Here is a 144,179-nt window from a genome sequence, read left to right on the forward strand (position 1 = left end):
GAGATGTGTTTTGAGCGCTTGCTCAAATGATGGTGCAGCGCTCGGTCCTGATGGTATATACTGTTTGTTCTTTATTTAATTATAGTTTGTGATAAGACCATATCAAATGCATATGATGCTATAAGTTGCTATGTTTTATAATGTTTTCTATTGTAAAAAGCTCTCCTCTGTAATAGGTTACAGCAGCCAGTGTTACCATATTAGGCAACAAACCCTGGTTGACTTTAGAGACAGGCGCAAGGCCTGCTGCTGCTGTGTAATTAGGAGAGCTATTGGGGCTAGGTGTTGCGTGTTTGGAGGAAGCAAACAGGTTTTTGATCGTTTTGTGTGACACTGCTGTACCAGAGGGAGGCACATCAGCAGAACTGAGTTCTGCTGATGAGATTATTATTTCGTTTTGTTAGAACAAACATGATGACAAAAAATGACAAGTGGAAATTGTCATGAATTACATCAAGTATTAAGTAACATCACATTAAGTATCATCAAGCGAGCAGCCAAGTAGGTTGAAAAGGCAACGCAAGCACTACAAAGCATCTTTAATAGAAAATGAAAAAAATCATATTCATCCTGTTCCAGCCTTCAGGGGTTGGGAAAGGGCTCCCAGTTAGAGTCTGGAAGAAACGTCTGCTACCAGGAGAAGTTTGCCAGAGCAGTCTAGTGCAGGACCACAGGCGAGAGAAGAGGTGTTTCTCACCAGCACTGAACAAAACCATTCTTTTAGTTACTTGTGACACTGAAACTGTTTAAGTGAATTGAAATTGTTGTATGTGATATGAACTTTAATAAAACTTGGCCGTGAGCCGTGACTGAAACCAAACAAGGTATTCTGTCTTTTTTTTTTTTAGAACAATTCAACTCTCTTTCCCTGAAGACTGAATCTACCAAAGAGACTTAAGGTAAGTATCTTTGAGTGAAGACTTTTGCAATGTTTGTAATAGTGAGGAGATGGTGTACAAATAGGTAGAGAGAAGGTATAGACGCTATACGTACTCGCTAGATAAGGGTTCACAGGAGTTACAGCCCACCGTGAGGGACCTAGAGCGCAGGCTGTGAAACACACTCAATATAACCTATAAATTATTTTGAAAATATATGAACATAAAAACGATGAGTTGTTGGACTTTTCGTTTGAGATGCTCTGTGATGAAAGTCCGATAAGAGTCCAGTTAGAGGCTATACATTTTATATTTAGTATCTTTTTTAAATAGCAATTTAATTTTGATTCCATTTGAAAGGCCCTAATAGGACCCAATATTCATAACATAATAGGTATATATATTTTTATATAGCATGTCTATGACCGCACAAGCTGGAATTAACAGGGTAGTTCAGCAATGTATTAAATCTCTGTGATTGTCTCTGATGCTTTATAAATACCTTACACAACACATTGAAAGCAATACAAATGTATCTAGTAATGTACTCATTGTTATAAGTAACCTTACAATTGGTGCAGTGCCCCTTTTTAAATCAGTAAACAATTTGAAAATGAACATCTCATTTGCATGATGTTTCTATATTCTTAAAGTCCTGCAGGCTTTCTCTTTTAAGCTTTTACTCTGTTATTTACTCAGTATTCAAATGAACCACAAAACCTTTACCTCTGGGTGAACAATGCTTTATCTATACTCCATGGAGAATTCATCTCTGTGTATTCATGACTCTCTGTCTGTCTTGAAAACACAACTGCTCGTATAAGATAATAGAGGGGTGTAGCAGTTCATCCCAGCTCTGTCAACTCCCTTCTTCCTCTAAGCTTCTCTTCAGTTGACTTACTCAGCACCAAGAACAATAGCAACTAGGATAAGGTGCTACTTGTTAAGGAACCATAGCTTGTATTTCATCCTCCCAAGTCATTATAAAAGGTACACAAATGACAATTAACACTACAGAATTGAACATTTCTACATCCATCGGGTACCCTGATAGTTATTGTAACTAACATTTACCATTCAGTTCAGCTCAATTTATTTCAATGTTTTGACCCGTGGCAGAGCCTTTGCCTACAGATAGATACAGAAATGCAAGAATATGCAAATGAGATGGACTGGCTGTCATTCGTCTGCTCAGATGCAAGTTGAATGGTTTGAAGTTGGATGCTGGTCAAATTTTAATTCTGATGTTGCACAAAATACAAAGTTGTAAAATCAATAGTGTTTCAGTGCCTATAATGTTACTAGTGGACTATGTAACTTGCCTGCAACACCTCAGTGGTTCTCTAATATGTCCATTTGCATGCAAACAAGTCAAAGGTCTATGTGGAATTAATGAACTTGATGAAGACATTTCTCATTGTTCTCTGAGGTTATGAAAGATAAAGCAGGAATGTAATAAAAATGAATATGGATTAGGGTCATATGCTGCTGCTGTGGTCCAAGGTGTTCCTTAGGGTTTAGTTTGAGGCAGATAGGGGAACAAGACAGCACTCGCACACCCACGTTCCACAGGGCTGCTGTATATTTACTGGCAGTGTCCCTCCTCATGCGTCATTTTCAAGACGGGCTGCGTTCTATAGAGACTTCTGTTTTGCCTGTATGCTCTCCACAAAATATTTAAAAAAAATAAAGGTTGACAGTTGTTCTTAACCTTTTTTAATGAAATATGTTGTACCTCTTAACCAGCAAAAAGTATTTTTTGTAAAAACAAAATGAAAAAAACAATACAGAGCGTTATGCCATCAGTGTCTGACTTCCTATAGAATATATACAATGCAGTTTACGAATACTTATTTAATAACTTTAAAAAATATATATTTAATGAAAATCTCACCTCCTGGAGTGCCTTCACATACCTTCATTTGAAAACCAATGCCAACTTTTGCAATGCTTGCATTGTTCCAAAGTGACCTACTATTGTGTTGTTGTTTACAATTGCTTACTGTAATAAGGAGGCTTTTTTAAAAAAAATATAAATGGTGACTTGTAAGGTCAAAAATCTAAACATTTTGCAAAAGGATCCTATTCTTGCAAGGATTTAATGATTTGATTATAATGCATTGTTGGAGTATGTACGTTTGCATTATAGGCATGTGCGTCATAGAAAGTGTTACCAAAAATACAAATACTGTTTTTCTAATAATATTATTAAAAATAATAAGAATAAGAATAAGAATAATAATACCATATGGTAGAGTAGAGTGCACATTTGATTTACTGGCCCGTTGCACAATATATTGCTAAGAATAATTACTGGAACCAAACTTGAGAAATCAAACTGACTCAGGCTGTTTCAGAGTGTGATGATATGAAAACTGCACATTCAGCATCTTTGAATTTTGTGAAATCTGTTGTTCCTCATATGCATTCATGTGAGCATGTGCTTCGTATTGTGAAATTGATCAATATTTGCTGTTGCTCTATGTCCAGCCATTTGAAAGTGCTTTATTTGTCATGTTGTTTGAGATCAGGAATACCTTCATTAATGTCTTCATGCCTTCATTAATGTCTGCATGCCTTCATTAATGCCTTCATAATGCCTTCATTAATGTCTTCATGCCTTCATTAATGTCTGCATGCCTTCATTAATGCCTTCATAATGCCTTCATTAATGTCTTCATGCCTTCATTAATGTCTTCATACCTTCATTAATGCCCTAAAAATGCCTTCATTCATGTCTTTATGCCTTCATTAATGCCTTCATAATGCCTTCATTAATGTCTTCATGTCTTCATTAATGCCGTAATAATACTGTCATTCATGTCTTCATGCCTTCATTTATGAATGACAGCATCATTAATGCTGTCATTCATGTCTTCATGCCTTCATTTATGTCTTCATGCCTTCATTAATGTCTTCATGTCTTCATTAATGCCTTAATAATGCCTTCATTCATGTCTTTATGCCTTCATTAATGCCTTAATAATGCCCTCAAGACCAGAAAGGATGCAGGTTTTGATTCCAATCAGAAACACAAACAGAGTCTTACTCATGAGTTCCTTATGTCTGGTTTAAAGTGTGTTTATGATGCACCAGTGTTGGGATCAATCTTGAAGGGCCAAGAGTTTAATTTTAAGCCTACCCTCTCAGATTGAACCTCCATCTAATTTCGCAATTAGGAAGGAAGGACTCCCTCCGCCTACTGACCAATCTGAATGTATTCCTCACTGAAGACAAGTTTAAAGTACCCCCTACAACTGAGTGTGGCACTTGTTGAAGCATGTGATGTGTTTGCAGGGTGAAGTTACGGGAAGGGAAACAGGTTCGGTTTAGATTTCCTTCATATTTCCAATTCTTTCACTGTGTCATCATCTTTACAAGGCATGGTAAGGTTTACTTTGTTTGTATCTTACGTTCATAGTATTTACTAAATTAGTTAGTCTAAATTTGGTATTATTAATGTTGTAATATAGTTATTACACTATACAACATTTGCAGACGTTTTAATCCTAAAGTTAATGCAAGGTCTAAAGTATCATCTTTATGTCAAGATAGAAACTTAATGATTGAAATAATTTAAAACACACACACAATTTTTTTAAACATTAGAGAAAAAACTTTTTTCAGAAGCTAATATTACTGTTTTTTCTTTCTTTCTACTATTAAGGTTCAAGCTAATGAATCATACACAAAGATGACTGTTGAGTACCACTCCTCTACAGTGACCAACATGGACGTTGAAAACAGTAAGATTGGCTATAGCCAACTTTTAGGAGATGGCAGCAAGCTCCAGTATACAGGTAATAAAATGAAAACTTGAGGCAAAATGATGTGACAACATAAATAATACAAACCATGAGACACTAAGCTTCAAATAACGTTTCTGCTCACTGATCTGCATGTACAGCCAGCAACCTTTCTTTTTTATTTCAGATTCAAACAACAGAAATAATACACAATTAACTGATATTTGAAAAGACACAATTATGAAACTCGAAGTTAAGATTGCATACATACATTTTATGGCACATTCGAATTGAGTGTTGAATACAGCTTTTAAATGTTTCAACAGTTCAACCTTTAATCTTCTAAAGTTGATATGTAGAATGTGTGTTGCCTATTTACTTATCCAATTTAAAACAACATTTGTGTACATTTGGAATAATGTTTTTGGCAATAGCTAGCAGTTGTAGATATAAGCAATATTGACACAACACTTTATGGGGTTAAAATAATTGATGATTACTGCTTTTTTTTCAAATGCATGACTGTAAAATTCATATTGGAAGGATATAGTGTAAAACAGACAAAATAAGCTAAGCAAGCTTCGTTTACGTGAAAATATGACTACCATGACACAACTGGGATTTTGCTACAGTGTTTATAATTATATCAGGGATACATGGGCAACGTTGCAAATCACTGAGCAGGATTTATTAATGTAAGATTTATAGAATTGTTGCATTATGATATTTCTGCTAACTCAATTTTTTTCTTGATAATTTTCTGACTGTAACTGTAAAGATACTTTCATGTAAAACTACAAGTTAAAAAATGATACAAGCAAGATTGAGAAGATTTCCTTACATGTTTTCTGTTGTTTCCATTTCTGTCTTTCAGTTCATGCATTGAGAAACAGCCCTTACAGGGCTGCCACAGTTGTTCTTGGGTTGCTGTGTGCTGTTTTGTTGGCTGTGGTCATAGGTCAGACTGTCCACTGTGAGTCTACCACTTTGTTTTCACTGTCAAATAGCCACATGTTTTCAAAGGTTTTCAGACGTCATGGTAAAACCATTGACATGCCGATATCTCTCATCTCCCGCAGACCAAAACGTAGAGCAAGGACATCAGAACAATCTAAAAGCTGCAAGTAACGAGAAAGAGAAACAACTGGAGAACCTGAAGATGGTGCAAAGTGATGTAAAAAAGCTTGAGACCAAACGTAATGAGTTAGAGCAAAGGAATGATTACTTAACTAAAAGGAGAGACCAAATACAGACCAATAACAATTTACTGACAGAAGAAACTAACACACTTAAACTCAGCCAAAGCCAGTTGCAGGCCAGTAATGCTGCTTTTAGCAAAGAGATAGAACAGCTAAAAGCCAGCAAAGACCAGTTACAGACTAATACCAATGCCTTGTCTGCAGCCAAACACTTGTTACAAACACAGTACGATTTAGCAATCAAACGCAAAAGTGAGGTACAGGCCAGTTATACATCAGTGACCAAAGAGAGGGACAATTTACAGAACAAATTTAATAATGTAACCACATTAAAAGAGCATCTGCAGTTGAGGTACAATGAATTGATTGGAAAGGTAGAGCATTTGCAAGACAGATACAACTTTTCTAGCAGTGAGAAAGAGAAGATGGAAAGCAGTCACCAAAACCTGACAATATCGAAAGAAACTCTGCAGGCCTCTTACAACGTATTGATAAAAGAGATAGATGAGCTGCGGGCTTCTTACGCGACCTTGCTTACGGACAAAGAAGAGCTTGAAAGCAGTTGCAAAATTGCAATTGCGGAGAGGGACCAGTTGAAGGTGAAAAATGACAACCTGACTGTTGACAGAGACGCAGTACAGATGGCGGTGGAGAAATTGAAGAAAATAGTTCCAGGTAAGTGCAACGAATTAAGACAAAAGATACACGTTGAGCATTTATATCGCAAAATGTTTTCTCACATGGCAAAATGCATTTGGCCTTATTGTTATAATCATACTGGAAAAAGCTGAAGGTGACATTTAATAAAAAACAAATAAAAACTCATGACTAACATTTTAAAAATGGATTTTAAATCATTGCTTTTAAAAACTTTTTGACCAATACACATTTTGCATTTACAGCTAGGAAGTGCCCCACTGGCTGGACAAGGTTTGAGTACAGCTGCTACTTCACATCTGTTGGCAAAAGTAACTGGAGTCTGGCCAGAGATTACTGTATAAAAAAAGGCGCAGACCTGGCTGTCATAAAAAGTGAAGAGGAAATGGTTTGTTTAGTTGTTTGTATTTGTCTGTATGTGCATAACTGTCAGTGTCACACTAGAAATGGTCAGAGAAGCACATGGGAGCAATTTAAGGTTGTTACAATCTGCAACCTTACCACTAGATGCCACTAAATCCTACACAATGGACATTTAACAATAGATCAATCGACCATTTATGACGTGAAAAGTGTCACTTATAGTGAATGAGCCCCATCATTCTCAATCTACAACTCCAATCAGCTGCACAAACACTTGAAGCATCTTTCTGCTCATTGGTTTGATTGCACTGTTTTGTTTTTGTTGTCCTTAACCAAAACAAAGTTTTGGCAAGAAGTTGACTTTCTTTTAACAACAAATCACAGTTTGAATCACACTTTATTTTATACATAGTAACTTGTAGTTAAAGCTGCATTTAGTGCTTTTCTTTGGCTTATTTGGTCCAGTGGAATCAGTTATAAACACAACATTGACATAACCTTAGAAGTTTTTAGGGCAAAAGTGTGAAGAAACAATTCATGCACAGGAAACTCAGTTTTTTGGTAGCCCACAATCTCCAATATTTCCTCTCCTTTAACTCTGTTTTGAGTCTCCTTCATTCATAACATAATTTGATCCATTGTTTGATCCATCTTGCAGCTTTAAACTATTTCTTCTGGTTAACCCAAATAATAACTATACATGACATGCCTTGATGTAGCTTTATTCGTCAGAAACTCCTAGAAAACTCCTAGACTAACTTCACCTTTCTCCATAGCGCTTCATCAATAACTTGTATTCAAATGACAAAGAAGTCTGGATTGGATTGACTGACGAAGGAATAGAGGGGCATTGGAAATGGGTAGATGGGACGCCAATGACCACAGCGTAAGAAACTATGCTCCTATCTCTTGGAACCAGAACAGTATATAGTTGTATTTATTTTTAATATGGATGTCTCTCTGTGTCTTGCAGGTACTGGGGCAAAGATCAGCCCAACAGCTATGACGGGAGGAACCAGGACTGCGTTGAGTTCTGGCACAGTACAGCGGGGAGGGGCAACTGGAACGATGAGATCTGCGTCATCGAACAACAGTTCATCTGTCAGATGTAGTTTACATGGACGGAGAGGTGTTGATGTGTCTGATAATCATTTTGTGATATCAGTGTTGTTCAAAAGTATGCATATTGGACTGTTTTAAGTTGGAAATAATAGAAATATGATTAATACTAATTAGTAATGTAGCTGATGGCCTATTTGTTGTTGGTGAAAACTGCCCTGGTAAAGCTTGGTTCAAAGGGGGCTGAGAATACCATATATATGTTTACAATACTGTAGAAACAATGATGTGATATAGCTCATTTATTGAGTTTTAGCTTGCTTTAAGATGTGTTTTCTGGCACCAGGCCCTGCTCTGCCAACAGCTAGAAAAAGGGGGAGATAGTGATAGCGAGAATTTGATATGTCGTAGTTTCCTAATGTTGGCTATTTTGCTTTTAGTTATGGCTGAGTATGAATGTTCACACATAATCCAAAAACCATTCAATCTGTATTTTTTATAAATTAACACATGGGGGAAAAGCTGCTTTAATTGCAATTAAAATTTCATATTCATGTAAACACATTTCAATGTAAATTCATGTAAAAACAGTTTGAATAAAATAATTTCCTTTGTGTCACCTTTACACTAATCATTAACTCAGAATGTTTTAATTTGCAGCAGTATTTGGTCACCTAAGGAGATAGTTTTTATAAGGATTATTGCCATTTAAAAAAGAAAAGAAGAAGATGGGTATCAGTAATGAGCGTTGTTGGCTCTCTGGCAACACTATACTTTGTATATGTGATATTGTGGAACAGATTCCAGGTATTAATCAGCAGTGACTAATGTGATCCAGGTCATGTATTAGGTTATGAAATGTCATGAAGCAGTACTTGTTTGAAAAGTAATCACGAAAGTCTGACTTCAAGCAATAGTTCTTTAAAAAACAATTTTCACCTTGTTGGTTTGTGTCCATAATTGCATTCATGGAAAAAAACTGGGAAGCCCTTTCTGCAAATATTGTAAGAAGAGCAGGAAAACAGCTCCACTATTACAATAACTGCTAGCACTTTTAAAGGTTTTACAGATTTTTGAAATTCTTTTTGGTTTTTTATGTTTTTCTCATTTCTACTCTGTCCATTTATTCTCTATGTAATTTGTTTCTTTCATGTTGGTTTAGAAACCTAAAACCGTTGTAATATTGCTGATAATCTCAGCACTGGAATGTACAATGAAACTATTTACATTACTTTCAGAAAAGGTATTCCACAGTAATGTCACCAGAATGTAAATAGATACATTTTTATAAACCATATAAAATAAAATCTCAGATATTTCTTTTAATTCCACATAAAATAATGGCGAACAAGACTTTTAGCTTTTGAGATTTGTTTTTCTTGTCCTTGTTGATCAGCGGGGGAAATAAACAGTGTAATGATCAACACAGATACAAATTATTCAAATTCCAAAAGCTGAATAAAATATAAAAGAACCTAGGAAAGAACCAGCAACATTATGGGATTTATTAGTTTTATTTAAAAATAACTGTTGTTCCATGTGTAACTCAATGTGGGGTAAAATATTATCCTGTCATCTGGTGAAACATAATCATGGCATAATGTCAAAAAAAGTCACAACATGATATTTAAAAAAACATATCCAAATCTATTGTTATGCATCACAGTTTCTTATGGTCTGCCACATTGTCCCTTCAAAATTGTTTTCATACATGTGTCACAAAAAAGGTTAATTATTTAATTGCCAAAAGGGAAACAAGTTTGAATCAACCTATGAATCTCAAATACAAGGCAACGTGTTATGAATTCAAGAAATTTAATTATCTTTGAAATGTGGTATAATGAAGCAGACCAAGGACATACAAAACTATATATATATATATATATATATATATATATATATATATATATATATATATATATATATATATATATATATATATCTTATGCTATTATGACAGCCGTAGAAAGACTGACTCACTGGCAGGGAAAAGTTGATATACAGTATGTCGCTATTGACGTCTAAGTGTAATGATTTGACTGTAAATGGATACTATCAATAATAATATAATGATTTCCAAAATTGCTTTCAGAGTAAATTATTCCTCATGACATTGAGAAACAGTTTAACAACATGATCATGTTTGGTTGTCAGATCAATTGAGTATTGACGTAATGCAAGTGGTGAGTTATGTGGCCTCTTATATTTGCCAGTGATGCCCCCTCCTGGCAAAATACAGTTACTGTCAGTGAAGATAAACGGGTCCTGGCCCGGTGATGCCCGTTATGGCTGGAGGGGCCCAAGAGCGTCAGAGACATGGAGCTCCTTCAAAAGTTAGAAGGTTGCCTTTTTGACATTTCATGTTCCCATCACTGCACTATGTTCATAATACCATTTTAATTCAATTAAATAGGAAAAGTGATAAATAAATTACTTCAATTAACGGTTGAATTCCCATCCAGTCAATATTAAAAAATGCTGGTTGGAGCCGGAACACACTCGGCTCCCTTCCCCCCCGATTTGCTTCTTCTTCGCTAATATTTCTGAACAAATCTGTTCTCGGCTGAAACAAAAGAGACTGCAGAGACCGTCTAAATCCTCTATTAGGAAAAACGATAGCTGCTCTGTTAGGTAGCTCCTCAGAGACATAGTAAACATAATTTTAGGTTTTGTAAGGGGGATTAGAGCTCTCTGTGATTAGTGAACTGAACTAAATACTTTTGAGTGGATTTAACTAATAGGAAACAAGCAACCGCTAACAGTCTCTTTCTGTTGCTTCACAAGCCTTGTCTCGGGGCGGAGCTGACAAGCTAACACTCAGCATTGTTCGGGAGATTAATAACATACATCAAAGAACAAACTGGAAAATACAATTACTTTAAGTCGCCTCTTGAGGCCTTTTTGACAAAACCTTGAATGCAAATGTTGAACATTTTTAAATGTCCTGCGAAATTGACCGAAGCAACACCAACAATCTGCTGGACCAGCTAACTTTGTGGTCCTTCTGCTCTGATGGCTTTGTTCAGCAGGACATTAAACAAGATAACTCACGATGATGCTGGAATTCTCATTTCTCTGCCAGACATCTGGAGCTGTTTGCATCTTCTGAGATGAATCAGCAGCTAAATAATTCAAGAATCTGGATGGAAAAGAAGTGAAAGCAAAGGTCATTTTGTATAGCAGCATACAGGGGAAAACTTTTACACTCAAATTTGAGAACATTAAACCAAGTTTAACCATTAATGTGAGCCAGAAGAAAAAATACTGATGCATAACTGATATGCTAGGAAGTTGCCCATACAAAGTGTTGGTGGCAAATCTGGCTGACAAAACTCGCTGGTGTGGGATCCTGGTTTGTGAGTAAAGTAAAAATGCGAGATTGTGGATAATTGGTAAAAAATCTCCAAATTCAAAGACAAACAACTGCCTTTCAGCGAATATTCTGGAAAGAGCTTACATGGCTGAAACTCAGTGCTGAAAAATGCAAAAAGCTGGCAACCAAACCACTAAGGACGACTGCGGGTATTTAAAACCAAAAGAAAAAAATATCCGGGAAGAAACAGCAAAGATTTAAGATGACAGCTGTAAAGTTACACTTCAGTTTAAGGGGCGATCACCTCACAGTGCAACTCTATTTCCTCAAAAGTACTACAAATTGCTGTGTACTGCATTTGACAACTAAATATCAGTTTGTTCTTTATGCCTACAGCTCTCTTTTTTTCTTTCGAGAGTCTGGGTAGCTGTAAGATTGTGTGCGTCACCTGCCCAAATAAAGTTGTCAGAGAAAAAACATGTAACAAATATTTGCACTTTATGCTCAGATGCTGCTCGATGGTTTCCAACTTGAACTTGTTGATGGAGATGCAACAAACATCTCAGAAGAAATGGATCACTGAGGTTCTTACTGAGCTTCACGGCACTATGGATTCCAACAGGAAGCTCAAAGTCATTGCGATCATCTGACCTGAGGACTCAGTAAAGGAGCAAAGGATCAAAGGATCAAGCACCAGAGGGACATTCATCCTGCTGATGAATGTCAACAAAAGTGAGCGACTGCATCATGAACCTTGACACAGAGGGTCCGAAACCCCATCAGATATGGTTCATGGTGAGCTGAAGCATGCACGTGATAAGAAAGTAATGAGTCTTGCTATTGGACTTTCCAAGGACAACTACAGAGAGAAAGCCATCTTATGGATTGCGATTCATGCGGTTTCCTGAGATTGAAGGATATGAACAAGATGCCAATATGTCATTTTATGTATACCAACATGTCGGACATGTCTACTGTATAGAGAGGAAGAAGATTACAGTGAAACTGCAAATGCATTGAAAAGAGACTGATAGGGGACCTTCAAAAACATCAGGAAAGAGGTGATTATGATACATAAAGTGAACACAGAGGAGGGGAAGATGAATAATTTCAGGGACGCAAGTTAGAATTTTGTCACCAATAAGCAAATCATAGTTACATTTTCGGGAAAAAATAAAAGAAGAAAGGTTATTTGGTCAATAAAATCTAGTTTATTATCAATCTTATACACTTTTTTGTTTATCTACAATGCATTTTTTTTAAAAGATCTGACCTATCCAAGACTGTACAAATAAAACATTTAATATGTATATATGATTGCAAAAAATAAACAAGTACTTTGAGGCAGTCTGTCGAGTCTAATATGTATCAAAAAGATATTTGACACTGAAAATTACAGCATCCGTCATCATTTTATTTGTCTGCTTTGGCTGAATATCCTGGTAGAAGTAATTGCTATAAATTAAGTTTGTACAATAAAGATGTATTTATATAATCTTTCACTTTTACTATTTACCCTACAATAATATCACACAATCACATTCGTAAGGATTGAATTTAAGTTCTAATTGAAGAATTTGCGAGAACAAATCCTCATTTTAATGAGTTATTAATTAGTTCCACCGAACTCTAGATACAAGTCAGGTGATGTAGGAAACTGCATATTCAACGGGTCACTTCACCCAAATAACATAATTAAAATTACTCTCGGAAATCTCAAAGGGGCAACACAACACCTACATTGAGGGTTAGAGTTAATTCTATCCCTAAAACACACACACACACACACACACACACACACACACACACACACACACACACACACACACACACACACACGCACACGCGCACACTTGTTCGGGATTCTCAGTTCGAACATTAAAGTTTAAATTCACCTTTAAATAGTTAAACCATGTCTTTGCTGAGTCTTCACTCTATAATCTCTCATTATATGTTAAATACATTCACACAACAGTGAGACATTGAAGGGATTCTCTTACACTTGAGAAATGATGGAAGTAACAGAAAAAAGAAAACTACAAACACCAATAAGTCTTTGTACATCAATAAAAATTACAAAACATTAACAGTGTGTAGTCTGGTCCGTGTTGAGTGCGGTTGAGTGACGCTTGGTGACGAGTCAGCGAGACATCATTCGCACAAACTCTGTGGACGGAAAAGATGTGTTGTTACGATTAGTTAAGAATAGGGATCGTGTAATTCTTTCTTCCACCATCTCGGTTTTCCTTTTTTTCCTGAGCCTGAACATTCACCTATTAACTTAATTGAAATTCACACTACTACCTTTTTGTTCAGTTTCCTTTTCTGAAGTTTCAATCACTAACCTTCAAAGTCCACCTCTCCATCCCCATTGAGGTCAACGTCTCGCAGGATCTCGTCTATCTCACTGTGGTTCAGCTGCTCCCCCATGAGCTTCTTCATGGCATTCCTCAGCTCTGCAAGGCTGATCTGACCATCGCCATCAGAGTCAAACTGGGAAAGAAAATCGATGGGTTTGACGAAGCATTTGCAAAGAAATGCATCGGAAATGAAAGTTGGGGAAATCAGGTGGTATATTTGGGTGTGAGTTAATAAATTATACCGCCTACCTCTTTGAAGGCGTCCCTCAGCTCCTTGACTCCAATCATGTCTGCAGTCTCAGCGAGCATCTTGGGACCCATCAGTTCAACAAAGTCCTCAAAATCCACTCTGCCACCACCTAAACAGGGGACAATAAGTACACACATAAGACACTGTTCACTTTTTTTTGTGTGTCTTTAACAAGCAAGCAAACTAATGACCAGATCGATCGGTTTATGATTGCAGATTACTCACAGATCTGCTGGCTGAGTTCTATCAATTCCATCTCTGTCGGCATGTATCCCATAGTCCTCATGCACTCGCCCAGGTCCTTACAGCTGATGAAGCCATCCTTGTCTTTATCAAACTCCCTGAAGGCCTCACGCAGCTCTGCAGGGAAGATGTGTGAAGAACAGTCAATAAGTGCAAAAAAATATGGCAATATTGTAGTTCTAAGTGTATAAGAAAGAAGAAGACGAAAAAAACTATTTTTTTTATCCCCTTTGGGGAATTCATTCTCTGCATTTGACTCATCCTATTTAATTAAGGAGTGCTGGTATGAAGCGCTTTGGGAGCAACTGGGGCGACCGTGGCTCAGTGCCTGTCTTTCAATCAGAGGATCGGTAGTTCGAGCCCCGGCTCCGCTAACCCCTGTTGTTGCGTCCTTAAACAAGTCACTTAACCGTGAATTGTTTCCCGTAGTTGAGTCTATTGTGAATAGAGCAAACATGTAAGTCGCTTTGGATAAAAGCGTCAGCGAAATGTAATGTAATGGTTCAGTGTCTTGCTCAAGGACACTTTGACATGCGAAATATGGAGAGACTGGGGATCAAACTGGCTGCCTTGTGGTTTCAGGACAACCACTCTCCCTATGAGCCAAAGACACCCCCCAAATTACTCTGTAGTTCTTATTTAAAAGCCCTGTATGTGTAGAGGTTCAACATGATTGTTTCATCTTTCTTATTGATCTGAGGGTTATGTTTTTGTTGGACAATGTGAAAATCCCAGTAATAATTGGTCTTTGCTGTGTCGTTCAAATTATTTCTTCTGACAGCGTTATAAGAGTGCAATGTTAAAATCACTGAGTATATTTTTAACTGAATTATAACCAAATAAAAAAGAATGAAAAACATGGCAACATGTTTTTTCCACAACCTGACACCCTAAAATAATAAGTTTTAATATGTTCAATGTACTGAGTTTATACTTAAACAAATGAAAAATATCAATAGCTATTTATTCCATTGTCAAATCACATATTACATTCATGTGAATTCTATGAAAATGGGTTTTAAGAAGTGATTCAAAAGAAGAATTCTGACATTTAATTGGTGGTCAGGAGATTTGACCTCTAAAGCACAAACAAGTCAGTCAGAAGTCTGAGGTTTGAAAGGAAGAAGGTGTTTCAGGAAAAAGAAAAGGGAATGATGACGATTGAAGGAGAGAAGGATAGAGATTTTTGGATTAAGCTTTTTATATCTCAGTACCTACCTTCCATTTCCTCTGGCCGTAGATCTCTGTCCTGTGGTGCAGATAGAAGACAGGAAACACACAGTCAGGTCAAAACGTACACTTTCAATCTCATGTGTCTTGTTCTGATTTTCATACACACATGTACAATGACTTCAGCTTCTAGCTCTTGTTCTAGTTCCTTTGCTTGTGTGAAGCGTCTTTGTTCCATGTTCAATCGCCTGAGAGGAGATCCTATTGCTGGAATATTTGGGTTTTGATCTGAGTGACCCAAATAACCTTTTTAGTCAATCTGCTACACACGCTTGTGTCCAATATCTGGTGGAGGAGCTTTGAGGGTCTGCTGCTCATATGCTCCATAATGAACATTTAAAATGCATCGTTACAAAGTCCCTTTCCAAACACAGAAATAAGGCCCCAAAGTCGGTTTGCACACACATACAACAAAGCTGATGAAATAGCATTTTCAAACTAGAGTTACAACCTAAAATGTTTTCGAAATGAGTTCAAACAGAAGTACTTTTAGCTATAGCTATACCCATACATTTTATTTTGAATTTGCTTCAGTGTGGGGCATGGACAAAAAGGTAATGCCAGGATATGTTTGTTCACAACATGCTCAGCAGCAGGAATAATACAGGCCTGGATTAGAGGATGCAGGAGAGAACAGTGGCATGGAGATTACAGCTGTAAATTGTATTACAAATCACAAAGGATTAAAGGTTTTTCATTTCCCTATCTGCCACAGATTTTTTTTTTCATCTGCATCTGCACTGCTATTCGGCCAGGACACGATTAAAGGACATTAACACATCTGAACAGGCTGAACATGCTGCAAACACAGTATGTACCAATTTGTCTTTTTTTGCTAAATCGAGTGACTGTCAGCTTGAGCCAAATTCAGGCACAGCGGCAAGTATGCAAATGTTTTTGTAGTTTTCGGCTTTTATTCCCAAACTGCTAACACCACTGAGTTCTTGTGAAAACACCTCAAATGTTAAAGTTTGAGAAGTAAATATATTGTGGCATCACACTTTGCTTTAGGAAAAAGTTTCTAATGTTGCAAAAACTAGATGCCATCAAAACTAATGGAAACAAAGGATGTAAATGCGAAGGCTAAGCTATGTAAGTTATGATCCTGAGGGTGTTCCTTTTACCATCATCTGAGAGGATAAAGGGCATTATGGGGGATTAATAACCAGTAAATGCTATCAGCCTCACACTATTCATCTTATAGACTAATCTATCGAGGAATCCTCTTTCGTCCATCCATGACTGTAAGTAGTAACAGAAAGTTGTTCTACAAATTCAGGACTGTGGTGGATCAGAAAAGAAACTGCTGGGTTTCTGGATTGATGCAAGAAACCTCTAACACTGATCATTATCAACAACAAGAAACATAAGGCTAATTTTTCTGCGTAACGTAAACGTCATCATCTGCCCATGACCATACTAAATCTGTGTGCAGCAGACATCATACATACGCATAGCAAGTTTCATTCCACACTTCAGTCCAGTTGGTGGCGTATGCACCTCAAGCTGGTTTGCCAAGAAGAAGATAAAAGTGCAGACGCTTGTTTTGAAGAGCGGTTGTGTCTGCCCTAACCCACATTTAAGTGTATTTACTTCATCTTCAAAGGAATACAAAGACGGCCAAATGACATTCAACCCCTGGAAAATCAAGTGTATTACCGCTATCAACTGGATGAAGTGTGTAATAATAATAATAATAACAATATTAATAATACATTGATTTTATATAGCACTTTTAGAGATGCTCAAAGAAAGATGCTCAAGTCGTACGGATATATATATATATATATATATATATATATATATATATATATATATATATATATATATATATATATATATATATATATATATATATATATATGTATGTATGTATATGTATCCATACCACTTGAACCAGACCAGTACAAAGTCTCAGCTGTCCGCCTAAATGAAACGCCAAAAGTATGTCCTAAGTTTAAAGCCACATTACCTTTAGGAAGCTCTAATATATACACATCTTTGAAATTAAGGCATGGCTTACGTCATGCTAATATTCAATGCTAATATTCCTCACAATGGGGCATTGAGCATACCCATTCACATATACTCATTGTGTCAGTTCATCTCTCCAGAAAGACATCAACTCTCCATGTCCGTAGACAAGAATAGTGTCAGGGGTCATTTTCCATTGAAATACATTTATCCATTCACCAAAGCCAGACAGAGGTCAAGTACAAAATACAGTCCAAAAAAAAATGTTGTCTTATAAATTTCATCAAATTCATCTTAGTTTAATTATAATTTTATCGTTTTGTGATGAGGTAGTATTACTACATTTAGTTCTAGACTTAGCCAAAGGTCTTTTAATACCTCACGTCAGGTGCCTGGAGCTTATAAGTCACCTGTGGTGAGTGACTTCCATCCTCAATTAGTGAAAAGGACTTTAGTCAGGAACTTACTTGATTCCTGTCTCTGATATTCACCTGATATAAAAGGCAAACATGATATATATATATATATATATATATATATATATATATATATATATATATATATATATATATATATATATATATATATATATATATATATATATATATATATATATAGCTCTGTTAATAAAGTGGATTTATGATCTAGACAGTTTCACCTTTCGTTTCTTTTTCATTATAGTACAATCTGTCATACTACATATTATAGCTTGCAACTCATATATTATGTACAGCAAAGTGTAAGAGGTCCCTTCCAACAATTATGTTCATTCTTAATCTCTTCCAAGATTATTTCATCATTTGCAAAACATAGTCTCAAATTATTCCTGGTTGAAAAACAGTTAAAACATTAGCCTTTCCAATGTTATGATACAAGATTATGTCCCCCTCCTCCCCCAAAAAAGTTAAACCATATTATGCAACACAGGTCATCTAGCACAATCACATAAACCATAAACCCTATGAAATGTGCTGGTACAGTGGTATATAGGACTGATGGGCGTTGACACTCACGGGGTGAAATTATCATTGGTGGAAATGGGATGGAAAGATGGATGGCCACAAATAAAATAAAAAAAGACCTTCCCTTGTACAGGCACTGTGAAAATGGATGGATAAAGACATGTTTAAGAGCATTTGGCTTTCATAATGATGTACTGTGTGTGCATGTGTATATGTGTGTGTGTGTGTGTGTGTGTGTGTGTGTGTGTGTGTGAATGTCATACATACAATCTGGCTCTGTGCGAAGCCCTGTCTGAGGAAGATACAAGCAGGCCCCACTAAGTGGTGCAGCATGTTGCAGTTCTTAACCAGAGCGCAAAGGGGCTCATCAAAGTCACGCTCGTTCTCTTCCTCGTCATCCGTGTCCACCTCACCTGCTCCACCCAGGCCCCCCAGCATGGCGGCAGCTAATGGGGCGCCGCTTCGTTCTATAGGCAACTCCCCCTTAGAGGAGAGGAACGAACTAAATTAGGACCCAAATCAAGTTACCACTTATATTCCATTGCAAGCAAACTGGCAGATTCACGCCTGCATGTTTACTGTTATGAAGTCAAATACAATGTAATTCAAACAAAAATATAGATTTATTAGAAACAAATGTATTTCAATCAGACTGTTGTGTCTGAAAAAAATGCTCACAGCTCAAATGTAGCTTTAACATTGTCAGACGTATCACACGCATTGTCTATCAGTTGATAAATCGGTTTCTCTCAGCTCAAAGGAAATGAATGAATCCTTACCTTCTTCCTTTTACAGTTCTTTTTAGAAGCCTTGTTTATGTTTCCCATCTGACTACACTCTGCTTCCTGTCTCCCCCTACTCCTGTCCCCAAACTTCTCCTCAATTTTTCTTCCTCTCCCTCTCTGGTCAATTGTCACATAAAAGTCCAAAATCCATACTTAATCCAGTGCATTCCATGGGGCAACGGCGGCAAATTTTTCCAACTGCACCCTACTCCTAAAAGCAAAAAATAATCCCTGTCAGTGCACGTGCTAAAATCCAAAATCCTATTGGTCAAGTGAGAGGCAAGGTATGCATATGATTTTGCATTAAATCCTAAACTCCTCTAGGTTGCTGCATGCTGTCATGATGAGCTTTGAGACGTGTAGTGTGATATTATGGAATAGCAGCAGGGCGCTGGAGATTGTCGGGGTGGGGTTGGAGAGCTGGGTCATATCTGGGCTGAAACAACCTCCTGCTGCCAGATATTGGCTCTGATTGCATGACTCGACCATATTCTCCCTCCCTTTCTATCTCTCTCTGCCTCTCCCTCTCACACAAACACATACTTTTCCCCACTCATTTATCCGTCAGCCCTTCTCGCCACGGGTGATCCCTTGAATTTGGACCAACTTAAACTAATCCATCCCACCCACCTTCCTCTCTCTGCCTCCCAAACATCATGCTTATGTTCTCAAAATGACTAGTCTGGCAGAGAGAGAGAGAGAGAGAGAGGGGTGTGTGTGTGTGGGAGGTGGGGGAGGGAGGTAGAATTATGGATGGAGAGTTGGCTGCCTATTTAATCCCTGGCATTTTAGATTAGAGGGTAAGAGTTATGTTGACAGGCGATGGGAGTACATGCTTGAAAGGGGTGGACTAGAAGAATATTTTTTTTAACTTTTTAAAGTAAAAAACAGATCAATGTACTTCCAATTCAGTTCAGCAACATGGAAACAAACACACCTTTATTTTCAGATTTGCCTCAAATACATAACACAGACAATTTTGTAGCAAACCCCGCGGCTGCAGTTCGCGGCTGTCGTGAGGCGGCAGGACCGAGGATGCACGATTTAGCTGATCCTTGTTTCATTTGAGATCTGATACAAAATGTATTAATTTCATGAATACTGTATGAAAATGTTTTGCAACAGTTTCTCGGGAAAACACACAAGCATCTAATTTGTTGCATATATTACATTTCATGAATGTAGTTGTTTCTTTAAAGGTTAGATCATTCTGGTAAAAAATAGGTTCAGTATTCATTAGGAGCGGTACGTCAGTAGGTTAGTGGGAAGGTAGACGTGTGGATCACTGTCCGCCACAGTGTCACACAGTGGCTTTAATATGACAAGTAAAAGATACATATGTGTTTCTTCTGGTAAAAATCATATTTCAAATATTTCTACTTTTCAGGAACTCATAAAAATATCTTGACCACTCAATATATTTTTCGGTAAAATAAAAAAATGTCATTGTACGAGACTCCTTTTGTTATTTATTCATATCTTTCCTACTTTTCTTTCTATTTAATTATTCCTTAGCCATAACCTTTACCTCCTTAAATTAAATCCCCAAAACTTGAGATGCAAAACTAGACTCTTCACTAAATACTTGTTATCTTATACTTAAGTACAGTTTTTAATCAAGACATGTTGTTTATTACTGCCAAGCTGCTTTGCAACCACTGCACCAGGCTTAGATACACGTGAGCTCAGGAATTGTAACTTCATACCTCCCTCTAATACACATTTGTATGCTGGTCATGTGGTTCTGTATGTGTGCCAGAGATTAGCAGGAGTATGTGTAAGGCCAATGCTGAGCGCCGGCAGCAATAATCCTCTGTGGTCAATTTAGGAGAACTAACACATGTCTGGTGTCTCTCTATGTCCCTACATCTTTCTATGTGACCTTTCATCTGTTTCCTGAGGTTCACCTCTTTGTATTACCCTACATCTTACTACTTCTTCATTTCTTTAAATACTGCAGCATCCTCTTTAGGTACACACTATAAATTTAACTTGTGATTTGGCCTCTACACGCTATTTCATTGGAACTAATCAGGTGCTTTTGCAGGATACGGACATTGAGCGACTTTCCGATCCTTTACATTGTCCATGTATCACCAGCAGAGTGCAGCAAAGCTCAGCTCGCTGTTACAGCGAACATGAACTTGCGCTCAGCTGCGCACCGCCACTAGATGTCAGCCTCTTGCCTTGCAATCGAAAAAAGGCTTTCCATTTTAGTTACAGGAAAATGATTTTTTTTTCCATGTGTCACTAAGCAGGAAGGGAGATGAGAGATAGGGTGGAGTGGTGAGTAATGACAGGTTGAATGGGAGAACCTGTTTTCATGGACGGATGGCACAACAGTCACTGAATCTCTAGCAGCTTTACAGATGTGATTCTCCATCTGAGCCTGTAGTGTGACCTTTCTGTAGACTTGGGTTAATAAAAAAAAATACACTGAAAATCTATTAAGTAGAGAGGACAGAGATTGATGAGATGATTTGCAACAAAGGATTTAGATCCACAGTGTCTCGGTTATATAATAGAATGTGCCTCAGCCCACGGATCCAGCTGGACACCCACCAGATTAGCAATGGAAGCCTCAGTGCTGTAATGTTTTTCTGATTTCTACATTGTTTCCCGTGATGTATTTCACAGGCATACACAGAAAGCATCAGATTAATTTAATCTGAGTCTCTTTTTTTTTTACAAATACAAAGAGAAACATACAAAGTTGCCCACAGAAAGTCAAAGCAAAATAATTTTTGTCTTTCTCAGCGGGAAAAAAAAAAAGAAGCACCGACAGGCCGCCTCAATCAACAGCCCCGTGTGAACACAAAGCTTTTCAGCTATAAAACCCAAAACAGAGCAGCTGGGTGAGAATTTCTGCTTTATGCCTCGACAACAGTAAGTACACCAGATGCCTGAAAGACAAGGATAGAAGATAGGCGACAGAAAATCCTATAAACAGCATGATGGACACACTCCAAAGTCAGGATTTTGGTTTAGGTAAGGTCAAACATTTTGGCTGAGATAGAGCGTGTCCAAGTGTTTTTTCCATGCTTATATATGGATGTTTACACACAAAGAGCAGTTAAAAAGAGGCCTACAAATAAAAATGTGCAGATACTCTCTTCAACCAACCAAAAAAAAACCCAATGAGGGCAGCTTTGCAGACTTCCTCAGATTGTGGCTATGAATAAGTTACTGCCTGCTCAAACAGTATCCGTGTCATTCGGCCGTTACAACATTCATCTACCATAGTACGTACTATTTACCATGATCCTAGTGCTTAAAAAACGAGTAATAGTACTATGTATGTGCAGTATACTGAGCCTGATTAACGTCAGACATATAAAGTGCTCATCCCCTCATTCAGTCTTTATCGGTTTACTCCGTAACGTCCATGCACATTGAACATGCACATGCCTTGTGACGTTGAACGTGTGCTGATCTCACTGACAAATGAATAAACACAGTATATCTTTTAAGACATCTGTGAGCAGAGTTGCGGGACCTATGATCAAGCTGAGGTGAATTGAGTTGAGCCCTGCTGAGAAGGGTTTGAGTTGCCACACTGACGGATAAAGACACACCGCCAGATCCACATAACAACACAACAGGGGTTTCAACTGTGTACATAATGACTGAAAAAGACAAAAACAATCAGCAAATCAACTCTGTTTCCATACACACAGACACTATATTTGTACTACATGTAACAACTATATTTCAAAACATAATGATAATGGTCAAAAGGGTAATTGATGAATGAATAAAAACACCTTCTACACCTGGGTGTGATAAGAGATGATAATCAATAGTGACAAACTCACAAATATCACTCAACTTTGCAGTTTCTGTTTTAATATCTTTCATCTCATTTGTTTGTGTTTACTTGTCCTTATCCTTAACTTATATCAAAATCCCAGACAGAATAGTGAATGTAGTGAAACAAGTGATGGTACAGTCAGCGGAGAATTTCAATTAAACCTGACATCATTTTACAGACTGCAACCGCATATGGCAGTCTCGATTGTCCCACATTCCCTAATCTCATTCTCGCCCACTTACACATTCCCAAAGGAGGATAATGGCTCACGCACCTGTCAGATTTTGTTCATGCATTTAAATGTGACCTAAAAGTTCTCAGAGGTCCTATGGATTAGAGAATCTCTACAGAAATAGGACAAAGGGATATAAGGTCATAGAAACGTTGGAACTTGTATTCTTTATCTCCATTCAGGGGTATAGGACTCAACTGTCACTGTGCTAATGATGCAACAAACCCACTTTTAAATCTGTCTACTAAAGCTGTCATGTTATTTGTTCTCATTGTATTGTATGCATTGTCTACAAATACACAAATTTAACAGTAGACTTCTATACATTGATATGTTTTACGTTGAGGACTGCAAAAAAAAAAAAAACAGTTTCTGAAATCTGTTTTCTCGATATGTAATTTATTTTTAAACACTAAAATGTAGAGGACAATTCTTATAAGTTTCAGAGCATGATATACATTTTGTATGACACATAATATTGGAAAATGTATGTGAGTATTAGTAACCAAAGATCGAAGAAGAGATCTTGAATTCTGCAATTCAAATATGTGACAAACTCTGTCATGTGATTCTTTTTTTTTATTATTTCATCTGACAAAAGTGCATTTTGTGTAACAATATCATTTCAGTGGAGAACTATCTCAGTGTCAAGTTTTTATTCAACTACTGAACGCTTATTAGAAGAAGATATAACATATCTGTATTCTGCAATTGCTGAAGATATAGTCAAGGTGAGAATGATCAGAGTGTGAGTGTAAACTGCATTTTAAAGACTTGGTCTAGCCATTTCGAAGAAAAAGGAAAATGTTTGAGGTTTCAAGGTTTTTTGTCACTGTTAAAAATGTAGTTACAGCGTAATAACATTTATTCCGGCCCAGAGCATTTAGACATGATTTCTGCGTCGTAGGATACAGCCTTCCAGTAACAGTGAGGGGCTTTAACTGGGAGCTCCAGCAAAAAGAAAGAGAAAGAAAATGCTTCTTCGTGTAATTCTAGAGGGTGAGTACAATGTTGTATGTATTTTGTTGTTTCATTTGAGATTTTGTAGCTTTGTACAGTTACACACTCTTTATTAGCTTATCAAGCCAGTGGACAGCTTCATGTCACGTGTGTTCACAATGATAATGGTATCACTTTCATTTATCTTTAACACCTAGCTATCAAGAACTTCGTCCAGCTATCCCTTTAACGCCCTGTTTATTTGCCCATGCATTTCATTAATAAGTGACAGATGACCACCTAAATGCAAACACCAATACACAACAACATGGGCACAGGATACATTGTTTCCCAGGCTTATTCATTTTTCGAGGACCTCGCCAATGTTCCATTAAATACATTCACTAGAATACACTGGATTACGTGATACGGGAAAAAAGGATGCTTCTCTTCAACTCCCAAATTTGTCCAAAAAGGTTGAGAAGGCTTTGACATGGGAGAGACGTTATTGGTCTGTTCTGACATATAAACACATCTCCAGTCTATTCAACTACCATAATGGATGAATGCAGCGTGCATCAAACTTTATAAAGCCATCTATTGGCCGGGTGTGCATTACTGAAATGACAAAGCAAGACACACACAAGCACGAACAGGTGAGACAGAGGAAGCCCCATCACATACAGAAGAAATGAAAGAATGAAAGAAATAAGAGGGATCTGGCAAAGATTCAGAGTTAATAGTAACATCTTGTAATAGCATAAATACATTAACTGCCATTCACTTGCCCTATAAAGTGACTGCAATATAAAAAAAACTCAAAATGTTCAACTGTCTTGCAAAGGAATATTTAATTTACCTGCTCAGTAATAACTAACAAATAAGCTTACTCATCAACCATGTTTTGAATTTGATGGTTAGAAATTAAGCAGAGTAATTAAACTGCTGTAAAACATGGATTAGCAGGGCGGTCCCTGTGAGTCTTAACTTTAAAACTGATTAAATCTCTCACTGACTCTCACTGAGCCATTCATTTACAGTTTGATGTGCCGTATCTGTCTAACACATTCATGCTCGTCAGCAGAAATAAATCTGGTGCCTCAAGTGATGTGATGTACATCTAACCGACTCGTCATCTCACTTGTTTAAGCTATAATCTCCCTTTACATCGCAATCAATCTCTTCTCTCTTTCCTTATGACATCCATCCATCCTCCATCCAGCCCTCCCTTCCTCCTTTGCTCCATCTGTTGCTAAGTGTATATGGAGGACATCTGAGCAATGCAAGCTATAGAGGGTGTAAACAGGAAAGCAGAGGAAAAGGTTGATGAATTTCTTGTAATTGTGAACAAATGTTGACCCGATCTCAAAGCCATGTGCCCTGTTGTGCTCGGGCACTGCCCATTGGTCTGAAGACCTGTTGCTCTGAAATTACACACAGTAAACTTGAGGTTCTGTGACTCTGTTAACATATTGTTCAATTTGACAGATACCTTTAAATCATTTGAACAACTCTTGATTTAAGTGTCTTTGCGTGTTTCGAAAAGCGCTATATAAGTTGAAATTATTATTATTGATTTTGCTGTCTCAAATGACAACTGTTGCCTGGAGATTTCATTAGCTGCTTCCTATCTTAGTTAGGTGTGGCTAAACGAGGCCCATGAATTACCTCTTTAATATTCATAGCAAATGTTTCTATTCCTAAATAATGTAAATTGTATTCATTCATGTTGTCATACAGTTGGCATGAAGGATTGTTGCAAATATTGAAAATAGGATTAAGGTTGAGTGTTATTACTAGGACCAACCTACTGAAAAGTGAAGCGGATGTGCCTAAATAATTACATTATTTCTATTGACCAGAAAGGGGCGACTCTTCTTGTTACAAAAATAAATCTGATTAAATAAAAGAAGAACAGATGATCCTACTTCCCACTTCATTTATTACCTCAGAAAAAAACATTGCAAACATTATTTTATGGTCTCAATCGCTACTAGAAGTTAATTTGGTAAATTATGGTCCCATTTGGAGTAACACAGACGATAAAGCAGAGTATGTTTTACTGCGTGACTACCTTGTGATTGACAGGTCGGGACCATGACATCACCGTGTCCACATTTTCTTCTTACAACATTAAAAGTTAATTGACATATTTGTATCTCCTAAAAGTTTCTTATTCAGCATTTGTTTTTTCTTAGCTTCACCCTCGTGTGTCACTTCTGGTTTAAAAAAACCCTGAGATTTCAAAACCATATTCCCTTAATCATTAGGTGCTCATTAGGCGAACACAATGGGGACCCACTTATCTAATAATGTCTCCACATCACTACTGGTCAACAACTCCAGAGGGTTCCTTTAAATGAAGTAACAGTTTGATTACTTGCAAAGCGTTGCTCAAAGGCTAAGCAACAGTTCTCACTTCCTCATAGCTATTCAACTCATTCAAACACTTGCATCTTCTGAGACTCTGGAATTTCAGTCATGAATTTATTAATGAGCAGTTTATCACGCTGAGTTTACTAGATGCTTATTTTTTTAGGCAGCGCTCAACAGCACATTTTCCACATAATGTATGTGTGTGAGTCAAACAAACGCCACATGGGACACCTGGGGTGCCTGTAATCTCCTGTTCAGCGTCCTACCTGTCCAAAGACTGAGTCAACGATGGGTCGCAGCTTTCTCCTGTCTCCCTCTTGCAGCCAGACGTCATCGGGGTCTCCCACGGGGGAAGACAGACTCAAGCTCTTGGTCTTAGTCTTTGGAGGCCTCTTTATGCTTGCTGAACTCCATCGCCTTAATGATTCGATCTTCTTCTTTATGGAACCCTAGAGAAGAGGATGAAATAGAAAAGTTGCCTCACAAGCAGATAGTATGAATCAACTAATATAAATTATATCTAAATATATTTAACTCTGCACACTTTGAGGTTGACTTCCTGGAACGTATGGTATTTGAAAAAGTTGAGGTAAAGAAGCTGCATGTAGATTTACAGCACACACCTACTGTAGGTGTAGTTGCATCCAAACAAATAATTTAACATTGAACATACGGTATATGTACCAGCTCAGAAAAACAATGTAAGCATTGAGAATTAGCATTTCTTACACACATAGTATTGCTATAAAATTATATTGCTTTTTAATAAATAAAAAATAAACAATAATTATATTTGTACAAATGAAGTAAATAGGCTGTCCATGCCAGCGAGGCCTCAAAAGGGACACGACAGTACATCATGTTGAGTTTGTAAGAGCCCTAGTGAAAAGATTTAGGACACCGCAAAGGCATATTTTGGCATGTGCATCTACTGACCTTCTTAATTAACTTCCCCTCTGACACCTCCACGGATGATACGCTTTTCGCGTCAGTCATCTTTGCAGCCCTGCTTGTACACACAGAGACGTCCTCTTTCTCTCCGTCTCTCCTCCTGTCAGACTCTTGTCCACTCTTCCTTTCTATCTGTCTCTAGAGCATCTGACACTGGTTGATAATCTGAGGCGTATCTCCCACTGTTGTTGCTCCTCCTCTCATCCCTCCCCCTGAATCTGCAATAATCACTAAATTTTTCATCTATCAGCATCTATCCACCTCTTCTGTTTTTTTTTCTCCCTGTAAATATTGCTACCTCACATAGATGTTTGTCTATTCAGGCACAAGGAGAAGATGTTTTTTTTTTTTTTTTTAACTTGTGGTGTTCCTTTCTCATATTTATTCATATCTATTTGCCTGCCTTTAAATAACTTTTATATTCATTCAAAAATAAAAATGTGTTCCAATGTGTCAGTTGCACACATCTTGTCTTTTTTAGCCTGACACTATTTTCTGTCCCTGTATGGGACAACTCTAATAATCCCATATTTATTTTCCTCTCTGATCTTGTCTGTTCCTATGCTGATGTAGGCTTGTCCTCAATCCTCTGCACTTCGTAGTGCTAGCAACTCTATATTCCATTTACCATATGGGCCTGTGTAGTGCACGGACAAGCACACACAAAACACTTTCAACATGTACAATATGATGGATTTGGTTTAGTATGAAATTACATCTACTGTTTCAAGAAAACCGGATTAACCGAATGGAGCTTTAAAATGTAATTACTTACATATTTTTAGAAAGTGTTCATGCTATTTGTAGACATCCTCCCATATACATCCTACATCCTAACAGGAGCAATAAATAAAAAAGGCACAAATATATATATATATATATATATATATATATATATATATATATATATATATATATATATATATATATATATATATATGTATATATATATAAAAATATAATACAATAATGGCCATAAATTACCAAAACAACAAAAGAATAGGATGAAAAAAACATGGCAAAAAAATGTACCATCTATTTGACATATAAATGGATTGTAAGTACATTATAGTGGATGCATTGATGGGTTTTTCTAGAAAGATGATATGGCTTGGAGCTTACAAAACAAACAATGATCCAAAGATCATCACTGGCTACTTCATGGATGCTGTGATCAATGCCGAGGGACGCCCTGCCAGACTCAGACTTGATTTAGAAACAGAAAATGGACATATGGCTGAAGTACAGCCATATTTGCATTTTTCAGAGAACCAAGCTGAAACAGACAGTGTAACCTTTGGTCCAAGCACTGAAAACCAGCGAATTGAGCGATGGTGGCTGACCTTGCGAAGTAAGTGTCCAGTTTTGGATGGACCTATTTGACAAACTGAGAGAAGATGGCTACTTCTCGGGCAACTTCTTGGACAAGTCCTTGATCGAGTTTTGTTTTCTTCAAACGATACAGGTAATTGACGCATACTGTATACATACAGGTGATTGCCTAATACTATTTTTAAGAGCCACAAATTACCATGTGTAAGAAAGTCATTGCCTCTGTAGCCTTCTCTGCAGATGAATGTGTAATAAATGGCATGACATAATGATGGACAAAACTCTTTGATTTTTTGACCACATTTTGATAGCTGTGAAATAATATTGCAACATCCGTTGCACTGCAACAAATTACATTTGGCAGGTATTGCAGGAATAGGCACACCTATCTCTGTAACTCCTTGTGACTGAATAGTATTTGCCTCCTAGGAAGAACTTAATGAGGTTGTATTGACTTGGAACAACCACAGAGTCTGTCAAGGCTACAACTCACGATCACCTCATGGACACCCTCCATCCTGCATGCAGTCCCTCAGCTGGACGGAGGCAGAGATTGTTTGCACCCTGTGGACCTGGAGAAGGTTCAAGTCTGCCTCGAAGAGTGTGTTTAAGGATTTCCCATGTGATGAAGATGTGTTCCATGTCTGTGTGGACCAAATGTCAGTGTAATCTGAAATTAACAAATGATGTGTGAAACAGTGAACCTGTATATCAAACTCAGACATCTGATAAACAATGAACTAGATCTAGATCATTAACATTTCTGGTCCTGTGTCTCATTTCATGTTTCTAAAATGTTTTCTTTGGTTTCCTGTTTCATTCCAGGAGAGAAATGAAAACTTGACTGATAGAAATTGTCAAAAATACAGTTAAAGCATGTGATGGATGCAAATATAATTGTAGCTAATATATGTACACACAAAGTACATTGTTGTCCTTCCATTGATCATTTTTAAGAACTTCTATCTTTTGGTAAATAACAAGAGCACTTGAAAATAAAACAGTGCTGGCAATGTGCTTGCAATGTCAAATTAAAAGAATTGAAACAAGATTGGACTATTATGTTATGTGACTTGTACTTGTGATGAAGACAGCGCAGGCAGGGCATGTTGTGCTAAAGATTTTTGTGGACACAGAAAGTCTACGAAAAATTTAAAAAAAAATCAATTCTTTTTTTTCCTAATTTAATTTAATTTTGTCCTAATTTTTTTTTTGGTCCTAATTCTTATTTTTTGTTCCTGATTTTTGTGTATGTCAGAAATAGGCTTCCATAGAAATATAGTAAAAAAAATAAATAAATAAAGTTCAAAATAAAACATCAGTATGTACTCCATTTCTATGTCAAATAGAGGGTAACCTATGTAAAAAGTGTTGTTTCAGAATGTCATTTTTTTTCTCCAAAATGTTTTTTTTTTTGGTCCAAATTTTATTATATTTTTGTACCGGAAAAAGGCTTCCATAAAGTTTGCACAAAAGAAACCCAAAAAGTCTTTTTGTCTTAACGTTGACATTACATATAAAAGCAAGTCTCTAAAAAAAAAGTTGACGGAAAAAAAAAGTCTATAAAAAATAAAAAGTCGATTATTTTGTTTTTTTTTCTTGTTGATTTCTTGTTTTATCCTACCTAATGATACGAGTTCAAATCCCGGAAATTGAACTTATTTATATCTTTTTTTTCTTATTTTTTTCAGTACTAAAGAGTTCTTTTACGTGACACGTGTTTGCACAAAATAAGCTCCAAAGTCAATCAAGAGTAATTTTGACCAACTTTATTTCAAAGGAAGGGCAATTTTCTGACTTCCTGTTCCAATACATAAACAAGCGGCGTTTCACCTCGCGTGGATTCTGTCCCTGAAAAGACTCAATGTTTCGACCACAGACATCAATGTTTCGACCACAGACATCATACGAGAAGGTTTGACATTGAATGGCAGAATTAAAAAACACGGGCATTCAGGAGGACAGCTACGTGTCCTCTCGCTATTCTCAACGTCTGCTGTAACGACGACAACATTAGACGCTTTCGGCAGGAAGTCGCCAGTTAACATGGTCGCCTTTTAATCCGTAACATCGGATACCGCTGGTGCTGCTGCCAAACGCACACTCTGCTGTCATAGGAGCTGATAGAGCCAGCTGTTCGGTTTAAACTTTCAAAACAGCGACGCAATCCATATTTTTGTGAAGGCAACATTTTGACGAAATTGTGTTCATAAAATGTAACGAATAACGACACATATTGTAGATATGTAGTGAAGTAAATATATAGATAATAGCTGCAAAATGTAACAGAGTAAAAGGAAAAAGTATGCACTATTTTGTTTTACTTAAGTAAAGTACAGATACGTTAAAAAAAAAGTACAGTAACAAAGTAAAAATACTTTGTTACAGTCCACCACTGGAGTTCACAGAGGCTCTTTGTTCTAACGCATGCTCAAACTTGTTTTGATGCAACAGACACTGAGTCAAAGAAGTTTGTTTGATCTCTTTGGTGGAATTAGCAACACGATGATACATGCAGAACATACATGCAGATAATCATTATATCTATTTCAAATCCCAATTCAGCTATTTTCCATACTTTAGTGTCTGATGTTTAGAATAAAATCACTGACGTGCAACAGGCTTTACTTCTCTAGTCATCATAGTCAGCATCTGTCGGCAATAAGTGCTGTAGCAGCGCACTGTTTGAAGTGATACTTACCATCCCTCACTCCACCCCTCTTTTTTAATGTTTTCCTTATTTCTATACCAACTGCTTTTTAAAGCTCTTTATATAACCTTTATCTGCCTCACTATCAATCATTCTCCTGCTGTTCCATTATTTTCATCCTTCTCTATGTGGTTTCTGTAGTCGAGTTTCAGTAAACCTTAGTGCTATATCCTGTCATCACAGAATCATTTCGGGACTTCTCAAAAAGTACTGCGTTGGGAAAGAAGGTGAAGTGTCACTCGTTTCATCATTAGTAAGTTGAACAGTCAAAGCTAAATTAATGTATTATGTTCCCAAATTTAAAATCATATCTTAATGGAATGGGTCTCTTTTATTTTCTATTATGACTATACCTTTATGACATCTTTAATTATTTGTCCTTTATTGATGACTTCTAGTCGAGAGGATAATGTGTCACTTAACTCCATAACGATGAGGTGTATTCTGTGTTTGTCAAAGTTTATTATTATTATTATATTATTTCGGGATTCTTTTGCAATAAACCTTGCAGGCTGAAATGAAATAAAAGTATAACCCGAGGAAACTAAGAAAAGGAACTCAAACTACCCGCTCTACCCTCCAGCATACAGAAAATCAGCATAATATTTTTTTAATCCTCTGAAATCCCCTCATATTAAACATATTATTCTTCTGAAATCCTATTATTTGGTATCACTGACTGTAAAACTATTTATTGACACGTACACAAGATACATCTCGTGACACTTTTCTTTCCTAAATTCTTCCCTCCTTCCTCTTTTTTTCTGTTCCTGTTTCTTTGTCACTTTGAGTTATTTCATCCAACTTCATTCAAAATAAATGAAACAGAAGGGGAGAAATGAGAGATAGTCGCAAAACGAGAAAGTGCCAGAAAGATAATCTAAACTGAATGGTTGACCTTTGTATGTCAGTCTGGTCCGTTAGGTTTAATCCTGCTCTGTCTTTATATTCTGGATCTTCTCTCTCTAATATTCTCTCCAAATTACAACTACCTCTATGGTAATCCCACACTGCTGTGGCCTACATTACACCTCAGCCTGTTGGTGCATGGGTCTGTCCGATTGCATGTGATGGGACTAGACAAATATGGCAGTGTTGAAAGAGTCAATCAAAACAGATATCAGAAATGATCAAATCTAATCACTCAAAAAGGTGGTCAGACGTTCAAGAGTTCAGATATAAAGTGCACCTACGGATTACACAAAGTGAAAAGCATTATCCTACTTTTCATTTCATATCTTAATTATGTAATCAGTGTTATACTGCTCTCTAGTGGCTAAAATATGCGTAGCACAATGCTCTTATCTGCCCTAACCAAAGTGTATTTACTTGTGAGCATGTTTTATTTGAATAGAATTTGCAATAAAAAGATAATTACTTATTAAAATGTATATTTTTTTTCTTCCCTATCCTTTTATTCATCTCATGACCCCTCACAGGTTGCATTTATTTTTCGTATCTTTGTGTCTCCTTTTACAGTTTACTGTGAAAAGGGAAAAATAAGGAATTTCAGGCCACACAAAACCAATAACATTTATAGACTTACAGACTCTAAAATTATATAATATATTATCTAGTATCTTACTTTAAAGCCTTTTCATGAAAAAGGGACTGAATTGACTAAAACAACAAACCAGACCAATATTTTTGCCTGTACAAAATGCATTTAATTTAATAGTTTATAAGATGTACAGACAAGCAGATGTGATTTGAACATAGCGTTGAGTGAGGCTTTTCAATGCTGTGAAAAATATCTTCGACAACATTTAAATGTATTCAAAATGCAAATATTGGACTATGTTCCTCACATAAAATGCTGGGTAAATTATAATGTAGACCTAATAAAAGCGCTAGATAGAAAGTTAAGGGTCCAATGAGTTATGACAAATCATCCTGAAGAGGGACAACATTGTCACTAACTAACTTCATGGTTACCCTAACGTCCTAACCTAATCAGGTATTTCAATAAAAAATACAAATGTTGACGTCATGGTGGCACTAGAGGAAATGTTAGGTGATCACCAAAATCAATAACATTTATCGACTGGGTACCAATTGAGATGTTTTTTCTGGACCAACATGGACAAAGCAAGAGATCAACATTGCTGTTCCCAGAGTCAGCTCCTAGCATTAGCTAAACATACTTTACTATTACATATACTACTAATTCCTGTTTCACATGCTTTTTTTGTGGCCACAGCTTTGATGTGTTTGGTCAGACAGCGTCCATTGAATTAAGCCAACATGAAGACATATCTTACATGATTCCACTGAATCAAACATGAATGAACAGATAAAGCATCTGAGTTATGTTCCACTTTATCTTTTGATTCTTGTCTTGAATGCTCCATGTGAGTGTCTTTAAGGCCTTCAGAGGGTAAAATCAATGGCTAGGGTGGTTGACTGTCAGGTGATTGGCAGGGGGATTGTAAACCCTTTGGTGACCCTGGCGTTGCAGGGCTCACATCTTGACTGATCTTCCGTCCAATATGAGCTCGTAAACTTCTCCCTGGCACAATCAGTAACCCCCCTCCCTCCTCTACCAGACCGTCAAACACTGCTCCCAGACTCTGTCGTATTGTCACACAGAAATTGGGACAGCTGAAGGCATACAGAATGGGGTTCAACACGGGGTTCAAGAATGAAAAGGTTGTGGCCAAGGGCAGCCCCACCTCCACCAGGTGGAGATTTTTGAGCCAATACTGGGCTGTCACTTCAATCACGCAGAAAATGTGATAGGGTGCCCAGCACAGAACAAATGCTGCAATCACAAATGTCACCATCTTGGTGAAGCTCTGGGACAGCTGACTGTGATTGGTCTTATTAGGCGTAGTGGGGGACCAGGTAGTGGGTGTCAGGGATGAAGATGGTTCTGAGGCTCGAGACTTGAGAAAGATATTAGTCTTTGTTGAGATTTTAGGGGTATTTGTAGTTCCTGATGCTCCATGTTTGTTGGATGCAATCAGTGCATCAGTGAGTATGCTGGCACTCTGCTTCCTCCTTCTGCTCCTGTTCCTCAAGCTGAGGGCAATTTGGATGTAGCTCCCTGCAATGACCACCAGGGGAAACAAGAACGCAAGCAGCAACTTGGAGATGGCTGTTGCTGCCTGCCTCACTTTGCAGTCTCTCTCCAGAGAAGATGTATACAAGGCAAAATTATGATAGCACAGTTTCCTCCCATCCTGTTTTTCAGTCACTGAGCGGAACAGAAAGTAAGGTAGTGTATTGATGACTGCCCACAGCCATCCCAATGCACACAGCTTCCATGCTCCTGCCACTGAGCGATGATTCTGGCTCCACACTGGCTTGGTTGCCAAAAGGCAGCGGTCCACTGAAATGGCTGCCAGCAGGAAGGCTGACACAAACATGTTCAAGAAGAAGATGGAAGCCTGTGTTTTGCAAAGTAGGCTGCCAAGCTCCCAGCTATGTGAGGACGAAAGGTAGAAGGTGAAGAGGGGCAGTGTCAGAGTTGCCAGGAAGTCAGACGTGGCCAGGTTGAGCACCCAGACAGAGGTCACTGTGCGACGCCGCAGGCGGAAGCCCACCACCCATAGGATGAGGGCGTTCTCCAAAATTCCCAGGCAGGACACGAGACCGTGAATGCAAATCACCACCAAGTTGGCCTGTGTGTTGTTGTTGAGTCTGTGCGCCTTCATCATCTGTAGCAGGGGGCAGATTAGCTGTCCCCCTGAGGCATCTGAGGTGGGAGTCGTGTTTGACATTGGCGCTCTGAAAGCAAGAAAAGACAGAGACCAGAAGATTAGCGATCTGATTAAATTCCGTCAGGTTAGGCGGTTCTGGTCCACACATGCTTGTTCTTGTTTCAAACATAAACACATTACGTGCAGCTGCTTGGTTATGGTTATCTACAGTGAAAAAGATTTACCAGAACAGGTATGGTGTTCATGATGACGATGGTATGAACAATAGATGTGTGATTGCCTGTAGACAGCTGATGAATCAGCACTCCCTTTTTTCATATACAACAGTGACATAATGAAATGAGCACCGTATAATCATCTTGATTGTTAATCTAAATTGATAAATTGCAAAAAAAAATTACAGCGGAGGACAATTGTTAAATCCTTAAATTGATAATTGTAAAATATGTAATCAACAACATGACTGACATACAGAGGATGAATCTGGCAGTAATAAATAACAGCATTATTCTTGTGAGCAGAATGCTCACAAGAATAACACTGAAGAATAATGCTGTGATGCGACTCATATTTGGTGCAACACTCTTATTTAGTTAACTTTTAATTTGGTTTAATAACAATACCAAAAAAGTACCAGGACATTTCATGCATCATATATTTGCATACTGTGCTACAGCCTTTCAAGTTGCATGATACACAACATAATTGGGTTACACATACAGTTGAGAATGTATACAATACACTAAAAACACAATACTATACAGGTGTATCCTTTTTCCTTTCCTATTCCTAATTTTGCAGTAACCAATTTCAGAAAAAACATTTACGCAACAGTGTCCCTTTAATTCAAGTAACATGTCTAATCCTGTCCCTGTGGTCTCACTGTAAACCAGCTCTTGGGCAACGCTTGCTTGGACTTAAGAGTCTTCTAAATGATGATACTACGTATATAATATATTTATATATATTAATCTTTATTTGTGTTTTCATATTACATTACATATACATACATGAAATGGGTATAACCCATCCTTAGCAGGAGCAGTGGGCTACTAAAAGTGCCCGGGGAGCAACAAGGAGTTCAATGTCTTGCTCAAAGACACTTCGACGTTCAAATTAGTCATTATTTGTACACACATTATAAAGCGTTAATATTGTATAACCTTGGATATTTAATCTTATTTCTGTTTTTAGGTTTGTTTTGTAACATCTGTCTCTCGGGACTACAGATGAAAAATAGCCTCTTGACTAACTCTGGCACATTTACAGAAAGGTTTGTATTAATGTGCACTGTCCCCCTATCAAATTAACCATTATTAAACATGGACTAATAAGTTAACTGAAAGTAATACAGGTAGTCAATCTTTATTGGTTATGGTGCTGTTTTTTAACCTCAATCTCAAGAACGAAAGACACGTAATGTAAATAAAATGAAATAAACCCTACTGCTATATTTAGATTTACTCTGCTCTCATCCAGTGTTCTCTTCAGGTTGTAAATGTTTCATTTCAGGTGAGATGGTTGTGTCAAAAGACTTTATAGTTTAGTAACTCCCTATGCGGTTAAATGATGAGGTACACTTTGGAGTAACAAGTTATTACTAAATACATTAGAATACAACAATTCAAGTGTTGTCATACTATTACATCAAGTCACGGTCCCATACTTACTCACATCCCCTCAGACTGATTGCGTAGATGAGGTTAACACACCCTCATGTCTGCACATGAATACAGACATGAGTTAATCTGTCCATGACACAATGCTGATGTGACGTGATTTAATTTCCATGAAAGAAAAATTGCTAAGTTGTCTATTTACACATTTCTTTTTACTTTTATAATTGTCTGACAAACCTCATTTTTGTATTCATGTTTTATTTTAGTATATCTAAACAAATAAAAATGTAAGTGACAAAAATATGTACACATTTGTAGCAGTGCGTTTTCATGTTTGATATTAAAATTGTCGTTCGCTCTACATCTCTACTTTGATGTTTGACTTATAACTCTTTTTAAGATGCTCTGCTGTTGCTTTTGGCATTTAATATTGATGATCAACTGACGTTTTTTTCTCGCGAAAACAAGCTAATATTTACTCAGGTGGACTAAATATTAATAATACTCAGAATACATCAAAATGAATCAACACCTCTGAAACCGTTTCAACAACAGATCGAAATAATATAATCTTAATAAAGTTGGGAATTATTGTGGGGCTCTTGTATTAGGCTATATTGACTTCCTGGTGGTAAACTGGCCATATAGTGTGTACATTCAAATCAAACAATTAAATGATATTGTAGTGTTGCAGAGCTGTGATAAAAGATAAATCACCAACCCTGCTACCAGTAAATAAGCACCACATATGAACAATATACACGTACAATATATGTTTAATTACTATGAATCTGAAATGTGAATTAAACGTAATAGAAGAAACATACCTACTGTGGGAGTATCAGAGCAGCTCGGGAAAAAGTAGGTCTGCAACACGTTAGGAGAAAGAGAATTAAATGTTTCACATCAAATTCCAGTTCTGTTCCTCTTCATCTTACAGACGGTCAGCTCTCCAGTTCTGTAACTTTCTACAACCCTCCTGTTATAAAAACACCAATTGAATCGCTGCCTTCTGTCTCCCCACACACAGACACACAGACATACAGACACACACACACACACAGACACACACACCTCCCCTTACTCCGCCCTTTAACCTGACAAGATATCTGATGAGTGAAGGAGAGTGTTAATATGGAAGCAATGACCTGACATTTTAATTCAGAGGGAAAACATACAAGAATTTGCATACAAGAATGAGACAGTAGTAACAGAACAAAATATGTGATATGTCATTGTCTAGACTTGTATGAACTAGTTTTCCTGACACTTCATATACTGCGCTGTAGTTTCCATGATGACACATTACGTCAACATACAAGTATGAATTAATCTTAGCAGAGCACTACTTTCGAATTTCATTGAATCCTCTATCCATACCAAAACCAATATTAAATAATGTAACCTCTTTAATATAAAAAAATGACTACTATCCAAAATCTACAAAATAATCTCTGCGTCCGTCTCCCAACGTCCCTCCCTTCAAAAAAATGCAAACAAGACCGACAGCTCATCCCCAGTGCCGACTTCTGGACCAAAATTTGCAAAAACATATTCATCTTGTTTCACAAACACAAACATGCAGCTCATTCAATAAATTATTTCAATATGGAAAGACTGTTTAAACAGTTTCTCTCACACACACACACACACACACACACACACACACACACACACAGTGACTATTTGGATGGATCATTGAGCAGTATTTCTATCTACAATTAAGTACATATATTAAAAATCAAAGAGGTTAGTTTTTAACAACTAAATTTAAAGAAGCAATTTACATTGTTGTAAACCATCATACACTTTTTTTGTATATTAGTTATATTTTTTATTGTTACATTTTGGCAGATTCTTCAAGTTTGTACTAAACGTGTGTCTTTGCTTCTGAGCTCTGCTTAACATGTTCAGTTCATAAAATAACTTGGCTGCTAGAAATTCTTATTCTCTGAAAAAAGGATGCCAAGACAAGGCTCTTAAAGCTCCTCAGCATACATTTTCACTATCAATTTCAACTATCTTAGTCTAACGTGTCATTTTAATACATTTTTTTTAGAAACATTTGATAATATCAACATCAAAAGTAAAAAAATAAAATCAAATGACTAAATGGTCCTTTTTTTCGTCGTGTATCATTGCAGCCAACTCTGTGCTAATCGTGAGTCCTCCCCAACACACAACACCCTCTTCAGCAGTTAAGGTTAACTAATTTTTATTACAAACTTAAACAAACAGTTCCCGCTGACACGTGCTCTCTGCTGCCGCTCAGCTCCTCGGCGTGCTCACCGGCCGAATCAGTCTGACTCTCGTGGGCTGGTGTTCCTCTCCCTCTGTCTCACCGGCCTCCAGAGAGTCAGCATGCTGCTGCTTCAAGGAATGAGGGCTAATTAGCAATAGGTTTCAGCTGTGCTAATTACCTCTGACACTTATCCCCTGAACCACTCCCACAGATCTGTCCCCTGCAGCTGAGCACAGACCAGGCCCACTACCACAATCATTTAACCAGCCTGATAACTGATATCTAATCCTTTTCTTCTTTTCTGTAGCTTGAACACAACTTCAGTGCTGGGTATTTCCCTTTTGACTCTGGTCCTATGCGAGCCCATAGTGGCCTTTGTCCCCATCAGGGTGGGTCGTCCACTCATGTCAGCATTACAGGAACTGCTATTGCAAAAAGTGACAGAGACATGTCGGGCGGTGGCAGATAACAAACATGCAGGAAGGCACAAACATAGTGACACACACAACAGACTTGCATTCAAGCTCATTTCAACACACGTGTTTAAAAATAGTACATTTTCAGTGTGCCCCTAAATATATATATATATATATATATATATATATATATATATATATATATATATATATATATATATATATATATATATATTAAAGAGAAAAACATCAGCTGGGAGTGAGAATAGTTGCTTCTGGGAGTCAGAGGGTGATTTTTCAGCCACAGTAATGATGTGGCTTTATGTCAATATTGGACTGTTGTTACACCACCTTCGAATGAATTGGCTGCAATTTGGTCAAACATTCATAGACTCCAGAAATCTTTTCTCCTTGTGTCACCATGAGCCTGGCCTCTTTGTTTGTAGTTGATAGCACAAATTGTGATGCACATTCGTACTCTCCCATTTACGTGTTCTCAGACAGAACTTTAGTATTGACGTTTCTGTGGAACTCCTCAGGTGTATGACATTATTGTAAAAGCACCAGAGTGTAAGATCTATTGGGATCTATTGGCAGACATAGAATATAATATTAATGTGTAGGTTCTCTTTAATTTATAATGATCTGAAAACAAGACTAGTTTTTCTGTGACCATAGAATGAACCGTTTATGTCTACAGATCAAATCAGAGCAGGTCCTTTTTGCAGATGCACCGCAATGTTTCTCTCTGCCCAGGACAGACAACCCAAACACAGGCTTAAAATAATGTCTTGTCTTTTGCAATTTTGTGTTGGCCGGAGTGGTTCTCCTGCTTATTGGCACATGAGAGACGTTTTAATTTGTTGCATCTGTAATGTTCTGCTTTTGTCTACTTGTCCCTTCCTAGATTTTCTATTTAAGTCACTTTTTGGCACGTTTCCCCCCATGTCTGCTTCTTTCAAACATATGTTTTCTTTCTCCGCTATGACGCTTTCCATCCTCTGTGCACTTCAGACTTTTGGATCTGGGAAGATACGAGGAGAGGTTCAGCTTGCAGCATAGGCTCTATGAAAAATATTTTTTAAGGCAGACCGCTATCAGCGTCTTGCAGGAATGTTCCAAGGAACTACGCCTCTGGGTTTGCTGCAGTAAACCACCTGTTGCCCTGTCCAGATTTTTCTGGAATGACAATTGTTATGTGTCCTCTAATAAACATAGCTGGGATTGAGTGCTGAAATTTTTTAGCTTTCACCCACGCTCACTACTCAATTCAATCTGTGCTCTTATAGTACAATGTGATGGTATGTGTGATACTGGCCAATACGCTGGGGTGATTAAAAAATAAAGTAATTCAACTTTTTATTTTATTTCACGGCAATCAGCAGACTAAAAGCCATTGGAGTCTTTTATGAAACACCTATTTTGACAAACACAGAAGACTGTACTGTCACAAAAAAGCGTTTATCCATGGACTGAGAGATAAATGAGCACATGGTGGAAGTCTCGACAAATGATGTCTTAAGATTAACCGTGAAGTGGTGGACAAAATATTTCAAAAATATTTTTCATATTACGTTTTGTGAGTTTAATCTTATTTTTAAGAGACTTGTTGAAAGCGAATACATTTGTTTGTCAAAGTCAACCCTCATGCCCTCCACTTTCATCTTAAGAGGTAATTTATCAACTTATCCTACCTCAGTTTAAACCTTCAAACCGTGTAATAATTGTGGAAATACTTCTATTTAGAACTATTTCAATGTGCACTCTGTTACAGCACCACCGGACCTTAAGGTCTGACCAAAGTTTATGATTTTAAAATGACGACATCCAGGTTTTATTGATGGGAAACCCTGGCAGTAAAATCAAATCATAACTGTATGACAGATAAACCATGACGAGGAAGATAGCACGCGCATGCGCACACACACACACACACACACACACACACACACACACACACACACACACACTCACACACTTTTTTACACGGTCAAGTCTCCACCCTCGGTCATATACAAAGTACAGAGGAGTGGTGGGGATGCATGTCACACTTCTTTAAGAGTCATTGAAGTCATCGGAGCTGAGAGACATCACGGTATGATTATATTTTAAAGTATTTTAATTGACAAGGTCAGCAGTTTTTCCATATTGCCAGAGATATTTTTTTATTTTTTGAAACATTTTTAAATGAAATAATTTAAATTATTCATTTGAAAATATTTTTTAGAATGATAAAACGATTAGAAATAATTCTAAGCATGGAATAAGCAGTACCATTTATTACGTTGTGTATTACTTTTGTCGAGAAAATGAAGTGGTTTTAACCTATAGTCCATTGCTTTGTTTTAAACAATTGCCAACAATTCACCTTTTTTGTTTATCTGATATATATTACATTTTAATATTATATTTTTTGCAATTCATAATTCATATCAGTTCAAAAGTTTGGGTTCACCTGCCACAAAAGCAAAGCTTGATCCAGCCACAGCAGGATGGCTTAGATGACTGCTCTGTGTTTATCATGTATTTCTTCTCCTTTTAGGTTGCAGAAAGTCCTCTTCACAAATATGTGTTATTTTGTATGAAAGGGTTTGTAAAAAACGTTGTGTTTTGTACATAGAGAACGAAACACTGTACAACGGTTAGACCAGACTGACAGTTGAAAGTGCGGACAGAGAAAAATATCCTTCTTAGCAACAGTTGATTGAAAATAGAAGGAATCACCAGTCATTAGTCAAATTAATTGGAAGCTTTGCGTCAAAAAGTGTGAATTTAAAAATGAATAAGTTCCAATTTCTATGGCAAGTGCACAAACATGCCTGAAATAAGATTGAATATCAACGGCTATTCTTAAAACGTCACATATAAATAGATGGTTAGTATCGGGTTAGCAGTATTGGAAGTGGATCAATGAATATCAGATAGACAAAATATGGACAAACAAAACAAAATGGAAAACTGAGTTGACTCCAGAGGACCCAAACTATTTAGAGCCCAAATGCACTGTTGTGTTTCAATAATAATAAGTAATTCTTCTTCTTCTTTTAGGGCCCAAACTATTACAAATGTACATAATGCACTTAGTGTCTGAATTACACTCTTTATGTCTCTAAAATAGTCATAATTGAAGAAAAGATTCCAACATACCAGGTTTTAATTTTTATTATACAATTAAATATACATATGTTTTTGGAATCCATTGTGTCGCTATAGCTCTCAGCTCACTGTTTGCAAAATCACTGAGAATTCTCTGTGAATAGCAAATAAAAGACAAAGCAAAAAGTGCAATGACGTTTGGTGGGGTGTGGCTGCATCAGCACATTCTTCTCATGTGTACTTAATGTGTGTCTTTGCCTATGAGCTCTGCATACCATGTTAGTAATGTACATTAAACAACATGGCAGCTTATAATTCTTATTTTCTGTGAAAAAAAAACCAGGATATCTGAAAGGTTGCCAAAGAATAAAACATCAGCCTCTGTCACTTGTTATGCGTTTTCACTCGCCATCATCTCATATTATTTTGGAGTATAAATAAACAAAAAATCTCTCATATCACTTGATTTCTGAGCATTTTCCTTTTTTTTTGTTCTATAGAGTTAAATGTAACCTTTCTTCTAAAACGGCTTTCAGCAACATTTGTCAGTATAAAAATCCAAAGTCAGAACACAAAGAATCACTTTTATTAATACTTTTTTTTGGGTCATATATCATTTAACCAGCCTGATAATTGATATCTAATAATTGTCTCCCTTTCTGTAGATTGATCATGACTTCAGTGCTGGGCATTGCCTTGCTGACTTTGGTCATATCCGGGCCCATAGTGGCCTTTGTCCCTATCGGAGGTGGGGCGTCCACTCATGTCAGCATTACAGGAACTGCTCTATTACAAAAAGTGACAGAGACATGTCGGGCGGTGGCTGAAGCAGATGGTTATGAGTTCAACCCCACGGTACGACGGAATACAACAAACATGCAAGACGGCACAAACAAAAATAGTTACACACAACATGTGAACATACTCATATTCAACCTCATTTAAATACACACATATACACTTTGTGCAATTCACCTCTACTCTGTCTCTTCATGTTTTTCAGTGAGAAGACATCAGTCTGCTTTTAGCATTTAAACAATATTGAAAATGAGAGTGTGAGTGAGGGAAGTTTTGGGAGTCATTTTACGTAGATCAGTTGTGATCGGCTGATATTTTAGCGCTTCATGTTAATGTTGGTTTGCTGGACTGTTGGTCCACAAATTTGGTTCTGAAATATTTGAACAACTATCTGATGACTTGCTATGCAATTTGTTAGAGAAATGTATTGTCTCCAGCAAGTGAATCTTCCAATCTTAATATCTTCTTATATCTACATACAAAGCAGGTCCTAATAACGAAGTGTGCTCTGTTGCACCTCCATTTCCTCCACTTCTAAAGCAGACCATAACAGACAAACCATTGTTTCTCAATGTTGCATTGGCTTTTGTAGTTTTTGTTGCTGTTTTTTTATTACTGTTTTTATTGCTGAGTTGCTCATTTATAATACTTGTTTTTATCATGTTTATTTTTTATAATGTCTGTTGTTGCACTCTACCTTCTGCTTCTATAAATCCATAAATTCCCTCGCAGCAGGACCAATAAAGGATTATCGTATCTTATCTTGACTTCTGGCTGCAGGGTTCGTCTCCTGAGGAGTTGGTCCAAGCATGTCTAGGCCCCACAGCAACAGGAGAAGTCTCTGGTGCCAAGTTTCGCTCTGCTCTTCAAGAGATCTACACCCAGAACGGACTGGTAGACCGCGACTTTGTCAACAGGTTGGGGGAAAGCAACTGTTATTACAGAGCAATGAAATATGGGATTTTGAGTTATTTTCAGCTTAAAACAATATTTGATCTTACAGTTATTACATGTGAAAAATTATTTTAGTGCTCCTCACCACTTCAACTCAGAGGCCTTTCTGGAAGGACGTGGCCTAATCATTGAGGGCATCGTGGCCATTAAGGCTAACATTCGCAAGGAGAACTTCCAGGCTGCCAGGGAAACACTGGGCAGAGTCCTTCATACACTACAGGTAAGAGGGGCATAGAGGAGTACAGAAACTGCTGGCTATATACAGGTTTAAGGTCAAGGTGAGGAGGAAATAAAGAAATAGACAGACATTTTTATTGGAGGAAAAAAGGATATGGTTAGATGAGACAAAATGAGCGAGGAAGGAGTCAGAATAGAGGAATTCTAACGCTCTCTACATTGTTGGATTAAAATGTTAATGTGTGTCTTTCCATTCACTGTCAGGACTTCTACAGCCACAGTAACTGGGTGGAGTTAGGAAACACTGAGCCATACATTAACCTAATACGCCTCGACCTTCCTCTGGAAAACCTGGCAGGTGTGTGTCATACACATAACAATGCAAATATTTCTGTGTTGGGTAATATGTCATGATATAGACTATATATCCCTACTGTTGCATAATAAAACTCCAAAAGATTACTATTTGTGAATATTGTGTACCTTTTGTTTGTGTAGATGTCAACACTACTACTTGCAGTGACTGTGCCAGTGGCACGTGCCCCAATTCCATCCTGCCCAACATCGTGAAAGAGAAGAAACTCACATCAGGTTACATGGGAATCTTTTCAGCTGCCAAGCCCAAAGGTATCAGTGACAAACATGTCTCCAAACCATATTCAAATATTGTTACCACACTGTGCATTACATTTTTATTCCCTTCAAGGAGGAAATAAACTTCAACAGTGAGAAAAATATGTATACAATAATGATAATATATAAACCGAAGAATATTAACTTTCTAATGACTAAACAGGTTACAGGGAGGAATTTTGAACTGATTATGGTTTCTGGTCAATTCATTAGCAATGCATCTACATGAGTAAACAAGACCATCTGCCAGATGATTTGCTATATGTCGTTAATCTTAATACTTATTTGAGATTAATACTTTATTTCGATTCAACATAAAATCAGACATATTAATGCAAGTTCGGCAGAAATCTCTTCAGTCCAGATGCCAGTGGTGTCACGGAATGGTTTCAGAGAGGACCCGAACGCCGACAACAGTGTAACGTAATTTTATTTCTCCACCAGAGATTGAAACAGGGATTCAACCAGAGATCTAACACGGTTCAAAACAGCAATTTGGGCATGAGACAAACAGGGTTGAAATACACAGGAAAGGTGCAGGTGATTAGACAAAGCAGAAAACAATCAGGGACAGGGCAGACGATGACAGGGACAAAAAGTGCAGGGAAACAGAGGACAAAGAGAGACAAGGACTTAAAAAAAACAGGGAACAACCAATGCTGTGACATGTGAAGTGGAGCCTCCTCCATCACAGACAGACCCAGATCTGGCTTCGAACTGCAGTCAAAAGCTGCAGCAGGAGGAGGACAGCTCAGCAGCGTCTCTTTCTCTTGCCAGGAACAGAGCTTCACCTTGTTGTCCACCAGTCTGGGAGCCAACAACGAAGCCACGGTGCTTAAATCCCAGGCCATATACGTAGCTTAGCCTGCTGGAGGGAAGGATGGCACTGACCAACCAGAACTAGGACTGAGTGGACAGACTGTCAGACACTACTGCAGTAAAATTATAGTTTTCAACAGTGACTCTTGTGCTCTAAAGAACTACCACTTTCGCAAAAGGGACAGCCAAAATCAAAACAATATATGAGTTCCTCAAAGTAGCTTTAGGAAAATAATTTTTAATTTGGCTTCAATGGCACATTTTGAATGTGACCATTAATTTATCTACAAACAGGAACATAATCAGTTGAGTCCTACACCCTAAAGTAATAGTTGAGTGATAAGATAAGGAGATTGATACCATGCTTATCATAGCAGTCACTTCCTGGAGTCTGTCGTCATGAGGTTTCCAGGACACCAGCAGAGACAATAAGTAGTTCCGCACATAACTTCCCATGAAATATTGTTGTCACTCTTTGTTTTAGTACAAGTTAATCATGAGATATAAGATGTCTAATACGCTTTATAGGTGTTATTGGGTTACCTTCCGACAGAGGATAGCTGTATTATTATTATTATTCAATGACGTCATCAAATCCAGATGCAACACTCATAAAAGAGTTATATACCTAGAGTACGAAAACAAGAATAGTCAACCCAGAAAAAAGCATACAAGTCCACTATGAATAGCAATTTCATCCATGTCCCAGTTCAACCACCTGTCCCTGCTGCCCTTTGACAGGAAAATGTAGCCATGGAGGTGCAGCTGACCTGACTAGCACAGCAGAACCTCGTGGAGGCATCAGCAAAGATGAGCGCCGCTCGGACAATGTCGCTCTCCACAACTCTGCAGTAAATGCAGCCACAGCCGCCAGCCTCCAGCTGCTGGAGGACATCCAGTTAGCTGCTGGGAACAGCGACTTTCTGAGGTATGACAGTGAGGTGAGGTGTAACAAATATCTTAAATCGTTGGTCTAGAACAGGTTAGTCCAAACTACAGCTCATTTTTTATTGGTCCGCAGCAAATTCTGAAAAATATAACAGAGAGAAACATTGAGCCTGCAAGCTCAACAATTGCATTTTTGCAGTCCGAACAAAACACGAGAAAATGCCACACTAGCAACTACGAGGTCGCTCAACTCACAACGCGACTCGGGAAACCTTCTCAGACGGTGACTTCATAAGACGCCTCACTACTGTCGCAGGAATAATGTGCCTGAAGAGAGTCTGCAATTAGAACTGATGGAGATGCTGTGTGATGATTCTCTGAAGAATCAGTATCAGCTTCTCTCCTTACCCGACTTGTACCGGAGCTTGGAAAAGGCCAAGTTTCCTCTGTTTTGGTTTTTAGAATATTAAATATAATATTTATATAACATATACAAAAAAAGAATACATATATAGGCATAATTTACCTCATTTGATTCATTTTTGCGATATACTTCACCTCTAGAGGTCCAGGCGTTTGTATATTTTTCTGTTTGTGGCCCCCAGTGAAAAAAATCTGGACACCCCCCGGGTCTAGACTCAAACAATTTGACTTAATGATTTCACCGTCCAGACTGAGTGGGGTGATAAGGTTTCCCTGACCTTTAATCCTCCACTTCCTCTCTTTTTCTTACAGAATGATGGGGATTGCTCGCTCAGCCGTCGTGTGCTTTGTTATCGACACCACTGGCAGTATGTCAGATGATATCGAGGAGGCCAGGGATGTTGTTTACGATATAATTGACAGCAAAAAAGGAACACAGGACGAGCCATCCGAGTATATTTTGGTGCCCTTCAATGATCCCGGTATGAACTGTTCTACGTTATTAATCATTTTTAAAAATCTAAGACCCTTGGTGGTTTTATAATGCCATAGAATTGTCTGCAGTGTAATGCTTTGCCATATAGTTGTAACACGAGTTACAAACTAGTGTATGATCTTACGTAAAGAGTTGGCAAACTCTGGTGAATACTGTAAATCTGTATAGACTCACAGTGGTTCTGTAGGATGGAAAGTTATTTGAAAATAGACACATTTTATACACAGGTTAGTCTTGGCACTTAGCCCCTTTTCTATGCTTATTATGTAGGTTTTGGACCTATGATCAGGACAAAAGACCCCAATAAAATGAAAACAGAAATCTCTAAGCTCACAGCAAATGCAGGTGGTGATACTCCTGAGATGTGCCTGTCAGGACTTGAGGTATTGTAATATTTACTGACTAGGGTGGCTGTTGATGTTCCAAATATTTTTCATGAACCCCTTAAAGACTGAGGGGATGTAAAAATAACTGTGTTTCATTGTTTTATTTCTTCAGTTGGCTCTCACTGGTGCTCCTGCCTCCTCCTACATCTACGTTTTTACTGATGCTATCGCTAAAGACATTGCCCTCAAGGACACTATTGTTGCTCTCATCAGGAGCACCAAGTCAACGGTAAATACTGACTGACACCCAAAGGTACCCCTAAAGTGAATTTTACTTTAAAGACTGGGGGTGTAATCTCCATATTTAATGATTTCCATAGGTATCATTCTTTATGACCGGACCCAGTGGGAGGCGTCGACGTGAACTCCGTGCTAGCTCCTTTGAAGACTACAAGGACCTGGCTTTGGCCTCTGGTGGCCAGGCTATCCAGGTGTTAAAGAGTCAGTTGCCTCAGGCCACAGATGTCATCCTTGACACCTCTACTTCAGCTCTGGTAAAACTGTGCAGTTCTAATAGTCTATTCTGTACTATCTGAACATGTAGCCTTCAGGGGGTTGTCACAAAAGCGGCAAATCATCAGGCTCTTCTGTTTTCCTCCATCTCCCTCAGGTGACAGTACTTCAGCGAGCAAGGAACCTTGGGCAGGAGATATTTCCTTTCATGTTGGATGAATCTCTGAAAAACATCACCATCTACATCACAGGAAAATCCCTTACTTTCACGCTGACCAACCCTGCAGGTAGCAAACCATTACTTTACTGAAGTGTTTTTACCGGTTTAAGAGAATGTTAATGCTCGACACTCATTGGGTTTGCTTTCCTTTCTGGCTGAGAATATAACTGTGATACATATTTATGAATAATGAATGCTTGCCATCAATTAACAGGTGTGAGCCAGAAGCAAAACGAGGCCAGCGGAAATTTGGGGACTGTCCAATCAGTGGGAAACCTGTGGAGAATTCGTCTCAATGGTTACAGGCAGACAGGGACTTGGCAGATTAACATCAATTCCAAACACCCATACACACTTAAAGTCACAGGTCAGAGACTCTGTTAATTAAACATGCCCTTTCTGTACGGATGTGCTGTTGAAATGGTGTCTTCATGCGAATACACTTACTTTGTAGATTAAATGAATAGTTAAACATTGAGAGAGATATACTTATTTGCTTTCTTGCCAGGAGTTAGAGGAGACGTTAAACACCCTCCTGTCTGATAAATATAGGGCTACTACAAACGGCTGGTTAGCTTAGCTCAGCACAAAGATAGCTAGTTTAGCTCTGTTCCACATTACACATTAGTAACCGTGAGTTTGCGGGACAACCAGCGAAGACTTAAGGACGTTACTGCTTGCTGCCTAATAATAGTCCTGCTTGTCAGCTCAAGTGAAACAACAAATTATGTTTTTTACGCTTTGATTTTTGTGAAGATCAAACAAACAAGCTTCCGTTACCTTTGGATAGAGATGAACTAGCCGTTTCCCCTCTTTCTAAACTCTGTGCTAAGCTAATCGAATATTAGCTTCATATTTCATTTACAGTTATGAAAATATTGATCTTCTCATATTTGTCAAGAAAGCCAAAATTAAAGCCTTTAATTAGCATATTTCATACTTATTTCCACTCATTTTTGATATACGAAAATCGCATAAATTAATTCAGCTTTTTTTTGTCAGTTGTTAGTCTGTATTAACTGTAAGTCTGTGCTTGTGTTTCAAGGCCAGAGTACTATTACCTTTATCTATGACTTTGTGGAAAGCTTCGGGGGACCTCATCCAGGTTACGCACAACTCAGTGGCCGTCCACAAGCAGGTACAATACATTCAATAAAGCAGCATTGGTGTAATTAAGAGTCTCTATAGGAACTCTAGGATATTTGATCATTAAAAAAAAAGGTTTCACAATGTGTCAGAAGAATAGCATCATAGTGGTGAAAAATAAGTGACACATTTCTTGTTCTGTATTGTCTTGCTCAGGTAGACAGAAATATCTTCTTTAAAGCTCCTATACTTAATATTTCAATATTGACAAAAGATAACATGAAAACTTCAGTTTATTTTGTACAGCCCAAAATCATATACTTAAAACAATGAATATTCAGAGACAATAGTCACCCGACTGTGCTAATGTTGCTTTGTTTTGGCTGAATGTGTATATGAGCACCTCTCTGCTAACAGGTTTGACATATGTTGAAAAGATTTCCCAATTTGTGTAGGATTTTCCCAGTATGTCCCCTCAAATATCTGTAAAGCACTAAAATATCCCAGTTTTCACCTAAATTAAATTATTACCTAGCACAATGTAAAAACACATAGATGTTCACATGAATATTTGCTACAATACTGGTCCAGGTTTAATGGTTTGAAAACATGATCACCCTCCCCTACCAACTTTAAATGATGTAATAGTTAAGTGACAAAATCAACTAATCCAGGAGTATTTTTTTGTCCCATTGGAAGCTCTATACATTAGTTAAGATTATGATGATGTTGGCCAAACAGGCATCCTTCCAGCCCACATTCTCAAACCCTCTAATGTTTTTGTCATGAAAATGAATGTTCCTCTTGTTTTTTGTCCCTAACTTATTTCTTTATTTCTCTCTTCTGGAAACTCAGGGCAGCCGGCCACTCTGATGCTCTCAGTGATGGGTAGGAAAGGTTCAACCTCAATGATCATAGGGCATGTTGCTCTGGTGACTGTATCTGGTCCTGAGACTGTTAGAAATAGCACCATAACTGACATGGGAAATGGAGACATCCTGATGACTGTTGATGACGTCCCAGAGGGAGAGTTTGTGGTCATCCTTAAAGGAATTGACAAAGTGTCAGGCAGTGAATTTCAGAGACAGTCTACCACCCAGATGTCTGTCTCCAAAGTGAACATCCAGGTGGGTCTCTTTACTTCCTGTTTTGTTAAAGTGAGACAGATGAATATTCACCCTTTTGTTGTATTTTTTTTCACCCTGCATACATCCATTCATTTTCCTCCGCTTATTCGGGGTCGGGTCGCGGTGGCAGCAGGCCCAGTAGGCCGACCCAGACGTCCCTCTCACCTGCAACATTTTCCAAATCCTTCTGATGGATCATGAGGCGATCCCAGGCCAGCTGTGAGATATAATCCCTCCAGCGTGTTCTGGGTCTTCCCTGGGATATCCTCCTTTATTCCCCTGCTTTGTAATTTAATCTCCCACTTCTATTTCCCTTTAGGCTGCGGTGGACAGCAGTGTGGAGCCAGGTGAAGCCTTCAATCTCCCCTTCAGTGTCATGACCCAGGGCTCTGGTGGACGATACTCCATCAGCGCCAGAAACGACAAAGGCTTCAAGATGACCTACCCAACCAGGTGAGGAGAAGCAACTAAAAACTATTCTTCTGTTAAATATCCTTATTGATACTAATGCATCTTTAAATCTCGAGCACCCATTCCTGCTACTTGAGGCTGAGGGCAAAGTTACATCTGAGTAGAGTAACTTTGTGCAACCCCACTCACTAGTTGCAGTAAAGGCCCCAGGCAGGCTTATGGCAGCAGTATGCTTTGTTGCAACTGCTCACATTAGGGGGCACTGTGTCCAATAATTTATGTAACTTTCCAAAATCAATTATCCGACATTCACACCCACTTCACATTGTGACTGGTCAACTGTGTGTCGGCTAAAGTAAGCTGGGTTTGCACTTCTTCTTTTTTTACCCCAGAAGTAGACTTCATATTTTAATCCAAATTAAATGTTTCAATTATTCACAGTCATAGCTTCTGTAATCACAACATGTATTTTTCTGTCTTCTTTTGACAGTCTCACGTTGACGACTGGACAATATGCTAATTCTACTGCGATCATCTCTACACCTGCCAACACACAATCAGGCAGTGACATCACTGTGACTCTGCAAGCCAAGTCGGCCAGCGGTGTTGACTCCAATTACGTTGTTTTGAAAATCTCTGTTGTTAGCAAGGTAACCAGACACCTGTTGGATTACACAGATGGAAACAGTAAAATTAAATAGTGAATAGAGTGCTGCAGGAATGAGTCAGCATTATTCCACTTCTGGTTCCCTTCCCAAAGTGGGAAAATAGTTTTTTTGAATGGAATTTTGTATAGATGATAAAAAGGTTTGTGGTTAACACAGTTTGATTGTTTTTATGTTTTGTACTCCCATATAAACTATGTCAGTAAATACCCGACTCTAATGAGAGTCATCAAACCGACCACTAGTCTGCCTTTAGCTTTGTGGTGGTGATGATGAAGTCATGCAACCATTGCGTACTGTTTATTTGTAAAGATTATCTCACTGACGTGTAAGTATCATAAACTTGTGATTGCCACAGAGTTCATTTTCTGCAACAATATAAAATCCAATGGAAATATCCCATTGGTTTTTGTTGAGGGAACCAAGCTTCTGGGTTGGCATACACAATTACATCTTCCCTGCAGCACTTCAAATAGCCACAACAATGGCTTTAACAGATGCACTTCTTCAAAATGTATACATTCATTCAACAAATCTAAATTAAATATTGCTTTGATTCATGAATACAATAATACCGTTCTTTTCTTCTCTTCTGTCCAGATTACAGATTTTGTTCAGCCCTTGTGTGAAGTGGTGAATGTGCTGGCTGATGACTGCCCTCAAGAAATATCTCAGTGTGAATATTTCCAGTGGGAGCTTACGGCCACACTTACAGACGGAAATGGGACCGGAATAGAGACCATTTCCCTGCGCCAGGGCCGTGGAAACTTAACAACCACCTCGCTGAGTGATCCCATCATTCAGGCCAACTACACAGCCTCCTGCTGCTCGCAGATTGTTGAGTTTGTAGCTGTAGATACAATTGGAAATGTGGGCAAGTGCTATCACTCCATTGTACGCTCTGCAGGCCCCTGTGCCTTAACAGTGTCGCTGCCACTGTGGTTGTGCCTGCTGGTATCTGCCTTTGCAATAAGTTAGCTTGTCTTTACTCCTCAGCATCAGGTATTGGATAAACCATTTACATGATTTAATTAAAATAAACTTAATTCTGGTTATATTGATCAAACGCTTAGATATCCTGCACAAATAAACATTAGCAGGGAATAGGAAACAGATATTTAATGTATACTTATATTTTACCAGATGAATTATTTCTGATAAAAAAAACAAAAACATGAAATATTTTTTCATTTCATCATGTTTTTTTCTTGTTTGCAACGTGTCAGTTCTGCTGTAAAAATCTTGTTTGGTGCAGAAAATCAAAGCATGAAGCAAGATTCAACAACTTTTTCATTCACATCTACTGTGGACAATAAAACCAACTACCGTGGACAGATTTTACATTTTATGGAACAAGCATTTAAAATGTGTTGTCCATAGGCAACAAAAGACCCCTTATTTGAACCATGTTGTGTGTAGTGCACAGTAATCAATTGGCATACTCTATTGGGTTTTGTTGACCATTTTCCAACAAAACAATATTAAAAAGGAAATGGGATGATGGACCTTCTCTATATAACAAAATATGTTCCATTTCAAATTTCATTACTTCATTCATCAACATCATTGCGTTCACCTCCACTGTACTATAATGGTAGAATAAATGTCTTTGATGTAACTTTAGTAGAAACAACTGTTATGAACTCCCATGTTGGCTGCAACATGTTGGTCGTTTTAAATACCTATTGCCATGTAAAATAAAGGCATTTTAATATTACCCGGGAGTACACTGAATTGTTTTCAGTCCACTATATATAGAGCCTTGTCAAGACAAAATAAGCACACTATGCCTAAAGGATTAAAGTGCAGCTGTATGTGATCACCAGACACAGCAATGCTTCTACTCTGTCAACACCTTTAAGACTGACAATATCCAGTCATCACTAATAATAATACAACTAATAGTAACTGACAGTGTTCGTATTTCGTGCACTAACTGCAGGCCATTATTCTACACTAATGTAGATGTAATCATAGCGGTATAGCACATCTTTTCACAATTAGAAATAAACTGGGCCTCAGTAGTTATCCTTAACGCATTGTAAAAATACAATTCTTTCATTCAATAGTTTTTTTAATTAATTCATTTTCTAAAATGGACATGATCTTATGAAAGAATTTCAAACAATTTAGGTTTCCTGACAAAATATACACAAAAGGGGATCAGTTCACCACCTCTATTTATTATCTGTTTTCTCAAAGGACAGGACCAAGAAAATACACATCTCATCTTTCATAGCAATGACATATTTACAATTTCTTACATGAGGTTGAGTATTCTTGACTAGTGGGTTGATGTCCAACACTTATATTGTACACTTTTAGAAGAAACAAGATGGACATGGATGTAAAGACATTGCTTTGGTAATTCCTTTCTCTTGTAATCCATTAGAATGTTAGACACAATAACAATGTAAGAAATAAGTGTAGTTTAAGTTTAAACTTCTGCTCAGCTCTTTAAAGATCACAGATGAACACCGACGCTGTTTTGAAGTCAAAATCATGACAGAACCTGCAACGTAATGAATTTTAAATGCATTCACACAATTGTAATTTAACAAGTATATAACCATAATTAAATATGTTGTATGCATTGACTGCGTGTTGTCAGCTGTCAGAATGTCACATTTATGTCCTGTGAGAATAGTGAAAAGTAGGTGATCAAAACCTTTGATAATTGGTATATGCTACCATTTTAAGTTTGGTTGTAGTAATAACTAATACATGAATAAACACTATTAAGTGATAACACAACAGCAAGATATTTTAACATATCCACTGGGTTTTTCTATAATTGTGGGTCATCTGTGATATACCAATGCACCAAAAGGTTATAACAGTAAAACATGTGGCTGATCTACATGAAGATGTTTTCACTATAACCCATTTCTACAACAGATGTATTATGAACACCACAAAGGCTACTTGAGGTCAGAGTCAGATTAACATTTGAATTTTTCAATTACGTAACAAAATCCTGTGATATTCCTTGTTCTACGTTTGAAATAATTGTGTTGCACCTGTATGCCTTTTACAAATTAAACAAAGCTTCAAGAGGCGCTGCATCCAGTCTTTAAGCTAAGACAATCTTCACAAGCGTGACATTGATAATGATCCTCTCAATCAAATCTTAACATAAAATGTTTATATGCACTTCTTAAAAACACAAAGCCATTAGATGGACAAATGAGAAAATAAATTATATTCTCTATTTGCATTTGTTTTACAAATGCATTACATAATAAAAAAAATAAAAAAAAACCCCTGTATGATTCATTTTGCAACAAGTATTACAAGACTTTATATCTCTCTCCTTTATATCTCTCTCCTTAAATACATCTCCTTAAATACTCACTAGAACTGGGTGGCATCTTGGATGTCCACCTTTCAAAGTACTTTATGTAGACTTTTTATATGCTTTTTCAGGTGGCCTGACTGCGTGAAGCTCTTGGGACAGTGGGGGCAGGAATGTGGTTTCTCCCCTGTGTGGATATACTTGTGCCTTTTCAGGTTATTGAAGTCTAAAAATCCTTTTCCACAGAATGGGCACCAGTGTCGCTTCTCCCCATTATGCCACCTTAAATGCACATTTAGTTCTACCCTCCGTGCAAATTTCTTTTCACAAAGGTTGCAATGGAATGGTTTCTCTCCAGTGTGCATTCGTACGTGGGCTTCCATATCTCGCTTCGTGAAGAATCCCCCATTGCAAACAGGGCAGATGTGAGGTTTAAGTTTCCTGTGTACCATCTGGAGGTGTTTGGTGAGGCCAAAACGGTAGACAAAGCCCTTCCCGCACTGCTGACAGATATGGATCCGACCATTGCGGTGCACCCTGCCATGCCGTTTAAGACCTTTTGAGTCTGGGAACCTCTTTCCACAGAGTGTGCAAGAGAAAGGTCTCTGACCTGTGTGGAGACTAACGTGGCTTTCCAGGGCAGCAAGGCTGCTGAGGACACGACCGCACTCGCCACATTGGTTTTTCAGCAGCCGCCTACCAATGACTGATAAAGGCTGTAATGGTGAGACAACAGGTGGAGCTTTGACGGGTATGGGAAGAAGAGAAACACTGTGGGGGTAAACTACTGTATGATCCTGCTGTCTCGGTGACAACGGCTGCTTCCGTTTCCGTATCGGAGATGTTTTAATGGCTGGCAGTCTAGGAGGAGTCCAGACAGCTTTAGCTGTACATTTTCTCACAACATCACAGCTAGCGCGGCTCTCTGCTAACTGGCCTGTTTTTCCTCCATTTTTCTTTTTAGCTATCGTTTTGGCTTTTGCTGCTTCAGCCAACTGCTTAGCAGCACTCACTATTAATTTTTGTTTTGGACTAGTACCGTCTTGACTTAATCTGGGTTTCTTAGCAGGAGTTGACTCCCTTGTCTTTGTAGGACTTACACCATATTTAGCAAATTTAGGCCATCTAACATTTGGGGAACCCGTTTCACTCTTATAGTTGTTAGTATGTGCACAGTCTGTAGATATGCTATACCTAGGGCCGAAGGAACTGGATTCTCTTTTTTTCGGTTTACTGCTCGAGCCATCTTTAGGTAAGGTACATTTCCTGCGGCAGAAAGTTAAGTTATCAATAATCACTTGAGGGCTGGTACCATTTTTACTTGAACTTGATGTCTCTTGACCAATTTTGACTTTTTTAGGAATAACACCTTCTCTACTCAAATTAGTTCTCTGAGGGCTTAACGAAGTGGCTTGGGTACTTTTAGGGCTAGCACCATCTCTAGTTGAACTAATCCACCGAGAATGCACCGAAATGTTTCTGGTATTTTCAGAGCTAGACTTCCTAGGACTCACATAAGTGGATTTGGGCTTTTTAGGGCTTGCACTTTCTTTAATTGAGTTAAGCCTTCTCGGACTCACAGAAGTGGATTTGGTCTTTTTAGGTCTAGCACGCTCTTCAATTGCTGGAGAACCCTTGCGACTCACAGAAGTGGATTTTTTTGTTTTGGCGCCTACACCATGTGCACCTGAACTAGACCTCCTGGGAGTGACAGGAGCTGATTTTCTAGTAGCGTTAAACCTCCGAGAGCTGATAAAAGACGGTTCATCGACAGTCTTTTTCGGTCCAGCATCTGCTTCACGTAGTCCAGATCTCCTAGGACTAACATTAGGGGATTTAGTTGTCGTCACTGAAGCGGTAACATCTTCAACTACTCCTGGGTCTTTTGGGCTGATGGGTATAGGTTCTCTAGTTGCAGCTATATATTTAGGACTTTCATTCTCAAATTTACTTTTTTTTAGATTTACAGTGGGGGTCTCTTCAGTTGTGCATGTTTCTGAATTTGTTTTCATTCTTCTAGCTTGTAAGCGAGTTTTGAGATGACTTCGGAGTTGGGCCACGAGGGATTTTTTCTGTAACCTTTTCTTTTCACTGGTGCTGATCTCTGCAGTTGTGGCACTTTCCGAGTTGTCAGAAGAGACCTATAACAAAAAGCATAATGACAAATTAATCTTGACTATCTATATAATCAATGACTTTAATGATACAATTAAATAAAAACAAGAGTACAAGATGTTTTTTTAGTAAGAATTGTTAAAGAATAGTGCAGTTATTTTTTACAAAACAGTAAAAAGCAGTTACAGTGTAAATATGATTCTATCCACAAAGTAATTATATTGCAGACGGAGAAATGTTTAGTACCAGATTACCTTTTCTGGTTCTTCTGGTAAAGGTGTCACTGCCAGCCGCGCCAGGAACTGGGTTTTGGTTATCTGCAATTGAGGATCATTTGTGTCCTTGTTGCTGATGGGCGTTAGCTTCATGAGTGAAGCTGATTCTTTCTCCTTCATACATGGGTCATCAGGTGATGCACAACTTAGCACTGCCATGCTTATTATTTCCTCATCAGATTTAGAAGTAGGTTCTCCCGCTGTACCATTTACAGCTGGTGGTTTAGTCTCGTTGATGGCTATTGTCAAGTTCTCAACCACTGGTGCCGACACCTTGGATGGTGTAGATGGCCTGCTATCAGAGTCTTCTTCCAAATTAAGCGCCTCTGATAGCGGTGTCAATATGACCAAATATGATGGTTTCTCTTGTGTGGTATCTTCTTTCAAGATGGATTGACTTTCAGAAGATGCCTCTTTAGGCAATCTTGAGACTAAGACTGCTTCTTTGGCCGATATTAGAAATGGGAGCCTGGTCAATCTGACCACAGCAGTCGGTGGTACCACTGGAGACACAGAGGATTGCACTAGCCCAAGTGACATGTTTGAACTGGAACAGGTTTCTATAGATGCATTTACCGGTTCGGAAGCAGTTTGTTTGATAAATTCTGAGTTGTTCAATGTTTTATACCTCTTTTGAGTTGATATTGCGGCTACTTCATCTAAAACGGTTTGTGTATCCACAGAAATGCTTAAGTCCTGCGATGAAGTAATCAACTGTGGTGATGACACTATCGCAGCAGCAGATTCGGTCGACTCTTGTGTGGTTGTCAGAACAATTGTCTGGGACTGAGGTTTACTTGATGCCACAGCTGACACCTGTCTCGGAATTATAATTGTTATTTTTGGATGTGGTAGAGTCCCCGACTGCAGGTCAGAAGAGGTGGTGGCGGCTGGCTTTAACGAGCCAATAGAAAACAATTCATTGCACGTAATATGTTTAGTTTTCTGAGGAACTGAGGAAAGGGAAGTAGTTCCGAGAGGCAAGCCTGCAGTTGTAAGGCCTGGAAGTCTATTTTTCTGTGCAGCAACAACCGTTGATACAACAGTAGGAAGCTGGGTTGGTGACAGTGCTGCTATTTTAGGGCGTATTAATGAGGATTCGGCTCTTGGCATAGCAAGTAGTTTATGAGATGCCACTGTACTAGGTTTGCTCGGTGCTACCACCGTTATCAGAGGATGGGAATGGTGCTGCTGCAGTGAATGTACACTTGCTTTAACTGCAGCAGTTAACGATGGCGTGACTGTTTGCTGTCGTTTTGGAATGACAACCTTAATTTGGGCCTGAGCTTTAGTTCGAGTGGCATCTGATGTTAAAGAAGCAATACCAAGTTTCTCTTTTGTCAATTGCGTTTCCTGTGCTGGAATCTCGTGCACAGTCTCTAAAGTACTTACACTTGGGGAACACTGGGTTTGAGTTAGTGCTGCTATTCGTTGAGGTGAGGTCAATATATCTTTCACTGTTGACTGATTCATGGCTTCAACTAATAGTAATGCATCTTGTAGAGTAACAGAAGTGCGGCGTTCTCTGGGCTGAACAGTTTGAGTGTTTGATGTTTCATTTGCAGGCGAAACAGTAAATGAAGCCTTAATCGCCCCTTCAATTTCCATACAAGTTTGTTGAGATGCAGATGATTTTTCCTTTTCAGAGGAACATTCAGAGGCTTCTGATACAGTGAGAGAACCAACTGCTTTGCCTGGATGTTGCAGACGTTTATTTTTTTTTGGTGGCCGTCCTCGTCTACGTTGTTCTGGCTGGGGACTATCCACACTACTTTCAAATGTTTCACAGGTTTCTCCTTTTTTGAGCGCAGTAGGTTGTGACAGCCGTTCGGTAGATTTCAAGTCTACATCGTGTTGCTGAGAAACATCAGCCTGTTCACTTATTGACGTATTGCCCTCTCTTTGACATTGTTGCTCTTTTTCAAGGAGTTCAACCTCTGATTGATGCTGCGCCACTACCAATGGGTGTTTTTCGGGCGTTATGAGTTCTTCCTTCGGATTTAAATCCGACTCTTCTTCGATGTTGCCTTTTTTTGCTAGGAGGGGCAGGACTTGTGAATGCTCCAATTCAGACAATTGGTTCTGGGCTCCTTGTAAACCGCTATCCATTCCCAAAAAGGGCAACCCTTCATTTTCTGTTGCACAAGCAGAGGCCTGTGATGAACCTAAAATGCAATAGGAAATATAAGACATAAAAAGATGATAATGGTGAGTAAGGAACCTCCACATTTTGTAAATCTTGCTTATGATCACACAAATAAAATTCTCTTTTAACTCCTCACCTGTTGTATCACTTATGACTGGCCCAGAGACAAGAGCCTCAGCTTCCTCTTGCTTCACGACAGTCTGCTGAGAAGAATCATCATGGGGGTCCAGAAAGAGGGATGAGAAAAAAATTAATTTTCAGGGATAAATGGGAAAATAAGTTTGTTGATTGCTCAGATTTACACAGACCTCCCGTTTGACAAGTATGAAGGCCATTTGAGTAGTGCCCTCTCCATAGGTGTGGTCCTGCAAACTGTACTCCATTGGCTCATAACTGCACTGTTGCTCTTGGTTTTGCAATGATGAGTGCCTCAGTGGTTGACATTGCTCCACCAATATCGTGCGGATAGGAACAAGGTCTGTAAAAAAAAAGAAAAGAAAAAAAGACATTTTTGAAAATTACAATTCTCATAACAATGCTGTGAAGTTAAATGCATTGAAAAGATGCTAATAGAATACAAAGAACTAGCTTCTTCTCAGACAGCTCAAATAAGAGCCACACAAAATGAAACATGCATACACCATTTCACACACAACTGTTATTAATGAAAACAAAGTGCGGTGAGATGATATGTATAATATGGGTCACAATTTTCCCTCCCAATCTGATTTGACTTCTGTTTATGAAAAGGTCATGGTTGGATTCAATCTTCTGATGTGTGGAAAGTTCTCTTTCTGAGAAGAGTTAAAGATCCAGAAGTTATACTGACTTGTATACTGAATACTAAAAGTGCTCTGCCATAGTGGATCAGACCACGGGGTCAAGAGAATTGCGCATGCGCAATTAACTTTCAATCTGGACGCTGAGCCTGCCAGTAGACTGACCATCTGTGAGCGCTTTACAAAGGGCGATATACACATTTGCAACTAGAACTGCGGCTGGCCACGCAGTTGGATCGATGGACTCGTTTTGGTTTATAGTTCCCGTGCCTTTTCTATACGTCAGAACAGTAGGTGGCACAATGACTGTTTAGAGTCGACCTGCACACCGACGTTCACCGACATCTCCCTCCAGGAATTCACCGCCATCTGCGTGTCCTTACACTCCGTCAGACGGGTTATATAAATGCTCATATTTGCGGACCTCTTCAGCCAAACGTTCTTCAACGGGATCCATTGTTCGTGTTTCTGCTATGGCTTTTAAAAACAGCGGTATTATGCTATGAAACCGGAAATGTGAGACGCAGAAAGGATGTGGTTAGCAGGCCAATCACAGCCTTGTGGGCTGCGAACGGCTCGCGTAGCTTTGTCGGATAGTCAGAAAATTTGGGTGACGCAAGATGGGACTACGCAAAGGGGGCCCTTGCGTGTTTTGAGTCTCTGTGTAAAACCCGAGTATAAATGACCCTTCAGGCAAAGCCACTCGTCGCAACACTCGCTGCAGCACTTACTGCTCGTTGAGAACAGAAGCTACATAACAATACATGCTTTCACGTCAGGCTCAATTCGTCAACACTGCTCGTCGGTGAGGCTACGGAAGCGCGCGCACTTACTTACATTAATCTCCTTTAAAGTAAAAGCAGTGTCGCTGTATTGCATTAATGGCGTGCATCTTATTTATTCATTCATTATTGATTGACCTTACGTGGGCCGGACTGGGAGAGCCGCAAGACGCCCAGGTCTGAACTACGCCGTCTGTGAGAGATTTAAAGCGATAAGCCCCTACCAATGCAAAAAAAAAAAAAAACAACAAACAAACATGCAAAAAAAACATGCAGTGATCAAATAGTTCACATTAAAGGAGTGCCAGATTACCCCTGCGTTAAACATTTTATTTTTTGAACTCCGGGTGTGCAAATGAACAGGCTCGTTGGAAAGAGCTGGCGGCCGCAGCAGAAGGCGGAGTAAAACAATTGTGGTCAAATGGGACAGTTTAAGGCTGCCATCAAAGTATACACAGGAAGTCATAGAAAAAAAAATACTTCCTGTTAATTACAATCTTTTTCCCCCTTTTTATGGTTCTTGCAATTCGCCCCGCGTGAGGTTAATCAAAAATGAAATTTAAAAAATAAAAAAAACAATAGCAGTGCCGTTGTATATAATACAACGGCACTGCTTTCACTTTAAAGACAATTTATGCATGTGCGCTCACTTCCGTAGCCTTACAGACAGGCATTGTTAACGACTTGAGTCTGTTGTGAAAGCACGTATTTATGTAATAATAGTTTCAACTTATATAGCGCTTTTCATAGTACACAAATACGCTTAGTTTAGTAGTTTTTGTAGTTTCTGTGCTCAACGAGCAGTGAGTGCTGCCGCGAGCCGCTTCGCCTCACAAAGCTCCCACATGCAGGCTCTCGTCCAGATTGAACATTAATCACGCAGATACCTGTCAGCTGTCAGACTTCAGTACACTTGTTCAAGCCAACACAGACTGGACTTTTCTTACTGAGTAAGAAAAACTGAACTACAAAACATGAAAAGCACTTATTGCTTTTGTATCAAGGTTATCAATTACTGGTCTTCAACATACATCTTTTAAAATATGGTAAGCAACAAACTGAACATGGACAAAAGAAGTAGTGGCTTATCCCTAACACGCACCCTTACTACTGAACAGTACCTGTTCAGAAAAAACAGGGCAGATTTATAAACTATATAATGAATGCATTTTAACTTGTTGTTGCGCCAAAGTGCCTGTTATATTGTTCTGTTAACCTTACTTTAAAATAAGAATGTGCAATACACAAGTTTTAACGAATTTGGTGCATAATGCGATTAATCAGTTAAACTTGTTTCAACTTTGCCCAGCCCTATCCATCTATCTATCTAATTTGTGTTGGTCCGTTTTTTTAAATTACTTTAACAGCTGAGGGAGGTTTAAGGAGCAACCTGTTTCTGTGCTTTCTGAAGATGTTTTGCACTGTCAATTTTGTTTTTGAAAAAAGGGTTAGAAAGTAATGTTTTTTTCATTATCGGATTCTCCTTGTGTGTACACAATGTATATGAAATTACAATAGTGAATCTAAAGCATACAAGTAAAATAGAAAGTTAGTGGGGTAATGAATGTATACTTTGGAGTTCATATAGTTTGTAAAAGGTTGAGTTTTGGATACTACCATTATGACGCAACCTATATTGATGTTGGAACACACTGTACGAAGCTGCTAGCCAAGGAAGCATTGTATGGTTTCCCTCCCATTTTGAATCCCACGCTTTAGCTATGATCAAGCTATGCCGACCTCACATCAATAAAATGCTATATGTATCCAATATTACGCAAATATAATTATAAAACCACACATGGCATTATCAGCCCATTGTTAAGGATTCCCATGCTTGTTCGTAGCGGATGTCACAACTCACCGCATTGAACAGCTCGGTCACGTTTCTCAGAGCCGTCGGTAGGCCCTTGAAGAGAATCACTTCCTGCGGTGTGAACAGTAGGTGGGTTTCTCGCACTTTCAAATTGGCTACATCTTATTTTGAGGTCCTCGTTCTCCTTCTTCATTCCAGATATTTCTGCCTTCAGCTCGTCGACCATAGTTTCGAAAAGTTTCGTGGTCTCCGCGATTGCGCCCTTGAGCATACTCTCCATGACAGAGGAGTACTTCGACTGAAAATCGTTCGCCGACATTTTGGAATTGTTGACAGTTCGCCTAAGTTTAGTTAAAAATACACTTTTACGAGTAGATTAAGTGTATAGTTAAGAAAAATATGGCGTTGGGCGCTGACTAACATGGCTCCTTTCCGTCGTGGCCAAACGCGGTCTCTCTGCTTTGTGTGACGCACTTTAACGGAAGAAGGGAGTTGCGCCTATATCCGGTGACCCACAAAGAAATGCCTGACGGTATGTTTTGTAGATATATCAGTCAATTGCCTGATTAATATTACACAGGTACATGTGTGAGCAATTCATCACAATTAAGGCGTTATATCCAATTATTGAGCAGGAGGCGTCATTCTTTAACAAAAAACAATTCAACTAAACCTCTTAAGATTGTCCCAACTCACGACCCGTATTTTATACCTCGGAAGTACGGTTGTTTGCGGAATCAACCGGAAATGATAGACTAACGGCATTTTGTAACGTTGGACTACAGCGAAGAAATTGTTTTTTTTCTTTTAAACTACCAAACCCACCTTGCACTTAACATTAATTATATGAATGTTAACGGTGGTTATTTTATGCTCCCGGTTATTACTTATCGCGTGGGTCGGAATCTAGACTTAACTCTTATTCACAACTAGCCTAGCTAGCTATCATAGTGCAGGAAGCTAGTTAGCTAGTGTTGATGTGACAAGCAACTCTAACATTTGGTTTGGTGGAAGTCACATAACGGTCAATGTGTACCGACCAACAGACGCGCACGAGTTGTTTTCCGTCACCTGGTCTAACAAACGATTTAAAGACACGGGCACATCCAGTTTAAAGACACCGACGTTACCAGACAACTGCAGTCTTTGCCAGTCGGAAATTATTTTCTTTTCAGTTGACTGAGAGTAAAAGACTTATCACGTCATCGGCATAATGGCCGAAACAATAGTAACGTTTCAGTCCCAACTTTCTGGCGTAATGGAAACGGTCTTCAAAGCTGCCATGTATGAGATTACGCGGCTGGTGGAGGACAGTTTCTTGGAAGAGGTGACCAGGTGCAGGGAGCAGGTCGAGTCCCTAAAGAGGCGACTGAAGTGGTCGGAGAGCCGCCGTAAAGACAGAGAGGTAGACAGAAAAGCAAAATGCCTTGACTGTGGAAGAGTCGGGGTGTCCGGGGAGGATAATCCCAGTGCGACAGGTGAGTCAGGTGTTACTAATTAATCCATTCAGCTACTATTGATTTTGTCACATAGGAGTATCAACTTAATGACCTTCCTGAACTCTTTTGGTATTGAACTTTTTTTTAAAGTATAGCCGAAGGGATTCTAGAAAATCGTTTCAAGTAATCATACACGTTAAAGAAAATAGATGTGAGATAAGTCAACAAATGTGCCCTGCAATAACTTTAAAGCTGCACCAATGCTTTTTTAAACAAGTAATTGAACTATGTGAGGGGATTGTTGTTTAGTGACAAATACACGGAAATATTCCGTGGATTTGTTTGTCTATATTTTATGCTACCTGCTCAGCACCAAACAGCAGACAAAAAGTTAGCAACAAGATGAAACATTTAGCAGCCACAGAACCGGATTTCCCTCGGAGGTTTCTGGAGACTTTTATTTATTATGGTGCCCGAAGCATGACTCCAAATGCATGCTAATGTTGCTCTGTTTCCGCTCGGTGTGTAAATAGGCAAACATTTATTTCAAAGTTTCAAGAAATGTTTTCCTCTTCTGCTGCAGAGAAAAGTCTTAAGCAGGAGTGTGTGTCGCAAGAAGAAATGCATAGCTCCCGAAGCACTGAAGGACGGACACCTAATCATGAAATGGAAGAGACAAGAACAGAGGCCCACAGTGCCATGACGGCACCACAGGTAGAGGGCAGTTTGTTACACTCATTTAGCTTCAATAAATTAGATTGACATGTAAAATGTTTGTAAGTACTGTCAATGGACATTGTATTGTAGTAAATTGCCCAGGAGTTAAGTAAATACAGCATGAAAACCTTTGTTATGTTTCAGTATTTCCTTCTTTGTGAAACTTAAATGCTGGAGAGTTCAATTAGACTTGCCTGTTGATCTAATGCCAAGCTTTTAGTTTCTCTTGAAGTGAGAACACCTTTTGTATGAATGTTGTCGTTTACTTGTCTGCCAGTCTCCAGGTGTACATGGTGAAAAGCTGAATAGGTTGCTCAAGGAGGAAGCCCTTCAGATCACACCAGAAACTAATAAGTCCCAAGATAGATGGGGAGTCAACTTGGATGGTTAGTACACATTCAGCAAAGCTTTTTTTAAGCATAATAATATCATATGTATGTATCTAGTCATTTTTACAGCACTGTTTCAAAGGAAGATTATTAACACCAGATGACACACTTCATAAACACTTGCTCCAAAGTCATTATATTTAGTGTTTATATGGCAATTGTGTCATTGTAGTCCATGTAACCATAACTGTGAACACATCTTTTCTTCTCTCATTGATCAGAAACGGAGGCATCAGGTCTGCCAGGGCCCAGTAAACGTTTTGTTGACCAGAAGATCCCAAAGAGTCATTTGAACTGGGAAGCCGGCTATGACCAGAGGCCAGAATCCGGCCACGATGGACACTCGGGTGACCCATCTGAACCACTTTTTCAAAATAGATATGGTATGGAAGAATTGGCTGGCTTTAGCAAAACCAGCTATGGAGACACCAATATGATAGACATGGGTAACTTGGATGGGTTACAAGGATCACCTTCGCAACTGGGTGAGGATCTGAATTACATCGGGCACTATGAGGGAGATCTGGAAGCACCAGAAGGAGCCGAGCATCAAGTTTACCAAATAGGTGCGTCACGGAATAGAGGGGGCACGATCGGTTCACCTGCTGGCTCTCCCACAAGGACAAACATTGATGTAAGTGGAGAACTAAGCTGTTTATTGATCAATGAAGAAGGTTATCTACAGGATCCCAGTATCTTGTACCCTGAACATGTGTCTAGTGATCCAGGCGGCAAGTTGAACTTCAGGGGCCAGGGCATTCGCATTGACCCGTCTTTAGACAACACCGAGGATATGTATAGACCGCCAGATGCATACAGTGATGCCTTAAGCCTGGGAGAGAGGCTACAGCATCAAGTAGGAGGGAGAGGAGGTAGAAGACACGCTTGTAATCAGTGTTCAATGTCTTGCCCTGATTCAGCTTCATTAAAGGCACACAGACAGACACATAAAGGCACCGGACAAGTTCCATCGTACTCCTGCACCCAGTGCGGAAAGACCTTCACTCAAGCCTGTAACCTCAAAGTCCACCAGAGGATCCATTCGGGGCAGGGACTCCACCTCTGCAGCCATTGTGGGAAAGGTTTCCCTTCTTTCTCTGACCTAAAAACACACAAGTGTGGCCAAATGGGTGACAAACCGTACTGCTGCAGTGTATGCGGGAACAAGTTCAGCCGTCTCTGGAATCTGAAGTTGCATCGGAGAATTCACACACAGGAAAAACCTCATCGGTGCACCATGTGTGATAAGAGCTTCACACGGGCAGACATATTGAAGGTTCACCAACGTACCCATACGGGGGAAAGACCATACTGCTGCACTGTCTGTGGCCTCAGTTTTAAACGCATGGATCATCTGAAATCACATCAACGTAAACACATGACAGATCTATAAAGAGTTTTTAGGGAAAGAGCATCAGAATGATTATATATTAAAATGGTCCTTTTTAAATCCAAAACATTTTTATTTTATTTTCCTTCTCTCCAATTCCAAGCCTTTTTGTTTTTATTTAAAAAGAAAATATAAAACTTTTGTTTCCATGAAGAATGTAGGACAAGGATGACATGCACGTTTCTTGTGTTTGATAAAATGTCTTTATTGTCTTTACACATGTATTGCTTCATATTTTGCGAAACTTTGTCCTTGTGATAACATTTCAAATTCAATTAAAAAAAAAAAAATGTTAATGTTTTCTTTAAGATTACTTTTTTTTTTACATAGCAATGCAGGATTTAGTGGCATCTCTTAGTGAGTTTGCATTTGAATACCCCCCCTCTACAGCAGCATTGGCATTCAAAATAAAAGCAATGCAACTGTATAACATGCATGATGTACACTTATGTTTTATGTCTAATCTCCCATTGACCTCCCACGGGCCAGTCGGCGACAGCCAAAGAGTCTGGTATGGCCCTGGTGCCGTACAATTCCCAGGTCTGCTTTATAGGGAGTATTTGGATTGCCCGTACTGGGCTACTGTAGAAACACGGAGGTGCAACGTGGTGGACTTCAGAGAGCACACACTTCTTGTGTAGATATAAATTACTCATTCTAAGTTAAGCCAATAAAGTACAAAATGAACATTTCTACATAAACTAACATACAATTGTACAGGCCTAGTTTTTTTTTATGTGAAAGTAGCAAGTGCATATAGTATCAAAAACAATTACATAAATGATATAAACTATTTGATCCATCTTCATTTTGGTTGAAAAAGTGTGATCTCACTGTTTCCTTTCTTTTGATTAAGCATTTTAAGAGAGCCTGGTAAGATATACGGCATTTCTATTTCAAACAATGAGTTTAACTTAAAATGGACTGCTTGGTGCAGCGTGTAGGTTTCACTTTATTAAAACGCGTTTTGTTATTGTCAGACCTCTGCTAAGGCCACCGTCGTACGCTCGATATGACGTCACGACTCACGAGGAAAAACAAGGAGGACCACAAGCGATTGTTAAAACGCTAACTGGGTTGAACGCTTAATACACATGCATTTGCTGAGCTAAACAGCTGTCACTCACGGAATTCTTGAACACAAGTGTAAATAGATCAAGACGTGAGGCTCGACTATGGTTTTCATAATTTGTTATGGTGTCACGTTACGGTTTGTTGACGTTTTTACGCAGTTATCGTTCGATAGCATACGAATGCTACCATTAAGCTAAGGAGTCACATTAGCTGGCTTTTAACAATCTGGTACTTCGTATCAGTAAATATCTCGTTGGGCATCGTGAGCCCAGCCTTTAAACGATCATAATGCAATGAATAGCTGTGTATTGTTCATTAACTTTGCCTGAAAACCCCACACCAAGAAGTTAATGTAAAGCAATGGTGTTACGTTAAAGCGTAAACAACCTGTGGTAGCATTCTCCGAAAAAAACATATAGGCGTCTATTTTTCTCACAAACACCCGGGATTCCGTTATAAGACACGAGACCCTGTCAGTCAATCATGTCGGATCTGGACACCCTCGTTGTAACTTTCCAGACCCAGCTGTCGGATGTAATGGAGACTGTAGTAAAGACGGCCATGTACGAGGTCACCAGGTTGGTCGAGGACGGCTTCTTGGAGGAGATGCAGCGCAGGAGCCGGGAGGTGGAGTCCCTGAGAATGCAGTTGCAATGGGCTGAGACACAATTAAGTGACCAAGGGGGGAAAGAGGGAAGGAAAACTGGGAGGTGTATCGACTGTTCAAAGGAAGATGTAGAGCTGTCCAGTAATACTGAAGACGAAAGGCCGACAGAACAACAAAATGGTAAGACAGAGCAGAAATATATGAACATACGCACACACTTTATTCTGTCATCTTACATCAGCAATTGTGTTTTCCAGACATTTTTGGGAGCTGTGGTGTAAAAGAAGAAGGTGACTCTGTAGAACGGTGGTCAATAAGCTGCACACAAGAAGTCATACCGGAGTCAACACAGGCAGAAGACACATCTGCATCATCTTTCAGTCCTACAAGGAAGTCACAGGTGGGTCTAATGACTATCTCATAGTAGAATACATCAGTGATGCTTAATCAGTATTGTTCCTAGAGTCCTTACGCATATCTTCTCCTAAAAGCTTTCAACTAACAAAATAACCCATGTTTTTTGTGCTGTTCAGATGACTGAAAAGGACGATTTGTTGACAGCGCTGGATGTGAAAGATGAGAATAAGCCGTCTTGTTTTTCTGTGCATTGGAGTGATCCTCTTGATGGTAAGTGTTGTGCTATGTCCCTTCGTTTTCTTTGCATATTAAGTTTGAACATCTATATTTACATTTCAAAATAAATATGAAACATAATATCTTGCACATGTTTACATGATGAACACTTAACATAAATAATGTATCACACTTCTTTTTAAATATGTAGTATTAAAAAAGAGCAAATTGCAGATTGTGGCATTTTCCCCCCCGTAGCTAGTAGATTTCAGAATTCATTTGTCACCATGGCTTGTAAATAGGTTAATAGTGTCTCACGTAGACAGTTTTAGTACAGTATGTTACACTTTTATACATTGTGTCTTTATGTCGAGCACCTTTGCATTGTTTTGCTGTGTTTTATGCCGCTCTTCTTAAGAAATGACCATTATATCCTGAAGGAGACACAATTTCAGTTCAAAACGGCGTGTCTTGTGATTATTGTACTGTGCCTTATTTTTGGATGTGGGACTAATGATTCAGAATATGGGTTTATTAGCTCAACAAGACAGACTTGTACTACACTTCCAGCTTCTCAAATAATGCATCTAACTTGCTTCGGTTTCACTCTGCGTATGAGCATGAGGACTGTTCTCATGTGTTTCTGTTGATACATCGGGTTGTGGGCACGTTGCCATTGCCGCACTCTTGTCAATAATCTCCTTTTGCTCATTCGCCCAGCGAAAATCAATGGCTTTCAATTGCGCAAAGGAAACTGTGGATGGAAACTTGGGAGGAAGCTATGAACATGGCAACTCCGTCGGGCGATGTCTGCCTTTACTCTGTGATTCAGTTCAAGGTAAAATAAAACACTGGCTACATGGGAACAGCGCTCAGCACGGCAGCCAAACAGTCACTGCTGGTCCTGAATGAGCGCTGGAAGCGGCTTCATCCAGACACGCGTCCTGGAGCCGGAGATAGCTGTGTGCGACTACGGATTGTAGTATGAACCCAGACACGGGGCGCTTAATGTTCCGACATTTGTTTTATTGGTGGTATTTACACAACAAGCATAACGCAGACATAGTTGTTAATGTCCCACGGTCGATAGCTGAAATGAAAACTGTTTTACAGGAACGCGACCGGGCTAAGTGACGATAGTAACTTGGGGTCACGGGACTTAAGCCACGCCGGCTTTCCGCCGCAACTGCTTGCAAAAAGCGAAAAACGAGTTAACCACATAACGTGTCGAGCGAGTAAAATCAGGGAAACAAGTGTTACGCTTTTGGTGTGAATTGGGCATAAGCCTGCAGACTTTTGTACGCCTTGAAACTTGCCTGTGTGTAAAAACTTGTCTCCAGTACGCAAAATCCATAGCAAAACCCATTAACTCCTACTAGCAGCAGGCTAACGAGGTGGACCCCAAGATGGCGCGGATGAGATGATGACGTCACGTGAATACGCTCTATAACCACTAATTCTATTTCTTTTTCCAGCTGAAGCAGAACTTGAATCCCCCATCGCCACTGAGAAGACCCAAGGGGCACAACCAAAACAGCCTCAAGAGAATAGTGAGAAACTATTAAGTGATGTCATTAAGCAAGACACACAGATGTCTGCTGCCTACGTCTTTCCTGAAGACCATGAGAACACGCTCATGGCCACAGATCCAGCTTTAGTGGTGGACAGTGGTTGGACTATCGCAACAGCTGGTTTACTGCAGAATCACAGACTTGCAACAGAACAGGACTGTGATCCAAGTAGAGGTCCGCTAAAGCAAACAGAACACCAGCCGTCCAACTGTGTCACAGCACATGTGGATGTTCTAGTTACTCCAAATAGAGACCAGATTTCATCCGCAGTGTCCCCTATGTTAAGACTCCAGTCCAACAGTGATGCGTTGGGTGTGACTATCAAGCAGGAGGTAAGTGACGATTCGGATGGGTGTATGGAAAGCGAGCCTAACAAAAAGAAAATGACAAAGTCCAGGATGGCATCATTTTCACGCTCAGTAAAACAGCACAGAGGGAGTTCAGAAGCACTGAAGCAGAACCGCATTTCCCACAAAGCCACTGTGCAGGAGGTTATGAAGCTACATTCCAAAGTGGGCACGGGTCTCAGACTGCAAGCTGCTATACAGCACCTCCACAGACCGATGAAAAAGGCCCCTCACACGTACTCGAACAGTGGTAGTGCAGCCCTGTCATTAGCTCACTCTCATAGTGCAAACTTAAATTCCCTCAACAGAACTCCATCCACGTCTAAAGCATCTCCTCCTCCTTCACTCTTAGTCCAGCGAGTTCACCTGGGCGACAAACTGGCAGCAGCACATAATCGAATTGGTGGCCCGTGGGTCAGCATCAAGACACACCAGTCTGCCAACTCCCTTTGCAGCGACGACCCTTTGCCCCATCCGGACTCTCACCCTCACGCCGGCCCCAGGCACCTCCTGCGCTGCGGCCAGTGTGGGAAGTGCTTTCCCCACCCCAGCAATCTGAAGGCCCACTTGCAGACTCACACAGGGGAGCGGCCTTTCTGCTGCGCCCTCTGTGGTCGCAGCTTCACCAAGCTGAGCAACCTCAAGGCCCACCGGCGGGTCCACACAGGAGAGAGACCATACTGCTGCGTGGCCTGTGGCAAACGCTTCACCCAGAAATGTAACCTGAAGCGCCACCAGAGAATCCACCTGGATGTATGATGGTGGATAGCAAGTGCTATAAGGACAAGTGTGTGTTTCTCTTGGGTTAAGATGCTACAGTGTTTCTATTGTAATGTTTACAATTGCAAAAATCCTTCTTGTGTACTCGTCTCTTGAGTGATCGTACCAAGTTGTCTTGTGCATTCCAGAAAGGTTCATCTAGTAACTTGTTGTAGTGTTATTAAAGGATGAAAGGCAGTGTGTTGTGAGTCATGCAGAGATAGGTCAGTTGTCACTTGGTCAATAAATATTTATTCTGTGAATTCAAGTCCAACTAATTATTCCACTCAATCGCACCATGTTTTTGAGCAAAGGCACACCTACTGTACAACTGACCATGGACCTGTATTTATTTTCTGTATTAATCTGCTGCTCATTTTTACTCAAGCTCCCAAATTTAAATTTAAGTTATTCATCACATTACTTTTGTCCTGAAAATACTAAGAAATGTAATGGCACTGCAGAGGCCTCTGAACCTGGATTAGAGTAGATCTTAGATGGCTGCAATACAGAAATGGATGGGAACACACCTAATACATTCACATAAATATAACATGTTAGTGGAACTGCAAGAATTCTGAAATGTGTAGCTTTAGCCCAGTGTTGCAATTAAAAGGATGTTACACCACTTTTACGTTTATTTTTAAGTCATGTTTCTTTTTGTTTCCATTATCGTTTATTTCTATCCATGTATTTACATATAAATTAATTGTATTGTTCTCCATTTAACATATCTACTCTCGCTTGTCATGGTTTTCAGTGGAAATAAAACGTCACTGTTTTTCAGAAAGGTAGTATTCAATCAGAAACCTAAATATTTCTTCAATCAGTTACAATATACATGTAACAGACATAACCACCACACAAGGAACGCTCGCTTAGGTCACTTGATACCTCCAACCCCAAGAACAAACCTCCTCAAACGTATAGTTATTTTTCGTGCAATTACTGCTTGGAATTCACCACTTCCACATATAACTCATACAGGTATAATCTGTAATTTAAAAAACAATTAAAGGCACACCTTACACAATTCAAGACTTCGTGTTTTCTATTGCTTTTGTAGTCATCTGATTTTTTTTTGTATAAATTAAGGGTGCACTGCACACATCCTAGTCCTCAACTACATCTGACTACTCTTTATTTTTATTTGATTATTCTCTTTGTAACATTTTAAACATTTTTTACATTATGTTTTGCATGTTTTTGTATGTATTCCATTTTGTCTTTTCTGTGGACCCCAAGAAGATTCCTAAGATTACTGATGGGGATCCAGTAATCTCAATAAATATGTAAAGTGCTACTGTAGGTATTATAGATTTTAAAAAAGCATGAACATTTCAGATAAAACTAAAACTGGTCAATGAAGGGATATTCCTTTTTTTCTGATCAATATTTATTTTATGCTTTTACAATCTAAACAACTATGCCGACTATTTTATAGGCATTTCACGTGACAAAAAAAAATCATTAAAACAAAACAAAAAACATAAGATTGACACTTCTCCAAGAGGACGTATGATTAATATGAACTCTTAAAAACACTAAGTAGGAGATAGTAGCTTAAACATGTGTCTTATACTTCACATTTAGATTATTGATTAGCTCCTCAGTGTTGTTCTCAAAAGTCTGGTAAACACAAGCCCAGGTCCAGAGACTAGAATGAGCCATTAAACACAAGTTCAAGAATAAAAAAAACCCTAACCTTAACCCTTCCAATTGAAAGTCAGCGCTGTTTCCCTGATATCTGTGAGATACCAGGGTTGTTGATGTTTTTATAGCTAACGTAAACTCATATGCAGATGCCGAATGTGTGTGAAAACGCAATGAGTGATAGTAATGATGATTCATTTTATTTATGTAGCTTCAGGAACACAGGGGAAATTCTTTATTTTTATATCGTTATTTCTCTTTTTATGCTATTTTTTTTTTCTTGCGTCAGTGTCCTGCAGCTGTGCGCGCACATTCATCATTACGCATGGTTTAAGTATTCCTGTGAATGTCAGATACAACTTTCCCTGACGCGGCTGCAGTGAGCGTTTAGTCGCTAAGAAGTCTGTTAAGAGTGGGTCAGACCGACCTTACGTTTCCTTCTTAGTGAAAGAGCGTCTTAAGCTAAGAACGACTCTGGGAAACACGTCGTTCACAGCTCATAAGACGCTCTTCAGCGCTAAGAGCGTCTTAACGAATCGCACAACAATATGTCAGTACCTTAATTGACCACCTGGTGTCAGGCTTTCACCTAACAAATACCAGGATGATAGAATATAATGTCATGAAATTAGGCCTTTTGTCTGGCTGCTAAGGTCTCATTAGGAATAGAGAATAGAGTTATCTAACAGAAAACCATCCCATCAGAACAAGTCACAGTTTCTGTAGCGTCTGCACACACTGTTTTAGTCCATCTGTGTCAAAGCTTGTGTGTGTGTGTGTGTGTGTGTGTGTGTGTGTGTGTGTGTGTGTGTGTGTGTGTGTGTTTGTGTGTGCGCGTTGCATAGCTCATGTTCAAGATTAAGCTTGATGTGTTGTATGTAGTTGGAGTCACAGCAGCATCGTGCAGATAACATTTTCAATGTGAGGAAACAGCTAGAAGAGGCTAAACTTTCTCTCAGAGAGAGAGAGAGAGAGAGAGAGAGAGAGAGAGAGAGAGAGAGAGAGAGAGAGAGAGAAAGAGAGAAAGAGAGAGAGAGAGAGAGAGAGAGAGAGAGACAACGTGCATTAAAGCAGCTCTGTTCGAGATGATATCTTTTCTTTTTGATGTTTGAACCGAATGACTAAAAGTTATCTATGTAGAGCAATTGAGGAATACCAATTTAGCTAAATCTGCAGTGAGTATAATAGATATGCTGCATGAGGGTGTTGTGGCAGATGGTTGGTTCTCAGTTGAATGTGTCGGAGTGCACATTATTCAAACACTTTCTTGTGTGTTAGCCAACATGCACATTGTGTCTGTGTTAAAACATGAGCTAGAGAATGTGTTATGTAAATGTAAATCTGTTTTTCTTTATATTTTTCAGATTCCTCCTCTTCTCCTTAGCCTCCTCATTTGTTCATAACTCCTGTTCTCTGTATTGACTCTCTCATTTGGGACTCTTCATTGAATCATAAGCCACACTTTGGCCACTGTATTATGAGGATTTAGAGAGAATGTTTCTGTGCACATGGTGGGTCTGTTTGGTTTTTCTTTTGGCAATGTCAAAAAGCTACTTTAAGCTAAGCAGCCATTTCAAAAAGTGACAAAAACACAAGATATGTTTACATTGAAGTAACAAAGCCCAAAAGCAGCTGAAATAATTATGACGGAAGCAAAGGAGGAGGTCAGATGTTGTTAGGACAGATCTACATAGTAGACATATGGAGGAGGTTAGTGTGGATGGATTAGTCAGCTACACATTAGACTTCAACTCAAGAGACTTTGTTTTCGAATGATCACAATAATTCTGTAACCTTTACCGCATGCTTATAATTGCGACCGTGGGAACGGCCCCCTACCTTTAATAAAGTACACCTTTAACCTAAACCACAATGTTTCCCAAACCTCAACAAATAGTTATTTTAACGACAAGTAAGATATTTCCCCAAAGCAGCCAAGTCTTTATCAAAGTAGAAAGGGACATGTCGTCCTGTCGTTACTGATGTCAGATCACAAAATGCTTCTTTGTCTGTTTTCAGAGGGCACGGACAAATATTTAGTCATTTTATTTGGAAGTCTTATTGGAAACTATTAAGCATTTATCACAACCATCATATGAGTGAATGGGGAACAGACAACACCTCTGTGCTGAAGTCAAACTCAATATTCTTGCCCTAACCCATCCTTTGCCTATATGAAACCCATCTTTCTGGTGTGAATACACTCACAAATATAACATATGAAACTAAATAGGAATATGGGGGAAGAAACTATGCTCCTGTGCTTTCGCTAAAATAGTAAGACTATCCTCCCTCCAGCAAAAATACAGTTATAATACTTTAATCATTTTGTATAATCCCTCAATTACCTAAATGTCTCGACTTGTTTTGGCCTCAGACATCCTACTGTTTTTTTTTTTTAATATCTTTAAAATTGTAACATGTGCAGCTCAGTGGTTTGTGTCTGCTGCCTTTCATTACAGAGCCTGTTAATGTCCCGTTGGGCTGAGAGAGACAGAGCAAAATGAGAAAAAGGGCAGACAAGAAAGGAAGGAGAGGGAAGGTGTCAAAGGATAATGGTACTTTGAATAAGAAGACAAGCGTATCACAGTCGCGGGATAATTCCCATTTCAAATTCCTGACATCACATAGAATTGTTCCCCCATTTACATCTATTTTTTACATTTACGGGGCAATCAATAGTATTAGCGGCGCACGACTGAGCTTAGAAAATAATGTCTTTTCCTACTTGAATTGATAGCTATACTTTAAAAGAAAGTTCTTCTTCTCTCTTCCGTGTCAAATCATTAAAATATTAAATTCAGTGCTTACGGGGTGCACTGTGGAAGATTTATTTCCAATGTTGCAAGGCCTGTGTGCCTTATTCATAACTCCTTCATATTTCATAAAAGCAGCTGAGGCAGAATAAATTGAACTTTGATGTTTTCATTCTAACTTTTATTCCAATTTTTGTAAGCAAACTAAATCCATTAAGAGGCGCTTAAGTCCTTGGACTTCACCTTATATTTAGTGTGTAAAAATAATTATTGCAGCTAAAAAGTTGGCAGTGCTTAACTTGTTTTTTCTGATAAGAAAAGACAACATTTAGTTCACACCTAACATGCGCTCTTCACTTAGTCTTTCTGCTTTATCAGACTTTTCATAGACAAATATCTCAGGAAGGATGATGAGTCATGTGGTCAATCCAGATACATTTCAACTCCGTTATCAGAGAGCAACGTGAGATTGGTGATGACACTTTGTTGATATTTTGTAATGTCTAGCATTCGTGAAATGTTTGCATTTCCCTAGTATTGTTTTTTTTCATTTCCACACAAAGGGGCTTCAACTTGGGGCATTGCAGTGTTTTGAATCATTAAATGAGAGAGGCCCCATCAGGATACATTTATTACTACTATATTTATGTTCTAATAAATATAACTTAATATTCTAACTCATTGTCAGGGACATTTGCACCAGCAGACAAAAAGACTCAATAACAAGACTTAATACTCAGAGAGGTTTTTCATAAAAGGTCTTTACTTAAAAAAAAACAGGCAAAAGTCTGAGTAAAACTATTGGAGCGTGTTCGAATAAACATGAGGAATACACAAGGAACTTGCAGCTGGTATGTGCATGGAAACAAACTGGCAAACACACAATGGTAGGGATAATGAGGGACTGGGACAGCAAGGCCCAATCCCAATCTCCAACCTTACGGACTCGCAGACTTTGAGTCACGCTCCCTCTAAGTCCATGAGGGTTTATGGCTGTCCCACTGTCACATCGTTGAGTGTTTTGAGGGCTCTCTGGCAGACATTTTCAGCCCTTTTCCGTAAATCAACATTAGATGCAGACTTTGCCGAAGGGAATTACCCACAATTCATAGCGATGTGACGTTAAACACACAATTACCGAAGAAGAATGGAGACCTAAAAACCAAAAAAAAGGTAAACAAAGAGGCACATAGGTGTTCAGCCTGATAAATTACATTCACACAACAATATTAAGGATTAAAGATAGAACATAAAAACACATTAAATCAGAGGAATGCAAGCAGAGATTATATACATTACATTTGATTTTGTAATTGAAGGTTTTGACAAAACCAAGTTAATTGATTATTGATGTGTTGCAGCAAAGTGCTGCACCGTTTTTATTTACACCATCTCAAGCCCTCACAGACTCTCACACTCAACCACTACCGGGTGACATCAGTAAATCCCTGAGGATTCAGGGTTTGAGTCTTGAGGGTAATAACCAATAACCAATCTCCCTCTAATGCAGTTTTCTTGTTGATGATAGGTGCTATAATAACCCCTGAACACTTGACCAAGAAAAGATAACTTTATCCTCTAAAATCTTATTGTTACACATCTTTACCCCAAAAGAAACAGTTTCTCATCTATTCACATTTTTTGTATTACTTCTTATGCTACTATTCAGTTGTTTTTTTTTCAAATTTCTTTATGTAAACTTATTTTACTGACATAACATCTTATTTTAGTTTTCTCTTCTTTATCTGCTATGGATAACTTAACACTGGATCGCTCTATTTCTCTCCATGTCAAACAGCCTTTATATTTTCTTAGGTTTCTTCAATACTTTTTCTTTTGAGTAAAGAAGACATTGGTTATTGTTAACTATCCAAGGCAAGGCAAGTTTATTTGTATGCCACATTTTAGCAACACAGCGATTTAAAGTGCTTCACATAAAACCATTAAAAGCAGATTTAAAAACAGTTAAGAAAACATTAAAACAGTCAATAAAAATTACAAATAAAATGAATAAAGGTTGCAGTGCAGTTTAAGAAATAAAATGCAGTAGTGAGATGCAGCATTGAGTCTGGTTCAATTAAAGGCAACCTCAAACAGAAAAGTCTTCAACCTGGATTTAAAGGAGCTGAGGGTCTCCGCAGACCTGCAGCTTTCAGGGACCTTGTTCCAGATATGTGGAGCAAAAAAGCTGAACGCTGCCTCTCCATGTTTAGTTCTGACTCTTGGAACAGAAAGTAAACCAGAACCAGACGACCTGAGGGGTCACAATGGTTCATAAGGTAGCAGCAGATCACAAACATACTTTGGCCCGAAACCATTCAGTGCTTTATAAACCAGCAGCAGGATTTTGAAGTCAATTCTTTGTTTGACAGGAAGCCAGTGCAAAGACCTCAGAACTGGAGGGATGTGATCCACTTTCCTGGTCTTAGTGAGAACTCCGGCTGCAGCGGTCTGTATCAGCTGCAGCTTTCTGATTGGCTTTTTACAGAGGCCTGTGAACACACCGTCACAGTAGTTAAGTCTACTGAAAATAAATGCGTGGACAAGTTTCTCCAAGCAATATAATGAAGCTTTTGAGTATCTGACCCAGTGTACCTTAAAAAAGACATGACCTCGTTTGCAATGTCTTGAACCTTTTGTCGATTACAATAAATTCAACTCATCCTTTTAGCATTCTCTTCATTCTTTGATAAATACGGCTGAATAGGTTTCAAGATGAAAGTCTCAGCTAAAAGCATTTCGTGGCATTCAGGGAAACTCCTGGTGCTAAGATAAAATACATTGTGAATATGTTCCCTTGACACAAATAAGCACTCCTCTTCTATACAAAGTGAACACGATGAAGAGCCAGCCACTTGACATTGAGAGTCATTTATGAAGTATGAATGAATTTCTATGTCTCTGCACACAAGCATGTGTGTGTGTGTGTGTGTGTGTGTGTGTGTGTGTGTGTGTGTGTGTGTGTGTGTGTGTGTGTGTGTGTGTGTGTGTGTGTGTGTGTGTGTGTGCTAAAGCTTGACAGCAGTCAAGCTTTAGCAAATCGGTAGGGTTCACACTGTTAATGGGCATGCATACATTTCATCACTGTGTGTGCATGTGTGTAATAATAGCTGTATTGGTCTCTTTGCCCCGCAGTCTCACAGTTTGACACTTGTTTGTCCTTCAAGTCTGGCAGAACCTTCTGAAATCACAACACCCATCTTGCTGTGTGTATAAGTGCACTTGGAGTGGACAGACGAAGTAACAAAAAAAAACATCACCTTTAATCCTAAATATTTGTACTCTGCATACATAATGACTAAGAATATATTGTTTCAGTAATTTTAAATGCTTTGGATGTGTGATTTATTACACACTCCTCCCTAAAGTACTTTTTCAGCATGGACCAGAGCAGCACAGGGTCAGGCCGGATCCTTGTTAACAAGGCCTTTGAAATTACTCTGAAGGCCTGCAGTGTTTTCTCTCAGTGGTAATCCGATTTAATTTTGTCCTTGAATATGTTTGACAATATAATAACGCATAAAGTCAAATTTATGTTCAGACAATTGCATGAGTGTTCAGATATTCCAAAGTTGCATGGCTAGTCGGATGTACCTTTAAGGCCTTCGAGCAAAAAACTGTCCAATCTGTCCAACCACCCTTATCTAACACCTTGTTAAATACTCAGCGGACATCATCATTTGAATAGTTTGCCCACACATTCAGAAACTAACAAGGACTATTATGCTAAATGTCACCTGGTCCCATGTTTGTGTGTGAATGAGGCCTTTTAATTAAACATAACCTTATTTAGAAATGTATAAAATTGTCGCTATAAGGCGGGTTTTATGTATTTTCTTACTGTCAATCAACCCCAATTTTTGATTTGTGCTGTTTATGATCCGAGCTCCATTGTTGCCCAAAAGCTATTAAAGAGCCACACTGCTGGAATAACAGATTCCTAATAGGTTCCTTCATTATGATGAGCATGGGCCCTGTGCTTTATTTTATTTTATTCAACCTACTCACTTTGGTCATTAAAAATAGTCCCTAACAAATGCACAATTTACTCTTGTTTGAGTGACATTTGCTAAAATCTGTAATGATTTTTTTAACTCTCACCTCTTTGACCCTTTCCTTTCCCTTCCTTGTCTTCCACCCACAGCACACTGTTGATCTGGAAGTCCTTCATTGTTGTGTGAACAATTATTGCTCAATAGCGCAGTGGATCAATGCAATCATTTTATTGTGTTGCAACACACAAGCACACGTGTTGTGTGTGCTGGTAGAAGCAGCACTACGAGGATCTGGAACATTGGAAATTGCCACTCTGACTTGTCATTTCCCCTCGTTTAGCTGTAGGCACATACCCACCCACACTCCCAAAAGACAGCGGCTCCTGTCGCCTCTGCCGTCAGGCAGCGGTTTTATTATTCGGTTTAACTACTTCCTCCGATTCGCTGTCAAGAAGCTGAAAATGCCACTTGTGTGTTTGCTTTTACAATGCATAGAGTGATCTTCAATTTATTTACTTTTATAGAGTGAATTTAATTACTGACTTTTTTTCTCTTGCGTGTGTCCACACAGTATATGTATGCACATTTCCATTTCCTCCCCAGAGTTTTCTTTATTTAAGATCAGCTTTTCTTTTATGGTCAACATTCATCTCCACAAAACAGTAGCAATGTTCATGTATAGTAAAAGTATACCTTTCACAATCCAACAACAGTTTATAACTTTGTAGTCAATGCACTATTCAATTCATGTAAAAAAAAAAAAAAGAAAGAGAAAGTTTACAATAATTTATACTTTAACTATAAATGGACAATGGTGCCAATTTGCAGAGCATTTTGTTACACCAGACTTCACTTTGCTGACAGCGCTGTGAAGCTTAAGCTCCATGCTGATAGCAGCATGTATACAGCAGATATGGTGTTTACACCATTTTCACCATCATAGTTTTGATCATTAGCATGCTTGCATTTTGAGCACAAATTAAATTGGACAGATTGGCATTTTGACCGCAAAGTAGTACCAAATGAAAAGTAATTTCAAAGAAAACCAGAGATGTCAGCCTCATGGTGGCGCTAAACGAAACGGATCCCTTTAGTCCTGAGAATGAATTCTGGATCAGTGAGCAAATCGGCAAAAGTGAGCTACAGAGTCAAGATTGTGTACATTCTGTCCCATCTTCTCATTTGAGTCTTGGAGCCTGAGCGGAGAGCGGCTGGCTCAAGAATCTCTAATTTAATCAGATTTTTATTTACCTTTAGTGTTCTTTAAAAAAGTATGCTCATCATGAGCATCAATTCAATCAGTAAGGTCACAGCATTACTTAAAAACATGAATAAAGGAATAAATATCAGTTGGTTATTTATCAAACTAAAAGATTTTAGGTTGGCCCCAAGTACTGTTGATTTTTATTGGTATTTCAGCAAACTTGTCTTTCCTGTCCAACTTGGGCTCGCACACACACTGCACCACACATCAAACAGCTCCTGACATCAGAGGTTCTATCAGCCGAGGTATACCGCTGAATCCCCAAACTGCCATTTGAAAATGTTGTCAGTGCTCCCTGAGCGCCGTGCGAGAAATTCACCAGCTCACACTCCTGCACCATCATTACTTTTGAAGAGAGCAGCCAATGACAGAGGTCATTAAAAGTTTATACCACTGAAACCGAACGTGATAAACGTGTCCGGTAACCGGTTGCTGAGAGACAATACAAAAAGACACAAAAATGAAAGAGCGATCTTCACAGAAAATCATTCACATTTGTTCATTAAAACCCGTTCTAATCGTTATTGCTCAATGATACACTTGCTAGGATATAGCATCACTTATCAACGTGATGAGATATAACGTGAAGTGTCCTTCATATGAATTAAAATGTGTTGTTGAAAACCTATTATCCTTTGAGCCCAGGCTCTAAGCGGCTTCAGATGAAATGCTTTGATTAGCAGCATCATACTGTTACTGACACAATACATTTGATAAATGGCTGTTTTCAGTAGGGGTCAGTGTTGCTCCATTGAAATTTTTGAGACGACCAGCATGTGTGTTTGCTCATATATACTCGTGTGTCATTTGTAGAAAACCATATAAATTTCCCCCAACTCCCAGACAACAAAAACACATGTTGTCTTTATTCTGACTTTTTTTACTACGTAAAGTGTTCTACCCTCTGGCCACACGCACACACACACACACACACACACACACACACACACACACACACACAAGCAAAAGTGAGTGAGGAGAGTCAAAGCAGGCCGTGAGTGTGGGTGAGATTGGAGAGGGATGATAGCCATGGTTTGTGTTTTCCCCATTTCTCTTTTGGTAAAATGAGCCACCCAAAAAAAAAAAAACACACGGACACAAAAGCATACTCACCCACACCCACACCCACACTCACACTCACACACACACTCACACACACACACACACACACACACACACACACACACACACACACACACAGACAGACACACTTCTGACTTACTCAAGAGGGAACAGAGCAGATGCTGAATCCCTAAAAGGGACAACAAGCAGAGTAAGAGTGCTGTTGAAACACACGCTTGAGCTTTTCTCTATGTGATCATTTTTAATTTTTAGTGCGTGTCTGCGAACGTGTGTGTGTGTGTGTGTGTGTGTGTGTGTGTGTGTGTGTGTGTGTGTGTGCGTGTGTGTGTGTGTGTGTGTGTGTGTGTGCGCGCAAGTGGCTATTTCGAGGAAACACAAGTAGGATGAACTGTGTGAAGTGTTCGTATGTGTGTGTTATCAGTGTTGGCCAGGATGATTTTGCTTTAGCTGCTGGCTAAAGGTACTGCCTACACCTCTCTCTCTCTCTCTCTCTCTCTCTCTCTCTCTCTCTCTCTCTCTCTCTCTCTCTCTCTCTCTCTCTCCCTCTCTCTCTCTCTCTCTCTCTCTCTCTCTCTCTCTCTCTCTCTCTCTCTCTCTCTCTCTCTCTAGTCTCTCTCACTCTCTTCCCAAAACCTATTCAGTGATTCGAGGGAGCCAGGAAGGACAAATTCCAAGGCTACATTTCATGTCACTGGCTAAGCCTGCTGCGACTATCTGGACAAACTATTGACTGTCTCCGAGCCAGCAGACAGAGGTCTGTCTCTCAATGTACTGAGAGAGTGCGATAGAGAGAGTTAGACAGGGGCTGGAGATGGAGAAAGAGAGACCGATCGGATTAGCTGAGTTGCAGTTATTCCATTACCTCTCAGCCACGCATACACAAGTGTCTGTGTACACACACACACAGGACACACAAACACACACACACACAGTTTAGTTGCTCACACTGTGTTTGGCCGGAGACTGCAAATGTTCCTTGCTGAACATAAATGAAAAAGAGAAGAAGAGAGAAGAAAAAAGTGCAATGGTGAGAAAATTGATTGAGCAGCCGTTCCTTTAATTGCATTCTGAGCGCCGGTTCTAGAAGCTCTGAGTTCTGTGAGCGCTGGAATTAAAAGTATCCTGGGATGTCCTCTGACGATTCTGTCTTTTGAGTAGCTTAGCAGCATAATATTTAATAACCCCTGAGTAAACACTGGGAGGAATTGCTCAATAAATAATTGAAGCGAAATTTATAAATAATTTCCCCTCTTAATCTACTCCAGTGCACTGCCGCCAGTTCCCCAAAGTGACGCTCATCCCTCTGGACAGTCAGCGGGTCTCGCTGGCTGCCTCATGGGGGCGCTCTGGTTATACTAAAGAAGTCACCTTCTCAGGACTACCAAATAAGAAACTAAATTATATATTTAAATAAACGTGTTATTCACCAAAAAATAGTGCTTCTTAGAAACAGGCCCCAACCCTCTATTAAAATCCTGTTTTTGAGAAGACTACTTTTGTTATCGGTGCTGTCTCAGATTTCTGGGCGCTTTCAGGAAATGAGAGAGGTTTTGTGCTCCCCGAGCAGCTGCACAGCTCGACAACCTGCTACTGGGTCTGTATGAAATGTCAGACAGTATATTGAAGCAGGCCTGTTCGACTTTGGACTGGGGTTGAGGTGTTCATATGGTTTTATCACCACATCACAATTAAGTAGTGATATTACACAAACTGTGCGTTTCCTTCCTCCATTCCTTTCCCCTTTTTCTTGCTTGATCTCTTATCTTTTCCTCCTTTCAATCCTTCATTCACTCTCTACTTCAGTGAGTATAGTAGCCTTGTGTACAATTAGCAACTGTTTGTTAATGAGAATAGGAGGGGAGGGAGGGGGGGGGGGGGGGGCTCATTAGTCATTATATCATTAACATTTCATTGCTCTGTGCTAATCCTAATAACCATCTCACACAGTTTAATTGGTTCTCACTTTCTGTTGCGACCACAACGTTTGTGATCTTTGACATGAAGTCTCCCGTGACGCAATGGCTCGGTTTGAGCTCAGGATACAGCATTTTTTTTTGTTTCAAATTGTGGCTTTAGACATCAGCTACCAAATAGTAACGTTAGGAATTCCGGGTATAAGAATGGATGGATAGCAGACATATTCCCTTTTTTCCCCTTTCTCTTTTTAACATGGACTAAGTGGAGCTTCAGAGTTTCTTCTCTCTCCCTCCGTGTCCTCCTTCTATCCCCTCATCTGTCCAATAGTGGATCTAAAAATTGTACAGGGTCCAAACAGTGGAGGCTGCAGGAGATGGTGACACTCTGAATGGCAAGGCGAGTGGAGGCAGGACAGATCCGCCCTCCATCACTCATCACTGGAGAAAAGGGGGGAGACTTGGACACAGATGTGACGGGAGGAAGGGACAGAGAGAAAGAGAGGGAGAGAGCGAGAGACAGCGAGAGTGATGGGGAGGGGTGAGAAGGAGAATGAAAAGGAGTGAGCAGCCACCCAACACAGTCATCAACTACCTTCCATCAATCATCTTTCTCAGCCCGAGGGCTGCCGCAGCTTCATCAGCATCAGCTCCTTGTACATTATGTGCCTGTGTATGCATGTTAGTAAATATTTGTTTTTAAAAAGTGTGTGGAGGAGTGTGTAGATATACAATGTAAGTATGTATGTGTGCTTTATTGGTCTTACACATATACTATACTTATCTATAAACTATTTTTGTAAATATACAGTCAATATGAATAATAAAAGAACTGCATGAAATATTATTATCTTGAATTTAAAACATTCTTGGGTTTTGATAACTTAAACAAATAACATTCAACTTTAATAGATTAAAGTAATTTTGCCACAATGACTCACCATTTCTTTTGTTGGAGCCACCTAGCTCTACTGCACCGAGGGCAATCATATCAATCTGTAGCATGATGGCTACCTGGGTGGATCTGTAAAGGCAAAGTGAAACTAGAATTATCGCCCCACGGTTGTATGCGTCCGTCAACCAGTAAACTGGACCGCTCATGTGAAATATATGTGGTTGAAACTTGGAAGGTATTTAATAAAACATATTAAGTGTATTCTTTGGCAAAAATAAAAGTTATCACTGTATTGACGTGTATAATTCAATTGATTCATTTCCAATGAGAAACATGCTGTCATCGCTTAGAAGTGGAGAGGAGTGTAGAGCACTGATAGAAATCTCTGTCACGTGGCGCAACGACAATCACCTGAGTCTCAATCAGCAAAACCAATTAGCTTGTGGTGAATGAGAGGAACAGGAGGTTCTGGTTGCAAGAAATGAATAGGCTGGACTCAAAGTACTTGTGGTTCATGTCAATAAGAACTGGACTGGACTCTGGATGCTGGTCACCTCTTCACACAGGGACAGAGCAGACTGTTCTTCCTGAGGAGACTCTTCAGTGTGTCCAGCAGGTTCCTGCAGATCTCATATCAGTCTGTGGTCAGTGCTCTGTTCTTCTCGGTGGTGTGCTCGAAAGTCAGCCGCCTCAACAAGCTGCGAGGGAATGCCAAGTCGTTGATCAAGTTGGAACTGGACATTGTGAGGAGATAGACGAGGGACAACATTGAAGCCATCTTGGATAACCCTTCATGTCGCAGATTGCCAGTGTGTTGCAGAGCAACTTCTTTTCATTCCCAACTCTTCAAACACAGATGCATCACAGACCCCTTCAGCATCTGTTTGAGATTCAACTAATGTTAGAGCAACTGATGGCCAGAGCACTTTTTTTTAAAGCCGTGTTCATAAAGTACAAAACAAACAGACCTATTTTTTGAAACAAGCGTAGTTTTTGAAAAACAAATCCCAATCTTCCCCAACCTAACCAAGTTGTTGTGTTGGGAAAGTAAAGTTTAAATACTATGTTTATCTATGTTAGAAGTTTAAAATTAGAATGTATGCATGTAATGAGCAGAAACTGTACACTGTAAAGAGTCCATGATATTTCAAAAACAGATGAGGGGTAGAGGAGGAAGGACAAGATAAAAGCCTGGGAGTTATTACTCATCTGAGTTGAGGGTTTAAGGACAGAGGACATTGTTTTCTCGGCTTTCAGTTCATTCATGCTGCTCTCACGCGCCTCTCCACCTCCTTATCTCTGCCTAGTTATTGCAGGTCCATCAGCGTCATCATCAACTCATCATTCTATCAGCTTCATAAGCCACCTCGAATACGATGCCTGGACTCCACGGGGGATGTATCTTCCTGCTGATCAGAGCAGTTGGTCGTCGATTACAATCTCCTGTAGAGTCCAAGCGCCAAAGACTTTGTCAAGACTGTATCATCACATATCACCTCTTGTTATTAAACAATTATTTTTTTCTTAAACCGACTGGTCTCTCCTGATTGAAATATGGATGTTGCTGCAAAGAAGTAACAATTTCTAAAATATGGGTGCTTCACACACGTCATCAACCTGGCAGCACATTATGACACATTGAAGTTGACCTTTGAACATTTAAATATAATGTCAACACTTTGCTCGCTATACAGCATATAATTCAGTTCAAGAGTCTCCTCATCACACACAAAGCGCTTCACAACCTCGTCCCTTTATACCTTTCTGACCTCCTGCACCAACACGCTCCACCACCGCAATCTCAGATCTGCCGACCCCAACCTCCTTACCCCCCAAATTTTGCATAACGCAGTTACTTCACCGCTAAGGATGCCAGAAAACAACAACACAGTGGCTTGCTGCAAAAAGTTTAATCTAGTAATCTAATAACAGAATAATCTTTTGGAAAAACATCAACAGGCGATTCAAATCAAATGAATTTACCAAATCAGTGTCGCTGAAATTGGCAACTTAAGTGACACTCCCACACTGCATATTTTTTAATTTAGGAGGAGGACGGCATGACCCACCTTACTCTCTGATTGGTGCACCCTGATATTCTTACCCTAGCCCTAACTGATGTAGCCCATATCTGCATTTGTGGTAATTGCAGTAATGACTGATTTGGTGTGAATGCAGCCGTATGGTCTCACTTTGGCAGCCTGACAGATTCTGTCAGACGTCAGCATACACTTTCTAAAATCATCACTTCCTGATATATTTCTCCAATGAAAGCTTAGCTATACGAGGCTGCAAGATTTTTAATACAACATTTTTAGAAGAAACCACATTCATGATGGTTTTACATTGGAAAAAGTCAAAGTGGCCAGACCTGACCAGACACATGCTATATTTATGGAATTAGTTCTTTGAAAATGAACTGTACAGAATTTAACATTTTTATTTTTCATTCTCTTTATCTCAAAATCAATCAATAAATGAAAGACCAGTGTCTGTGGCTGTCCCAGGACTATAATTAATTACATACCTACCTGCTTGCACGTGTCGGTGCACTCACTGTCAACTGAGTTTTGTTTTTCAATTGGATAATTTTGGTCGTTTCATTTTTTCTTTCTAGATTTATGAATGTAATAAATAATGTTACTGTTTTGATTACTTCACAGAAGTACCATATATACTTTTTTATCTGGGCAATCAAGCTTGATATTCAATGTAGAGTCATTTTAGAGCTCTTTTCTCATTTTAGAGCTCGGATAACCAGGCATTTCTATCTTTCAATTTGTTAGTTGATGAATCTCAAAACAACATAATGTTGTATTCTACATATATGCTTTGCTACCAAAAAACAAATATTGTGACATAACCCCTTTTACAACATTACAAATATTTCCCTGATAAAAGCTCTATTTAAATGTCTGGTGATTATATAAATCTACACTTGAGTAAATGTAAAAGCTGAATGAAGGATATTCAACCATTGTTTCGATAAAATGCATTTAATACTTTACTTGTTTCTTTACAGGGCTTGTATGAATGCAATGAAGTAGCACATGAAAATAAGTTATGAGTTTACAGATAATTTCTTAGTCAGCATTTGGGAGGTTTGTTTATGACTTTTTTCTGGTTTAACCTAGTCCAAACTTAAGTGTCTTTTTGATCCTCAACAATACTGCTGAAACTATTTTATAACATATAATTGTTAATTAGTAAAATGAAGTAGTCCTGGTGAGTGCATTATAACTTCATACGTGACAGACTGGCTCTTTCAAAGCACATGGTAAGCTACACTAATTGTTTGTTGGGTGTTTGTTTGGTTTCATGCATACTGAGCATTTAAAGAACACAGTGAGTCTCCGAGGGGGGTCTGCTAACAAATAACAAACTCCACAGTGAAAACCGGTGCTCTGTGGGGTACATGTGATGTTCAGAAGCTTTAGACGCAGCCTATATGTTTGTGTGTGCACAGATAAGACGGAAGCATGTTTGATCCAATCATGTTCATCAGACGTGTAAGCATGAAAAATCTAAGTTTTCAAAGTTCACAAGTTTGAAAACTTGTTTGAAATACCTCCATTGACTGCAAAGACAAACAAAATGGAAGTTATATTTTTTTTATAGAACTTTATATCTAAAGAAAATAATTGTTTGTGATTTGCCAGGTGTCCAGTCAAACAACGCCAACAGGCTCATTATTTTCATACATCAAGACACATCAGTTGACCGGCGAATCTGTAGCTGGACTAGACATTCAGAATCTGTCAGTTTTCGTCAACGTTTTGGAAAAAAAGCTGGAAAACAAGCCTTCTTGCTCTGAGTTCGATAGGATCAATGTCATTCTCTTATCTGTATGTTGAATGTGAAGCTAAAGCCAGAAGCTGGTGAGCTGCGCATAGCATGCAGATGGAAGCAAGGGAAACGGCGAGCCCGCATCTGGCCAAAGGTTCAAAAATGCTTACCAGCATCTCAAAAGCTCACTAATTGATGTGCTACATCTTCTTTGTTTAATCCATACGCAAGAAATATAACACAAAAAAAAGTTATGTTTTTGTTATTCTTGAGAGATATTGCTGAAAATATTACAATAAAAAAGTTAAATGTAATGGTGCTGGTGGGCATATTATTAGGGAAGCGCCAGACTAGCCAGGGACCACTAGCTGACTCTGACTCACACCCACATGACAATTTTAAGCACCCTTGCACATCTTTTCTTTCCTTGTCATTTTTCTTTTTAAAAAAATATACTTGTTGTAAAGTACTGTTATCTGTTTGGTATTTACCATATGCATAAATTCAAGATTTAAGATGTTTCTACTGTCATATGCACAGATAACAGACAGTTATTCTATACCATGGACATCTTATTTTGCTTAGTCCTCCTTACACAGAATTTAACTAAAAATAAGGCACAAAATATAAAAGATTTAACAGTATTGCACAAAGATATGATCATAGTATTGCTATGATATATATGCGTGTGTGTGTGTGTGTGTGTGTGTGTGTGTGTGTGTGAGTGTGTGTGTGTGTGTGTTTGTGTGTTGTAGGGGCAATAATGAATCTATTTGCTAAACCAACCAATTGCCTGCTGGCCATGGCTTCATACTTAATGGCTAAACACAAGGTGGTATTGATCCCCTCATCTAACTCACGTCAGGTAGCCAGCAACAATGCCAAAAATATACCCAGAATGCATGGTGACATAGCAACCTATTGCCCTACTCCATTTAAAAATGTGAATTTACGAAAATTACCTCAGAACTCACAGGGTTAATAAACCAAGGTATTTTAAATACATTTCCATATCAACTGTGTCCTGCTCAAGTTAACCCTTTTTGTTTCTTTTCATTGGTTCCCGATGCAGCTCTGCCACCTTTTTCCTCTCTCTGTAAAGTCGCCTCTGGCACCATATTGCTAATTGTGGTTTAGGAGCATGATCTAATTGTGCAGAAAGAGATCTGAGCTGGAAGAATTATCCCAAGCTTTTAGTATGTTTATTATTCAGACAAATGCCTAAGTGGGCTTTCATTCACAATGCAGGTGGTCATTTTAAGGGTTGATACATTTGGGAATTTACACATGCAGGCTTACTTTTAATTATCTTCTACTTTGCGAGGAGCAAGCTTATTTGGCTTAATAAGGCCCTTCGGTTACAGCAGTCAGAAATCTGTATTTCCTCTGATTGTCTTGATTGCCATTTAGTGTAAATGCCCTTTTGCGAAACGTCTTTACTGCATTATATTTGCTGCCTACTCCGACCTCTCCTCCACCCTTTTCAGACAGTCAACAAAAAGCCACACAGTCAAACTTCGTATAAAACTCTCTGCTCCTCCCCACCCTCCTCCTCTTGTGAGGAAAGGGCAAAGGAATGATGCAGACTGTATTGACACAAAACTTTTTCCCTCGCTCTCCTCCCTTTGCCTCTCCTCCCTCTTTGCTAATGAGCAATGCTAGCTCTATTGACCTACTTGTGGACTTAAAGGAAATCCAATCACAATTGCCTCAGGTCGCTTTCTTCCCACTTTAGGAGATTAAAAGATTCAATTCTCCCTGCCTATCCACACTCATCATCATCTTTTCTCCTTCCTCTCCTTTCGTCTGCCTGCTCCGCTGCCTGCCCCTCCCCTGAACCTCCCACCCTAACCCGCCGACTGTCGCTCTCGCCATCCTCATGCTTACTAACTTCAGGCTTTTCAGGCTCTTTTACAAACTTGCTCTTTGTCTTTCCCATTCAGACTCGAGGAGAGCAAAGTTGAGGAGAGCAGCCGTGCAGATAATTATCAGCAGGAAACAAGGGTGATTTTGTGACACAAGGGAGCTGGCGGACAGGGTCTGATCTAGTCGGCTATTTTCCCTCAGAACCGTACACTCACCCAGCCTATACACAAAACATATAGGTTTGTTGTGTACAATTATTGTATACTAACTTCCAGTAGCTCATCCCTCCACACAAATACACACAGAACAAAACTCCTGCTGTGAATTAAATGGCTGCAGGGTGCTGAGCTACTGTTTGCTTTGCCTATCGCCAGGGTGTTTGTTTGGCTCCATGCATACTGTGCAGTAATGGAACAGTGAGGCTCCAAAGGGGGTCTGCTCACACCAGACTGCACTGTGAAACTGCTATACATGCAGCCATGTTTGCGTAGGTGTGCACAGACAAGATTAAAGCATGCTCGAAGCCATTAAGTTGCCCATTAGACTTATTGGCATGTTGAATTCGTTTTGAAACTTGTGACCTTAAAGGTTCAGAATGTAACTTTTAAGAAAAAAAACTTTATTTTATAAAACAAACTTTGTCACCTCTGCAGAAGCTTAAATAATAATAACAGACAATCTCTGAAAAATAATCTTGGGCCCCTGCCTTCCCCCCCCATGGTATTTGCAAGAATCTACTGCGCCCTAGCAAAAAAGTGCAATGCAGTGTCAATCACTGTTCCTTAGGGAAACGGATTGCTCCTTAGCTAAGCTAGGGCGCGGGTTAGCTTCACTGTCTGCGGAGCTCTCGTATGCTCTCCTCCCGGTGGAGTAGTCTGGGTTTGGGCGCTGGATGAGTGCTTTTTTTTTAGCTGGTTTACTCCACTCGGAAATATGGGACATGCCTGTAGGCATGGAGGAGAAGGGTCGGAGTGGTTTTGCCCGTCATTCGGACAGCTGGATCTCGACCAGATGGGAGAGTGCCGCCTGGGAGAAACAATGTCCCTTGGACGCCATAGTCCAGATGTCCCTTGGACGCCAGAGCCGTGCTGCACTGATGACTTCAGGATTGTCTAAGGAACGCTGTCTGGAGTCGCGGGAAACATGGTTGGATTGCGGTCGAGGTTGCTCTGGAACTTCGGAAGTTCTCTGCTCTTCTTTGAACAGGTTGTTGTCAGAAGGACTATAAGAGAGTTCCAGGTCTATGAATGCTCGGTGAGTACTGAGATTTTTTGATGCATGGCAATCACACGTTATGTTGGGTCAACCAGGAAGTGAACAGGTTCATTGTGCTTACGTACTTTGGTGTGCAGGAATTGAGCTGCGTTCTGGTTCTTTTAACCCAAACTAAGTTTTATGAAACATAATTTTTCAAAAATAAACAACTGATCAAGTCTACAGGTTAGATGCTCTGGATTGGAAAAAAAAGACAAATAAGACATATTTTTCTTCTTCTCTTTTTTTGTCCACTGCTGCACAGTAAGATTGGTCAAGTACATTGTGCTCTACAATCAAACTGCCTGTTTTCATCTGTTATGTCCCCAAAAAATGTTTTAAGCAATCTTTTTCCACTAACTTTCTTTAGACTTGTGTTTTGTTATCTTATTGACCTCGGCGCCCCTCATCTTCCGCTAGAATGTTCTTAATTTGACGAGATGTGTCCACTTTAGTAAGTACATCTTGTAGGTGTCCAGGATGAGTCCCTTTTCCTTTCAAGAACTATATAAATTCTACGAGATGCTCATGACAGACTCTTGTCACACAGTTCCTTCTTTTGATGCTTTTGAAAACCTACTGTGATTCCATCTCCATTCTTTGTTAATGATGTACTCCTGTCATAATCTTTCCCTAATTTAAGTTATGGACCTTTTGTTGCCACTTTTTGGCCTCAGGATGCATGTCTCCAGTATCAAAATTACTGGAATGTTGTAGAGAAGGAGAGAAGCTCAGCCTGAAATTAAAGCTCTTGAATTTTGCTCCAACGAGACAGAGGAGCTCAGATATCTAGAAGAAAACTTTAAATGGAAAGTTCACCTCAAAATCAAAAATTATATGTGTTCCTCTTACCTGCAGTGCTATTTGTTGAAAATTGTTGCTATTTTTTATTGTTTTGGTGTAAATTTCTAAGTGTTGGATACATTAGCTGTAGAGATGTGTGTCTATTCTTGAACGCAATGAAACTAGTCTGACACTTGGCTGATGAGCTGTACTGGCAGCACAAGAGGGTAGTTGAAGAATAAGGACAATCTATGTATAATATAAATGTATGTAAGGCATGTACACGCGTAAAACATACCGTGCGTAGGGCACCAAGTGCCGAAGGGGAAAATAAAACAACCTGGCCATGGTAAAGCTGCCGCGACAATTTTAGAGACAATGCTAATCAAATACATATATATATATATATATATATATATATATATATATATATATATATATATATATATATATATATATATATATATATATATATATTTCAACCACGTTTCTTAATGTTCAGGTAATTACTTAAGTTTTAAACATATTTAATTAACTATCCATTTATATGCTAATTCATTTCCTTTGTATTTCTAAATTAGGTCAATGCTGAAATTTTTGCATGGAAGAGCCCAGGATTAAGAGGAAGATACATACATCTCCAAGCAGTTCACAACATTATCCACTCACTACCAGCAGGTCTGAGGGTAATAGTAGCCAGCCCTGAGCAAATTACATTTAGGGCACCCAAATGGCCAGGGGAGAGAGAGAGAGAGAGAGAGAGAGAGAGAGAGAGAGAGAGAGAGAGAGAGAGAAGCAATGGACTAGCGAACTATAGAGTGAATGAAGAGAGGAAGCAGCTTCAGCACGAACAAAGCAGTAAATCAGAGAAATAAAACCTTATCTTCTTATTTAGTGAAGAAAGGGTGAATTTACTCTCACATCCTCACAACCCAGTGGGAAGCACCACGTTGCTGGATTTTGAATGAATGTAGTAGGACAGGTTTCATCCTGTCCACCGTGTGTGTGGCTCATCACTGATCTCAGTCGAATCGACACACTGATAGCAGCATTCTGCACGCAGCAGAGAAAGAGAGCAGCATGGGATACACTGGAGTACACCCACGTAAAAACAGACAGGGACGTAACAACCCATTCTCATCTGTCAAATACGGCTTCTTTATACCTGACAGAGCTGAAATGGGCCTTGTAACTAACGCTTGTGCCTCAGTATCAAGACGCCAAGGGGTGTGACAAAGTGGCGGTATTTGACAACCTGAATAGGTTGTGCACCCCACTGTTATTGGCTAAGGATTACACCCTTATGTGGGGCCGACAGCAACATAATAATTAAAGAAAAACTAGGGGAAGACACCACCATGGAGTATTTTTGTAAATTAAGACTTTTTTATTTATGTTTTACTCCTTTTTAACTCTTGATTACCTTTAAGCATGTCATGAAGAAAATATACGAGTTGTATACCATCATTAAGTAGCATTTTTTTAGACCCATGTACACGTTTAAATTGTGAAAACTATTTCACTGTTGAGCCTTGGATTAGTATCATGTTTTCGCTCTGTATCCCCTCTTTAAGGGTAACATATATTTTTCAAGCTGGAAACCTTTTTTTTGTTGATGTTTTTGTGTCTAAGTGACTATTGGGGACAACTATTCTTGAAATTGCTCCAGTATTGAGCGAGAACGCTGCAGACGGTAGCCGCTCAATGGGCTGCAAATGTGATTACTCGGGGCTATTCCTCTTCGTCAATGTAAGTACCCTAAAAGTGTTTGTTTTTATCTCCGACAGGCTCAGATTGTGTGTCTGACAACATTAGGGAAAAGCCCCTACAGCCCCTTTTTTTTTTACCTACCGCTTCCTTTTTGTATCTTGTGACTTGTTGCCAGAAGACAATCGTAGAAATATGTGTGAGAGTTGGAGAGAGGAGTGGCGGTTCATTGTCATGAAAGAATGATTTTGATGAAGTTGATGTGACATGACATTTTTAAACTGAGACACAGTAACACATGGACTGGATCAAACAACAGGGCCCTATTTTTCGTACGTGGTTTAACAAAGTCGATCAAATGTCCTATTATTCATCTTAAATTATCAAGATGATTGACGTCAGGCTAATTTGGTTTCTCAAAGGGTGATCAGCGCTCAGACGATCTTCATTCTAACCAGACGTCAGTCATCTGGATAATTGCGTGTATATGCTGATGTTCAAAAGAGGGAGGAGTTGATCACAGATTTCATGATCTTCAAACGTAACAATGGCAAATAAACTCAGAGAAATTGTGTCTCTTTTCTCTGTGAAGGAACAGGAGATGATCATGACTACAGATGATGAATTTAAGCCCATAATGATGGCAAAGTCTAATGGTGCGTTCACATTCAAAGCGTAGTGAATATTCGCCGCCTCCACTGGTCGGGCGAAAGTCACTTAAGCATTGCAAAATATCAGACAAGTTGAATGCGTTGGGGAAATGTATTGACTAATTTTAAGTGCCTCATCACTCTAATCAATCAGATGTATATTCATTTAATTGTTTCATTTTAAATTGAAGTATTGTATGAATTAATATATACTTATATGAGGATATATGTACTGTATGCACATGTGTCATGTACTATATATATATGTGTATATACATGTGTGTGTAGATTACCATATAACTAGGAGTTTGAATATGTATCTGGGCGGATCAGTATGTATGTATTATTCATAATCAGACATTGAATCAATTGAAGCAGTGATAAGTATTCTCATCACGAGTCCACCTTCATCCTGTTCTACAATAATGATATGTATGGTGTACTAATAACACTGCCATACAATTTTAAGCGCTTTCAACACATTATGTATTGTGTGCATTATGTGAGACGGCCAACGCTCGGCTGCGCCGGTGTTCAATGTACGGCTCCAGAAAGTCTCGTAAATAAATGAGTCATTGTCAGCAGAATCGATAGCGCTCATACAGGAAGTCATCATCATGATGTGAGAACGGGGTCTTGGCGATCTGGAAGAACTCTCTCTATAAAACTAATATAACTAATATCGCTCCTTCACCAATGAGGAAGGAAGCTGCTTTTTGTCCGGTGGGAGTGGCCAACTTATCCAGTGAACTTTCAGTAAACCTGCTCCGGACCAGGTTAGGGGATTTCGATGTGTCTCCGTATGGGGCAAACCACTCCTTCTTTTGTCCATGTTCAGTCTGTTGCTTACCTTAAAGATGTATGTTAAAAAACAGCAATTGATTCACTTTATACAAAAGCAATAAGTGCTTTTCATGTTTTCAGTTCAGTTTTTCATCCTCAGTGAGAAAAGTCCAGTCTGTGTTGGCTTGAACAAGTGCACTGAACATCTTGTGATGTGAGGAAAGTTCTCCTCTTTGGGAGAAGGTTAAAAATCCTGAAGTAATGCTGACTTAAAGTGCTCTGCCATAATGGATCAGACTGTGAGGTCAGGAGCTTTGTGCATGTGCGATTAACTTTCAATCTGGATGTGGAGCCTGCCGGTAGACTGCCTGTGAGCGAAGCTGCTCGTTGCAGCACTCGCTGCTCGTTGAAAACAGAAGCTCCATAACAATACATGCTTTTACGTCTGGCTCAATCCGTCAACACTGCCTGTCTGTGCGGCTACAGAAGCGTGCGCACCTACATAAATCACCTTCAAAGTAAAAGCAGTGTCGTTGTATTTTCATTCATAGCATGCATCTTATTTATTTATTTTTCATGTTTGATTGACTTCACGCGGGCCGGACTGTAAGAGCCTTAAAGCGCCCAACACGCAGTTAACATATGATCAAATAGTTAACGCTGATAAAAGATTGCCAGATTAATTTTGCGTTAACACAGCAATCTGCTCAGCCGTATTTTTAGACATAAAACATCTGAGCCCATAAGTGTATGTCCATTGACTACGGCATTTCCCTGAGCGATGACATAGCAGTCTGTTTAATGGCTGCCGGCTGCAGTGTTCTCCTGAAGTACTGGACCAATTTCAAAAGTTGTTATTCCATTAGTAATTTTTAAGCTCCAGGTTAAAAATGTTATAGTTTCCCTTTAACATTCAAAACAATGGTATAAAGAACTGAGAGACCTTAGATTGAACTGAAAAGCCTCTGATGAGCCACTGGGTGACGAAATAGTTTGTTCAAATTAAAATATTTCCATTTGTGGCATGGAATGAAGAAGGAATTGTAGACAAGTTTGCTTTTCTTTGGATGTCCAGTCTCTGTGCCCATTAGCTGTGCTGAACATTTTTCCAGCTGAACACTCTCTTATTGCAGCACGTTAGCGAGAGAGTCACCATGGATTGATCCGCGTACACAGTCCCACTCTGTCTCATGTATGTTTGTTCATCTAAAGACCACTGCATGCCATTACTTTTTAATCCATGTTTCACTGAGCTGAGCTAAATGAAAATGAATTGACCTGAAAATGTAATCCTTGCCTTAAGGACATTGAACATTGTTTTGTTGTTCAAAGGGTAATTTGAAAAAAAAGCCAACGTCCCATTTGAATCCTTGATCTGTAATTACAGCATGTCCTCATAGCTTTATATACAATATCGATTTACTCATTTAAACATTCCTTCAGTCTCAGTTTAAGACATATTTATTAAACTGTATAATACAACTAAGAGTCTAAGTCTCAATAGGTTGAGAATTTTATAATTAAATTGAACTGTCTATGTTCCAAGAAAAACTGCTCAAGTATCATTGCAATTATAGTTGATAATTATTAGGAATAAGTGGGGATAGGTGGAATTTCCAAGCTCAGGTGCGCAACAAACCCCAGTGGATGAATCATAATTAATTAGGTGAGTCTCTGACTTTTCACGTTGCACCATTAGCAGGAAAATATCTCTAAGTCTTGGCACAAATTTTGGTACAGATCAGTTAAATTGGTCTATGAATAACTACAAGAACAAATGGGATATCCGCCTTAGCTTTACTCTGTTAGTTCTTATTAGCACAGCATGCTGAAATGTTGAGGGCTAACATTGTCACACAAAGGACCCAGAGGTTGTAATTCTAGTGTTTAGTCACTACATGAAATTTCTTTCAATGTTTGTGTCTTTCTGAGGGCTTGAGACCAGTTGCAACCCGTCGACTCTATGGACGCCTCTAGGGCTAATAGAACTATTGTTTGTTTCAAACACTGAATAAGTAGGCCCAAAAAGACTTTCCCAGTAGACTTCTATTTTGCGAAATGATTAAAAAAAAAATACTTTAACCAACTGTCCTGTGTGAACAATTGAATAACTCATTAAAATTATTAGATCCTGAATGTTCAAAAAAACCACTAATAACCAAATAGTTATTTTCCTTCCTCCGCTCATGTGAATGAATCCAGGAACGAGAGCTGGGCGGTGGGGTTTCAGGTAACGATAGTGGTCTTAATCTATGGGTGTGGAAGCAGTGCGTACGATCCATGTATTTTTAGAGAACTTTGTTAACTTCATGCGCCACTGAGCACGGATAAGACTGACTGAGGCCCCTGCTCAAACACTGGATCAAATTATCTTTATACATCCATGGTTCAGACATGTTTCTCATAACAACTGAACAGTGAGGACCAAATGATGTAGGGCAAACGGAGAACCTCTGTATATTCATAGGCTGGAAGATCTAAGTATGACTGTGGCCTGTGGCAGTGATGTCACACTGTAGGCGTAACAGTTCATTTCGCAGTCTACTGTAGAAACATGGCATTGACGGCATTGTCTTTAAAGTCGCTTGATCATTTGTATTGCTGAGGGAACAAACCATTTCACAGGAGGCAGAGGCAAACACACTCTCCTTGTGCGAGAAAACCATACACATCACTTTCATGACGGGTTTCGAATAAGAAACAGCAGGCAGTGACACAAGGCTTTTCCCGCCCTGTAATATCCCATAATACTGAATTTTGCTTTCATGCCATGGTACCATTTAGACTGAAGGCGGGAAAAATGTTAAATGGGGTATAAACCGTTGTGGAGTTCAAAAGTTCCAGCGCAGATAGAGAAAGACGGAGAGGATAGGAGAGACGGACGAAAACAAAGAGACAACAGGGGGATTCTCAGATGCAGGTGTATTTATAGCTGGAAAAGGAGAGTCACACACACACACACACACACACACACACACACACACACACACACACACACACACACATACACACATACTCTGGAGGCTATCCTCGTCCTGCTGTTAAATAATGCAACTGCTTTGAGATCTGAGGGACACCTATTATATTAAGCCTATAAGTGTGTGTGTGTGTGTGTGTGTGTGTGTGTGTGTGTGTGTGTGTGTGTGTGTGCGTGTGTGTGTGTGTGTGTGTGTGTGTGTGTGTGTGTGTATGTATGTGTATGTGTCTGTGTTTGTGCTGGGAAGCTTGTACATGTGTCATTGGAAGACACAAACCCTCCATCTCACTGCTTCGTAACAGTCTGCACTTTGTTCTTAGCCCTGTGTGTATCGCTTTTTGTGTTTTTAAAAAAATAAATAATTATATCCGACTTGATCATACAAAATCTCTGTTTCGCATTTGCAAATGTGTGTGTGTGAAATTATGCACACACTATGATGTACCACTATCGGATGTGTTACAGTATTAGAAGTTTTTTTTAAATGTTTCGCCACCAAACTTCTCTTGTGCCTCTTGTGCCCAATTAGGCAGCTTGTTTGAGCCGTTGCCGTCACATGGTTCCCACTCTTGGCATCTCTTTCTTCCCCTTCATCACTCCATCCCACCATCACTTCATCTGTCCACCCTGCAGTCTGAGAGTAAAGCAAGAAAATAAATGAATGTCAGTTAAGCAGTACCACAGTAAATGTAGGTATTGGTGACTCTGAAGATTTACCTTAGGTTACAGTCAGTGTAAAAACGGTTTCCTGAAAGTTTATACGGACACAGTTTTCGCTTATGTTTCTCTCTGACATTTTAAAAAGAATGACAGGAGGATAAGAAGACAGTGATGTGAGACTAGAGGAACAGGATAGGAAAGGGATGGAGAAGTACTTAAATTCACTGCTTACCTTCTTAACTAGTCAGTAGCTCTGTTGCCAGGAGAAGAAGTGACACTGATAGCAGGTTAGGTCTCTGCCAGAAGCACACACACACCAACACACTGACACACACTGAGCTATTTTATGAGCTCGGTAGGGGCAGGACACTGTACAGCCCTATCAAGGATACACACTTACACCAAGAGAAATTAACCAAGAAAAAGCAAGCAGACTGGACTTAAAACAGTGCGACTAGAAACAAATAGGTAGGAGGTGAGGCAGGAGAGGAGATACTGTAGGAGGGATGAACGAAGAAAGGATACGATGGCTGGGGACAGTGGGGAAGGAAAACGGAGGAGGGGCAAAGTGGCATTAAAATGAGAAAAGATTTCCTCAGTGGTACTTTCACAGTCTCACAACTGTACCAAACACACACACACACACACACACACATACACACACACACACACACACACACACACACACACACACACACACACACACACACACACACTGACAAGCCACCTGCTGTCATGTAAATTGTACTGCATGTTCTCATCTAGCAAGTTTGTTTGTATGTGTTTTGTTGTGTGTTGAAAGGAGAAAAAGGACTCTGTCCAACTCTGCAAGCTCTTTTCATCTTTTCTGCAGAGATGAACGAGATGAAGAATGTTATCCTATGTGTGGGTCTGGGTTTGAGTCATGGGACTGTCTAAAATACTAATGTTAGTTCAGAGTTTTTTGGCTGGATTCATCCTCTCAGCTACATAACATTTACATCTCTTACCTCTGTTCAAATACATGCAATGTTGATTGGATGGCAAGCTTTGTGAAGTCTGAGTTATTATCAGTGAATTTGAGAGCAAGGCAGAGACAGAGCGTGTGTGCTGAGTTTTCTGACAAACAGATGTTCATCAGCATTTCAGTGTGTTCCTGTGAAGCCATTAGACTGCATTACCAAGAACACACTAATTATGTAAGTGCATGGGGAACTGAAGGGAAGCAGGCCACACACACATACACACACACACACACACGTTCAGACAAATACTGCCACTCTCACTTGGGATAGGGAACACTTTAAAAAAAAAAGAAAAGGCCGACATCCCAGTGTCAACCCATCCATCCATTTTCATCCGCTCAGCCAAGATTGGGTTGCGGCGACAGCAGGCCCAGCAGGCTGAGCCAGGCTTCCCTCTCACCCACATCATTTTCCAGCTCATTCTGAGGGATCTCGAGGCATTCCCAGGCCATTTAGGAGGTATAATACCTCCAGTGCAGGGGTCACCAACCTTTTTGAAACCGAGAGCTACTTTGAGGTACAAAATAATCCGAAGGGCTACTTGTTTGATACAAACTTCCTGAACAACAAAGTTGCACAGATCACCTTTTAATTATACTACATGTGAACTGTCTGATCACATATCAATGTTAACTATTCCTCACAATGATTATTAACAATTTTCACAACAATGATGGTAGGAAAAACATGTTTTTATCACTTTGTTAGAAAAATGAAAATAAAGTTATATCCGTGCAAAAAAAACAATAAGCTATTTTTTTGCAAAACAGAATAAGTGCAGATGTGTGAGCATCAGGTTGCATCAGTGGCTTACTGAGCTGCTTTTTAAAACAGGGTTATAGATTTGATACGTACTCTCATTTCATGCTTAAGCGGAGGTCTGTTTTCTGATGAAAGACGCAACAGCAGTGAAAACCTCACGGAGATCTCATAAAGATCGGCCTTTGGCAAAATGCCAAGAATCGGCAAGTCGCGCATGCGCAGCAGCCTGTTAACGGCGTACGGTGAACTTTTAAAATCAGCATTTCCTCTCGCGCCCAGAGACTCTCGATATAGTCAGAAACGTTGTTTATGGAGCTCCAGGCTCCATAAACAGCGTGTTTGTCTTGACCCGCATGTACATGAGCTGTGAGGCTTTAAAACTGATAGCGGTTAGCTTAAAATAGTGTTAGCTTAAAGCAGCAAATCCCATTGAAAAGCACGCAACATATTTTTCACCGCTTTCTCTCTCTGTCCACTGTGTGCGCGCCCGTGAGTGTGTGTGTGCTCTGTGCGCGCCCGTATTGGGGCTGAACTCCGCCGCTTGCATACACAGCAGTTTTAAAACGACCATGGTAGCTTGATAATTCTTTTTTTTTTAACGAATTTTTAAATTTTTACTTTTTTTTGGAACACGTCTCACGGGCGACTCACGTGTGGTCCCTGTGGGCGACAAGGTGCCCACGGGCACCGTGTTGGCTACCTCTGCTCCAGTGTGTTTCAGGTCTTCCTCGGGGTCTCCTGTCTGTGGGGCATCCAGTGGTAGGCGCCCAGGAGGCATCCTGATTCGATGCCCAAACCACCTCTGCTGACTCCTCAAACACAAAAAAAGTAGCGACTCAACTCCCCCTTGATGTCTGAGCTCCTTACCTTACTTAGTTCTCTAAGGCTGAGCCCGGCCACCCTATGGCATGAGCTTTACCCGTACACTCTCCGGTCCCCCTTTTGAAAAATGAGAACCACCATCCCAGTCTGCCCGTCCATAAAGTATGCATGTCCATCAACATTGCGCACGCACACACACACACACACACACACACACACACACACACACACACACACAAAGTGTGAAAGTGCAGTAAGATCAAATTCGGGACACAGACTGTCTCTGGTTTGACAAGCCCTCTCTGGTTAACTGTTGTGAAGTCCAGATTTTGTCCTCAGATGTGGCCTATGCCAGAGACAGACACAGAAAATGTTCAGCAGCCAGCGAGACAGAAATTAGGATTGACAAAGGGAGTGCCACAGCTCTGCTGTCCCCCAATTTAATCTGACTGAGAGACATCTATGGTTTCCTTTATACTCATTCTTTCTCATCCACTCCCTCTTTCCTCTGCACTCCACCCATACTTACTTATCCCCCTGTCTATATTCTTAACTTCTTTATCCTCCACTTCCCTCCCTCCTTTTCTCCAGCTCTCCTGCCCTCTGCATTTTTTTCCTCCTCTCATCGCCCAGAACACACACATACACACACACTGCACTGACCTCCTGCTTTCCTGCTCCTGCCTCGCCCAGAATCTGTCTAATTCAGTGGTTGGGCCTGTGGTTAGAAGCAGTATGGTTTTCATGATCACCCTCTGAGTACACAGTGACCTTGGACATTATTCACACACAATGGATGGAGCTGTCCACACTGGGAAGCACTGCAACTGCTGTGGGCCGTTATGAGTGTGTGCCTGTGTTTTTTTTCTTGTGTGAGAAGCTGTTAATAGAGAGAGAGTGCAAGACAGGCAGTAAGAGCGAGTGTACCTATTTAAAATGTGTGTAAAGGAGAGAGAATATTAATTAGATTTTCGGGGGTTAAATGTAAAAGTGTGTATGTAAAGGACCGATTTGGTTCTTAAGTAGATAATACATACAGATGACTTTGTATTTAAAATTGATTGAAGGTCTTTTATGAGGACACCTACATGTTCTGTTCATGATATCAACAGCTTCAGTCACTACAAGCAGCCACGACACATGCAGTTGAGTCACAAGATAACACGATAAACTATTTGTTAAATCCAAAGTCTTTTTTGTCCTAAAATTTAACATTCTGTACATGATCACAGATAATGTATCTAAGCATCGAATGACTTGTGTGCTCAATATTTCTCACTGTTGTAATTATTATGTTTCTCACGAGTAGTGAATACACTTTTGTTGCCAAAATGTGTGCACAAACTTAAGTAAATCATCATTGTTTACAAACAGTAAAAGGGTCTATATTTTATTTTAAATATGTATTTTATGATAGGCAAACAATCACACTCAGTAATAATCAGGGAGCATTTTGTCCACATACTTTTGACCATACAGTGTACAAGGCCTTTACGCTTATCTTTCTGTTTACTGTTATCGTTCTATTGTGTGTGATAATTTTATTGAGATATGGACAACAGTTTTACATGCTTTTTTAAATTCTGTACACACACATACAGACATGCAGAACACAGGACATGCAGATACAAATGCAGTAAAATTCATTAATTTTAGTTGCATCATAACATTACGGTCTACAATATATAATATATTTTAGACAACAGTATCCTCATGCGCAAAACAAGGTTCATAAAGAAATAGTTCCAGGGCATCCCAGTTGCCCAGTGGTTCACACGTATAATGTGACCTGAGCGTTCCCTGTTTGATTATTTTCCTCTCTGAATGTACATTGTCAACTATCAAATATAGACTAAAAACCTTAAAATAGTTTTCTAAATTTGGTGTTGAAGAACGGGGCTGCACAAAGCCCCAAACCAAAATCCCGTCCAAATTCTTTGAGATGAATTTGGACGCTAACTAAGAGCCAGGCCCTGTCACCTGACCTCAGTATGCTCTTGTGACTGAATGAGAGCAAAATTCTGCAGCCAGTTTCCAAAATCTTAGTGGACTGATCAAAAACAAATTTATTATGACGGAAAGTGAGAAAAGCAACGTTCAATCAGCAGAGTGACAGATAGAGACACAACTTAAATGCCCTCTTAAAGGGATTTGGTCCGAAGTGTGGACATTTTGATAATGGGCAGGATTAAGTGATAGCCAGTGATAGCAACACTGCAGTCTTAATGACACTTGTCCATGACCATTACCTGTCAATATACTCTAATAATATAAGATAAAACATTATTAAGATAACATGATGTGCTGGCATCACTTTGGCCACGGTAATTGCACTATAAAACAGTTATATTTCTTTGTATCTACCACTAGCAGTATGAGTCGTTTGTCAACCTCAGTTCATACACACACACAAATCCACACACATACCTGCCATGTTATAACACCAATCAGTCAACTGTCAGAGGCAGAGAGCATTTATGGCAGCTTTATGGGAGGTGGAGCAGCACTTGGTTGTCCATTTGGCTGCCCATATAAATGACTCATCTTTGTGCATGTGTGTGTGTGTGTGTGTGTGTGTGTGTGTGTGTGTGTGTGTGTGTGTGTGTGTGTGTGTGTGTGTGTGTGTGTAGTGAATGCATGCATCTGCGCGACACGATGAGTGACTATGTAGCTTACCAGTGCGCATTTATGTGCGTGAAATGCTTTTCACATAGGCATGCACATCTCTGTGTATTGTCAGAATGTGTGTGGTCATGTGTGTGTGTGTGTGTGTGTGTGTGTGTGTGTGTGTGTGTGTGTGTGTGTGTGAGTGTGTTAGTGTGAGTGTGTGGAAGTTACATACAAGTGCGCTTCCATAACTGTGTAGTTGAGGCACATAACAATCTGTCAGAACGCGTAGTAGAGGAAGTGAACGAGTGCGAGTCTGTCTCTGCACCATTTGAGGTGTAAGATACCAAGTAAGAGTCAGAGACACAGAGAGGTGGGCAGAAGGAAAGAAGGGAGAGGGGGGAAGGGTGTGAAATAGAAATGAGGATGACAACTGGAGAAAGAAAGAAATAATATAACTTTTGTACTTTTTGGCCTTGATGCAGAAAAGTGTCTTGTAAATTGTGTCATCCTCCCCCTCATGTCCGTGCCTCCTCAAATTGATTCATCTTGATGACCCTTCTTCTTTGAAATGGCCCCTAGCTTTAGCCAGAGGAATCAGGCATACAAAATTAAAAGAGCCAACGCCAGTATTTTGTGAAATAGCTTTCTTTCTTAGTCTCTCACTGCTTTTCTACAGTACCTGTTTTTATTGTGTCTTAACAGCCGCAACCACTACACCTATCCATCCATCCAAATGTCAGTGTGTTGTTTGTACAGCATTCATCCAAAACCTTTAAATATTATGTGATGTAATATAATTTTACTTTAAAAGAACAATTATAGATGACTTACTTTTGAAAAACAATTTTAATTTGTGCTTCACTGCAGTGCAAATAGATTTATTTCGTATGTGTCACAATAGGTAATGCATGCGCAGACAGGAAAGCCTCCGTTTGAAGATACTGTCTCCACAGACTGACATTTGCATATGGAGAATGAAATCAAACAATAATATTTGATGAAATCTGAGACGCAGGGCTCTGCATGTCTCATCTTCAGTGTGCAAGACCAAAGAGTAAACAAGTTCATGAATATAACGTAAGACGTAATCACGACTTAAGTTTCTGATACAACCTAATTGCACACTGATATTATCCCTTCTTTGATTTTATGGTCTACAATTAAAACATCCTTCTGGTCTAAATCCTTGTAATGCATTATTGCAAGACATTTTTCACCCTGAAATTCATTGCAGACTAAAGCTTGACTCAATGCTTACCGCAGCCGCGATAGTAGCAAGTGTCCGCACAGCCAAAGTGCCATCACACCACCAAATGTTTAGCCGTTCAAAATAATAGGTATACTACAAAACTTGAGCGTCTGATGCTTTCAGTGTGTTTGGGGCTCACAACTTTCTAACTTTTTGTTTGTTTTTATGTTTAGAATTCTTCGTGTTTCAGTCATACACATCTAAACTCTGTGGACAGCGGTTTACCCATTGCTGTCTGCTGGCCACTGGCCGGGTGTGTATCCCATTAGACAGAAATCGTGAAAAGTTGTGTCAACTGATCAGTTATCTTGCCGCCCAATTAGAAGTATAGAACACCGAGTTAGCAAGGCCGAAACAAAGTTGACTCCTGTGGGGTAGAGAAGCAGGAGACACAGAGAGGACTACCTTTTACCTTTTTGAGCTGCTAGGGTAAATACGACATGAAGCTGCTCTTTTTGATTGGTTCGAAGATATCTATAAGACATCCAGATAGACGAGTCAAATCACACAGCCTGCAATGGTTGCTTTTTCAAAGCAACTTGGGAACAGAAATACAGAAATGGGGCTCCTGTGGAGGCTTTGATGAGGTAGAAGTAAAGACATTTTCTTTGTCTTTCTTTGACTTTCTGCCTCTAAATGGTTCCCTGGGTGAGCTCAGGAGTGTCTCAGTCAGAACTAAAAGTATACCAAAAAAAGGACTTCCTTATTCAGACTAGAATACAAGGTAATACGTGGGTTGTTAAACCCACTGTGCTTACGGCACTTTCCAATCAAGAAAAGAAACTTTGAAATAACCTGACTTTACACACACACACACAATATTGAAAGTATCTGAGGTGTGTATTCATTTAACAGGATGCCGAATGTACTTCAAGCTACCTGATTGCTTCTGACTACCTGAGAATACGGTTGTGACACACTCCAATCTTGATCGCTCACTGTGAACATGCGGGTGTATAACAAAGGCAGTATTATAACAGGTCTTTATGTAAACTGCATAGATATAAAATCACTCCCTCCCAGCTGTATCTGTAGAGATTTAAATCACAGAGAGTACTTTGGAGTACAGAAAAATGTCAACTAGGAACAATTTGTAAAGGTTTCTACCTAAAGCATTTTACCACCTGTGGCCCAGTGCTGCTTATTCTGACTCCATTTGATTTATGTCTGTATTTTTTACTTGTGCTCCAGGCTGAGATTTTTTCTACACCTCACTCCAGCTGTGAATACATTATTTTTTTCAATTTGTCCATTAAGTTATATGAATTCATTTTTTTATTTCCTACTGCTGCTAATTTATAATTTAATTGTTTTTTTTACAAATACACAATACAATATTACTTATTGTTCTCTATCAGCTTATTTTCTCATTGCATAGATCCTGTCTTCCTCTGTTGCTCTGCCTTCAGCCTTTGGCCTTCAGCAGTGCTTTTCAGGGCAGCAAGCTTTCATCCAATCAGATTTTTTCTCTGCTTTGTCTCTATGCAAGCAAAGCAGTTTAAGCTGGCCTTTGCAGATTAAAGTACACAGAGAGCGGACATTGTGGTTGATTGTCATAACTTCAACAAATCAGATCTTTGGTGTGACAAGCTGGGCGAATTCTTTTACGTGCAGGGCCTGTAAGATGGCATGGATGTGTATGATTGGTCAGTGACCCAGCGTGACCATTAACATGCGCTGTGATTGATCAGTGGGGCACCAAGCTACTAGAAACTTCTAGCTACCACCTAGAACCAAAAAGCTACCTTACTGGTGGATTTACTGTTGATGCCTTTCACACAGAGGATTAAGGAAATGTGTTGGGTTAAATACTGTCTGTGTGTCTTTTTTTTTTTTTTTTTTTACATCTGCAGTCATATTTAATCATACACAGAGCTGTTGGTGCGCTGTTGGCGAGAATGTTTTGAAAATAATTGAATAGTGCACAAGCTCAATGTGTCTTCACAAAACACGAAAATGTATACATTTGCGAAATACATTTATTTTACCTTTTCTAGCTGTAAAAAAACCCTCGACACAAGAAGCCACTGAGCGTCAGGTGCTCGTGAAAACTACCAGCCGCTCATCTGGTCTTTGCTTTATTTATCCATCATGGCATCTGCTCCATCGCTTCCTCATCTGCTTCTTGTTCAGTAAACAGCCCGACCTGTTTTTCAGCTAATATCACACTCTTTTATCATATGCATTCATTCACTCTGATCCGTCATCTCTGGCAGGCGCTGAGGAGCTCAGCTGGGAAAGAGCAGCAGCCATTTTCTCCAACGAGCCATCGCCATGCCAACGGTGAGATAATTTAGCTGGTGCTTGTGGATGCTGCAGCGACTGCTCCACCTGGAGCAAGTCTGTTTGTGTGAGGATGTGTGTGTGGTGGTGGGGGTAGGGTTGGGGCGGGTGTGAGGGGAGTGGGGGGGGGGGGGTTGGAGGTGGGAGTGTGTCTTTGTAAATTAATAAATCCTGCAAGAAATGATTGTGTTTTGACAATTATTAACATCTGCTCATAAACAGAGGCCAGGTCACACCACCTCACCACACACATGGCTATCGCTCATGGAGGTTTCTGTGTGTGTGCGTGTGTGTGTGTGTGTGGGTGTGTATGGGTGGTCTAATATTTAGATTAGGAATTACGAGGAAGACACAGTGGCCAGTGGGGAAATGTGATTATACCGTGAGATATGATTACAAATATAAAATGGATACATTACACATTTTAAGTTTCTAATGCTGACAACAAACCGTTGTGTTTTAATTTATGTTCATGTAATTGCCTTTTTTCAACCTTTTAAATCATGTACAATTTTTTGACATTTTTAAGTGCAGTTTTTTTTTTAACTCAATGTTTAATTAGAACATTAACTTATACATTTCTGCTTGGCTGTACATTATTTGAAATGGATAATATATTTGGCATGAAACATTTTCAGGAAACAATGACTTTTTATCTCTAGTGGCCTGAACCTTAAAATAGAGCCGGCTAATGATGGCTATGTTGGTGGGCCTGCAGGCAGCCCATAGAACAGCTTAAAGCAGTGTGCAGGGTATGTGTGTGCTCATGAATGTGTGTCTATCTGGGTGTGCAGTTGTTCTTGCGTACGTATGGTACACCTATTTTTGATCCCGTCATCGCTTTCTAAAACCACCCACAAGCCTCCCCAAAGGGTGCTGGGTTAAACACACAGTAAACACACTTTGAAGCACAGAGTGCACAGATATGGATGACTTTCTCTAAAAAAGCTGTTTACTCTCTTCCATTCCCTTTATCTTTGTGTGTGTATGTGTGCACACATACGTGTTCGTGTGTGAGCTCTACTAAATAACAGTAGCTAACTGCCAACCACCAACCCTCCCCGCTGTTTACACTGTGTTGTTTATAAGCTTAACAAAGTTGAACAAAGTTTGAAGCCCAACAGAGATGAAGTTTTCTGTTTCTCACTCTGTCCGTCTTTCCCTGTATTCAACCCTATCTTATGCATCCAGCACAGATTGAACCCACAGATGTTGACTCATGTGAGTCCTTAGTGCTCTATCAGAGGGAAACAAAAGTGACTTCTTGTTTGTCAAGATACATCCCCGTGTGGAGTCCAGACCTGATGGTGGAGGCTGATGAGGCTGATAGAATGATGAGTTGGTGAAGCTGATGAATCTGCAAAGAGGGTCGCTTAACAGCAGCATGAACGTACTAAAGGGAGGGAGACGATCACATTTTTCACAGCATGAAATGATCAGTGAGCATGTGTGAAGAGTGAGCGTACAAGCATACAAGAGTATCTAATCCTCCTGACTGAAGTTACGCTATAGCTTCATTTGTAAACACAGTATCATTTCTGCTAATATTGACAAACTGACATGCCACATTGATTTTCCGGAATCATTAAGCTACATAGCTTGCATGTACATGTGAACATTATAGTGCATGCAAACACACACACACACACACACACACACACACACACACACACACACACACACACACACACACACACACACACACACACACACACACACACACATCTTTCTAATTGGTGAAAAAATGCAGTTATAAAATATTGTTATATAGTTCCACAGTATAAAGCAGGATCAGTAACCCCTCAGCACTTTAGCCATGTTTTTTTTGTTTCCCCTTTCTGTTAGCAAAACCATTTTCTGAATCATCGTCGCCTGTTTATTGTAAGCTTTAGGATCAGTAACAGTGTCTTCTTGTAACTGCATGGGAAAAGACGTAAAAACAACTGATAGTTTGAAACCAATCTACGTAAAAGTAACCATGTACATTACATGTAATTGTGTTAATATTGGATAAATTGTGATGTTTCTTTCCATCTTACCTGGAATCAATGTATTACTCTCATTCTGGTCCATGAAAGCTTTGTCATTTCATCCCATTCCCAACTTCAGATCTAGTATAAATCCTGAGAAGCTAATTTCTATAAATGAAAAAAAGGAGAAGCATTTGACACAGCATGCAGAGACCCTTGTAACTGTAAGAAGGATGTCAATACAGTTCAAATAAAGCCTCAAACATTTGTGGATAAGACCAGCCTGCTCTAAAGGGTCAGAATAGCTCTTCAAGCTTCACTCTTTTTTATTATTCGTTCAGTACAAATGTATTCAAGAGGGTGAATAAAGCCCTCCGGGGTAAGAGGCCTGTTGACTCATTAGCTTGTAAGCATAACTCTAAGAGGGGAATAACTCCACATGGTTTACAAAGACATTTTATAGAACTGACTGCTGTCTCATAACTTAAACGATTGCTCTGTTGAGGAGGGTCAATACAAGTGAATGGTGCAACAGAGTGTCCTTCCTTTTGCACTCCCAGGCTCTCGAGTCCTTTCAAGGTCAATATTGTCAAGACTGCCTGCTATTAGTTAAACTTGACGTAGTCCCCCCCCCCCCCCCCCCCTCCTCCCTCTCCATCACTTCCTTGGGGCAATCCACTGAGTGTGACGATTCCCTTGAAACAAATTGTATCTGCAGCAAAAGTTGACATTTAAATTGCTGCTCTTTTCCAGATGAACCGATATCTTCTTCAATTTGAGTTTCAAGTGATTAGCAAGAAATATTAAAAGGGAGAAAATGTCCAACAGAAATGAGTTGAGAAGACTGGAATGGAGATAAAGAGCAGAGGACAGAGAGAGTAAGAGGTTATGAGCGGGAGCAAAGACGGTGGAAGGGAGGGGCGGAAAAGAAGAAGAGGAAATAAATTGTGGAGAGTAATAGAGGTGAGAGGCCAGAAGATAAGAGAATGGACAGAATGTGGCAACGGAGAGATTTACAGCTGCAGGACTGTGAGAGGTGTGTAGAAGGTGCCGGTGGAGCTCATTATTGCTTATCTCCATGGTAGGGGAAAAGGTATATGTATGTGTGTGTGTGTAGGTGTGTGTGGGTGTGTGTCCCTCAAACACACACTCAATTTACATTTCACCACACCTCACAACTATATTATGAGATGAATCGAGGAATTTTATGCAGTGGGTGTGGTGGTAAGCTGCTTCCAAACTACGTGGAGTAAATGCATATCCCAGCATTCACTTAGCAGCAAGTTATTTGCGGACCCTGCATGAAAATGGAAACCTGGATTCGTTGTGTGCAGCCTAAATATTTCAATTCTAGTGCCGCGCTCTTTGCCGATGCCTTCGCCTCACTTTCTCTCACAGCCTGCTCTACCTCTCTGCACTTTGCCATCAATCTACGATCCTCCCCCTCGTTCAACCACTCTTACTCCATCTTGTCGTCCTTCCGTCTCAGCCCTCATCAATCTACTGTCTCGCTGTTGACCACACTCATGACGGTGAACTTCTTAACTCTTCCTCTCGCCCCTAACTACCCCTTCTCTCGCCCTCTTTCGTCGTCCCCTGCCCCGAGTGGCTCAATCCATCAATCATGCATACAACTCACGCACTGCCAGTCTGGACCTCTCTCTCCTGCCGCCCACCCACTCAAGACATTAATCTCTATCAGCTGTCTACACTCAGTAAGCTAGACAAGAGGCAGAGTTCTCTCTCTGTCTTTGTCCTCTTGTTTTCTGTCTCCTCTCTTTCCCTCTGTTCTGTCTTTGCAGCTTTCGAACTGACTTCATAATTCCACACCGCTCCACTGATGTAAAAGTATTAATTTGATGTAATCCCATACACATCCTCCTTCTAATTGTAAAGCCTTTTACTTTACTTGTAACCAATTCCCTCTCCTTTTCCCTCTCCTCTCCTGCTTCTGTCACAACTTTTATTTTATCTACTAATACTGCTTTGTTTTTTGGGGCTTTGGGAAGTTCACATTGTTTCTTTCTAAATCCTTCCAAGACCTTCACATGTTTATACTTTTGACTTGGTCAATTAATCTACTCATGCGACATACAATGCACCTGCAACTATTTTGATAATTGATGATTGTTTTTGCCATTTGTCCAGACTAAATACCAAACAATTATTTGCTTTATGCAAATAGTATATTTCATATAGTTAATTTTTGGAATGTTAGCATTTTTTTTTTACATTTATTTATGATTTATAGACCAAATAATTCATGTATTTATCAAAGGTGTGAATGCGTATAAACATGTTCAAATGATATAGTTAAAACAAAAAGACAAACATATTGTGATGTTGAAATATTGATCATAGACAGCTGTATTTCATTATCATTTCAATGTCATTGTCATATTTGCTTTTCCTCCCATCATCCTTTCTCCTCTTTGAACACTACTGCCTCTCTCTCTCTGCTGTTCTCCTGCTTGTACTCTCTTGATGACAAAATATTACATTGTCAATTTACTTGAGCTCACTCATTCACACAATTTTCTGTTGTTTCTTTGTTTGATGAGTACACAACATGTTATGTAAAAACAACACATTTCGGAGATACTGCATCCCCAATATAACCCTTCATCATCTCCTTGTTGTTAGTCTTTAGGCTCCAGCTTCATATTTAACACACAGTCATGAAAGTGGGATCAATCTTCTCATCTGAATATAAGCATTAAAAAAAATATGCATGCATTTTTAAGTTGTAGTGACTGAGCTGTTGCTTTGAATGTCTTTTTTAAAATATGAACTAAGTTATGTTTGTATGAATTGACTGCTTTCAGATGTGAAATGTCTTTTCAACTGCTTTTGGAGTCTTCCCATTCAAATAGCTTAACTAGTTTACAAGGCTACCACACAGTAACCCACCAATGCATTCGTCTGTGGCCATCTGTCCTGTTTTGCAGGAATTAGCGGTCCCCCGTGAGTCTGCCTACATTCCCTGTTGCGTCCCCCTGACTCCTTCAATTTGTACAGGTAAGTGTAGATGTTAGGTCAGTGAAGGATTTAGTTCCTTCATCAGTGACCTCAGTAGCATTTGAACTCCACACTTTATAGACCTGCCATAATGTGACGGCAGCTCTGCAATAACATAAAGACATCCCATAGACCAGAGCACACTGACCACCTCACACTTTACCCTCTCATGTGCACTCGTACACACACAGCTATTGCTATTACTCCTCTTTCATCACATGAACATACTATATACTGTATACACATGCATTTGGATTGACAACACACACACACACACACACACACACACACACACACACACACACACACACACACAGCTCCAGGGAGACCCAGACGTAAAGGGTCTACCGGTTGCAGCTTCATCCATCACCACTAAGCCCACCTCTTCATTTCACCACCTTCTATCCATCCATCATTCTCCCCCCTCTTTCTCTCATACACTGCCTCACCCCAGTTTTCCTCCCCTTCTTCTTCCTCTGTCATCTCTTCCACCACTCTGTTTTATGCTCTTACTCGTCTCTTTTCCTCTAACCTTTAAGCCAACCTCTGCCTTTGAGCGCCATGCTCTCTATCCATCTTTGCCATGCCTCTTTCCTCTGACCCTCCTCCCAATCTTATCCGGCTACCTACAATTCCCTTCTGTATGTCTGTCTGCTTGCTTCACTATTCTCTCCTTTTATCTTTTCTTTAAGCCTGCCTCTCATCTTCCATTTACGAATGCCTTCCTTATTGAAAACTTTCTATCCTTTTCCAGCATTTTGCTGTGAATCGTATTACTGCTACTTTGAACCTGGCCTCAGAATTACAATCTAATACTACTAAACTGCAGTCTCAATTACATTTTGAGTACAAATATTTTGAGTGAAATGTTTTTTAGATTATGTGTTTGAACATTGGACATTTATGTATTGTTGTAAATTCAAACAAAACAAAAACGCATCAAAACTACAGCATATGTTTAGGAATAGTAAAAACACATTGTGTGTTGGGCTTAAAAAGACATGTTACAAAATGTACACTGCTGTAAAAAATAAAAAGGAAAATAAAGATATTAATATATACATACATTTTATATCAGATTTGATGTGGATTTAAGTAAACTGGATCAGTGTTTTCACCTGGATTATCTTAATCGGTTTAATGGAGCTAGTATTTACGAACACATCCTCTCTTATACAATCAGTGTGTTTCCATTTGGATAACACAGTGAATGTACAAAAAAGGTTTTGACATCCTCCCAAAAGTTTCACAAATCCTGACAGTGATATCATAGAGCTCTTTGTGAGTGTGTATGTGTGTTTGTTTGTGGTGAAAGTGTGTGTGGGGCATGGGTGTGTTTGTGTGACATTTAATATCACAACCCTCCCTGGCATGCTCTTCATTACACTGCACTCAGTCTAATTTCATCGAGGCCTGCAGCAGTTTGAAAACAGGCCAAATACTCAAAAGGAGATGAATAGAGGAAGAGGAAGGAGGAGGACGATGAGGGCAAAAGTGGAGAGGTGAAACTCAGATCGGCTTGTTGATAATAAAAGGCGGTTGGTCTGACAGGATGCACCCATGTTTGTCTACACCCACACAGACACATGCTCATGCACAGGCAGACATGTTTACAGGCACATGCACATCTGCTGCTGCCTACACAGTTCTGCATTAATCCAATTCACAGAATTAAAAGCTGAAGGATGTTTTGCTTCTTTACCCCCATAACCCTCCCTCCTCCTTTCTCTGTCCTCGCTCTCACTCGAGGCGAAGAGGATAAGCGGCTGAGATTAATTCCCTAGTTTTGTCAGTGTATTTGATAAACATTCACTTGTCTTTGGGGCATAGCTTAGAAGAAATGCAGTGAATGAATCTGCACAGGGAGCCAACACAAGCAGCAATATGAGGTCCATGAAAAAGCCAAAGTGTAAGGGGAATGGTAATTGAATGGATGTAAAATGAGATGGGAAGAACACATGAAAGGTCAGAAGAGGAAAAGACAATATTGTATGCGACAAGTTAAACAGGTAAGATAAAAAGTAATTTCAAACCAAGGCAGAAAAGAAGCTAAAATCATGAAAGGCCTCATGCAGCATAATTTTGTTAATATCTCCGATATCTTTTTGTAATTTTCTGACAAGAAAGACAACAAGAGAGGTCAACACCAGATGCACCAAACTTTCTCAACCATCCAAGTCTGCTCTTTCCCAGGCGTGCTGAATGATAGATCTCACGTGATAATGAATGAGAGGCTGAGTGTTTATTACTAGCGTAGGTTATACCATCTAAACACTATGAAAGGGCAGGTGTTGTGCCATGTGCAAATTCTCTGGCACATGCAATTGGAGAGATAACAAAAGAAGCTTCAGCAGTAGTGAAATCAAAGTTCTGATAAATTTACGTTGTAGTAATAGTAACATAATTACTTATAATTAGAATAACTGCATCACGATAGGGAGAGATGAAATCAACAAAAAATGCAATAAAAGGCCGTAATCAATGTAAAATAACTTGTAGAACTGAACAACTCGATGAAATAAAATATTGGCCAAATGAGATTTGGTTAAAATGGCCAAAGCATCGATGAGCAATATGGCAGCCGTTCAGAAGCTGAATGTACCTAATGCCATCCAAGAGTTGTTCACAGTTTTAATTGGATCAATGGAGTTGATGTTGAGGTTGAATGGAAGGGAATTATTTTTACTTCTTCAACACAATAGTGTATGTGTTTGTGTGCTTCTGTGTCTGTTTTTGTGTGTGCCTCTGCTGATTTGAAGTGAATGGCAGCTGTCATCCAGCTGTCTCCCACTGGCTCCTACATTAAACAATCGAGATAAAATGATGAAATTACACAGGACATCTATGCCTCATCAACAGTTTGAGTCCAACCTCTGGTTTCTACTCACTGGCTCAAGGCTGAACGTTGCCTCTTAAAAGTTTGAAAAACAAGGTGTATTTTTATCTCAGGTCCAACTGAGGACATGTGTTTGAACGCTCCAATTGTGTTATATTTATTGATAGATGCTGAGAGGCTTGTGTCTCTCAAAGTCAAGAAATAAGGTGAGATCGCTGCTACAGCCTCTGTGCAAGTCAATATCTTGACTTTAAAGCGATTGACAAGTTGTTTTTCTGAACAAATCCCTCAGTTTTGGCATGTAATCCTGTCTGCGTTGCGCACCGTCCCTCATGCAGTTTCCTCCCTGTCAGACAAGGATCCTGCCTGATTGTATTTGGCTGCTACAAGAAAGGCAAACCAAAAGAGAACAAGGGGAGTTGGAGGGTGGTTTGTTGTTCTTTTTTCTCTGCTGTTTCCCCCTACTTTCTTGTTGTGTGTTTGTCTTTCATTTTAATTTTTTTATTGCCTAACCCTAGTTTTCCTTTTTGTACTCCAATTTTCCATCTCTCATATCAGATCAGGACGAAGGAAGAATTAATTGTCATGATAAAAACTCTGGCCTGCGACCCCTACACCCTTTCTTCACTCTCTTCTGACAGTCTTTTAAATTGTGTCCCAGACAGCCTTTCACCTTGATCAGGACACTAAATCCATCAATTAAATCATCTAAATTGGCACTGTGAGTGCAGCTTGGGGGTGGGAGTGGAACTGCAGTAACAGTAAAGGTGATATATAGTACACCGCTTTATACTGTGTGTGTGTGTGTGTGTGTGTGTGTGTGTGTGTGTGTATGTGTGTGTGTGTGTGTGTGTGTGTGTGTGTGTGTGTGTGTGTGTGTGTGTGTGTGTGAGTGTGTGTGTGTGTGTGTGTGACTGAGACAGGGATTTGCCATACCCTACAAAAGCACACTGCAATAACTACAGAAGCAGTGAGGTTTTGAAAAAAAAAAGGTTTGACGTCTTCAGGCTGGATGGCAAACTGTAAAGCAGAGAGGAAGCTTCTCATGCTTTTATTTATTAGTCATTTTAGGTGGATTATTTGTAAAAAAATGTTTTTAAAAAATCTGTATGTAATCCATTGCATGGTTGCATGTCTATTGCACTAGCTTTTGGATCACATTCAATCGCTCAGAGAAACTGCAGGTACTACCAACAAAATGTGTCTCGCCCCGCTTTCTTAATCATTTAAGTTTCTTACAGACCAAAAGGTAACCGTTAACGTATTTACGTTGACTACTTAAATTGTTAAAATTACTTAATTTACGTAAACTTCTGTGCCAAAGGTTTTTTTTTTAAATTCACAATGTTAACCCCGTATTTACAACTGTGACCATCTGTATGTGAGAAGTTGGTAATGCCAACATGGTTTTTAAATGAAATAGGAAACGCTTAAACTGAGGACATTACACCATACACCGTTTTAAAGGAGTGGCGAGTGGAACAAAGACCGGTGTCATTCCCAGGTTGGTGATACTGTGGTTTTGGCACAAACCTCTGTCAGATATCAATGCACAAGGCTTTCAAGTACAATGTAAACCAATCCGTGGCAATATAGATGCACAGCAACTGCTCTGGCAACTGATTCACTCTGTTTAGGGAGCAGTTGAGTCAGGGTTGAGGAAAATATTAAGTCATTAGAAGTATACATGCGTGCTACTTGTACACAATAACACCCATTGTGTCCACCACTCAACATGGCTCTGTCACCTATGGACCACCCCACTTAAAAATTCACGTTGAGATCATGTTAAAACTGTAGTTTTAGCTATAGTTCCCTAAAAGCTATCTTTCACCCAATAGAGCCCTCTTATAGTAAGCTGTCTTAGCTTATATGGCAGAGAGTGCAGAAAGGTGATGAGTCCTACGGCACACAGAACAACAACAATACATCTCTGGAATTTAGTCCACAGTCCTTGTGCAGATATTACATGTTGGCTTGGTGTTTATGTCAATTTAAAATGTACTGCACATGTAAAGACTATAACTATTTGGCCTTTGCAGAGCATTAGCTGGTGAGCTCTGTCCATCTGTCAGAAGACCCTCAGCCCTAGGCTAAAGGTACTATCTGTCAAGCCAGATGACACAAAGACTGGGTGTCCATGACAGGAGGGCTATCATATCACAGCAGCTAGGAAGGAAGGCAGGGGAGGAGGGATACAAGGAGGGAGGGAGGAAAGTAGGAGTAACTGTAAAATAAGAAAGGATGATTGGGAGAGAGAAGGAGGATAGAAGAGGAAAGCAGGGGTGAAGAGAGGGTTTAAGAAAGGAGATATACTGTAAAAGAAGAATGCAGAAATAGAAGAAAGCAGGAGAGATAAATCAAGAGAAATCAAGCAACAGAGCAAAAAGGAAGCGAGAGATAAGGTGAGAAAAGCAATATGCCAGACTGGACTTGAAACAGTGCGGCGAGAAACAGGTAGGTAGGAGGTGAGGCAGGAGAGGAGATACTGTATCTATGACAGATGGAGGAAGCAGGGATGAACGAAGAAAGGATACGATGGCTGGGGAGAGTGGGGAAGGAAAACGGAGGAGGGGCAAAGTGGCGTTAAAATGAGAAAAGATTTGCTCAGTGGTGCTTTCACAGTCTCACAACTGTACACAGACACACACACACACAAACACACACACACACACACACACACACACACACACACACACACACACACACACACACACACACATAGACAGACACAGGGTGTAACTCTCTTTTCAATTACACGTGACAGCTGCTGTCCCCCTGATCCATGCAGTTACTGTGGCAATGGTGACAGGAATTATGGCGGAGCAGGCAGGTGAGTCAGAGGCGAGCGAGGGGAGGAAGATGTGGGAGAAAGGCATGGAAATGGAGCGGAGAAGGCCAGGATGAGCTGAGAAGGTGTGAGCTGGATATGAAGCATTCAAGAAAAAGCTTAGTGATCATTAATTCACAAATTAAAAGAAAAACATTTTAAGGTTGACTTTGGTGCTCATATTCAGGCAAAACTATTTTAACATTTAAAAAGGAGTTTGATAGTGTTAGTCTGTGAGCAAACATTGTATCATGAAGACTTTTTCTGCTTCTACTTTTATTTGTTAGACTTGCTATAACCCTATTTGCATAAAATTAGAATCTACCGTTTGAGTAAATTGGCTGCTCATCAGGACGAGCTAACATTCAACAGTAAGCACAGCTGCAGGAGCAGTTTGGGGTTAAGTGTTTTGCTCAAGAACACATCAATATAGGCTAGCGGAATTGAACCGCTGATCCTCAAGGACGACCCCGCTCGACCACTGAGCCAGTCGCCCACAAATCTGGTGCAAATGTTCCATGTCCAAAAGTTTCCCTATTTATTTTTATTCCACGAGAACATCTTTGTGCTTTAAGATTGTATTTCTAGTTGTTATTTTTGTGTGCAAATTCAGGAAGCTCATCTCGTTACAGGGCATGGAGACTGGGGACGTATCGAGTGTCTTATTTTGTACGTTTAAAGCTTCCGTTGAGGTTGTCAAATACAGCTTAAAATTTATTGTCATGTTTTATGACGTGACCACCCTGAAAATCAGATTTTGTGGTATAGTGGTATTATAAATTTGATTCATGGTGCTGTTAGATTGCTGCTAGACGTCCCTCTTAATACAGGTGGTTGCAGGAGTGTAAATCGTTTTAGGCCACAGTGAAATGCTGTTTTTGAAAGGCTGAAAACCAACACATATGGATTGAAGGACAATATTTCATTCTCTTAAAACATTTGAAATTTGAAAATGATTACATCTAGCTTCTCAAAAAACAGATGTGACTTTTGTCCTGTGACCATTACAGAGACAATGAGTGCTGCACTGCTTGCTATGTGTTTGAGAGAAAGAGGAAGAGAAGGTTCAAGACAGTATTTTGTACAGCCCTAATTCAGCGTTAAAATTAATTTGCGTTGCCGGATTATGGCATTAACTTTGACAGGGCTAATTTACTTATATTCCATTCCATTATCTGAACCGCTTATCCTATTCCGGGTCGCGGGGCGCTGAAGCCGATCCCAGCTGACATTGGGCAAAGGCAGGGTTCACCCAGGATAGGTCGTCAGTTTATCTCAGGCCACAGAGAGACAGACGACCATTCATGTTCACATTCATATTGGGGCAATTTAAGAACCTCCAACTAAACTAAACTGTACAGTATGTCTTTGGATTGAGGGAGGAATCCACACCTGAGCATACGTGTGTGTGTGTGTGTGTGTGTGTGTGTGTGTGCGTGCGTGTGTGTGTGTGTGTGTGAGTTAATAATGGACAGACACTGCTTGCCCTGACATTTTCTAATTTTAATGTTGGGTAACAGTAGTCCAATAACTTACTGAATGATATGAGTTAAGTCTGCCATTTGAGTTATTTTGTGTTCAGGGAGTAGTACAGTGCGTTTATGCTGTTTGCCGAGGAAAGGGCAGAAAAGGCCAAATGAAACACTCCCCTGCTGCTGGTGAGAGGAAGGTGGAAGTTGAAATTACAAAAATGTGGTTATTTGCTTTTATAAATGTATCTCTTAGAAATGGGATGTTCGGCATTATCGTTTGAAAAGTAATGTACATGTCTAACACTGGATCTCATTCAGTCCTACCATATAACTTCATGAAATACATAGCAATGTGTGTCCTCTTCATCATTCACAACACATGTTGTATCATCAACCAATTGTATTACAAGCTGCTGATCAGAAGTCTTTAACTTAGCCGTGTCATATTGGGTTAGACATTGCCAGCTCTTCTGCAGCAAATAAAGCAGTGGTTCTTCACCTTATTGGAGTTACTGAACCCTGCAAGCTTCATTAGTGCATTCACCAAACCCTTCGTAATTGGAAAAATGAAATAGGTTTTCTTCAAAACATAGGTATATATGTTATCAGTGCACAAAATAAACCATGCATCAGTTGCACACAACATCACTGTGTTTAAATAATGTATTTCACACAAAAATATAACTCAATGAACATTTACTGCAAATCAATGTGACTTTTGCCGTTGCCTTTCAGGTACAAGTTCAGAAATGTGCGGATTCACCTTGGCATGTGCCACTCTCATATCATAACAACCAAGTCTGTTCCTTTTCTTAGTTTCCATGTCTAAAATCCTTAAAAAGGATTGCTTGCAAAGATACGTTCTAACAAACAGCGGCTGCAATTCCCAGATTTGATCGTTCTTAAGGACTTAAGAAGGCTCGAAAGAAAGGTTCGCGAAGAAGGAGCACTAAGATACGAGTGTTTCTCAGATGCGTTCTTAACTGCCTTCTTAAGATCTCGCCGAAGAAGCTTCCTAAGACGCTCTTAGTCGGAGCTGTCCACCGCCGTGTTGCTGAAACTAAATCAATCGATGCCAGGTTAATCGATCACCCACCACTTTATCGGCGCATAAATCACACACAACACGCTGTTGTCCCCACACACAGGTGCAATTACGCTACGGGCGCGCGTGTGTGTGCCATCCACAACACCAATCACCCGGGAGATCTAAGCCATGGATGGCATGAAATCCATGGTGGACCTGACGGACCTCGTCCCGTGTGGTGGGCATTCTGATGTGTGTCGGGGCATGACGCGGGAGGATCGGTGTCACGGCTGCCACACTCCGTGAAACCCATGCCTTGCTGAGGCCGGTGCCGTCACCCACCACCTCCAGGAGGCAATGTTTTTAACGCATGCCTGTGCAGAACACAGTGCGTAATAATGATGTGTGGTGCATCGGATTTCACCAGCACTCCAAAACCAGGGTTTCGTCCCAGCATGGCTTTTGCAGAAACTATATTCTACGAAAGATCATTGTCTCTGAAGAAGTCATCCACGAGTTTCTTCACATCGACTGTCTTGGTTGTTCTTGGAAGGGGCTTACAACATTGACCCCTGCTTAACCCTCGAGGGTGACTCACCGAACCCCTGGGGTTCGATCGAACCCAAGTTAAGAAGCACTGAAATAAAGGTTTGAGGAAACCTTACATACATAATTATTAGTTTCCTTGTGGATATGACCATTTCTCTAAAACAAATAAAGATATAGTAGCTGTTAAAAAGACTATAAATATCAAAATAAATAAAAAGAAATCCATTCTGGAAGCCTGGAATTTCTCTGGAAAATGTAAAATGATCACTATTAAAAAAAACGACCGTACATACAATTTGATAACTTCAAAAAGTGGATTCAGTGTGAAGTTACTTTTTAAATAAAACCTGTTGAGTATTAGGTACATACGTCGTCGTCCCAACTCGTCAAATACAGATGCTTGGTCAGTGGCCCATGATTCAAAACCTGACTTAGCATTTGTGGTGTTAGAGACACATGCGTTGTGTCTTTTCAAAATAAGTTGTTGTGTTTGACTTTTTGCACGGGTGCATTTGACAGAACAGATTACACTTTCATTTAATTAAATCTATCAATCCACACTAATGCACATTTAACGTAGACCCACTTGTGTTTTGTTTGCTTCAGGTCTATTTTTTGTCTTGTGTAGAGAAGCATAATCTCCAGAAACGGCTGTTTTAATCACACAAATATCTTGCTATTTGTTTTGAATCTGCATTGATTGATCAAGAATCTCACTCAGTGGGTGAGCTTACCGGTTTTACTTCAAGATTCCCCTCACTCACTACGGTGAGTGGGGAAATAAAATCAATGAATCCTCCATACAAAACTATTGATTTCTTCCCACGGAGCTGACTTAAAAACCCTTTTAGTCCAGTAAATGTCTGCTGTCAGTCACTCGGCCTGGCAGGTTAGCAAGCAGCTGTCCACTCAGCTCCCCACAAGCTGCTGCTGACAGACGGGCAGAGACGGAGTCAGTGTGGGTTGCATCACAGCCCGTTTACCGACGTTTTGCTCTCGTGTTGTCTACGTCTGCTTCAAGTGAAGGACAATATTGTGATTTTGGTAATGACTAGTACTATGGTAAAATAACTTGATGTCGACTTATTTGAATACAGGATATGGAAACCTGGATGAAGGTCCTGTAAATTGTTTGACACATCTGCCTCACACAGTTTTTGGCTCTTTTTACATCAGTTATTCTAATAAAAAACCTAGATGGGTTTGCCATAGAGATAGATGAAAACCTAATGTATTCCATACAGACGCTAAAGGATGCTCTGGTACGTCGGTATCAGACGCAGAGCAAGGAAAAAGACGGAAAGGAGGAAAAGCAGATGATTTAGTTTGTACTTTGCATACTTTGTACCATGTAGATTGTGTCCATAGCCGGTCCCGGGATGGTTGTCATTGTGACCTGCACTTACAGTATAGTTAACAGACGACTCGATCTCTCGACATGTGTACGAGGCAAACATGTCTTTATAAGAAAGCTCTTAGCCTTAAACATGGTGATAATTACAGAGTGATATACTTCATTTAGTTTCTGTAGTTTGATGTTGTGTCTTGTCATGCTATCTTTGCTGACATGTTGTCTCGGTATGCATTTTTTTTTATCTCAGTGAAAGCATGGTAACGTGATATCAAATAAATAAATAAATAAAAATGCTCAAGTCACACACAAGGGCAACTATGTCTTTACTGATGGTGCTGTACCACAGAGCGAGATTGGGGCTTTAACTCCAAGTCGCCCTCCTTTTCTGTTTGTTCTTCGTTCTGCTTCTTTTATTCCTTTCCATCATTATTTTTTCATCTGCTACTTCCACAAACCCTGCTATCACACTCACACTTCTTCTGCTCTTTATGCTCTCATCAATCCCGCCTACGTTCCTGCTTACTTTTCACTTCAACCTTTTATGCATACATCCATATCCTTCTTTCATTTCCATAGCCTCCCACTTTCTCTCTTTCATCTGGCCCTTCATTTCTCTACTTTCCACCTCATACCCATCTCCCTCTGCATGTGTATGTTTGTGTGTGTGTGTGTGTGTGTGTGTGTGTGTGTGTGTGTGTGTGTGTGTGTGTGTGGCAGCTGAGTGCTTGTGGTTATTTTTCAGCCAGCAGCCCAGAAGATTGGACTGTCATAATCTATGGTCCTGAGTTATAAGTGTTTCTAACCCAAACCTGGGGACAGGGCCATTTTTCCTCCTCCCCCCCCCCCTCCACTCACATCAACTTGCACTCTTCCCTCCATTCCCTGACACTCTGCAGCGACCACAATTCAAACTCTTGCTATTGAGCACCAGCCATGCATTCATGTCACCTCTTGTGCACCACATTAGCGTTGTTTCAGTATTTAATTGGATAGCACGCAGTTCATGTTGAAGGAATAGTTGATGTTGAATCACCAAGATGACCAAAGCATCCATCCCATTTGTAATGCTGGCCGGCTACATAGAGCAAAACCCATGATTTCATGTTTGGGTAAGCCTCTTTTCGAATAGCTTCTGCAACTAAAAGCAATCTTTCCATCATATTTTTGTTTAAACATTCAATAGTGGTTCATTGGACATCATTGTAACTGTGACCGCTAAAGCATTCATATACTGGCATGTTGTCAATACAACATATAGATGTAAACACATAGCCCAACTGTCTGTAATGGTAAAGTAATACTCCAACATTAGGATGTTAGTTCTTGAACTGTGCAGCTATCGACATTAGGAGAAAAAAAGTAGGTAAACTAAAGCACATTAGGAAAATGTGTGTGTGTGTGTGTGTGTGTGTGTGTGTGTGTGTGTGTGTGTGTGTGTGTGTGTGTGTGTGTGTGTGTGTTAGAGCAAGGGGAGGAAATAGAGAGGAAGAGCGAGTAAATAAGCCAGAAAGAGTCTAAACACAAAGAGAGTAACTACTAAACTCTCTCAGCCACTCATCTCTTCTTTTGCCATGATTGCACTGCTCTCCCACATTCCTGTTTCTGTCCCCTGAACCCCCTTCATTCCTACCTGCCACCATCATTTTGTGTAATACATTTGAGCAAAGCAGCAGAGTTTTCAACTCTTTCAGCATAATCAGTTCATTAGAAAGATGAAGCACGTTCCCTCAAATGGGCACTTGAGCAGCAACAAGGGAGAGCAGATTGCCTCCCTTGTGCCTCCCTTGCTCGCTAAATAATTAGACTGAGGGGAGAAAGCAAACTGACACACTGGGGGAGGGTGGAGGGAGGGGGTGGGAGGATTTTAGAGGAAGGGGAAACATGAGAAAACAATCTCTTCCATCTACGGGAACGCGGTGGGCACATGGAAATGGCACACAGACAGTCGGTGTACTGTTTGTGTGAAGGAGTGTGCAGCTCAAATGCAGGGCAAGTGTATCTTTTAGGGCTCCTCTCTCCTCCTCTATTCACTCAGGTAAGTCAAGGTCATTCTCCACACGAGAAAAGAGAGAGTGGAAAAAAAAGATGAACAAATAAGGCCACTTGTAGGATCTGGATCAGGAGAAAGAGAGGAAGCTATTCTTAAAAGCAACGCCATCCTTTATTCTCTATCTCCACCCTTGAGTGGGGAATTTAAAGCTCTATTACCTCTTTGTCCTTATTTACATAAGCTCCAGCTCTTTCTGTGCCAGGAGATATTGGTGAAGCAGGCATTCTTAAGACTTCAGGCAGGAGGGAGAAAAACAAAAATCAAAATTCTTGAGGATTCAATTTTGGGAGTTTATTCTGGCTACTCATCTCGAGGGAGATGGAGCCATGCTCGGGGAACAAAAGAGTTTTTTTCTTCAGAAAACGGAGAGGCAAAACAGGAATTAGATAATGAGAGGAATCAGACGGCCTACAGAGCACCGCATAAACACACACAGTCTCATTTACTGCTTCCCGCCGTCTCTTTGTCTCCTTCAGTCTTCGTCTATCAAACCCAGACTGATAGTGATAACAACGTGAGGAACATCATAACTCTACTGCACTTGGGCATTTTAAACCCCCGCCCCTATTAATCCCTGTCAATGTGACATGACTCTGGAGGGCCCAAATCCTGCAAAACACCACAAGAACCAAAAAGCTCTATCTGCCACATACCGGAGGAGTAGATTGGATTTAATTGTGTTTGTCTGGATTCTGAGCTTTACTTACTCTTTTTTTTTCGACATGAACACATGTTTTCTCTTAATCTAATGTAGAAATGTCAACAGCTATAAAGGCAGGAACAAAACTTTAAAGTCTGCGATTGTAGACCTAGGAAATTGATAGTTTTTGCCAAGCCCTTTTATGCTCTTTATGGTAAGAGATGATATCAAATAATCTCACGCACTAATCCCTCCACCTTCATAACAAAAGGGCTTTTGTGCTTGAAAAAAAATCAGGCCGGCCGCGACTTAGCTAGACAATAAAACACGGCCGCAGAGCAAAAAGGGAGGTGGTCGCAAAGACAGAAAGAAAAGAATGAAAGGATAAAAGAAAGATGGAAGATTTATGAAAGGTTAGGAGAGGTTTATGAGATCTGGGAACCCCATTTGTTGGTAGAGAGAATATGAATTGCTTTATCAGCAGCAAACAATAAGTTATTTATGAAAAAAGGTGTTGTTTTGCTTTACTCTGGGTGCAAGGAGAATCATACAGATGACGATAACTTGTATTGGTTTCTTTTTTCCTTTCCCTTTTTTGATGAATTGCTTTTATTTGTTGTCTGTGTTTTTGTTTTGGACAATGCAGTTCAAGGTCAATACCAAGTTAAGCTCTTAATTAATTTTGAAAGCAAAGACATGTTTTCACCCATGTGGTTCATATGTGTGTTTAAATATATTTAAAGCACCTTCACCCGAGAACACTAACGTTAAAACTAGTTACACTATCACTAACGTCGGGTGAATTTCATCCAATATAATGTACAGTACCTGATAAAATATACTTCAAATACAACAATACAAGGCAAGGTGAAGCACTCTTTGTTTATTTTCACCCTATCAGATCTAATAAAACGAAAAACAGGTATCATGGGGAGACCCTGAAAAAAGGCTCCAAATCTGCTGAAAGATTAGGAAATCGTCAACACAAAAAGATAAAAACATATAAATAAAGGAGCTATAAACTTGTTATTTGGTCCATGTGTTCCTGGGACATGTGAGCTTTGTCCTGTGAAGGAAAAGTCTGCCTTTAATGTTAAAACCCATCCAGAATGTGTTTACCCTCCATCACTAACGTTAGCTGAAAATCACCCGACGTCAGTGTTCTCGGGTTGACACCAGTTTGCGTGGGCACGTAAGCTTGTGTGTGTGTGCAAGGGAGCTGTGCTGCTTGCATTTATTTTGAATTATGTGTGAGAATACGTTTGAGTTGAGTTTTATCAGAGTTTTAGTTATACACCTATGCTATGAACGATGGAGAGTCTTCCAAGCAAAGCCTGTTGAAATATGCGACCCAAGTGCACTCGCTGGTAATCCACTGACAGTCAGCAGAATTTGTGGATATGGAGACAGCCCTCCGCCTGAGTCTGTTCGTCTGCAAGTGCAGTGAAGTCGGGACATTTTGATTGAACCCCAGAGTCCACCTTTTCCTTAAGGGAGAAGTTATTATTGTCACTGACCTCATCATTCTCCACTCATGAACTCGCGGGGAGGGATAAGGTCATCAGACTGTTTGGTGTTTTTTTCTAATAAAGCCAAATGTAAATGACAACTTCGTGGCACAGTTTGGGAAAATGCCCTTTTCTGTTTAAACAAGGCAATGCCCTTCTTCTGCTGGATAAAGGGGAATGTAGACTGCCAGCTAGACCTCATCATCCAACATCAGTGTTGGACCCCACTAATTATCCTGGAGCTGACAGAGAGAAAATCCCTGCAGCCACATCCCATAATCTCAGAAGTCTTAAAGTGTGTCATGTAATAATATTATTTATTACTATCTTAATTGTACTGTTGTTTGTGTTCTTTGTTGCATTAATTACCGGGTCTTCATTCCATATAATCTTTGTGTCAAATGTTTTTTTGCTGCATTGCTAAATGTCTTATTTAGATTCAGAAACATCTTTGTGTGCACCCAAGCACGAGGGATGTGATCCTTCCTCTCACATTACCACATTACATTATGTCTGCGTCTAGTCTTTCTCTTTCTCTCATACTATGCCTTTCTTTTTTCAATTTCTCATGTCTGGCAAACAAAAAAAACCTCCTGCTTGTGTAAGAGAGACATGTCCATTGTCTCCCTTAATACTCCACTCTGCCAGGCGGCCTCACTGGATAAACTGTCAGTCAAAACCTTTTTACAAACGCTGATGACAGCATCATTTGAAACTGGCATAAAAATAAAGTAGAACAAAACTCTGATTTTAAAAAGGTCCCAAGTAACAGAAGCGCTTGTCATTTAGTCTGTGAGAGAGAGTGTGTGTGTGTGTGTGTGTGTGTGTGTGTGTGTGCGTGTGTGCGTGCGTGTGTGTGTGTGTGTGCGTGCGTGCATGCGTGTGTGTGTGTGTCTGTGTGTGTGCGTGCATGCGTGTGTGTGTCTGTGTGTGTGTCTGTGTGTGTCGAGTCACAGAAATAGAAAATGCTGACCTCTGTGCTTATTACTGTGCTTTGTCTCTTCTCTCACCAGTAGGTACAGGCAAGGAATTTCCTTACATTTTGGTCCTATGTTCACCTGCAAAACATGCTGACAGTCAGGGAAGTAAGGCAACTTTTTGATACAAAAAAAATACCATTGCAAAAAAGTTAACAGCAGCATGACAATATGTATCTCTGCAAAAGCAATGAACACAAAACATGCAAATGGAGTTTGCCTTTTTTCTTTACTCCAATATTTGCCCTTAAACAGAGAAGTACACAGTAGGTGACTTGTACATTTTCAACGAGTCAGACTAACATGTTTTGCCCTGCACTCCCTCTGCTACTATAGGATGGAGAGGGAGGAGGCAATGTGAGAGGAGACTGCATCTCCCCTCATATTGCCTGGTACATGATTCATTTGGGAAGGCCCCATTGTCTGAGTGTATATAAATAAGTATACTGCATTACAACTTCACGTATTAATAGTTTCATATTCACAATAGATCAAATTACTAAGTGTAATGGAGAAGGGGTCATTTCCAGCAATAAACCCACAGAGGCTTATCAGCAAATTATGAAGCTACCCTCTGCTCTACAAAGAATTTTTAGCTAATTGTTTTGGTTTTACAGTCAATAACTCTGCTGTTTTCATTCTGTCTGACAGCCTTGTGAACCTCACAAACAAAACAAAATTCAGCAGCAACGAGAGAAATTTCCCATTTGTTGGAGACCAGATTAGAGAATTTGCCAGTTGCCCAGAAACTCGACTCAAAATGAGTGCTGATTTTGCTCTATGTCTGCCTTGTATGTAGATAAGCAACTTTTTGCTAACATGTTACAAAAAAAATGTTAAAGGGTGATAATATGAAGTTAGTGTTTACAGCATGTTTGGATTTAAATAAGCATTAATGCTGTTTTGTAAATATCTGTTGGGACCCAGTTAGGTTTCCTCACATCCAGTGATCAGCATATCTTGCCGATACTGTCGAGTGTTTGATGTGTTTCGGTTCACTTACCCTACAGCGGTGGAGCGACGCAGTCACGCTGTCCTCTGTCTGGCAGATATTTGCATATATTCACATGCCACTTTTACCATTGGCCAGTTGTGTTTACATTAGCATATGTTGCTAACAGCGTATGGCTCAAAGTTTCCAGGCAGAGTTTGTGCTATTAGCACAATGAAGCAGAGAGCGGTTTAGGGTTAGCATTGTTAACATTGTTATGCTATCACATATCTCAATCATTCAGTTGGAAAGCAGAATTGGGCATTGTTTTTCGTCTGTCTTTTTTTTCTGCAAATAAAAGCTTATGCCATTAAAAACATTGACAGGTGCTATAATCACCCAACAGTTCTTCACATAGAGGCAGTAATGATAAGTTATACAGCTATAACTAATACCAATAAAGTGTTTATATCTTTAGATTTTGCATTTAGAAAAGTTTCTATATATATATATATTTATATATACAATATATATTAATACTAAAAGTGCAAATTAGCTGCACATACTGCTGAAATCATAAGTACTTTTCTCATTATTTTTGTTCTATTTCAGGAAATTGGCTTCATCACCTTAAACAGCTGAACAAAGTAGAGACATTTCAGCCCATAGCTAATGTGTGGCAGAAAGCTTCAGTGTTGATTTTACACAAATCTCAACGCAGCTGTTGAGGATGGCACAGATTTAAAAGCTTGTACACATTTGGCAGCTGTTGCTGGCAGGTAATTCAGTTGAGTAAAGAATGGACTTAGTGTCGGAAACAGGTTTCCGTAGAAAGAAAAGGTGAAATGGGAAGGAGGAAGAGAGGTGAGAGGTGAGTGACATTAGAGTTTGTCTAGCCAAGTTGTGTCATTTTGCTAATCTGCATACAATGCTGTAAAATGTCATCAAAGTCATCCCCTGAGGACTATGCATGTCTATCCAACATGTTGTGGCAATCCATCCGATAGTGGTTGAGATATTTCAGTGTGGTCCAAAGTGGTGGACCAAGTGACCGACATTGCCTCCCGCTGAGTCGTGACAGTAATATTTCTAAAAACATGGAAGGGCATGGACTGCAAAGTAAAAGTTAATCATTACAATATAATTATATGTAATCTTGTCACCCCTCTATAATTTTTTACAGACGGATCTGCGAAGCATAAAATGGAGTCAAATGCACAAACCATGAATATAATTTTCACCTGATTTCACCCGGACGAGACTAATGGGACATTTCTCAGCAACGCTTGAGGCAGTCACCATCAACTCCATCATTAATGTAACACCAAATGATGGAATGTAAAATATGAGAACTTAGTATTTGAATGGACTCACTGAAAAATAGTTTTGGTGTTTAGTGGTGAGTGTAGATACTTTATATTGCATGTGTTTTGGTCCGGAAATAATTTCCATCCATATTTCTTGCTTCTAGTTGTTCCTGAGCGTGACCTTACTTTGCTTCTCACAGCTTGTCATGGACGCATTAAGTCAAGCACTGTCTTGATGGGCACTAGCTAATAGATATTTGCTATTACAATGGTGGCTCAGTCTCTTTTACAAGCTGTGTCACTTGATGTGACAAGAGGAAAATATGGCCACTGCATAAAACTTCCATTATTTTACCACAAAGCTCTTTCAGTCTCTCAGTGTTTCTGTCAGTTTTTCTGCTGACATTAGTTTGAAGCCATTCCTTTCTTTCTTTCCTTCTGTCTGTCTGTCTGTCTGTCTGTCTTTTCTTTCTTTCTTTCTTTCTTTCTTTCTTTGTAGCCCACAGTTACATGTTTTGTGTTTAAATTGTCTATTTGTGTTTGGGTCCATGTATGCAGAATGAAAACTGAACAGGTATTCATCCTGGCCTAAATACATACAGTACATACACAATTACTATCCTCATACTCAAATTTGTTGCAGGAAGTTTTGTGTGTGTTTGTGTGTGAGTGACAAAATAGAAAGATTGTTGCAAAGAGTCAAAAAAAAAAAGGTCTCAAAAAGCCCTTTTCTTTATTTAGCAACATGTACTGTAACTCTTAATCTCTACAATGCCCCTTGGAGAAAAGGCATTTACAAACTTCTTAGACTCAAAAACTTCTGTAACTGCAGAAGTCTACAACATAAGTTATAACTTTTGGACTTCATTTTTCAAATAATTCTTTACAAAATGTAAATAGAATATAATTCCACATCTCTGTCTCTTGTTCTGTGTATGACATATTATAAATCTGGACTCTGACTAAAAACTCAACTAAATTACTCAAACACCATTCCGATGGTCGTGATATACTTTATAGTACCTTAGCCATTAACTCCTGAAACATGAGGTTTAGAAGATATTTTTCCTCTTATATATTTTAATTAGTACAGCATCTGCTTTCATCTTTTTCACATTTCTGCCAGATGAAAATTGGAACCAGGTTATTTTTTGGTGCCATCTTTGAAGTGGAAGATATAATGTCTTGTATTGGTAGGACAAAATGGCCCTAAAGACTAAAGGAGCCATATCAATTTAATTAAAGGCACGTTCTTTGTTTTACTTAATGGGTAAATACTAACTTATTCCTTTGAACTTAGTGTAATCAACATAACATATCTAATATTAACATATACTATAGACAAAACAGCATTTTCAGTGTGACAATAATGTATTATACATGCAAACAAATGTAATAGTACAAAGTCTTTGGCGATTGTGCTCTATCCTGAAACAGAATAACAGAGGGCAGTGATGCTGAGGTCAGATAAGACATAATCCCCCTGGAGTCCAGACACTCGTGGTGATGAAGAGAGTTGCTGCAACCCGATGATGAATGAGGAGCGTGACTGTGATGCTGACTATAAGTGACTCGGGTGGAGGAGTGTCACATCCGGTTGTACTGCAATGACAACTGACAGCAGCAGAGAGGAAAACATTTTGAAAGTTGGACAGCAACAATGTGATTGGCTTCAGGAAACTGTGCAGAACCTGATCGGTTAATTTAAGTGAACGCCCACAACCAGATGATTGTATCCCAAGGATAATTAGAGACGGAGAGGTTATGAAATAACAGAAGTGTACATAGAGTCTTCCTGACTGCCGCTTAAGTTTAGTTTATTCAGTGCATTTTGACAATGTTGCTCCACTTTGAAATAACATTGAGATGAATGGCCACAGGAAGATTAGTTCATAGACTGTGTATATGAAGGAGACAAAGGTCGCTCATTGCTTCGTTTTGAACCATCGAGTTTGGCATTTTGGCGATCAACATCTTGGATTTTGACCTTTTGATTTTTTGCAACCAGTGAACAAAGTTGATCATACATATATTGACTGCAGAGGTCTAACATGGAAATGTATTGAAGAAGACTTGAAACTAACGATTCAGACCAGAAACTTGTGTTCACAAAGTTTACTTATAAATCAAATGAGAAGGAAGGTCAGAATACGAGTTTAAGGCGCTTCCTCATCAGCTTCACTTCTCAGAATGAGATGTTGCTGCCTGGATTACATATTATTTAATCCTGTTGTTCACTTTAAATTGCCCTGTGAATTAATTTTTTTAAAACAAACAAAAGTTATGTTTACAGGATGTAAACATAACGATAATCCTGTTGCTCAACAAAAGACATAGTGTCCTTTAGGTCAAACGTGTCGAATGTATTTTCTTCCTCACCAAAACCCAAAATTGCTTTCGAATTTCCGAAACTGTGTGTGTGTGTGTGTGTGTGTGTGTGTGTGTGTGTGTGTGTGTGTGTGTGTGTGTTTGTGAATGGGAGAACACTGTGAGCAGTCAGAAAACTAGAAATGCGATAAATAAATGTGACTCAATTTTCCATTTACTTCTTCTATGCTACTCAAACTACTGAAGGTATTAAATATATTCACATGCCACTTTTACTTTTTAAAGACTGTGACAGTGAACAAAGACATACCCTGCTCTAGCTTAGTGTTGGGTCAATTGGATGGATAGCCTCATAATTGTGTTCAGAATATCATAGTGACAAGTGGACCAATCCCCTGAATGTCAACATGGACACTCTGACTATCCCATCTAATACTTTGGTGGAAGACCAAATATTTCACACAAACTCCATAACGAACATCATATTAGTGTTTTCGTTTCACGCATTAGTGATGTATTTGTCATGCTTTGATATTTTAGGAATAACAGTAGTTAACACTTTAAATGTACCATGCACTTTGTGTGATACACTGAAGAGGCCTATGGCACTGTTACAATCTTCGACTAAAATGGAGTGTGCTGTTGGGACTTTAACTTGTGGCATTCAAATCTTAGCTGCGTGTGATATTTGGTTCAAACCATAGGACTGGTGCCTCATTCGACGAGAGCCACGGGAACCCGAGGGAGTCCCTGGGACACAGCCATGATGTCACCAAGGCTGTTTCGACTGGCACGTAGCTCCATCACTTTGCTGAAAGGAGGTCTATAACAACGTTTGTAACATTTGAGTAAAAACCTGGTTATTAGTCCTAAATTCGTTGCTTAAACAACAGACTTCTCTTGTTGTAACAAACACACTTGGACCGTGAAGGAGAAGTGGATAACTCGCCCTGTGCACTTCCACTTCAACCTGAAGAAGGAATTCCAGGATTCTTCACTTCAACATTCAAGTGAGCGTGTTATGGTCCTTGATGCTAGACTGGAGAACAAGTATCAAGGAACACACACTGTTGACGTGTTATTGTGTATGTGGCGGTCCCGTTCATTGTTGTGAAACATCAAATTAGTGCTGCTGCTGTAGTAGTGTTGTTCCACATGGCAGAGCTTTGTGTTTAAATACACCACCACGAGTAAACTAGACTTTATTAGTGAAAGAGATTACTGTTTTGAGTGCATTCTTTTTCTTCTCCTTTCTTTTCAAACACTCAGGGACACACACTCACACACATATATGGTTGCTCTTTGTTTTGAGTCTTGGATGGCGTATGAGACTACATCCACTATCTTTCTTCTTTTTCTCTTCATACATACTCTCTCTCTCACACACACACACACACACACACACACACACACATATATATATATATATATATATATATATATTTTCCCAGTATGGATTTTTGATCAGTATGGTAAGAGTGTAAGAGATAAATACATATATAAATACAATTGTTTTATATTTTAAACATCAGTTTTCTGTGATTATTTTGCATGTGTGTTGTGATAATAGCTGGTTGTTATAATCTGTGTCCTGACCCTTCACTGTCCATTCTGGATGTGAAGTAGTACTTTGACTATTGACATTATGAACAGCAATTTTGAGACTTAATCCATGGTTCCATGGTCCCTGGTGCCCCGTAATGTTCATACTTGCTAATAACCAAACACTCTTCTGCCACCAGTGACAATATAAGATTGTTGATTAATGTCATTTAAAAACCCACCACACAGATTTATATGTCTGCTAATATACAAGAGGGTTTGGGGAGTGGATTCCTTCCGGTATTAAAGCCGCCTGACACAATGCCAGCTGATGCCGATTGGAACTGTATCTGTGAGATCAACTTTCCTATGCAGAGAAAAACACAGGGTCTGGTACATATTGCCTATCACTTAAGTGTCTTATCTTGTAACTGATCGTAATCTCACAGAAATAGCAAAATATTCAGTACATCTGCAGATATTTCTTTAAAAAATTAAGTTCATAACAATAAAGTTTTGTTTTCTTCTTTTCAATAGAGTGTTAAATTACCCAATTCTCTCTCTCTCTCTCTCTCTCTCTCTCTCTCTCTCTCTCTCTCTCTCTCTCTCTCTCTCCCTCTCTCTCTCTCTCTCTCTCTCTCTCTCTCTCTCTCTCTCTCTCTCTCTCTCTCCTCTTTTTACATGATATTAAAGAGACATCAAAATGGGAGAACTACAAATGTCTGGTGTGTCGTGTGTCTAAGGTACTGATTTGGACTGGGCTTACTTTTATGGTAGGGTTTACTGCTCATAATTTAATCCCAGTCCGCCCAATATGTTTTCCTTTAAGTATGCACTGAGCAGCAGCAGATTATTGATACAACTCTCTGCGTGAGACTGATCTGTATTCATAACGTGTTTTCCTTAATTCACTAAAGCTTATGTCCATAGTATCGTATAAATATTTCACACTTTTCTCTGCTTGTTAGTGGCCACTGTTGAGTGGTGTAAGTCATTCAGTCAGACTGCTCTGTTTGGCGGTAACACTTGTTTGGTTGTCCTTGCTACACGTTACATAATAAAGAAAAAAAAATGCTTTCGTGGATCTCCGCTCCTGAGACTAGTTCTGTTTTCTTTCACAACTACAGTAATTGTATGGAAGGTAAATCATTGTTACGTACAATTTTGAGACATGCTAGCTATAATTGTGCACAAACATTCATGGTTCTCAGTTTGATGATCTCCTGATGGTTCCTCGAGCACAATCATCAGTTCAATCAAGAGAGACAGTGAGTGATTTGTAGTTAATATTTAGTATGCCAGATAATGCGTCATGTGTTACATGGGTTTTATTTGGTGCTTGAGCTCCACAAGGAGATTGAGACCGCGTTGTGTTTGCCTTGAGCAGCAATTATAATGCTAAACATTATAATTAGGGTTGGGTACTGAGAACGTGTGACACAACGCAGATTTCAGTGCTTCCTTTTGGTGCCTGAGCTGATTTAAATACTTTTTTTTTTTACACTACTCTGTAATGTTACACGGTATACCGATACTAAAAGGTAGCGCGGTACCCGTACATTAAAAACGATAGGATTTTGCAGATTTTTAGTATCGATGCTTTATTAAAATAGCGCAGATCAGAGCGCAGTCACTGCTCTGCTCCCTCTCATGTTGATGCATGTAGCGGGGCTCAAGGAGGCGGGGCTTCCAGCACGCACACATGCAGCGCGCTCACAGAGTGATCGCTGGGGAGACATGACAGAGTTTGTTTGTGGAGTTCCGATGCACACAGTCCCTATCAGGCCACCTAATGCTTGTGTCTGTGCCTTAAAAAAAAACATATATATATATATATATATATATATATATATATATATATATATATATATATATATATATATATATATATATATATATTCTCTATCATAGTTTGAAGTTTAAGTGAGCAGGTTAGCATACTGATGTTAGCATTTAGCTGTGTGTAACTTTAGCACTTCTGTGCTAAAGTGCAGCAGAACAGCATGGCTGTTGACTTAGTTTAGTGTTGTTGATTTTGTGATACTGACCTGAATATCTGTTGATGACTTCTGAAATTTAACACAATTTGAAAGTTTGCAACTGAGCAAAACCATCCAGGACTTAGTTTGGTGTACCTCAGTACATACAGGGAAGCATCAAGGAGATTATATTCCAATAAAAATTCAAATTGATCTAACCTCATATATTTCAACTTCCATTTAAATTAATGTGTGATTCATTCTGCTCTCTGCTCCTAAAGTCATAAAGTCCTAATCATATTCCAGGGATAAAAAAGAGTGTGACTGATTGATACAGTATGACAATTTTCTTAATTTTCATTTGCTCTCTAACTCACTTCTATGGCTTATCTTCCATCACTAATGCTGACAAACGGAGGCAGGGGTATACATACAACCACCAAATATGGACATACATAACACACACTGATCAGATTTCCTTTTTTTAATTAGGAGGCAAAGCTGCCTCTTCCTCCTTGTTTTTTTTTTTGTTTTGTCTCACGTCGCCTCCACTTGCGACTCTTGGCAATCTGTTCATTGTGCCATGATATTAGGTGATTAAAAATCACCATATTGGAAGGTGAGAAGCGGAGAATGAAAAGGCACAAATAAGAGAAAAAAATGATGTGGTTGTTCACCAGCGGAATACAAAACTTGCCTAACGCATCTGTTCTGCTATTGATATTCTAAAAAGCTTCCATGTGGTGAAAAAGCGTCTATAAAATAAAGAAAAACAAGTAATAACAACCCCCAAGACTAAGCCCAAGCTACCGGTTCTATTACTGGTAGCTACTTAGTCAGCTTGGGAATTAGCATTTCTCCAGCGTGAAGTAGCGATAACAAAACCCACCCACAATACGCACATAACAATAGTGATTCAAAGGATATCAATAGCCTGACTTTCATGCTAAACTAAGGGATGTGATGTGTGTAAATTGATATAGCAGATATTTTTTTGTAATTACATATTTTTAAAATCAGATTTGCACCATTTACAGATATGGTGTGACATTGTTTTTTCCAACTCACCTTCAGTCTGACTTATTGGAATTAGTGACCTGCTGCAGCTAGCGTTGATGGAAGTGTAGAGGTACTGTATGTGCTCTTGCTCTACGTTTGTTTTTCTGAGAGATCGCTTCACATAACAGCATTGTTATTGTTTCTATTGTTAATATTATAATATTAATAGTGCAACGTTAAGAAACAGAACAGACTCAGATGAAGTACAACAGTTGCAGTAAGAGTTAGTTTAATCAAGTGCTGTGGCAGGTTAAACGAGAGAAGCTGTCTTTGTGCTATCATACATTCCAAATACATTCAGAAAGCATGGAATCTCACATTTATACTAGGGGGCTTAAAATATCTACCACATATGACTTTGTAATGTGCTTATAATAGTCTAGTGAACTGCTTACCATATTTATTTGGGTTCTTTTCAAACATGATAAAAAATGAAATAAATAACTACGGAAATTCTCTCTATGTTTTAGTTAGAAAACAGAATGTATCTGTTTCCTCAAGCCGGCTGCATAGGGCTGTTTGAGTCTAGTCTGAGCCAAATATTGTCAACACACCAGGGTATTTTAAAGTCCAAAAGTCAACATTTATTGCAAAAAGATGATATGTAACAACTTCCTAAACTCCCAATCTTACAATATATGCAGCTTTAATCCATTTCTAGCTTTATATTTATTTAGATTTATACTGCGGTCAAAAACATTTTTACTCTTCCATTCATCGCGCTGAAAGGATACCCCTAACAGCAATCACAATATTCTGAAAATGAATTATGTTCATTAAAGGAGTAAAAAAAGACCAATTGAATTAAATGAATAACTTTATTGAAATTAAGGATTTTTTCAGTATGTCCCCATTAAATATGACAAGAAATTCAAAGTTTCATCTCAATAAAATTTTATATATAATTTTTTTTTCAGAAAATATGCCATTCAGTACAACCCACTGATTCACTTTTTGTGAACCAGCGAGAAGCAATTTTTTAGCAGGGTTAAATCTGCATCGAGCATGGAACAATATTGAACAGAGCGGCCTTGAGTGGCTTTGAGTATGAAGAACAAACAGCTCCATGAGTGAGTTGCAGATATTCTCACTGCTCCATTCCACTTACATGCACCTTGGACCTGTCAGCATCTTCAGTTTATTTTCAATTCAGTTTATGTTGTATAGCCCAAAATCACAAATACAAGATTTGCCTCGGAGGGCTTTACAATCTGTACACATAACATCCCTGTCCCAGAACCTCACATCGGATCAAGAAAAACTCCCCTAAATAAAGACAGTAAAACCCTTTCACAGGGAAAAGGGGAAGAAACTTAAGGGAGAGCAACAAAGGAGGATCCCTCTCCCAGGATGGACAGAAGCAATAGATGTCATGTGACCAGAATGAGCAACGTAACAAAGTTGCAGCACATTACATGAATATGACAAAAACATTCATATAATGAGCGGTAGGCATGGACCACGATCCAGATAGCCACAGTCCATAGTAGCATGCAGGCCCAGTTCCAGACAGCCATGCTCCATGGGGGGGGGGGGGGGGGGGACAATAATTTATCCAGAAGGAAAGAAGAAAGAGAAGAAAGGAGAAGAAAGATGAGAAAACAAAGAAAGAAGAGGAAAGGGAATCCAGTGTATCCTAAGATGCCCCCAGCATTTTATGCCTATAGCAGCATATCTAGGGGCTGGAGCAGGGCTAACCTGAGCCAGCCCTAACTATAAGCTCTGTCAAAGAAGAAAGTTTTAAGTCTACGCTTAAATGAAGTGACCGTGTCTGCCCCCCTGACTGAAAGTGGAAGCTTATTCCACAGAAGAGGAGCTTGATAACTGAAGGCTCTAGCCCCCAACCTATTTTTTAAGACTCTGGGAACCACAAGTAACCCTGCATTCAATGAACGTAACTCTCTAGTGGGGTAATATGGCACTATAAGCGCCTTAAGATATAATGGTGCATTACCAGTTAAGGCTTTATAGGTGAGGAGAGGAATTTTAAATATAATTCTAAATCTTACAGGAAGTCAGTAGAGAGCAGCTAATACAGGAGTAATATGATCTCTCTTTCTAGTCCTCGTTAGTACACGAGCTGCAGCATTTTGTATCAACTGGAGAGACCCAAGGGCCGTGCCAGAGCAGCCTGATAATAAGGAGTTACAGTAATCTAGTCTTTGAGTAACAAATGCATGGATTAGCAATTCTGCATCATTTTGAGAGAGGTTATGTCTGATTTTTTAAATATTACAGAAGTGAAAAAAGGCAATTCTTGAAATGTGTTTTATATGTGGATTAAAGGACAAGTCCTAGTCAAATAAAACTCTAAGATTCCTTACGGTGGTGGTGGATGCCAAAGCAATGTCATCCAGAGAAACTAGATCATTAGATAATTGATTTCTGAGGTGTTCTGGGCCGAGTAAAATAACTTCGGTCTTATCAGAGTTCAGCAGCAGAAAGTTACAGGTCATCCAGATCTTTAAGTCTTTAAGACACGTCTGAAGTTAAGGAACTAGGTGGATTTCATCTGGCTTAATTGATAGATATAATTAAGTATCATCAGCATAGCAGTGAAAATTGATTAAATATGTTCTAATAATATTCCCAGGAAGCAGGAAGCATATACAAGGTAAATAGAATTGGTCCACGTACAGAACCTTGAGGAACCCCATAACGGACGGCAGTGGTCATTGAGGCTTCATTATTCACATAAACAAACTGAGATCGATCTGATGAATATGACTTGAACCAACTTAATGCTGTACCTCTAATACCAAATCAACTGCTCTAATCTCTGTAATAAAATTTCATGATCAATGGTGTCAAACGCAGCACTAAGGTCTAACAGGATAAGTAGATAAGTCCCCTATCTGATGCAACTAAAAGGTCATTAGTAATTGTCACTAGTGCTGTCTCTGTGCTATGGTGCTTTCTAAATCCTGACCGAAACTTCTCAAATAAACTGTTAGAATGTAAAAAGTCACACAACTGATTTGCGACTACCTTCTCCAGTATCTTAGAGAGAAAGGGAAGGTTAGAAATAGGTCTGTACTTAGCCAACACAGAAATTGTGGGTGGGCTTTTTAAGGAGAGGTTTAATTACAGCTACTTTAAAAGACTGTCTTACATAACCCGTTAGTAAAGACCCATTAATAATATCTAATAGAGAGGTGCTAATTAAAGACAAAACTTCTTTAAGCAGTTTCGTCGGAACAGGGTCCTGGAGACAGGTAGAGGATTTAGAAGTAGAAACCATTGAAGACAATTTGTGGAGGCTAATGGGAGAAAATCTTTTCAAACACACATCAGGGCCCACAGCCACCTCCATGTCCACCACACCTGAGGATGGACCGGCAATAGTCAAGGCCATGAGAAAATCAATCCTGCCTCTAATATTCAGAATCTTATCATTGAAAAAAATCATAAAATCATTACTACTAAGCTCTGTAGGAATACATGGATCGACAGAGCTATGACTCAACCAACCTGGCCACAGTGCTAAAGAGAAACCTCGGGTTATTCTTACTTTTTTTTTTCTTGTGAAGAGCAACTGGCTATGGGCGATGTACTATATGCTATGCAATATGGGCTATGTTATATGTGCTTTGGCCTATAGGTTATGTGCTATGTGCTGTGAGCTATGGGCTATGTGCTAATGGCTATGCGTTATGGGCTATGGGATTTGGGATTTGGGCTATGTGCTATGTGCTACGTGCTATGTGCTACGGGCTATGGGCTATGTGCGTGTGACGCGACGCAGAGTGGCAACTGTTTGTTCAAAACTACAATGGAGTTTACCACAGAAGATGCAATAGTGTCAGTTATATTAAAACTGGAGTATTGTTTCATTGAACAAGGAGCCAAGACAACACTTCAGGCTTTTCTCGAAGGAAAAGATGTTCTCGCTCCTCTCCTGACCAACTTCTGCAGGAGTTTAATTGACAGATGGTTTGTACAATCTAATGCCTGTCCTTTTACGATGATGGCGTTTCAGATGGCTTTGTGTAATAAAATCCCTGGCGGTCAGTTAGTTAAAAAAAATTAAACATTAAATGACACAAAGAAGGCAAATAATGAAGAAAAACAAGAGGTGACAACAAAATCTAAATAGAAGCAAAAGTAAACTTGTTCGTCTTGTTCGTGTGGAGGGGGTGTTGTATTAAATTAACAAAAAGAACAAAGACAGTGTGATGGAAATATGCCTGTTCCTCTGACAGCCATGTTCCCATGACAACTATTGTTCTGGGTGACATAGGCGGAGACATACTCACAACACTTATTGGAGTCGCAAGGATACATATAAACACACGCACATGCACACATGTGCTATATACACGTACGATCCCTCCCTCACAGCTTGGCTCTCCACTTTTTGCACCCAAAAGTATTTCAGTCCTCCCTTACAGCCCTTCTCACCCTCCTTTCGTGTTTGTTCTTCTCTTTCAACTTGGGGGGGTTGTCGTTTCTAGAATTCCCCCAAGTCAAATGACAACCAACATCTAGGCCTTTGTGTTGTTTCAAAAAGCTTATGTCGCATAAAAGGCCTCCTTCTGTCTCTTAGTTCTCCCCTTCATGCCCTTTTTTGTGAGTTGTTCACTTTCTTTGTTTCTTTGTTTCTTTCTGTTTTCTTTCTTGTTATTCAGCACAGCAAACATTGAAAAGGATTTAATCGACAAGAGCTGCTCAATCCGCCAACAAATCAGCTCATTTGTCTGTTTTGTGACTTTGGCCTGAGTCCTTTTTCGCAGCCGCCTGCTTCAAGCTCAACTTGGTACTTTTCTAAAGCCCATCTCTGAGACCCTCTCACACATAAAGATACACACACCTTTCATAAACACCTTGCAGGCAGATGAGAGAGAGTTTATAAAGTCAGTGATCTGCTACTTTTCTTTCAAAAGGATTATGATAGCTTTCAAATCTGTGCCCATTAGCACTGTAAGCATATGAACTACCATCGTGGGATTCACAAAGAACTGGAGAAGGTTCTCTTTTCAAAGAATGTATCAGGTAGAAAAGAGGGCTGTCGGCACATCTGATGCTGGCTTATTGCCGGTTCAAAAATGAGTAATGTGTATCTTGGGGAAAAATAAGAAATATCTCCAAACTGCTTAGTAAATAAATCACAGTGTTTTTTTTGGCATCTCTATGCCAGCATCTTATTAAAATACAGTACTTTTGATAGTTTTTTCAATGAACATTGCCCTTTTAGTTACTGTAGGTTATTTACTGTAAATATTAGGTCGATACATATATCATCAGTTAATACATTGTTAAAAGACATGTTATTCGTAATGTAAGGAGAAAAGCTCTTCGAGGAAGTTGAGGTCCAAAGATTGTTTTATTCAGCATTAAATGTGCACATTGTTGCAGTTTTCTGGCCAGCATGGTCACAATAATAATGTTTACATCAAATACTATTTACCATGTTCATCTTTGAGGTGTTAGCGTGCCAATATTTGCAGCAATGCAAATTCGGTCTAAACACAACACTTCATGGCTCTTTCAATTTGCAAGTAATGTGTCATGAACTAAAGTATTGTGCAAAGTGAAAACTAATGATGGCATTAAAGGAAAAGTCATGAGACCCAAAACATTTTACAATCTATCCTGTGGGCACTATGAATGTTTGCACTCTATTACAATAGATGCTGAGATACTTAACTCTACCAAACTGATGGACAACAAGACATGGCACCCCTTTAGCTAACTTTCAAATTATGTGCTGACCCATCCAGTAAATGCTAAAAATATCTGATAAGATAAGTAAACACTTTCACCTGGTGATGTTAGATGAAAAGTCACTGGACCATTTAAGCCCTGAGGATTAATCCTCTGGGGGAGCCAACAGTTTTCTGTCAAATGTTAATTGCAAATCTTACAATATGTGAGATTTCACTCTGGACCAAAGTGATGGACTGACTGACCATCATACGCCTCCACAGCTCTGCTGCTTGTGTAACAAGTTGTTTGCAGCAATGTTTGCTGAACATTTGCTCAACAAAGCATTTTCATATTATTTTTCAGATGTGTTGGCACTAATATCCTTT

The 144,179-nt window shown here is 39.4% G+C and overlaps 7 protein-coding genes and 1 pseudogene across 11 annotated transcripts; 4 read left to right on the plus strand and 4 right to left on the minus strand.

The window, feature by feature from the left end:
• The first annotated feature begins 4,129 nt into the window (after positions 1 to 4,129).
• LOC137793044 (CD209 antigen-like) lies at positions 4,130 to 8,540 on the plus strand. 3 transcript variants are annotated; one of them, XR_011078183.1, is made up of 7 exons: positions 4,130 to 4,264; positions 4,546 to 4,678; positions 5,499 to 5,597; positions 5,704 to 6,498; positions 6,726 to 6,854; positions 7,620 to 7,729; positions 7,817 to 7,923. XR_011078183.1 is itself a non-coding variant. In XM_068588961.1 (7 exons), the coding sequence occupies exons 1-7, from the start codon at positions 4,262 to 4,264 to the stop codon at positions 7,953 to 7,955; spliced, it is 1,422 nt and encodes a 473-aa protein (XP_068445062.1). In that variant the 5' UTR covers positions 4,130 to 4,261; the 3' UTR covers positions 7,956 to 8,540. The 3 variants fall into 3 exon arrangements, 2 of the variants coding, with proteins under 2 accessions (XP_068445062.1, XP_068445063.1); XM_068588961.1 differs by having other exon boundaries at positions 6,726 to 6,868; positions 7,817 to 8,540; XM_068588962.1 differs by having other exon boundaries at positions 4,156 to 4,200; positions 6,726 to 6,868; positions 7,817 to 8,540.
• Positions 8,541 to 13,317: 4,777 nt separating this feature from the next.
• Positions 13,318 to 27,373, minus strand: cabp2a (calcium binding protein 2a). Of its 2 annotated transcripts, XM_068588989.1 has the most exons (8): positions 27,314 to 27,373; positions 26,644 to 26,826; positions 18,502 to 18,717; positions 15,287 to 15,317; positions 14,051 to 14,185; positions 13,825 to 13,934; positions 13,561 to 13,708; positions 13,318 to 13,381 (listed from the first exon to the last, which is right to left on the minus strand). In XM_068588989.1, exons 1-8 carry the CDS (start codon positions 27,371 to 27,373, stop codon positions 13,356 to 13,358), a joined length of 909 nt encoding a protein of 302 aa, XP_068445090.1. In that variant the 3' UTR covers positions 13,318 to 13,355. The 2 variants fall into 2 exon arrangements, with proteins under 2 accessions (XP_068445090.1, XP_068445091.1); XM_068588990.1 differs by lacking the exons at positions 26,644 to 26,826; positions 27,314 to 27,373 and adding an exon at positions 19,014 to 19,061.
• Positions 27,374 to 33,760: 6,387 nt separating this feature from the next.
• On the minus strand, positions 33,761 to 35,092 carry LOC137793254 (prostaglandin D2 receptor 2). The gene has a single exon (XM_068589289.1). It carries the CDS (start codon positions 35,090 to 35,092, stop codon positions 33,761 to 33,763), a length of 1,332 nt encoding a protein of 443 aa, XP_068445390.1.
• Positions 35,093 to 41,347: 6,255 nt separating this feature from the next.
• Positions 41,348 to 52,919, plus strand: vwa11 (von Willebrand factor A domain containing 11). Its single transcript, XM_068589431.1, is given in 18 exon segments — positions 41,348 to 41,409; positions 43,077 to 43,260; positions 43,984 to 44,120; positions 44,233 to 44,377; positions 44,599 to 44,692; positions 44,833 to 44,961; positions 46,528 to 46,714; positions 47,410 to 47,579; positions 47,864 to 47,976; positions 48,092 to 48,208; positions 48,300 to 48,473; positions 48,590 to 48,719; positions 48,867 to 49,019; positions 49,698 to 49,790; positions 50,594 to 50,865; positions 51,185 to 51,318; positions 51,767 to 51,926; positions 52,542 to 52,919. Coding segments are annotated over 18 exon segments (2,832 nt in total).
• Positions 52,920 to 54,104: 1,185 nt separating this feature from the next.
• LOC137792986 (uncharacterized) lies at positions 54,105 to 64,230 on the minus strand. Of its 2 annotated transcripts, none has more exons than XM_068588855.1 (5): positions 63,198 to 64,230; positions 60,081 to 60,250; positions 59,909 to 59,975; positions 57,606 to 59,791; positions 54,105 to 57,377 (listed from the first exon to the last, which is right to left on the minus strand). In XM_068588855.1, the coding sequence occupies exons 1-5, from the start codon at positions 63,466 to 63,468 to the stop codon at positions 55,329 to 55,331; spliced, it is 4,743 nt and encodes a 1,580-aa protein (XP_068444956.1). In that variant the 5' UTR covers positions 63,469 to 64,230; the 3' UTR covers positions 54,105 to 55,328. The 2 variants fall into 2 exon arrangements, with proteins under 2 accessions (XP_068444956.1, XP_068444957.1); XM_068588856.1 differs by having other exon boundaries at positions 59,909 to 59,972; positions 63,198 to 64,229.
• Positions 63,273 to 67,441, plus strand: si:ch73-109d9.2 (uncharacterized protein LOC565042 homolog). Its single transcript, XM_068588857.1, has 4 exons — positions 63,273 to 64,627; positions 65,172 to 65,302; positions 65,583 to 65,691; positions 65,916 to 67,441. Exons 1-4 carry the CDS (start codon positions 64,363 to 64,365, stop codon positions 67,085 to 67,087), a joined length of 1,677 nt encoding a protein of 558 aa, XP_068444958.1. The 5' UTR covers positions 63,273 to 64,362; the 3' UTR covers positions 67,088 to 67,441.
• Positions 67,442 to 68,130: 689 nt separating this feature from the next.
• Positions 68,131 to 72,990, plus strand: si:ch73-109d9.3 (uncharacterized). The gene is made up of 4 exons (XM_068588499.1): positions 68,131 to 68,945; positions 69,023 to 69,165; positions 69,299 to 69,392; positions 70,814 to 72,990. The coding sequence occupies exons 1-4, from the start codon at positions 68,642 to 68,644 to the stop codon at positions 72,013 to 72,015; spliced, it is 1,743 nt and encodes a 580-aa protein (XP_068444600.1). The 5' UTR covers positions 68,131 to 68,641; the 3' UTR covers positions 72,016 to 72,990.
• Positions 72,991 to 139,856: 66,866 nt separating this feature from the next.
• Positions 139,857 to 140,804, minus strand: LOC137793340 (uncharacterized; annotated as a pseudogene).
• Between the last annotated feature and the right edge of the window lie 3,375 nt (positions 140,805 to 144,179).

Source organism: Clinocottus analis, unplaced genomic scaffold (assembly GCF_023055335.1).
Source record: "Clinocottus analis isolate CAN_PGR_092001 unplaced genomic scaffold, fCliAna1.0.p SCAF_22, whole genome shotgun sequence".
NCBI classification, from domain to species: domain Eukaryota; kingdom Metazoa; phylum Chordata; class Actinopteri; order Perciformes; family Cottidae; genus Clinocottus; species Clinocottus analis.

Coding starts and splice junctions, on each gene's coding strand:
- si:ch73-109d9.3 (XM_068588499.1), top strand. CDS start 68,642: ATGTCGGATCTGGACACCCTCGTTGTAACTTTCCAGACCCAGCTGTCG. Junction 68,946..69,022: donor GCCGACAGAACAACAAAATG/GTAAGACAGAGC, acceptor TGTGTTTTCCAG/ACATTTTTGGGAGCTGTGGT. Junction 69,166..69,298: donor GTCCTACAAGGAAGTCACAG/GTGGGTCTAATG, acceptor TGTGCTGTTCAG/ATGACTGAAAAGGACGATTT.
- LOC137793254 (XM_068589289.1), bottom strand. CDS start 35,092: ATGTCAAACACGACTCCCACCTCAGATGCCTCAGGGGGACAGCTAATC.
- LOC137792986 (XM_068588855.1), bottom strand. CDS start 63,468: ATGTCGGCGAACGATTTTCAGTCGAAGTACTCCTCTGTCATGGAGAGT. Junction 60,251..63,197: donor TGACCGAGCTGTTCAATGCG/GTGAGTTGTGAC, acceptor TTTTTTTTACAG/ACCTTGTTCCTATCCGCACG. Junction 59,792..59,908: donor AGTCATAAGTGATACAACAG/GTGAGGAGTTAA, acceptor ATTGCATTTTAG/GTTCATCACAGGCCTCTGCT.
- LOC137793044 (XM_068588961.1), top strand. Junction 4,679..5,498: donor CAGCAAGCTCCAGTATACAG/GTAATAAAATGA, acceptor TCTGTCTTTCAG/TTCATGCATTGAGAAACAGC. Junction 7,730..7,816: donor GGGACGCCAATGACCACAGC/GTAAGAAACTAT, acceptor TGTGTCTTGCAG/GTACTGGGGCAAAGATCAGC.
- si:ch73-109d9.2 (XM_068588857.1), top strand. CDS start 64,363: ATGGCCGAAACAATAGTAACGTTTCAGTCCCAACTTTCTGGCGTAATG. Junction 65,303..65,582: donor GTGCCATGACGGCACCACAG/GTAGAGGGCAGT, acceptor CTTGTCTGCCAG/TCTCCAGGTGTACATGGTGA. Junction 65,692..65,915: donor ATGGGGAGTCAACTTGGATG/GTTAGTACACAT, acceptor CTCATTGATCAG/AAACGGAGGCATCAGGTCTG.
- cabp2a (XM_068588989.1), bottom strand. CDS start 27,373: ATGACTGACGCGAAAAGCGTATCATCCGTGGAGGTGTCAGAGGGGAAG. Junction 26,827..27,313: donor AGGGGAAGTTAATTAAGAAG/GTCAGTAGATGC, acceptor CCTCTTCTCTAG/GGTTCCATAAAGAAGAAGAT. Junction 13,709..13,824: donor TGAGGGACGCCTTCAAAGAG/GTAGGCGGTATA, acceptor TTTCTTTCCCAG/TTTGACTCTGATGGCGATGG.